The 111,598-nt window shown below is 45.0% G+C and overlaps 2 protein-coding genes and 1 long non-coding RNA gene across 3 annotated transcripts; all 3 read left to right on the forward strand.

Annotated features, from left to right (window-relative positions):
- The first annotated feature begins 36,490 nt into the window (after positions 1-36,490).
- Positions 36,491-81,287, forward strand: LOC106563383 (lysine-specific demethylase 6B). Its single transcript, XM_014128890.2, has 19 exons — positions 36,491-36,616; positions 63,499-63,622; positions 63,708-63,761; positions 63,859-64,081; positions 68,768-69,034; positions 70,944-71,099; positions 71,185-74,345; positions 76,081-76,207; positions 76,472-76,577; positions 76,686-76,891; positions 77,015-77,184; positions 77,301-77,369; positions 77,462-77,610; positions 77,701-77,815; positions 77,970-78,157; positions 78,327-78,468; positions 78,708-78,834; positions 79,304-79,480; positions 79,576-81,287. The coding sequence occupies exons 2-19, from the start codon at positions 63,504-63,506 to the stop codon at positions 79,597-79,599; spliced, it is 5,580 nt and encodes a 1,859-aa protein (XP_013984365.1). The 5' UTR covers positions 36,491-36,616; positions 63,499-63,503; the 3' UTR covers positions 79,600-81,287.
- A 9,213-nt stretch (positions 81,288-90,500) lies between these two features.
- On the forward strand, positions 90,501-96,471 carry LOC106563386 (transmembrane protein 88). Its single transcript, XM_014128893.2, has 3 exons — positions 90,501-91,057; positions 95,099-95,484; positions 95,709-96,471. The coding sequence occupies exons 2-3, from the start codon at positions 95,110-95,112 to the stop codon at positions 95,985-95,987; spliced, it is 654 nt and encodes a 217-aa protein (XP_013984368.1). The 5' UTR covers positions 90,501-91,057; positions 95,099-95,109; the 3' UTR covers positions 95,988-96,471.
- A 1,491-nt stretch (positions 96,472-97,962) lies between these two features.
- Positions 97,963-105,461, forward strand: LOC106563387 (uncharacterized). Its single transcript, XR_001319246.2, has 3 exons — positions 97,963-98,243; positions 104,247-104,356; positions 104,604-105,461. It is a non-coding gene; the product is annotated as an uncharacterized lncRNA (long non-coding RNA).
- Positions 105,462-111,598: the final 6,137 nt, after the last annotated feature.

Raw genomic sequence — 111,598 nt, forward strand, 5'->3', positions numbered from 1 at the left:
CAGAGACATCTGTAATGGTTCCTGTGTTCATTTACTCTCAGACTGCACCGCCTTCCTGTCTCTAAGCCTCGTCAGCCTCTCTCTGAAATAATGATTTCAGACACCTATTTCTCTCATTGGGTTTTCTCCTCTTATTTTCTCCCCAATTAAAAAACTTTGGCTTGTTTTTCCGTAATTACAAAGTTGAGCACCATCTTCTCTCTGGCTATCCAATTACACCAGCCAAGCCAGTGTAAGCCCTATAACAACAACTGCACTGATTCCTGGAAATCATCTTCCTAAGGCTGATTTGTTTACTCTTAAACTGATAAACAGCTATTGTTTACGCAACCGCACCACAAAGTCAGAGGATTTAAAGAACTTAAAATCACAATAACTATGATATCGTATTGCTGTGTTGCCATATACATGTAGAATGACTTGGCTCAAAGCATGAATATCTATCACAGTATCTGCCATTACGTAACAGATGAAAACACAAGAACAAATCACTAGAAGTAGATCCATCGGATCAAAGAAGCCTCAGCATATATGAGTCACCATATGTGGGTGGTCATGTATTTAGTATTGATGGTGTTAGTAGTTTTCAAGCCACTTATCCTCCTCTGTTTGCCGAAAAGAGATTTCCACAGGGCATCATAGTGACTGGCTTACTCTCCCCTCTACAGATATACAGGGAGATGTATAAATGGGAATTGATTTTGTGAGATTGCCGGGGACCCCCACTACAGCTAGGCTCCTAAACACACTCCCTTGTGCCAACATGAATAACACCAGGGGAATACAATACATGCCTGCAAACACACAGTCATACACCCTTACACACACTCATGCCATGGCCTACTGCCCACTGCATCCACCCCCGTTCTACACAGGCAAACACACCTCTCATATCAATCAAATCAAATCAATCAAATTTATTTTTATATAGCCCTTTGTACATCAGCTGATATCTCAAAGTGCTGTACAGAAACCCAGCCTAAAACCCCAAACAGCAAGCAAAGCATGTGAAAGAAGCACATTGGCTAGGAAAAACTCCCTAGGAAAAACTCCCTAGAAAGGCCAAAAACCTAGGAAGGAACCTAGAGAGGAACCAGGCTATGAGGGGTGGCCAGTCCTCTTCTGGCTGTGCAGGGTGGATATTATAACAGAACATGGTCAAGATGTTAAAATGTTAAAATGTTCATAAATGACCAGCATGGTCAAATAATGATAATCATAGTAGTTGTCGAGGGTGCAACAAGCACGTCCGGTGAACAGGTCAGGGTTCCATAGCCGCAGGCAGAACAGTTGAAACTGGAGCAGCAGCACGGCCAGGTGGACTGGGGACAGCAAGGAGTCATCATACCAGGTAGTCCTGAGGCATGGTCCTAGGGCTCAGGTCCTCCGAGAGAAAGACAGAAAGAGAGAAAGAGAGAATTAGAGAGAGCATATTTAAATTCACACAGGACACCGGATAAGACAAGAGAAATACTCCAGATGTAACAGACTGACCCTAGCCCCCGACACATAAACTACTGCAGCATAAATACTGGAGGCTGAGACAGGAGGGATCAGAAGACACTGTGGCCCCATCCGATGATACCCCGGACAGGGCCAAACAGGCAGGATATAACCCCACCCACTTTGCCAAAGCACAGCCCCCACACCACTAGAGGGATGTCTCCAACCACCAACTTACCGTCCTAAGACAAGGCCGAGTATAGCCCACAACGATCTCCGCCATGGCACAACCCAAGGGGGGGCGCCAACCCAGACAGGAAGACCACGTCAGTGACTCAACCCACTCAAGTGACGCACCCCTCCCATGGACGGCATGGAAGAACACCAGTAAGCCAGTGACTCAGCCCCTGTAAAAGGGTTAGAGGCAGAGAATCCCAGTGGAAAGAGGGGAACCGGCAAGGCAGAGACAGCAAGGGCGGTTCGTTGCTCCAGCCTTTCCGTTCACCTTCACACTCCTGGGCCAGACTATACTTAATCATAGGACCTACTGAAGAGATAAGTCTTCAGTAAAGACTTAAAGGTTGAGACTGAGTCTGCGTCTCTCACATTGGTAGGCAGACCATTCCATAAAAATGGAGCTCTATAGGAGAAAGCCCTACCTCCAGCCGTTTGCTTAGAAATTCTAGGGACAATTAGGAGGCCTGCGTCTTGTGACCGTAGCGTACGTGTAGGTATGTACGGCAGGACCATATGACTCTGTTCTCTGCGTGTAAAACACAGGGTTAACAGGAAGTCAGGTGGGCGGCATATTGTGGAGGGGAGGGGGCTGGCCAGCTGGATTACAGAAACAGATTATGCCCTGAGTGAGATTGTGATGCTGTTAGGCACATACAACCATACATACAGGTTTAACCCTGATTAACCCTTTATGTGTCTTTTAATTTTTATGCTGTTAAATTGGTTGCGTACCCCTGCTCAGACGTTACATACATCAACCAATGGTTGAATGACATGTCATCGACAATGCCGTCGGGCACCAGATTGCTAGAACATTATGTGGTTTGCCGATAAGTAAAATACATTAAAGGCTGCTGAGGGGAGGAGCGAATGGAGCGAATGGAATGACACCATTCTACCACACTACATGACCAAAAGTATGTGGACACCTGCTCGTCGAACATCTCATGCCAAAGTCATGGGCATTAATATGGAGTTGTTCCCCCCCTTTGCTGCTATAACAACCTCCACTCTTCTGGGAAGGCTTTCCACAAGAGGTTGGAACATTGCTGCGGGAAATTTAGAACCAGGAACAGATATAGCCCTTGGTACACTCCAGACCTGACTGCCCTTGACCAGCACAAAAACATCCTGTGGCGTACTACATTAGCATTGAATAGTCCCCGCGACATGCAACTTTTCAGGGAAGTTAGGAACCAACACACACAGGCAGTTAGGAAAGCAAAGGCTATCTTTTTCAAACAGAAATTTGCATCCTGTAGCACAAACTCCAAAACGTTCTGGGACACTGTAAAGTCCACGGAGAATAAGAGCACCTCCCAGATGCCCACTGCACTGAGGCTAGGAAACACTGCCACCACCGATAAATCCACGATAATTGAGAATTTCAATAAGCATTTCTCTACAGCTGGCCATGCTTTCCACCTGGCTACCCCTACCCCGGTCAACAGCCCTGCACCCCCCCACAGAAACTTGCCCAAGCCTCCCCCATTTCTCCTTCACCCAAATCCAGATAGCTGATCTGAAAGAGCTGCAAAATCTGGACCCCTACAAATCAGCTGGGCTAGACAATCTGGACCCTCTCTTTCTAAAATGATCCGCCAAAATTGTTGCAACCCCTGTTAACAGTCTGTTCAACCTCTCTTTCGTATCGTCTGAGATCCCTAAAGATTGGAAAGCTGCCGTGGTTATCTCCCTCTTCAAAGGGGGAGACACTCTAGACCTAAACTGCTACAGACCTATATCTATCCTACTCTGCCTTTCTAAGGTCTTCGAAAGCCAAGTTAACAAACAGATCACCGACCATTTTGAATCCCACCGTACCTTCTCCGCTATGCAATCTGGTTTCTGAGCTGGTCATGGGTACACCTCAGCCACGCTCAAGGTCCTAAACGATATCATAACTGCCATCGATAAGAGACAATACTGTGCAGCTGTATTCATCGACCTGGCCAAGGCTTTCGACTCTGTCAATCACCACATTCTTATCGGCAGACTCAACAGCCTTGGTTTCTCAAATGACTGCCTCGCCTGGTTCACCAACTACTTCTCAGACAGAGTTTAGTGTGTCAAATCGGAGGGCCTGTTGTCCGGACCTCTGGGAGTCTCTATGGGGGTGCCACAGGGTTCAATCCTCGGGCCGACTGTCTTCTCTATATACATCAGTGATGTCGCTCTTGCTGCTGGTAATTCTCTGATCCACCTCTACGCAGACGACACCCTTCTGTATACATCTGGCCCTTCTTTGGACACTATGTTAACTAACCTCCAGACGAGCTTCAATGCCATACAACTCTCCTTCCGTGGCCTCCAACTGCTCTTAAATGCAAGTAAAACTAAATGCATGCTCTTCAACCAATCGCTGCCCGCACCTGCCCGCCCATCCAGCATCACTACTCTGGACGGTTCTGACTTAGAATATGTGGACAACTACAAATACCTAGGTGTCTGGTTAGACTGTAAACTCTCCTTCCAGACTCACATTAAGCATCTCCAATCCAAAATTAAATCTAGAATCGGCTTCCTATTTCGCAACAAAGCATCCTTCACTCATGCTGCCAAACATACCCTCGTAAAACTAACTATCCTACCGATCCTTGACATTGGCGATGTCATTTACAAAATAGCCTCCAACACTCTACTCAGCAAATTGGATGCAGTCTATCACAGTGCCATCCGTTTTGTCACCAAAGCCCCATATACTACCCACCACTGCGACCTGTATGCTCTCGTTGGCTGGCCCTCGCTTCATATTCGTTGCCAAGCACACTGGCTCCAGGTCATCTATAAGTCTTTGCGAGGTAAAGCCCCACCTTATCTCAGCTCACTGGTCACCATAGCAGCACCCACCCATAGCACGCGCTCCAGCAGGTATATTTCACTGGTCACCCCCAAAGCCAACACCTCCTTTGGCCGTCTTTCCTTTCAGTTCTCTGCTGCCAATGACTGGAACGAACTGCAAAAATCCCTGAAGCTGGAGACTCAACTCTCCCTCACTAACTTTAAGCACCAGCTGTCAGAGCAGCTCACAGATCACTGCACCTGTACATAGCCCATCTGTAAATAGCCCATCCAACTACCCCATCCCCATACTGTTATTTATTTATTTTGTTCCTTTGCACCCCAGTATCTCTACTTGCACATTCATCTTCTGCACATCTATCACTCCAGTGTTTAATTGCTATTTTGTCATTATTTCGCCACTATGGCCTATTTATTGCCGTACCTCCCTTATCCTACCTCATTTGAACACACTGTATATAGACTTTTTCTATTGTATTATTGACTGTTTATTCCATGTGTAACTCTGTGTTGTTGTTTGTGTCGCACTGCTTTGCTTTATCTTGGTCAGGTCGCAGTTGTAAATGAGAACTTGTTCTCAACTAGCCTACCTGGTAATGGTGAAATAAATAAAATTAAAATTAAAACTTGCTTCCATTCAGTCACAAGAGCATTAGTGAGGTCAGGCACTGATGTTGGGCGATTAGGCCTGGCTCGCAGTCGGCGTTCCAATTCATCCCAAAGGTGTTCGAGGGGACTGAGGTCAGTGCTCTGAGCAGGCCAGTCAAGTTCTTCCACACTGATCTCATCAAAACGTTTCTGTATGGACCTCTCTTTCTGCACGGGGTCATGGTGAAACAGAAAAGGGCCTTCCCCAAACTGTTTCCACAAAGTTGGAAGCACAGAATCGTCTAGAATGTCATTGTATGCTGTAGCGTTAAGATTTCCCTTCACTGGAACTAAGGGGCTTAGACTGAACCTTGAAAAACAGCCCCAGACCATTACTCCTCCTCCACCTAACTTTACAGTTGGCACTAGAGGTCGACCGATTAATCGGAAAGGCCGATTAATTAGGGCCGATTTCAAGTTTTCATAACAATTATTAATCGGCATTTTTGGACACCGATCATTGCCGATTACATTGCACTCCACGAGGAGACTGCGTGGCAGTCTGACTACCTGTTATGCGAGTGCAGCAAGGAGCCAAGGTAAGGTGCTAGCTAGCATTAAACTCATCTTATAAAAAACAAACAATCTTAACATAATCACTAGTTAACTACACATGGTTGATGATATTACTAGTTTATCTAGCTTGTCCTGCGTTGCATATAATCGATGCGGTACCTGTTAATCTATCATTGAATCACAGCCTCCTTTGCCAAACGGGTGATTTAACAAGCACATTCTTGAAAAAAGCACCATCATTGCACCAATGTGTACCTAACCATAAACATCAATGCCTTTCTTAAAATCAACACACAAGTATATATTTTTAAACCTGCATATTTAGTTAATATTTCCTGCTAACATGAATTTCTTTTAACTAGGGAAATTGTGTCACTTCTCTTGCGTTCTGTGCAAGCAGAGTTTGGGCCACCTGGCTCGATGCAAACTGTGGAAGACCATTTCTTCCTAACAAAGACCGTTTTTAATTTGCCAGAATTTTACATAATTATGACATAACATTGAAGGTTGTGCAATGTAACGGCAATATTTAGACTTAGGGTTGCCACCCGTTAGATAAAATACGGAACGGTTCCGTATTTCACTGAAAAAATAAACATTTTGTTTTCGAAATGATAGTTTCCGGATTTTACCATATTAATGACTAAAGGCTTGTATTTCTGTGTGTTATTATATTATAATTAAGTCTATGATTTGATAGAGCAGTCTGACTGAGCGGTGGTAGGCAGCAACATGCTCGCAAGCATTCATTCAAACAGCACTTTCCTGCATTTGCTAGCAGCTCTTCGCTGTGCTTCAAGCATTGCGCTGTTTATGACTTCAAGCCATTTCAACTCCCGAGATTATGCTGGCAATACTAAAGTACCTATTAGAACATCCAATATTCAAAGGTATATGAAATACAAAAGGTATAGAGATAAATAGTACTATAATAACTACAACCTAAAACGTCTTACCTGGGAATGTTGAAGACTCATGTTAAAAGGAACCACCAGCTTTCATATGTTCTGAGCAAGGAACTTAAACGATAGCTTTTTACATGGCACATATTACACTTTTACTTTCTTCTCCAACACTTTGTTTTTGCATTATTTAAACCAAATTGAACATGTTTCATTATTTATTTGAGACTAAATTTATTTTATTGATGTATTATATTAAATTAAGTGTTCATTCAGTATTGTTGTAATTGTCATTATTACAAATATATATATAAAACTCGGCGGATTAATCGGTATCGGCTTTTTTTGGCCCTCCAATAATCGGTACCGGTATCGGCGTTGAAAAATCATAATCGGTCGACCTCTAGTTGGCACTATGCATTTGGTCATGTAGCGTTCTCCTGGCATCCGCCAAACCCAGATTCGTCCATCAGACTGCCAGATGGTGAAACGTGATTCATCACTCCAGAGAATGCGTATCCTCTGCTCCAGAGTCCGATGGCGGCGAGCTTTACACCACTCCAGCCGACACTTAGCATTGCGCATGGTGATCTTAGGCTTGTGTGCGGCTGCTTGTCCATGGAAACCCATTATGAAGCACCCAACGAACAGTTCTTGTGCTGATGTTGCTTCCAGGGGCAGTTTGGAACTTGGTAGTGACAGTTGCAACCAAGGACAACACAATAACAGCACATACAACTGACCAGGGCAGCTCTAGCAGGGCAGAAATGTGATGAACTGTCACGGTTGTCGTTGGGAAAGGAGGACCAAAATGCAGCAGGTATGTGGTTGCTCATCTTGAACTTTTATTAGACTCAAAATGGACACCAAAATAACAAAACGAACTCACGATCACCGAACAGTCTTCTCAGGCTCATACACGCTAGACAAGAAACAATCTCCCACAAAACCTACACCAAACAATTACCCATATATAGGACTCTCAATCAGAGGCAACGAGGAAGCACCTGCCTGCAATTGAGAGTCCCAACCCCCCCATTAACCTACCATAGAAATACTCTCACTCGACTAAACATAGAAATACCTAAACATAAACCAAAACCCGGAAATAATAAATCAAACGCCCTTCAACAAACACACCACCCCGAACCACATAAAACAAACTTTCCTCTGCCACGTCCTGACCAAACTACAATAACAATTAACCCTTATACTGGCCAGGACGTGACATGAACTGACTTGTTGGAAAGGTGGCATCCTATGACGGTGCCACATTGAAAGTCACTGAGCTCTCCAGTAAGGCAATTCTACTGCCAAAGTTTGTCTACGGAGATTGCATGGCTGTGTGCTCGGTTTTATATACCTGTCATCAATGGGTGTGGCTGAAATAGCCGAATCCACTAAAAGCCGAATCCACAAATTTTAAGGGGTGTCCACATACTTTTGTTTTCGGAAAGTATTCAGACACCTTGACTTTTTACACATTTTGTTACAGCCTTGTTTTTTTAAATACTCATCAATCTACACACAATACCCCATAATGATGAAGCAAAAACAGGTTTTCACAACATCTACACTTCCTGATAAACTCAGTCACCGTAACAGCGTATTCGTCAATGTTATTCTCGAAGGCTACCCGGAACATATTCCAGTCCGCGTGATCTTAAACAATCTTGAAGCATGGATTCCAATTGGTCAGACCAGCGTTGAATTGTCCTTAGCACGGATACTTCCTGTTTGAGTTTCTGTCTATAGGAAGGGAGGAGCAAAATGGAGTCATGATCAGATTTGCCAAAGGGAGGGCGGGGGAGGGCCTTGTAGGCATCCCAGAAGTTGGAGTAGCAGTGGTCGAGTGTTTTAGCAGCACGAGTACTACAGTCAATGTGTTGATAGAACTTCGATAGCGTTTTCCTCAAATTTGCTTTGTTAAAAACCCAGATACAATAAATGCAGCCTCAGAATATGTGATTTCCAGTTTGCTTAAAGTCCAGTGAAGTTCTTTGAGGACTGTCATGGTATCGGCTTGAGGGGGAATATACACGGCTGTGACTATACCCGAAGATAATTGTCTTGGGGGGTAATACAGTCGGCATTTCATTGTGCGGCATTCTAGGTCAGGTGAACAAAAGGACTAGAGTTCCTGTATGTTATCACAATCACCCCATGATTAGTTAATCATGAAACATACACTCCCGCCCTTCTTCTTCCCGGAGAAAAATGTATTCCTGTCTGTGCGATGAACTGAGAACCCAACTGGCTGTACAGACAGTATATCCAGAGTTTCCGTGAAACAGAGTATGTTACAATCCCTGATATATCTCTGGAAGGAAATCCTCGCCCTGAGCTCGTCAACTTTATTATCCAGAGACTGAACATTAGTGAGTAATATACTCAGAAGCGGTGGGTGGTGTGCACTCTTCTCCACTGGCAATGATTTGATCAGCCTCTGGAATCAGTTCAATTGCCCTGGGGGGTACAAACCAAGGATCCGATTTGGAAAAGTCGTATTCCTGATCGTAATGCTGGTAATGCTGGTGAGTTACCGCCACTCTGATATCCAAAAGTTATTCCCAGCTGTATGTATTAACACAAAAAAAATTCTGTGCTAATAATGTAACAAATAAAACTACTGCAAAGTTGTCATTTTCCTTGAACTACAGTAAGTGAAGTAGATTAACACCTGAAAACAGAATGCCGGTAACAAAGTGACAGCATGGGTCCCTGATCTGTACTATACAGAAATGCATAATTATGGACAAGTGATGTATTCATTGTGATGTATGCTAAATAGGTACACAAATGTAGAGAAATGTAGTATCCTCCTTTGCATGAGTAGAGTACTAGAGTGAAACTAAGAGTATATTTGTTTGACATGGAATTGCCCCTTCATAAAACAAATTATATAGACTCTTAGCTTTCATTTGGCACCAAATTTGATGTGATCCTATGAACCTCACATGTTGCTGATCATGGGTTCTTTTACATGGAAATGTATGCATCTTAAAATCTGACAATGGAAATAACTTCCTCAATGTTTCTGATCAGACAGTATAAATTGACATAATGACTCTCCCACTAACACGAGTCCACAAAGAGATCAGACTTTATGGTGTCCAGATGTTTCCAATCTCGTTCCAAGAAATGAATCGTCATGCTGTTCGTGAAATGCCTGCCAGCCAACTAATGGAGTGTATCTGTCTTCCTCTCTCACTATGACAGCTTCATTGGCTTTATCAATTAACCCTCTACTGAATCTTTTGCTCTCTGTATGTTTCAGCCTTTCTTACTCTCTGTGTCTACAAGCTCTCACACTGTCAAGTCAAAATTAGACGTTCATCCATGTTTCCCAAACGTCAAATTTCTAAGTTGTTCCAAACCTCAAATTTGTAAGTGTTGAAGTTTAAGTTTAGGCATTAACTCAGAATTCTTAAGGTTAGGCATTAACTCCGAATGGTTACAGTAAGGGTTAAGGTTTGGGATAAGCTTAAAATAGCTAAAACAACTTTCTATTGCTGGATTCGAATATGCAACCTTAGAATCAGTGTCACATGCTTACGCTCATACACCATCCCCATCCACAAAACCCTAGCAAAACCCAAACCTACAGCACTCACTGTTGGCCCCTAGTGGCCAGTTTCCACATCATATCCTGACATCCTCAGACATGGTTGGATGTCAAATACTGACTTGTATCACGGGTGATCTGCCTACTCTGTGTACACAGTAGGCAGAGTAGCTCTCCAACTTCCCCACTGAAGGGTTAAAAACATAGAGGGGAAACTACTATGAAAATATAGTTTACCAAGCTATCAATTACTTCAAACTGGAAGAAGTAAACCTACACTAAAGTTACTTTGAAAAAAGTAGCCAAACTACTACATTTGAAATTATCATTCCTAAATCTGAAATGTCAAAGATTACAAATTGCAAGAACAGATCACAGGAGTCAGATATTAACAGAATGTGTAATATAGTCTATTAAACACAAAAACTATGGGTCACACTTTATTTGGATAGTCAACAAATGATCTGTTGCTAAGAAACTGCTTGCTAAGGTTATGGTTAGGGTTAGGTTTAGAGTAAGGGTTAGGGCTAGGGTAAGTGTTAAGTTTAGGCTTAGGATAAGGGTTAATGTTAGGATTAGAGCTAGGGTAGGGTTTGTAGACAGTTAGTGCAAATGTTACCAATTAGTCTGCAGGCAGAGCATCTACAGATGGACTATCCAAATAAAGTGTTACCAAATTATGTTTCCGGTGAGAATTAGGCTGGTCTGATGCCAAAAAAGAAAGGAAATTCTTGCCTACTTCACCCATATTTTCTTTTCTTTTTACAAAAAAAGTAGTCTGTAGTTCCAGTAGTTAGCTACATCGCTAGATGGCAGAAAAGTAATGAACTACTGAAAACACTACCAAAATTTCAATGTAGTTAAAACTACCTCCAAACTACTGTAAAATGTAGTTAAAACCCAGACTGCTTTTCAAATGACGTAGAATTGCATGACATTATTATGAGATACTATTTTTTCTCAGACCTCCAAATATGATGATAGATTCATGCAATGCTTTTACTAGAAATGAGGTCTTTCCACCCCTACTCTTGTCCACGGTGGTCTGCGAACCCATAACCTTCTGGCCCACAGCCCTGTGCGCTATCAAAATTCCTGCTTTGCCATGTAATACTTACAGGAGGAAGAACAATTTCTAAAACTGCATATCTAAGGCGCTGGTCTGTTAAAGAAGTGACAGTAAACTGCAAACATGTTTTCTGCTATCCACTTTGTTTTAGTTATTATCTTGGGTATAGGGTAGGGTAAAAAAAAAAAATTCAAGCGTTCAGGGAGGGTTTAGGTCAAATATTTTTAGCTGAAGGGAGGGCCATCTGTTTTCATTTCATAGAGGTCCGATATTCTCCATGTAACCCTTATTATAAATAACGTTCACTTCCTTAAATTACTAGTTGAACTACATGTAGTTCACTACTCCCCAACACTGGATACATCCCAAAGTCATTCAGCACTCAAAGGGTGCTCAGTCACTGTGAAGCTTCAGTCAGAACCCGGAGGCTGGCAGTTGACAGACTAGCAGGATGAATACTCTCAGAAAGATATGTTGAGTTGCATCTTTGATGTGCAAAGACACGCTCCCTTTCCTGTTTGTTGTACCCGTTAATCGTGTAAACGCTTTGGCAAAAACACCACGTCCGTCTGCTGTGAATCAAGAGGAATTGCCCAATTGAATCGGAGTGAATTGGAAGAGATGGCTGAGGCGTGTCATGTGTCCACACAGCCAGCGGGACCTGAACAGGGGTGCAGTTGTCTGCTGCTGCATCCATCCATCTGTCAGAGTCTCTCTTATCACCCATCCTCAAACAACACTCACCCAAACATCAAGGCTTTGTCCTCTACTGTTTCATGGGCCAAAACCAGTCAAAGACACGCAAAACTTCCGTATTTCAACGATGACAGAACTAGTAACACGTGCACGTGTGTGCGTGCGTGTGTGTGATTGATTCCTTTTTTGTAAGTCAGTAAGGTGTAATTTGTTAATTTGATTTCTGCAGTTACACAGGGTTTTCAGGATTAATTATTGATGAGTTTGTTTAAATATTACTTGGTCCATAAAACTGCAGTAGCCTATACTACATCTTAAAAATATTAAAGTTCTGAACATATTAGATTTTCTTCTGAAAATGAAAGGTTTGTGGTTTGTGAGGTTGTTTTGATTTTGGAATGTGATCTCTCTTCATCATGACTTGTTCCCTCTATAATCATCTCTCTATTACTATAACAGGAAGATATGATATTGGCATTCTCACAGTATAGAGCCATTTGTGTAGAATAAAGAGAATGGATACCCTTTGTCCTTAAACACCAGACCTAAAGTAACATGCTGTACTGTGATGCACTGTTTGGAGTTTAAATAATAGATTGTGTTGTTCATTGATGCAGAAACTCTAAGATAAGGGACTGGAGACAACAACAAGTGTTGATTTCCCCCAAGTTAGAGGTTGCCTCAATGGTTACCAGCTACATTTCACGCAGTGGCGATTTTAGCATGTAAATCTTGGTGGGGCAAAAACCACAAATAAAAGTGGGATGCATGCCAGCAAAACCACCACACAACACAACACTAAACATTACATTAATTACACTATAACGGTGACAAATGGTGCCCACAAACTGTTAGGGCTTACATAAAGCTGTCCCAACAGCAGAGTCCCAACACTTTACCACTGCTACACCTGGCTATCAGCGGAGCCTTGTCTGGCAGCGAAACAGTTTATTCAGCCTCATTTACTGCCTTTTAAAAAAACATAGCTGACATGGCTGACTTGCTTAAACAAATGTGGTTTCTAATGTCAATTGAGATGTACAAACTATGGCATAAGGGGACGACAAGCAGATAAGAGGCAATTCGTAATTTCGATTAAGACATTAATAAGCGAGCTCGGACGGACGTAGTCAATATAACTATTTGTTTAGCACTTTTGAAATGTACAGCGACAGAACTTAGAACATTGGCCATTCTTACAGTGTTCTCCCTGTACACCAAGTCAGAACTGTAGGATAAATAAAGAGGGCATAAAGGCAGACAATGAAAGTGCTTACAAAATTCAATGATTACATTTCTCTAAAACAGGTTATAGGCTACATGTGCACCACCAAGTCAGAACAGTAGGCGAAATTAAAAGGTGTAAATAGACCAAATTATTAGGGTGAGGCACATGGGCTACTAACAGCTTACTACACAACATACACTTAGTATTACTTTCTTAGCTACAGTATACATATCTCCCTGGCATATTACATCATTCATGCAGCAGCATACAAGACATTTTTGGACTCATTTTTGGACTCATTTTTGGACTCACCTTGTCATTGATCTTCAGGTCGTCGCTCTAGAAAGAGGCCCGAGTTCCCTACTTACAATTCCGAGTTGGATGACTGTTCAAAACTCAAGCTCGTTTTTTCTGGAATTCTCAGTTGTCTTGAACTCACTGAAGTTTTCGCAGTTCTGCGACAACAGTTGTTTTGTGCACGGCACGAATCATGCTCATTGACAGGATGGCCAATGTTGAATTTGTATGATTTTAAACTTGGAAAATGTACACTTAATCCAAGATTAGGGACCACACAGCCACTCCACTGAATAGCAGGCTAATGATTGCTTTGCAATGCTTGCAGTTAGCCACTGTCACTGATTCCTTCCAAACCACTCATTGTTGAATTTGCAATTTCCAACTTATTGTGTAATGTTTATGTCGAATGGCCGATGAGCACCGATACGTTTTATCTATAATTTCTCTTAATTTTTTATCTTCATATGACAAGGATTAAAAAGGATTTGCCAGTAGATTGTCGACTTGATTCATGATATGAATCAAGCGGAGTCAATCACCACCTTCCGGAGACACCTGAAACCCCACCTCTTTAAGGAATACCTAGGATAGGATAAAGTAATCCTTCTAACCCCCCCCGTTAAAAGATTTAGATGCACTATTGTAAAGTGGTTGTTCCACTGGATATCATAAGGTGAATGCACCATTTTGTAAGTCGCTCTGGATAAGAGCGTCTGCTAAATGACTTAAATGTAAATGTAAATGTAATGATGATGACTGCTAGCTAAGATTTTGAAAGTATAATGTTGACATGCTCAGTCCAATCAAAGCTACTGTAGATATAATGTGATTTGACCTCATTTTATCTGTGGCCAATGACCTTGAGCCTTCTTGAATGGGCACTTCTAATGTAACTCTATGGCAGCACCCAGGGGGCTAGAATTTCCGAGGTCTACCCATAGTGTCACGTCCTGACCAGTAAAGGGGTTATTTGTTATTGTAGTTTGGTCAGGATGTGGCAGGGGTGTGTTTGTTTAGAGTGTTTCGGGGTTTGTTGGGCTATGTTCTGTTTTCAGAGGGCTGTTTGTTTAGAGTGTTTCGGGGTTGGTTGGGCTATGTTCTGTTTTGAGAGGGGTGTTTGTTTAGAGTGTTTCGGGGTTTGTTGGGTTATGTTCTAGTATGTCTATTTCTATGTGGTGTTTGTTGGGTTGACCTTCAATTGGAAGCAGCTGCTTCTAGTTGCTTCTAATTGAAGGTCCTATTTAAGAGGGGTGTTTTTCTATGGGATTTTGTGAGTAGTTGTTTCTTGTTTAGCTGTGTGCCTGACAAGACTGTTATCGTCGTTATATTTGTAGACGTGTGTTTTGTTTTGTTTTTCCTTCTTTCTGCCTATTAAAAAGAAGATGAGTATACACATTCCCGCTGCGTTTTGGTCTAATCCTTGCGAAACCCGTGACACATAGACTTGGTGGTGACATACTGTCCACGCGAGTGACAGAACAATGAGCTAATCATGGCACAAGTAGAGAACACCTACGCTCCATATTTTCTGCTGGCTGCCCCACCCCCACAGAAAGCACTGAGCTAGGCTGAAACACCTGCATTTTGGAAAAGAGACCATGTTTGTGTGCAGCTTTATTAACTCAATGCTGATTTTTTTTTTTTACATTGTTTCCAAACTGATATGTGACACGTATTAATGGCAAAAGAAAAAACACTCGAAATGTGGGGCTCAAAACAGGTGTGGTTGCCCTGATTAATGGGTCACCACAGGTTCCAGGAATATTTCATGGGATGGGTTGTGTTATCGCTAGTGAGCTACCAAACACATGGCTGGTGAACATGTTTTCTATATTCCTATCTCTCTCTATATCTCTCAATCCCTTATCGCCATTTCTCATTTTATGCACTGCCCTTATCCATCATTCTCCTTCATACATCTCTCGTTCACCTTTCTCTGTCTGTATCCTTATTCCTCGCTTTGGGCTTGGTTTTCTTTGCACCAATTTGATAACCTGACAACCTCCTCTAATCCTAAAAGCCTAAAGGATTTTGTACTACTAACATAAACACACAAATACACAGTAATACATTCACACAAATAAATCATGCACCACACCAACAAACAAACACACACACACACACATGCTCTCTCACTCTCATGCACAGACCATCAAATCTTGACTAAGATGGCAGCCATCCACAGACCTGCAGGACCCCTAGCTAGGCCAGAGAGGAAGAGGCGAAGTGAGAATGGTTATCTCTCGCCAAAATGTATCCAAAATAAGCACAATGCGTTTCTCTGGGCTTAATATGCAGGCCTGCCTTCTCGCCTTTGGGACAACAGCTCCCATTGTTTGGGCGGAGACCCATATACAGATCTCTGGCTAGGCTAATTCAACCTAGTGGCAGCCTGTGGTGATGTGTTAGAGAGAGGGAGACTGGAAGAGGCCAGGCATTCTGTAAGGCAGTAATCCCAGAGTTGGGTAGCGAAGGAGAAAAAGAATCCATTACCTTGGGCTGGGCTTAACCCCAATCCAAATCCCTAATAATTACACTTGGATGGACTCACATTGGATCATTAAATGTGGGAACTGCAACTCTTTCTGATTCATATTAACCCACACAGGGGCATTTGACCCTTTCACAGGGATTATACTGTAGTGAAATAAAACTGGACAGCTATACAGTACATTGAGCGGGCCTCCCTCTCTCCAACACAAACACACACTATGCAAATCACCTGGCCGATGTCTTGCATACTAAACATCTCTCATTTTCGATAAAAGGAGTTAAAAACCTGTTTTTGATGCAGAGGACAAATATCTTTGTGTGTTTCTGAGTGGGGCGTATAGCTGTGGGAATTGAACATCTGTGTGTGGAGCTGAAAGAATGTATGAGTGTGCTGTGCAGTGGGTTTGATGCAGAGAGAGTTAAGCGTTTGGATGTGGAGAGCTCCTCTAAAGCCCTGGCTCCCGGCTGTTTCCAATCCGCTGCAGTTTCCCTGGATGCCAGCGCAGGCAGGCCCGGGCCAGGCAAGGAAATCAATACCAAACATCAGCTCCAAATAAACCTGGCACTGGACATAATCGACTGTCACACTCTCTCTCCCCAGACGCTTTTCATTTCAATATTTCTCCCAGTATTTGTCTTTCCCTGACATCTGCCAATCTCTTTCTCTGCTTGCCCCGATGTCTGTATCTGTGTCTCTGTTCGTATGTGCCCATCTACTTTTCTGACTTCCTCCAATTGATTTCTGTCTTTTCATTTCCTGTCTAAGAGGGTTAATATTTGCTGAGGTTTCAATAACCGGGATTTGTTGGATTATCCCCCCTGAAGGCCGAATTAGAGAGGCTGTGGCCCCCCCATATAGATATGTCTGATGCAATCCTGGCCACTCACAAATGGGATGCAGCCCCTCCGTCGCAGATATAAAAAGGAATATTTAAGATGGTTTAAGACAATCATTCAAATCCCGGTGCGTCTGCTACTCATATCCAGGCTGATAAAGGGCTGAATAGAAAGAAGTGCTGTTGGAGAGCAGAGGAGTCGTCCCTCAGCCTGCAGAGAGTGTCAGTAATTGGCTTGGAAAAATTGTTTAGGGGAGCGGGAGCCCGAGTGTGTCTCTGGGTGGATGGCAGCCTGCAGCAGCTACATTCATATGGTAACTGGTCCAATGAGCCTGATCCAGGGAGGCAGTTGTGCACATCAAGCATTTCCTTTCCTATCTATTCAGCCCAAATGTTGGTTTTACAGCAGGCTCATTCAAGGGCAGGCACTCGTCTTGTCTCCCAAACCCACAGCAGCTCTGTTATGAAGGACCCTTGGCTCTAGCCGTTGCTCTGTTAGGAGCCTTGGATCCAGGCGAGTTCCAGCATGAGTTTCAAGGAATACCTGGGATAGGATAAAGTAATCCTTCTAACCCCCCCCCTTAAAAGATTTAGATGCACTATTGTAAAGTGGTTGTTCCACTGGATATTATAGGTGAATGCACCAATTTGTAAGTCGCTCTGGATAAGAGCGTCTGCTAAATGACTAAAATGTAAAATGTAAATGTAAATCACCATGGAGCTGTAGCCTTGGAAATGATGACCACACAGAGCACCATGAAGCCTGGGCTTGACCTTCTCAAATGGTATGGACACACGAATGTCTACAGGAAAGGTACACTCTGTCTTGACATGTGGAAGTGCACATTCATATTCATACATTTCTCATTATTCATGAATGCTCTACTACACAATGATGTTTTGGCAGTTGAGCATAATTCATATCACAACACATCACAAGATATCATGTTCTGTCAAAATGTTGCACAAGTCAGCAGCTTGGAAACAACATGAACATGATCATCTCCCTAGCCAGGGTCAGAGAGCTGTGAAGATGAGAGAAAGATGAAAATATTGTCAATTTAATAACACTTTGTTATTCAACGCAGTGGAGTTGAGACTCGAATAGAAATCATGTGTATTTGATTCAGTGTTTAGCATGGTACATAAGGGTTTCCAGGAAATGTTCCTACCAATCAGCAGCAAGACCTTTCACAAGAGCAACATAAAGTCTGTGATCTCAACAACAACCACAGCAGACAGAGACAGTCAGAGAGTTATTTCTAGGACTCAAGCCCAGCCAGGGTTCAAATTCCTGTCCTAACTGACAGCCCTAACTGACTTTGCGCTATAATTGGTGTATTCGATGATTGGATCTACTGTCTAATTCAGCCATAACTTTCATGTGTTCTCTTTGTGCTACTGGGGTAAGAGGATATTTAAGGGGAGCTGTAAAAGCATTCTAAAAACAATGAGGAAACGCTGGTGGAAAAAAATACCTGCCGCATTCATACCTGCAAGAGAGATGTAACAAGACACACTGGGTCATAATAACGGAAGGATGATGATGATTGATGATGATGATGTTGCTGATGATGAGGAGGATGAAGGAGCGACAATAATGGGTTTCTACCGGTTTCTGTGATAATCTCTTTCTAAGAGGCATAAACTTTCAAATGAAGATGCCACAAACATTCCCTCACGGGCCAACTACCGTCTACTCAAAGTGTAATATTGCCTCCTGGTGTTTAGAATGAGCACCACATGACAGGTAAATACAGTGCCTTCAGAAAGTATTCACACCCCTTGACTTTTTCCATATTTTGTAGTTACAGCCTGAATGTATGTTGTGTCGCTGATCTACAGTACACACAATACCCCATAATGTCAAAGTGGAATTTTGTTTTTAGAAATGTTATTTCACATTATCAAACCACATTATGACCATCCATAATATATCTATCTATCTGCTGTATAAGTATACTGTGCTTAGTAGAGCATACCTGTGGGAATGTGAATATATGCAATGTGCTGTGAATATCTTTGAGGGGAGGCTGTGTGTGTGTGTGGGGAGGGGGGGGGTTGCATGTAACATGCTCAGGTTGGATAACATGTAACATGAGGTTCTGTATTTTGTCTTCATCAATGTCTCTTCTCCCTATGTATGAGTTGTTTGCCTGTGTATGTGTGGTGGATACTCCCTCATCTGTGCTGGAGGTCAAGAGTGTGTCTCTATGCTGAAGAGGCTGTTTCTCTCATTTCCTGAAGCATTTGGTATTCTCCGCTCCACACACTGCCATGACGACGGCAGCCCTCCAGACAGCCAGCGAATGGGGTCTCAGTATCTCACTAGAATAGCCCACTGGTAGCTTCTTGACCTACGCTGCTAAAACACACTCACATGTTACATAATACAAATGAGGCCATTATTAGGCTAAACTAATTTCCTCAAAAGTGATTGTTCCACTTATCCCTGAGCACAGTCCTCCTTGGACAATCAAATGCGCTCTCAGACCTGCTTTAGAGAGTAGTGATACATTAGATTGTTATGTCCTGCTGGCTGGGCTGCAACAAGTTTTATGTATGTCTTTACTGAGCATTCATTGTTGTCATGTCAAGATTATGGTATGATGTGTATTCCTGGATACAAACTTCTATGAAGGAAATGTGAATACTAATAATTACAGTTGGCATTTTCAGGTTATTTGAAAACCCTGTTTTGCTTCTCCAGTTTTTTTTAATCAGGAGTACCTAGGCTTTCTCTATGTACTCCTTAATGGACTATGGCATGTTGAATTTGAATTGAGTTTCAATTGGAAGGACCATTGAAAAGGGAATAAGCAATGTGGTGTGACAGGGTTTGTGTGTAATACTTCTATAGAGGAAAAATACATCTTAGAATTTTGATTGAAATTCAGGCATCTTGTGAATAAGGGAATATGTGCAATGCCTTCAAAGTGAAGTGACCTGAATACCATTTGAATGAATTGACCTTGAGATAAAAATGGAAATTGTTGAATTTGAGTGACTGGTATAATGAGACAGCTAATTTTTATTTTGGCAAGTCAGTTGGAAAATGAATAGCCAACACTTAGCACCCTCTATGTAACCAGTTATAGCATGGACATTGCCATTGAGGGCTTCCACCATTTTTAAAGTAGTCAACTGGGTGGAGATTCCTATGGAAGGGGAGCAATCAGCCAATGATCACAGCATTGTCTTCTTCTTCAAATTGGGTACTATGGTTTGCAAATAGCTTTAACGCCGCCATCTAGTGGCCACAAATGAATGACTCAAGAATGTGTTCTGTGCTCCAGCAATGCAGGTGGTGGTAAAATCACCAAAATAATATGTAAGCATTTATCAAACACAAAAGATGAAGAAAATTGACATGACCTGTCTTGAACCTTATCTAACACATTATTAACGTTTTTATCTTCAAATGGGTATAGAATACAACATTTTAGAGTAAACCAAGGGCCTTTTACACCATCATAATTCACTTCCATGTCATTATGTGTTGGGACAGCCTGTGGGACCAAAACTTTTGTGAACTATAAAATTTTTAATATAAAGACAATTTAATATTATGTACACTGGACAAAAATATAAATGCAACATGCAACAATTTCTAAGATTTTACTGAGTTACAGTTCATATAAGGAAATCAGTCAACAGCATCAGTTCCGACTTACCACTCATGTATATAGTAAATAAGTAGTGAAACACATATTATTGAATAGAACTTGTAAGGGAGTGATGAATAGTAAAGAATTTTATGAGGTTTTGGCAATAGACTGCCATCTGGTGGTGACTTGAAACAATTGTATAATAAAATCAAAATAAAATAACATTTTATTGGTCACGTACACATATTTAGCAGACGTTATTGCGGGTGTAGTGAAATGCTTGTGTTCCTAGCTCCAACAGTGCCATAGTATCTAACAATTCACAACAATACACACATTTAAAGGTCAAAGAATGGAATTAAGAAATATATAAATATTAGGACGAGCAATGTCGGAGTGGCATTGACTAAAATACAGTAGAATGGAATACAGTATATACATATGAGATAAGGAAAGCAGTATGTCAACATTATTAAAATTACTAGTGTTCCATGATTAAAGTGGCCAGTGATTCCATGTCTTTGTATAGAGGGCAGCAGCCTCTAAGGTGCAGGGTTGAGTAACTGGGAGGTAGCCGGCTAGTGATGGCTATTTAACTGTCTGATGGCCTTGAGATAGAAGCTGTTTTTCAGTCTCTCGGTCCCAGCTTTGATGCACCTGTACTGACCTTGCCTTCTGGATGATAGGGGGTGTACAGTGGCTCAGGTGGTTGATGTCCTTGATGATCTTTTTGGCCTTCCTGTGACATCGGGTGCTGTAGGTGTCGGGCACCCTCTGGATTGCCCTGCGGTGCAGTTTCCGTAACTGGCGGTGATACAGCCCGACAGGATGCTCTCAATTGTGCATCTGTAAAAGTTTGTGAGGGTCTTAGGGGCCAAGACAAATTTCTTCAGCCTCCTGAGGTTGAAGAGGCGCCGTTGTGCCTTCTTCACCACACTGTCTGTGTGAGTGGACCATTTCAGATTGTCAGTGATGTGTACGCCAAGGAACTTGAAGCTTTCCACCTTCTCCACTGTGGTCCCGTCGATGTGGATAGGGGCATGCTATCTCTGCTGTAACCTGAAGTCCACGATCAGCTCCTGCGTTTTGTTGACGTTGAGGTTATTTTCCTGGCACCACTCCGCCAGGGCCCTCACCTCCTCCCTGTAGGCTGTCTCGTCATTGTTGGTAATTGGGCCTACTACTGTTGTGTCGTCTGTGAACTTGATGATTGAGTTGGAGTCGTGCGTGGCCACGCAGTCATGGGTGAACAGGGAGTACAGGAGGGCATGCACCCAGCATGCACCCTTGTGTTCCCCTGTGCTGAGGATCAGTGAAGTGGAGGTGTTGTTTCCTACCTTCACCCCCCAGGGGCAGCCTGTCAGGAAGTCCAGGACCCAGTTGCACAGGGTGGGGTTTAGACCCAGGGCCCCGAGCTTAATGATGAGCTTGGAGGGTACTATAGTCAATGAACAGCATTCTTACATAGGTATTCCTCTTGTCCAGATGGGATAGGGCAGTGTGCAATGCGATGGCAAATGCATCATCTGTGGATCTATTGGGGCGGTAAGCAGATTGAAGTGGGTCTAGGGTGTCAGGTAAGGTAGAGGTGATATGATCCTTAACTACCCTCTCAAAGCACTTCATGACAGAAGTGAGTGCTACGGGGCGATAGTCATTTAGTTCAGTTACCTTTACTTTCTTGGGTACAGGAACAGGAACTATTACAAATGGATGGTCCTTGAAAATAAATATTAGTGCTTGAAAAAGTAGTTGAAAGTCCTTGAATTTGACTTGCCACTTTCTGTACAAACGCTGCTTTGATATTCATCCCTTAAGATTTGCTGTGCCTTTTGAGATACATGTACTTGACAATGGAATGTTGCATGGCTTTTTTTGAAAATTTGAAACCCCCCCTTTTCAATGTAATTCCAAGTCCACCAGCTATGGACCTGTTGTCCAATTTTAATCTTAATTCACTGTAATAAAATCTATATTTTGCGTGGCTTCATTGCTCTATCTAGAACCTTTGGGTGTTATAGTACCCTTTTAAAAGTTATTACATTTCTTCAACTATCTGAATGGGCCTCCTCTCATTGTTCCTTTCCATGTTTTGTCCTCTTCTGAGTTTTTCCTTGCCACTGCTGCTTTGGGATCTCGGCCCTGTTGCTGTAAAGCCCTTTGTGACAACTGTAAAAGGTGATTCATAAATATAACATAAGTTCTCTAACTTTGTCTCCACTGTGGACACGTGTAGCGCCACACAGGGCTTAATTGGGGAATTTTGACAAATTATTTTACCGCACGTTTTATTCAAATTCCGTGGCCCTTGTCTTCTATTTCATAAAGAGTGATGGTGCACTGTGTCGCGAGCGGTATCTTCCACTGAGGACCGGAGGGGTGGGGAAATGCTGCGCCATAGACAGAGGCGTGCGTATTGAGTGCCTTACATCTGTTCTGCTTCTCGAAATGATTTCTTTCTTCGTTTCTCAGCTGTAAGCGCAAGGGACAGTCATCGACAGCTTCACTTGCTTTGTAGACTATTTGTATATTATTTACGCGACTAAACTTGTCTAGCAAATACTCTCATTAAAAATCTCTCTGATCCATAACTTGATTGTTGAAAAGCTTAGATAATGCGGTTGAAAAGCCAACGGTCAATCAATTCACCCATAATGTTAAAAGGACAATGCATGAGAAGGAATAAGAGCGTCTGCTAAATGACAAAAATATACATGTATTAAAATGTAAGGGATTTACTGTATATCGGGATCTACAGTTAGCCTATAAAATGTAGCCTATTCATTAAAGTTACATAAAATGTCAATTTAGCCTATAACGCCTTCACATTTTCGTCTAAGATACTGTGTTAGCCTCTTGTAGTTTTAAACGTAAATTAGGCTAATTATGTTTCTAATGTACACCCCAAAAAGAGAACTAGAGGACATTTCCATAGGTACTGATGGTGTAAAAAAAAAAATATTCAAATAATTAGTTGGCTATGACTTACCCAATAATATGAATTCATTACCATTCTCAATATGTCCATTTCGTTCTGAAAATGTTATCACCGTTAAATATCACTTGAAGTTGCAGCGAGAATTGGGAAATAAGAGGAATACAGAATTGATACACACACACACACACACACACACACACACACACACACACACACACACACACACACACACACACACACACACACACACACACACACACACACAATGAAACATCCCCAATTTTTCGCTTTCGTTTTTGTGATGCAATATGAATTATTGTCCACAAGGTGGGGATATCTGTACATGGATATAACAGCCTACTTTTGTGTGGAGGTCTAGAGTTCACTTTCATACAGTTACATGTAGGTCTGTTTAGTGTAAATAATATCTCATGGATTATTGTCTAATTTAGATTATGACATTTTTTTTCTCAATTAATGGTTGTAACTTAACTACATTTCTCAGTCACTGGTCATTGACCAGTTGAGCCATATTACTCAAATCAGATACTGCTGTAGATAGTATATGTTCAGTTAGTGGAATTCTAATCAGGTGTCAATCTAGTACTTCTCTGTATGTTTGTCATATCAAATGGACTCCAGGGTGGCGATCAGTAGGGCTTGGAACAGACATGAGGCTTCTGCCATTGTGCCCTCCTGAACACGACCCATCTCTCTATGTGTTACTCTCTGATTAAATTAACAATGCAATGTTTGCTCTAGTGACCCAGGCCTGCCCAGTCCTGGTCCTGAGGGCAGAACACTTCTGTTTTTTGTTTCTACCTGGTAGTTAATTGCTGTCACTGCATGTCCCAGGTCTGAAATAGTCCCTGATTAGAAAGAGAGGATGAAAACCAGAAGTGTTTCGGGCACTCCAGGACCAGAATTGGGAAGCCCTGCTAGTCAATTGCATGCTATTCACACACGCTAATAGGTTTTTAATTTCTCTTGACAGTGGATGGCAGGTAATGAGAGGTGAAAAATGTCGAAGCTTTTGTATACACCCTATAAGACACCTACAATCGAGTAGCGCGTTCTGTTGGCCAATAGCAGAGAGCGATACATCCACACCTTGGACAGGGTGTGTCATAGGAGAAGAGGACAGAAGATGAAGTGTCAGCTGTAGCCAATGGAAGTCATGGTTTGATTGACTTGCAGAAGATGATTGTCCAACGAAGCCAATAGCCTTCAGGATGAGGTAGGTGTCCAAATCTGCTAAGCCAATGGGAAGGGATGTATTATCACAAGTTAAACTGATACTGCGAGATTTCGAGATTTAAGTCGTTTAAAAAATATATATATATTTTACCCAGAGTCAGATAAACTCATGGATACCATTTTTATGTCTCTGCGTGCAGTTTAGAGATGATTGAAGTTAGCATATCGTTAGTTTAGCGCAATTACTGGAAGTCTCCAAGCCAGCTCCTCTCAAAAGTAGTGAAATAGACCTTCTAACTACTTCAAAGTTTGGTGGTTAGTCATTTATAGTCTTACAAAGCTATACATAGTAATCAATATTTTATACATTTGTTCATTTGACTGATAATCTTAAGAAATGAGATTCTATCCACTTCCTCATTCTTTCCCTGTTGTCACATAGATTTATAGAGATCACGTTATGGCGTCTGTGAGCGCATGGGCAGCGCTATTGAGACAGATGCAACGTTGCAATCTCTATCCCCAAAGACAAACCTAAAATGTCATCGCTCTAAAGAAAAGGGAACTAACAAAAGGGTCACTTCTACAAACAAACAAAAAAAGAAGGGGTTTTATAAGGGTTTCTGAGAAAAACTTAAAGTTGGCAAAACAACTAGCAAAGGCGTCCTAAAAGACACCCACCATGGGTGCCCACTAAATGTGCCTCAGAAAAGATAGTGGGAAAAAGGAAAAGCCCACTAAAACTTAGGATAGGGAGTAACAAAGAAGATGGACCAAACTAAACAGTGGAAAACACCAGACTCAGGCTTTGTTTCGCTACCTAAAGTGGAAAAGCTGTAAATCGTCTCCTCACCAACTGATGCGATAGGCCAGCAGGTCTTAAATACCAACTGGGCCTGACTAACGAGGTGACTCCAATCAGTGCGTGCCAACGTGCTTCATAGAATGGCACTGCAATGAATAGATGGTATTTTGTGGGGGTTTTTGCGCTGATCTTAACTTTTGTATATATTGTTTCTGGCATAATTTCCTATGACCGAAAATATCTTATGGACATCAGAACAGCAATCACTAACCTCGATTTGGATGAAGATTTCTACTTCAACAAGTCAGTGGCGAAGGACATACAAGCACATTAGTGAGATCGGGCACATTTGTTGGGCGATTAGGCCTGACTCGCAGTCAGTGTTCCATTTCCTCCCAAAGGTGTTCGATGGGGTTGAAGTCAGAGCTCTGTGCAGCCCAGTCAAGTTCTTCCACATCGATCTCAACAAACCATTTCTGTATGGACCTTGCTTTGTGCACGGGGGCATTGTCACGCTGAAACAATAAAGGGCCTTCCCCAAACTATTGCCACAAAGTTGAAAGCACAGAATCGTCTAGAATGTCATTGTATGCTGTAAGATTTGAAAAACCTTGAAAAACAGCCCCAGACTATTATTCCTCCTCCACCAAACGTTTACAGTTGGCACTATGCATTGGAGCAGGTAGCGTTCTCCTGGCATCCCCTAATCCCAGATTCGCCAGATGGTGAAGCGTGATTCATCACTACAGAGAAAATGTTTCCACTGCTCCAGAGTCCAATGGCGGCGAGCTTTACACCACTCCAGCCAACGCTTGGCGTTGCGCATGGTGTCTTAGGCTTGTGTGCAGCTGCTCGGCCATGGATACCAATTTCATGAAGCTCCTGACGAACAGTTTTTGTGCTGACGTTGCTTCCAGTGGCAGTTTGGAACTTGGTAGTGAGTGTTGCAACCGAGGACAGACTATTTTTACGGACTGCAGCACTCGGCAGTCCCGTTCTGTGAGCTTCTGTGGCCTACCACTTTGCGGCTGAGCCATTCTTGATCCTAGACGTTTCCACTTCACAATAACAGCACTTACAGCTGACCGGGGCAGCTCTAGCAGGGCAGAAATTTGACGAACTGACTTGCTGGAAAGGTGGCATCCTATGACGGTGCCATGTTGAAAGTCACTGAGCTCTTCTGCCAATTCGCTATGGAGATTGTATGGCTGTGTGCTCAATTTTATACACCTGTCAGCAATGAGTGTGGTTGAAATAGCCGAATCCACCAATTTGAAGGGGTGTCCACAGACTTTTGTATATATAGTGTATCTTGATTAGATATGTATTCAACTCCCTGAGTCAATACATGTTAGTCACCTTTGGCACCGATTAAAGCTGTGAGTCTTTCTGTGTAAGTCTCTAAGCTTTGCACACCTGGATTGTACAATATTTCCCCATTATTCTTAAAATACATCTTTAAACTCTGTCAAGTTGATTGTTGGTTGACAGCCGTCTTCAAGTCTTTCCATAGATTTTAATGCCGATTTAAGTCAAAACTGTAACTAGACACTGAATATTCCTGAGTGGACGTCTTTGTAAGCCACTCCAGTGTATATTTGGCCTTGGTGTTTTCGGTAATTGCCCTGCTGAAAGATGAATTTGTCTCCCAGTGTCTGTTGGAAAGCAGATTGAACCAAGTTTTCCTCTATAATTGTGCCTGTGCTTAGCTCTATTCTGTTTCTTTTTATCCTAAAAAAAAACTCCCTAGTCCTTACTGATGACAAGCATACCCATAACATGATGCAGACACCACCATGCTTGAAAATAGGAAGAGTGGAACTCAGGGATGTCTTGTGTTGGATTTGCCCCAAACATAACGCTTTGTATTCAGGACAAAACGTTAATTTCTTAGCCAAATGTTTTGCAAAATTACTTTAGTGCCTTATTGCAAACAGGATGCATGTTTTGGAATATTTTTATTCTGTACAGGCTTCCTTTTTTTCACTCTGTCATTAATGTTAGTATTGTGGAGTAACTACAATGCTGTTCATCCGTCCTCAGTTATCTTCTATTTTTATTTTTACATTTATTTATTTCACCTTTTATTTAACCAGGTAGGCCAGTTGAGAACAAGTTCTCATTTACAACTGTGACCTGGCCAAGATAAAGCAAAGCAGTGCGACAAAAACAACAACACAGATTTACACATGGGATAACAAACGTACAGTCAATAACACAATAGAAACATCTATATACAGTGTGTGCAAAATGTAGTAAGATTAGGGAGGTAAGGCAATAAATAGGCCATAGTGGCAAAATAATTACAATTTAGCATTAACACTGGAGTGATAGATGTGCAGATGATGATGTGCAAGTAGAGATGCTGGGGTGAAAAAGAGCAAAAATAAATAACAATATGGGGATGAGGTAGTTGGGTGGGCTATTTACAGATGGGCTATCAAAACCATTAAACTTTGTTTTAAAATCACCATTAGTCTCATGGTGAAATCCCTAAGCGGTTTCCTTCCTAATAACCATGTGCAAACAAATGGATATTCAATGTATGCTTTTTTTTACCCATCTACTAGTTGGTTTCCTCCATTTGGAAAACCTCCATTGTCTTTGTGTCTTGAAATTCACTGTCTCGACTGAGGAACCTTACAGATAATTGTGTGTGAGGTACAGAGATGGGGTACTCATTGAAAAATCATGTTAAACACCATTATTGCACACATAGTGAATCCATGCAACTTATGTGACTTGTTAAAGCACATTACTCATTTATTTATTTAGGCTTGCCATTAAAAAAGAGTTGAAGACTTTTTGACTCAAGACATTTCTGCTTTTACTCTTTTATTAATTTGTAAACATTTCCAAAAACATAATTCCACTTTGACATTATGGGGTATTGTGTGTAGATCAGTGACACAAAATCTTAATTTAATCAATTTTAATTTCAGGCTGTAACACAACAAAATGTGGAAAAGTCTGAATAATGAATAATGTAATGTATTCAAATAACTTTTTTTTTTTTTAAGTAAAGCTCAGAAGATTTGAAACAGAGGGAACATTTCACTTTTTATACAGTGCCTTCGGAAAGTATTCAGACCCCTTGATTTTTTTCACATTTGTTGTGTTCAGCCTGAAATTAAAATTATTCAAATTAATATTTTGTGTCACTGATCTATTTTATTCTAAAATTGATGAAATCATTTTTTGCCCCTCATCAATCTACACACAGTATCCCATAATGACAAAGCAAAAGCAGGTTTGGAAATGTTTTGCTAATTTATTCAAATTAAAAACTGATGGAGGACACTTGTTCTTGGGGACCTTCAATGCTGCAGAAAGGTTTTGGTACCCTTCCCCAGATCTGTGCCTCAACACAATCCTGTCTCGGAGCTCTACAGATAATTCCTTCGACCTCGTGGCTTGGTTTTTGCTCTGACATGCACTGTCAACTGTGGGACCTTATATAGACAGGCATGTGCCTTTCAGGTGGACTCCAATCATGTAGAAACATATCAAGGATGATCAATGGAAACAGGATGCACCTGAGCTCAATTTCAAGTCTCATAGCAAAGGGTCATTTTAATAAATTTGTAAACATTTCAAAAAAAAAAAATGTTTTTGCTTTATCATAATGGGGTATTGTGTGTGGATTGCTGAGTTTATCCATTTTGGAAAAGGCTGTAACATAACAAAATGTGGAAAAAGTCAAGGGGTCTGAGTACTTTCCAATGGCACTGTATTTTCCTATTATACTTATTCCCTCGAGACGAGTTCAAACAAACCTTACATATCCGATATGGCAACACATGCAGCCAAACAAATTCTTGCCAGGTCTACTCACTGGCTAAACACAGAATATAATTTGTCTACCCACCCTCGATAAACAGTCAGCCACCAAGTTCTTTACCACGGACATGACAGATTAAGAGGAAACTCCTTCAATATCAGACCCCAGCTAAGGAGTCAGCAATTTGTGGAACTAGTCTTTTACAGGAATACGAGAGGATTATGATTGGTATAGACCACTAGAGGGATAGAGACCTTGCCTGACGACTCAAACGGATTTCTTCCGCTTCTATATCGTTCGCTACATACTTCAGTCAGAGACTTCCATCATTGAAGCAGTTTATGGTGATGTGTCAAAATGAGTTTTTTTTTAACTAATCAGTATCAAAGCCAATGACAATTTTTAAAAATGCCCCTTTACCCACCTGTGTTCTGGCCCAACCCAACAGTTTCTGGGACCAATCAGACGCTCTAAATGTTATGGGGAGTGGAACCCAAGAGCAGACTCAGACGAGAAAACTGAGATTAAGTAACCAAAGGTATTTATTGACACACAGGGGGAGATGGAGTGCAGGTCAGGGGAAGCGGATTGCTGGAAACTAGGTGCGGAGGCTGAGGCTGGAGCAAGAGGGGTTGAGACAGGGTGAGCCGGTCCAGAAGGGAATCGAAGGGAGTAGTAGATTGGGGAGTAGTAGAAGGGTGTACTAGAGTAGAGTGGTAGAGTAGTAGAGTGGGGAATCCAGGATATAGGAGCAGGATGACGAGACATGGGACTGGAGACAGGGACCAGAGTCAGAGCGGGCAGAACTGTAGCAGAGAGGAAAACAGGATCACCCACAGAGAGAGGGAGAGGGTACTGGGGGAGTGGCGACAGGTCAAGGAGACACAGGATGAGCAGTAGAGGGCGTTGCAGGAGCAGATGTGACAGTACCCCCCTCTACGGGCACCTGACTAGGCTTATCTGAGTGTATAGAAATCCCGTAAGAGCGAGGGGTCCTGAATGTGATGGCGGGGAACCCAGCAGCACTCCGCAGGCCCATATCCCTCCCAGTCCACCAGGTACTGCCAGCCACGACCCTGACGGAGCACGTCCAGAAGCCACCGGATGGTATAGGCAAGATGGTCATCGATAAGCCGAAGGGGTGGAGGAGCTGCTGCAGGAGGAGACGGGACTGGAGCAAACAGGTTTAATCAGGGATACATGGAAGGTAGGATGGATCCTGAGAGAGGCTGGGAGTTCAGGCGCACCGCAGAGGGGTTAATGACAGTCAATTTCAAAGGGACCAATGAATCGGGTGGGAAAGTTTCTTTGATGTCACCTTCAATGGCAGGTCCTTCAATGAGAGCATACATTTTGACCCGGGGTGTAGACTGGAGCTGAGGCCCGGTGATGGTTGGCTTGGGACTGGGTCCTGTCAGAGGCACGAAGGGCAGCCCAGGCCTTCCTCCAGGTACGGTGACAACGGCGCAGATGGTCCTGGACAGAGGGAACCACAACCTCTTGGGCGGGGAACGGGGGGGTGGTTGGTAACCCAGAGCACATTCAAAGGGTGACATACCTGATGAGGCGTTGGTGAGGGTGTTGTGGGCATATTCAACCTAGGGTAGCGGAGCACTCCAGGAGGAAGGGTTAGCAGGAGTCACGCAGTGTAGGGCAGTCTCCATCTCTTGGTTGGCCCGTTCGGTCTGGCTGTTGGTCTGGGGATGATATCCAGAAGAAAGACTGACATTGATACCAAGAGCTGAACAGAAGGATCTCCATATCTGGGAGGTAAACTGGGGTCCTCTGTTGGAAACGATGTCTGTGGGGATGCCATGCAGACGAAACAAATGGGATACTAACAGGTCCGCATTCTCCCTGGAGGACGTGAGCTTGGAGAGGGAAATGAATTAAGCCATTTAGGATAACCTGTCAATAATGGTGAGGATGACAGAGTTACCCGTAGATAGGGGAAAGCCAGTGACTAAGTCCAGAGCTATGTGTGACCAGGGGCGACTGGGTATGGGAAGAGGGCGGAGCAGACCAGAAGTGGGTTTAGTGGAGGTATTTTTTCCAGGCACAAACCAAACAGGCTGAGACAAACTCCCAGATATCTCTCCATGGTGGGCCACCAAAAGCGCTGACGCAGGAAGACGAGGGTCCTGTTCATTCCAGGGTGGCAGGTGAGGTGGTCCCACTGAAGAACATCAGGGCGAACACAATCTGGAACAAACAGAGCATTACTAGGACCGTTACCCGGGTCAGGCTGGTTCTGCTGAACCTGGCGGATACGGGACTCGATCTCCCAGGTGACGGCGGCAACGATGCAGGTGGATGGCAAAATGGCTTCTGGCTCGGTACCCGTGTTGTCGGTCGTGAACTGGCGAGAGAAAGCATCAGGTTTGGTATTCTTCAAACCAGGGCGATGAGTGAGTGTGAAATTGAATCTACCGAAGAACAAGGCCCACCTGGCTTGCCGGGAGTTCAGACGTTTGGCAGTCTGGATGTAGGACAGGTTTTTATGGTCACTCCACACGATGAAGGGGGTTACAGAGCCCTCCAGCCAGTGACGCCATTCTTCCAGAGCCAGCTTAACTGCCAGGAGTTCCCGGTTTCCAATGTCAAAATTCCTCTACAGGTGAGAGCTTACGGGAAAGAATGCACATGGGTGGACCTCCTGATCAGAGGCGGAACCTTGAGACAGAACCTACCTCGGTGTCAGAGGCGTCCACCTCCACGATGAACTGGAGTTCTGGGTCGGGCTAAGCAAGGACTAGAGCAGAGGTGAAGCGACGCTCGAGTTACAGGAATGCTGCCTCAAGAGTCCAGTGGAATGGAGTGGAGGTGGAGGTGAGAGTGGTGAGAGGTGCAGCCAGACGGCTGTAGTTGCGGATGAAACGCCTGTAATAAATTTGCCAACCCCAGGAAATGCTGAAGCTGCTTCAGGTTGGAGGGCGTAGGCCACTCTGTGACTGCCATGACCTTGGCGGGGTCCATACGTAACTGTCTCGGTGCAATAATATAACCCAGGAAAGACACTGTGGCAACATGGAACTCTCATTTTTCAGCTTTAACAAAAAGCTTATTCTCCAACAGCCGTTTAAGAACTTGGCGAATGTATTGCTGGTGAGCCTCAGGGTCCTTGGGGGGGGGAAAAAATCAGGATGTCATCTAAATAGATAAAAACGGAGCGTCCAATCACATCCCTCAGCAAGTCATTGACTAGGTTCAGGAAAACAGCAGGGTTGTTAGTAAGACCAAAAGGCATGACCAAATACTCAGTGACCAAGTGGTGTGTTGAATGCAGTCTTCCACTCTGGACAAGCATGTGGATGAGATGCAGAAGGACAAAGGCACTGAAGAAGATTTCACATTTACATTTTTAGTAATTTAACAGACGCTCTTATCCAGAGCGACTTACAGTAGTGAATGCATACATTTTATGCATATTTTTTTTTTTGTACTGGCCCCCCGTGGGAATCGAACCCACAACCCTGGCATTGCACACACCATGCTGGCATTGCAAACACCATGCTTTACCAACTGAGCCACAGGGAAGACTGTTATGGAACATGCAACCCTACCTACCCTCTCCCTCTGACGCTCACTGAGACGGTTGTCGATGCAGATAGCAAGAGAGATGAGTTCATCAAATCCATCAGGCTCATCCCTGGACACCAACTCATCCTTGAAGGTCTCAGTGAGCGCGTTCCGGAATGCTCCCTGAAGGGCCTCCTCATTCCAGCCACCTCCATCAGCAAGGGTGCGAAACTCACATGCCATCTCAGCAACACTATGGGGGCCTTGGCGGAGAGACAGGAGTCGTTTAGCGGCAGCCTTACCACAGACCGGGTGGTCGAAGACTTTCTTCCATGAATCTGGAGTAGGAGAAGCAGATGGGGGACTGTCTCTCCCACACCGCCGTGACCCAGGAAAGCACTGCTCCAGGGAGGAAGCCAATCAAAAAGGAAATCTTGGCCCGTTTGCTAGCATAAGAGTAGGGCTTTTGCTCAAATACTAGTGAACATTGTACCAAAAAGGCTCTGCAAGCTCCGAGGTTGCCATCGTAACGCACAGAAGTCGGAACAAATGGTTCCCGGAGCGGAGGAGAATGACTTGGAACTGGTTGAGAGCTCTGGGCGAAGGGTCGGCCCTGTAGGTCAGACAGGCTCTGTGAAAACTCCTTGATGTGCTCCAGAAGGGTCTTCAGGGCTTGGTCATGTTGCTCGAGCAGGGCGCCTTGGCTGACGAGGGTTTGGTGGAGAGTAGCAGAGTCTGCTGGGTTTATCGTGTCGGCCAGATCATACTGTAATGCGGAGTGGAACAGGGGAATCCAAGAGCAGACTCAGATGAGGAGACTAGGATGAAGTAACCAAGGTATTTATTGACACACAGGGGGGAGATGGCGTGCAGGTCAGGGGAAGCTCAGGCGGGTTGCTGGAAACCAGGTGCGGAGGCTGAGGCTGGAGCGAGAGGGGTTGAGACAGGGTGAGCAGGTCCGGAGGGGAATCCAAGGGAGTAGTAGAGTGGGGAATCCAGGACAGAGTAGCAGGATGACGAGACGTGGGACTGGAGACAGGGACCAGGGTCAGAGCAGGCATAACTGTAGCAGAGAGGAATACAGTGTCAGGCAAGGAGAACAGGCACAACAGGATCTGACTAGTAACAAACGGCTAGAAACGTAGATTGACTCAGCAGAGTTTACAATCTGGCAGCATGGAAGTTGCAGGGCTGAGTATTTGTAGAGGTCTTGATTATGGAACAGGTTGCAGCTGGTGGGGATCTGCTCTGACTCCAGCACACCTGTCACCGCCCACACAATCACACACACACACACAGAGAGAGCGGGAGAGGGAGAGAGTACTGGGTGAGTGGCGGCAGATCAAGGAGACACAGGATGAGCAGTAGAGGGCGTTGCAGGAGCAGATGGGACACTAAAATGGATTTTTATTCCAGAAATCGTCAGATGTAGTCAGATCCAGACTTATTGCAGAGAAGAAACTAACATCCATAGGCGTGATGTAGCGTTTGGCCAGAGCAAGGAGTTTGGGAAGCCAGGCAAGTAGAGACCGACACATAAACCACAAAGTGATGAAGAGCCAGGATTAAACATTAACAAATTAATAAAATATTGATTACTGTGTATAGCTTTGTCAGACGATAAATGACCAACCACACAGCTTTGGAGTAGTTTGAATGTATATTTCTCTGCTTTTGAGAGGAGCTGGCTACTGTACCGGTAGACTTCCAGCTATTGCGCTAAACTAACGACATCCTAACTTCAATAATCTCCAAACTGCTCGCAGAGACATAAAAATGGTATCCATGAGTTCTTCTGACTCTGGGTAAGTAGAAAACTACCTACATCTTGAAATCTCGCAGTATCCCTTTAAAGAGATAGCTCAACCAAATGATGAATATTACTCAAATAGTCTATGATTGTGTGATCCACATTCCTGTGTACACAAACAGACACTATTTGCTTCCTTTAGCATTGATGTCCAAAATAAACAAATCCATGATAGTAAATTAAGCAAGCTCTCATTTGCATTCACAAATCATCTCTTGCTACAAGTATCTATTCTTCAATTTCTACAATATATTCACCTCCACAGATTCATAATACTGTGTCTGAATGCACAGCATTTCACCATCCACATTATGCAGCCACAGCACAGCAGCCACCATGCTATATGCAGTATGAATAGTGTATACAAATAAGTAGCCACTTGATTTGCTTTTCAAGATGGCCAAGTGGTCGAAAGGGACACATAACATTCAAGCTGTGTGTATGTGTGAGTGCCAGGGAGAGGTTCCATGTTACACGACTCACACATGGAGAGTGTAATGTTCAGTTTCCATGGTGAAAATGGAATCCAGCTCTGCGGCAAGGCCTGCTGATTGGCTGATATGCCCACTTGGGGTTGTGCTGTGAGAAGATGGCTGGCCAATAGGGTAGAGACAGCATTGGGGCTGTTGCTAAGGGAAGTCAGCTGGACTCATTGGAATCTACTCTCTCTCTCTCTCTCTCTCTCTCTCTCTCTCTCTCGCTCGCTCGCTCTCTCTCTCTCTCTCCTTCTGTATTTTTCACTGACTCTCCCTCTCTCTCTCTGTCCTTCAGACGGTATGTGTCTATCTACTGCTCTTACTCTCTCTGTGTCTCTGGTGTATTGGTTGATTATGGGTGAGGTGAGGAGAAGGGGCCAGTGAGAGGCAGCTCTAGAGGGTATGGGCTATGAGTCATGTAACCAAGACCCTCCCTACATATACCCAGTGCCCCCCGCCCCGCCTCCCCCGGACCATGTAGCAGTCACCTGACATCCTGTGGGTCCAGTGCTGCTGGCCTGGTCAGCCGTCCTCTACGACTTATTGGTTATCCCTCATTCCAATGTCTCTGCCAGAGCCCTGCACATAATCACCTCTCTCCGGATTAATCACACAGACATACATTTTTACACAGCCATCAGAGGACAGTCTGTGCAGCCTCCTACTTTGCCAGTATGACTCTATATTCCTCCAATATATTGTCTGCAAATGATTTATCGTGACACATGTAATGTCTTACCCTCTGACATAATTGAAGTCCCAGTCATTAGCTTCCCATGGCACTTTATTGCTCTCTTGTGGCGCTTTTACACTGAAGGTTTTGTGAGCTCACGCAGTATTCGAGACAAGATTCAGGGCATGTAAATCTTATGTTTGGGAAAAAAAAGGGGTCCTTTGTGGCTCAGTTGGTAGAGCATGGTTCTTGCAACAACAGGGTTGTGGGTTCAATGCCAATGGGGGACCAGTATGAGAAAGTATTAAAATCTATGGCCTCTGATTTAATAGTGTCTGCTAAATGACTAAAATGTAAAGTGTTTGTCTCATACAGTATGGAAGGAGAGAGTTAGTCCCTCTGATTGGAGCACAATACAACTGATTCCAACACTTGAAAACAGTAAGGGGACAGTAGGAGCATTGCTTAGAGGGCAAGTTCTTTAAATAAATGTATTGATGGAAAGCTTTACAGTTGTCCTTACTGAGTATGGATGATGCTGTATGATTTGGGAAATATCTGCCAGAGAGAAAATGGAGTCTTTGCTACCTCATTGTGGTGGTTTAAAAATAGCTTCTAGTTCTGTTGGCTTTATTCCAAATACACACACACACACCCTCTATCTTTCATTGGTGAAGTTTGTTTTGCATGTCCTGGTGCCCCGGGTGGGAGGAGATTTCAGTTAAGGACCAATGGAATCGTCTAAAATGAACAAACTTCTCCCATCCGGGGCACCGGGCAATGCAAAACGAACTTGCCCACTCTGTCTTTGTCCCCTCCTCCTTTTAATGTTGGATGATTGACAGGAGACCCTCCTTCCTCATTGGCTGGTGTGAATTAAATGGCGGTGTGTGGCCCCGCCCCTCCGGTCTCTGCACGTGGATCAGTCTGGTGTTAGAGCCTGAGCATCAGAGAGGAGAGGAAACCAGGAGAAGAGGAGAGGGACGAGAGAAAGAGGAGAGGATTGGGGGAGACGAGGAGGAGGACAGAGGAAAAGGGAGAGGAGCCAAGGGGTGAAAACAAAGGAAATAACAGGTAAAACAAGAAATGTGTGTATGTGTGTGTGTACAGTAGGTGTGCAATTGTGTATGCCTTTTTGCAAATATTGTTATAGTACATCTATTGGTGTTTGTGTGTTGGGACATGTCTGTAAGTCTGTGTTCATATCTGACTACAGCACAATGCACAAACTGTAGCTTAATGTGTACATACTGTATTCTGTCTATGTCTGCAGATTGTGCAGCACAGTTAACCATGCACACCCACACACATGCATATGCACACAGACCCACACACACACTGTTCATAAACACAGTCAGCTGATTTGTCTCTAAGCCTCTGTTTAGACTCAGGCATCGACTTGTACTTTATAACAATAGTGTTTTTGGTCTGTGTTGATGAGTGTGTTTGGTTGCTGTGACACGGTAGTAAAACAGAGATGGTAACCTTATATTCCAGTGCTGGAGGTGAAGAACATAGTGTCAATAGAAAGCTTTCCCATAGGGAATGCTGCTTGCCAGTTTATTCCTAAAAGATGTTATGGGGTTAAAATGAATTGGATATACCCAGTGTATTGTTCAGAAGTTTAATGACAATGCAGGCCTTTTAGATTCAAGTTTGCCAGAGGTTTTCCTAGTGTGCAGAGCCCAAACAGGGAGCCTGATAGTGGGCTAAAGGCAATGGTGTCTTCCTTGTGCTAAAAATGGTTGGGCATTGTTGACCCACATTTAGTGCAGTATTTATACAGTACAGTGACTCACTCTCCTCTGGTGGCTGAAAATAGAATGAGTAAAGAATAGCCATCTTTCCCCTCGTTAAATCACAACAACTCACCCACGTGGATACTAACACCCTAACACACACTCTGGGCATCAGGATGCGTTTCTTCTGTGGTCCACCACTGGTCACCAACCAGTACACCCAACCACTTGACCATGCTGATTCTATTATGAGGTTAATGTTCAGCACACACACCAGCTGTCTGTTTTAATTTCCTCCCAAATAGGTTCCAGGTGGTCAGATTTGTGTGGGTGTTTGTGTTTCATTGCAGGAATTTAGTGGTAAATGTTTGTATTTGTTATTAGAGGCTGGGGTTAGAGGTCAGTAGGCTGGGGTTAGAGGTCAGGGGTGAGGGGTCAGTGTGATGGCTGTCTGAGGACACAGCCCCTCCACCACCCTGCAGTGTCACAGATAATACAGTGCCTGCCATGCCAATGCATGTTCCTAGTGATTATCACCATGACAACCAGCCCTTTGGATGTACTCGCCCAGACACACTTTCTCTGACACACGTTAACACACACACACACAGACACGTTCCCTAACACACAACCACACACACACTGCTTCACTGTTGTCGTCTTTGAAATGCCACCTGGTCTGTTGGTGTTGTTGCCACCTGGTCTGTTGGTAAGAAAAAGACACTCACCTCCGTCCCCCCTGTTCCAAGCCTGCAGTGGTACATTCCAGTACCCCTCTGAGGTCTGTGCTTTCTGGAGCATACAGAGGAAGAAGCCTCCATTTTGGAGAGAAGGAGAAGGTAGATGTGGGAAAGAAGGGGACGGAGAGCAGAGCTGTAGAAAGTTCTTTTTAGAAAAACTATTTATATTCATCTCATGCTTTCTGCTTTGTGTCAACTCAGGTCAGCATCAGCCTTTACATTGTCTTACAAACATGGATTACCTACAGTAGGCTACATACACATCAGTGTTTGTGGTGTTGAGGGTGTATGTGTCAGTTTGTCTGTTTGCTACCATGTCTGTCTGTATTTCAGGCTGATTTCTGTAGTTATGTATTATAGGTCTGACTGAGAAGTAGGGGAACAAAATGTCAGTACATTTTCCAAAATTCACAGGTTTTTCAGAAATCCCAGTTGGAAGATTCCCGATCAGCAGGAAATTCTACAACCAGGATTTCTGGAAAACCTGGGCAATTTGAGAACGTTACCAGAATGTTGCAACCCTAAGTACTGAGAAGTGAAAGCCCTCACTTTCCCAGCTCTCTCTCTTTCAGTTTGTTCTATTAGGTGTGATCAGAGCCAGGTGTGGTGTGGTGCTGCAGCTCATCCCCCCCATATAAGATAGTATCATTGTGATTCCTGCACTGACTGTAGAGGCTCCGCCATGTTCACCCACACAGAGGGAAACACATCTGCATTGGGTTGCTATGCCACCAGCAGGCTGATACAAACACATTGTTCAGTGTGTCTGTGTAGTGTAACAGGGTGAGGATTATTGCTGTATTGGAATCAGTTGTCTCTGCCTCTTTGGTTGAGGCACACTACTGTTCTTGAGTCATTTTCAGAAAAGTTCAAAGCCAGGGTTTGACAGTGCAAAGACATTTTGCTTTAACCTCAATATTTTTGCAAACTTTGAGACTATTGTCTATTGAGGCAACTAAAATAGGAGAATTGTAAGCATATGACTTCCATTGGCAGATGTCTATTGTGCTCAGTGTTAATCTGCACCATGGCTGGTTGGTCACTGAGGCCAACATGTCTTCTAGTATAAACTCATTCTGAAGGAGTGGGAGGGACAGTCTCACCCCTGGAGCTGGCACCTGACTTGAGAGAGGAGATAGGAAGAGAGGGAAAGGGAAGGGATGGAGGAGAGGGAAAATATAGATAGTGGATGAGGAGGAGTTGACTAAGAACAAGGTTATTCAGGAAAGGAATGTAACTGGTTTAGTATTGTGATGGAATAGTAAGTTAGTGGAGCAGGGCTTCTTGCAGCAGCGGGGGATCTTCAGTTCTTTATGAACATCTAAAGGCCCACATCACAGTTTAGAGGCGACTTATCCTCTTAGATGTTTTTCTTTCCAAAGCAGATGTTAAAAAGAGATGCAATTAATAACAGATTTTAGACAGTTTTCCCTTTTCATCACCCACATAACACAACCCACATAACACAACCCACATAACAACATCTGGACTAATGAATGGGTAATAATAATGGGAATGTCATAATAACATTGACACTTGTATATCTCAAGGGCCATTTACACACACACACACACACACACACACACACACACACACACACACACACACACACACACACACACACACACACACACACACACACACACACACACAGAGAGAGAGAGTGTCAGAGAGATGCACAATCACACTCCCTCTGCACTCAAATCCACACGCTAATTGAAAAACAAGTCAGTCGCCAGAGCATACAAACCTTCCTTATGCTTTCATTTCCCTAGAAACTGGTGTATGCATGCACAAACACACAGACATACACAAATGTACACACACACACACACACAAATAGCAGGGGGATGCAGACAGTCAGGTGCAGCCCTCACACACACACACACAAGCACACAGTGAAGGAAAGGTGTCTCTGTAAGGCAGAGTCTTGATCTTGACTCTGGGGTAAATTATATCATTTGTTGCCAAGGATACAGTATGAGAGAGAGAGAGAGTGAGAGAGGCAGACATGTGGAGAGAGAGTGAGAGAGAGGCAGACATGTAGAGAGAGAGAAAGTGAGAGACAGACATGTGGAGAGAGAGTGAGAGAGAGGCAGACATGTAGAGAGAGAGAAAGTGAGAGACAGACATGTGGAGAGAGAGTGAGAGAGAGGCAGACATGTAGAGAGAGAGAAAGTGAGAGACAGATGTGGAGAGAGAGAGAGAGAGAGAGAGAGAGAGAGAGAGAGAGAGTGAGAGACAGACATGTGGAGAGAGAGAGAGTGAGAGACAGACATGTGGAGAGAGAGAGAAGGAGTGAGGTAGACTGGAATCAGTCTTGTTGAATGGGGCTGGAATAGGAGAGGTGACAAGGCGTTATGGGAGGGGCCAGAGAGAGGAAGTCAAAAATAAATGAAATCCGACTGGTTGGTCAAAGGGGGCAGGGCCATCCTCACTCTCGCTTCTCTCTCTCTTCCTCTCTGCCTTCTCTACTGAGCCATTCCTTCCCTTTCTTTGTCTGTCTACTGAGGGGAGAAACGCCAGAGAAAACAGTGTTTGTGACAGAGAGGGAGCGAGAGAGAAAGAGGGAAAGAGAGAGAGGGGGGAGAGGGGAGGACAAGAGAGGAATGACAAGATGGAAGAATGGAATGGCAATACATACCTTCTTTTCAGACAATAACCCCTTTCATGTCCTCACATCTGTGTCCTACCTGACAGTGGTTTCTCCTCCCTCTCTCCTGTGCGTGTATGTGTGTGCCGGCTAGCAGAGGTAGTGGATGCCCGTTCTGTTTAACGGGACGTCAGGCTGAAGCTGAAGTGGGCTGCTGTCTCGCTCTCCCTGAGTGAGTGGCATCTTCACACAGCTGGGACCAGAGAGACTGTCTCCCCCTCTCTCTCTCTCTCTCACAGCACTCAGCAGCAAGGTAAGACTAGAATGCTCCTTCTCCTCTCTCACACACACTGGCAGGGGGTCACAGTAAGAGACCGAGGTTGCCCCGGAGAGGGATATGCATTTCTCTGGTGACAGAGACACCAGTTACCGTGGAGATATAGTAAGGTTTGAGGACAGTGATTTCTCTGGTGACAGAGTGTCATGGATGGAGACACCGGTCTTCTTGGTGACAGAGACAGATGGAGGGCTGCAGAATGAAGCGACTGACTGACTGTCCCTCTCTTTGTGCTGCTGGAGATACTAAAGATGAAATGTGGAGCCACCACCTTCCTCCACCCTCCGCTCACTCATCTATACAGTACACTTCTTCATTTGTCTTATGAAATGCCCATTCTCTCTCTCGCTGTCTCTCTCTCTCTGACTCTCCTTCTACTCCCTCTCTGTGCATTGGAAACAGAATCCCTCCATGTGTGTGTTAGAGGTCATGTGTGAGACACAGCTTGGGGTAGAATAGTAGTGGTGGGGGGGGGGTGTTACAGATAGAGGCTTTTGTGGAGGAAATGGAATCATTATTGATTGCTATGGTGATCTCAGGCACCAGGCACTAGCGACACGCTGACTATTGCAACTCTGTATACTGTATTGTGTGTGTGATGTGGACTAGACAGAGATGAGATACACTACATTACCAAAAGTATGTGGACACCTGCTTGTCGAACATCTCATTCCAAAATCATGGGCATTAATATGGAGTTGGTCCCCTACTGTGCTGCTATAACAGCCTCCACTCTTCTTGGAAGGCTTTCCACAAGATGTTGGAAAATTGCTGCGGGGACTTGCTTCCATTCAGCCACAAGAGCATTAGTGAGGTCGCGCACTGATGTTGGGCAATTAGGCCTGGCTTGCAGTCGGTGTTCCAATTCAGCCCAAAGGTGTTCAATTGGGTTGAGGTCAGGGCTCTGTGCTGGCCAGTCAAGTTCTTCCACACCAATCTCGACAAACCATTTATGCATGGACCTCGCTTTGTGCACAGGGGCATTATCATACTGAAACAGGAAAGGGCCTTCCCCAAACTGTTGCCACAAAGTTGGAAGCACGGAATCATCTAGAATGTCATTGTATGCTGTAGCGTGAAGATTTCCCTTCACTGGAACTAAGGGGCCTAGCCCGAACCATGAATAACAGCCGCAGACCATTATTTCTCCTCCACCATACTTTACAGTTGGCGCTATGCATTGGGGCAGGTAGTGCTCTCATGGCATCCGCCAAACCCAGATTTGTCCATCGGACTGCCAGATGGTGAAGCGTGATTCATCACTCGAGAGAACATGTTTCCACTGCTCCAGAGTCCAATGGCGGTGAGCTTTACACCACTCCAGCCGACACTTGGTATTGCACATGGTGTTTTTGGTCTTGTGTGAGGCTGCTCGGCCATGGAAACCCGTTTGTGACCAACCGCCTTGATTTGGTCTTATGTAGCAAAATTTGAAATTGTGTTTTTTTTACATTGGATAAAAGCAGAGACACAGAGCTATAAAATGGTATATCATACACTATATTTGAGGAACAATGGGAAAGTAATTCTGCTTCGAAAGTTGATAAACTTGTAACCTCACTTTTGAGAAAAGGGCCTTTGAATATTTTGGTACGTACTGGAGAGCTCTTCTTTGTTTACAAACATTCAGCATCGTTTAGACCCTCTTAAGCTTTAGCCCCACCCATCTCTTCAAGGGTTGATCTGAGCATTCTGTCCTAACAACAACAGTCTAACAACAAAGCTAACTGGCTAACATTGGCTAGCTTGCTAGCTACTTCCAGATACAAATGAGAGAACAGCTAACTGACCATTTTACTCGCCCTTGCAGAGCTGGTTAGGCTGTTTTTATGTTATCCAGAGCGTTGGTGCCTGCAACTGTGCTGCTGGCAGCAATTTACGCTTTTTTGCCAACGTTTACTGACACCAGCCATATTCAACAGGTGTTGAGCAATCGTAAATTCGTCAGTTATTCTGCGCTCTGGCACACTCAGATGAGAGTGCTCTGAAATCGGAGTAGATAGCCAGAGCGAATTTACCAGCTACGTCGATCAACAGTTGTCGCAGTGACAGTCTATTGAAATGGTTACTTGCATAGTAGAGTCTTTTGTTAAGACATGTAGCTAGCTTGCTAAATCAACAATGAACCATAATCCCAACTCATGATGTTACTACCCTACATTAATCTGCAGGTAGCTAACCAACCAGGTTCAATGTTAGCTAGCTAACATTAGGCTATAACTAGCAAAGCAAATGGCTCAGAGATACAAATAATAAGATCATACATGTAATGTTAGCTTGCGAGCCAGCCAGCTAACGTTAGCTAGCTAACTAACAGTACACTAACTTTTTAAATGAAAACGACTTTCTGTCAAAATTAGAAATGTCTAATATCTGAAAATGTAGCTAGCTAGACTATCTTACCCTTATACATCATGGATGGACGCCTCTCCCTGTCACAAATGCCATGGCTGCCCTTAGTTTGAAGATGTAATCCAGAGACAAGTGTTTTATCCATCTCCTTAGCTATCATACTCTAATTCCACTGATTTCAAAACTTGGTCCTCCAGAAAGTGGAGAGCAACACTTATGCAGTTCTACTATGCAATACTTTTTTTTTTAAAGCCGCGTTAGACAGGATTACCTACACATACTGACCAGCTCAAATAGACAGAAGTGTGTTATATGGCAGACCAATCTGAACTCATCTCTCGGCATGTCCAGCCCATTCATTATCTCAGCCAATCATGGCTAGCGGGAAGATTGCTGTCTTTTTCTGTGGCTAAACCAACTAGGCTCGTAATTTAACAATTGTATTTGTATTTACAGATGGCATACAAGTCTGTTATTAAGGCACATGAAATTTCACATGTTCCAGGACGCATTTCTGCCAAAAAAACACATTTTGGTTAAAAAGAAAGTGAAGTAGTGACCCGCGACATACGCCTAGTTTCCTGAAACTAGTCACATTTCATGACGCTCCGGACGAACAGTTATTGTGCTGACGCTGTACTCCGTAGTGAGTGTTGCAACCGAGGACAGACAATTTTACACGCTACGCACTTTAGCACTGGGCGGTCCCATTCTGTGAGCTTGTGTGGCCTACCATTTTGCGGCTGAGCCGTTGTTGCTTCTAGACGTTTCCACTTCAGAATAACAGCACTTACAGTTGACAGGGGTAGCTTTAGCAGGGCAGACATTTGACGGACTGACTTGTTGGAAAGGTGGCATCCTACGACAGTGCCATGTTGAAAGTCACTGAGCTCTTTTGTAAGGCCATTCTACTGCCAATGTTTGTCTATGGAGATTGCATGGCTGTGTGCTCGATTTTATTCACCTGTTAGCAACAGGTGTGGCTGAAATTGTCGAATCCACTCATTTGAATGGGTGTCCACATACTTTTGTATATACAGTGTATGAGCGGTCTATCTATCATGTATTTTGTATGAACAATACATTCTTTATTATTCTAAGTGTGTGTGTGTGTGTGTGTGTGTGTGCATTTGTTTGTGTGCATAATGGTTCTGTGAGAGACAATGCACAGTGCTGCATACTGGTATCTGTGTGAGAGAGGGTTAGTGTATGTGTGTATACAGTGTTTGCTGTATATTGACAGCTACAGTAGATTAGTAAGCAAAAGTCTATTCTCTGCCTGTGGACACAAGGAGGATGTAAAAATAGCTATTTTTCCCCTACACCCTCTCACCCCCTGAGTTAGAGAGATTTCCTGTGTGCTGACATACTATAATCCGTCTGCGGTCACACACACACACACACACACACACACACACACACACACACACACACACACACACACACACACACACACACACACACACACACACACACACACACACACACACACACACAGAGAGACACACACACACACTCCATAGACAAACATTGGGGCAGCAGGTAGCCTTGTGGTTAGAGTGTTGGGCCAGTAATCAAAAGGTTGCTGGATCGAATCCCCGAGCTGACAAGGTAAAAATCTGTTGTTCTGTCCCTGAACAAGGCAGTTAACCCACTGTTCCCCGGGAGGCCGTCATTGTAAATGAGAATTTGTTCTTAACTGACTTGCCTAGTTAAATGATATCATGTTGCCCCTCTCACCTGTCCTCCTTTGTTGTCCTAATTCATTAATGGCACAAGCCTGGAGGTAGACATGTACCTATAGACTCACTAGATCTGACATACATTATGGTGGAGCATGCATCCATGGAGCATAGATCTCTACAAGTGCTAGATTATTGGATATGTAACTTGGAAGAACACTATAGAATCAAGATATTATAATGCATAGTTGCAGCCCTCACAAACATCTCTGACAATATATTTGGTGACTTTGTCTCATAAAATGTTCTGAATTCTTGTTCTACCTAAAGTCTATATCGCTTTGGGAAATTCGACGGTAACGGAATTACACTTTGACTCAGATCTTTAATTTAAAATGTATGTCAAACAAAAACCATTGATTTCAGAGTTTAACAAACCATACAACTCTATGCACAAGGACTACTTTGAGCAGTCCCCCACCCCCCTTCCCCCTGTCCCCGTCCATCCATAACCCCTGTTTGAAAGAGCGATTGTCCATTCATCAGAATGAAGTGCACAGAGGATGGGGGAGTGGTGTGGCTGATTGAGTGGCCAGACAAGTGAAGGAGCAGTGGGGAAGGAAGGAAGGAAGGAAGGAAGGAAGGAAGGAAGGAAGGAAGGAAGGAAGGAAGGAAGGAAGGAAGGAAGGAAGGAAGGAAGGAAGGAAGGAAGGAAGGAAGGAAGGAAGGAAGGAATTAGTGTTTCTGGCTGCTCTACACAATGAGTACAATGTGTGTTTACTCTGATTCACTGGGTCACAGGCCTGTCCCCTGAGTCGGAATATTAGGGTTTTGCTGAAAATAAGGCGGCATGTTTACCTCAATTTGACTTGATTCCAAACACACATTCGCAAACACACACACGCATGCAAGCATACACACACACATGCACACACAATTGTATTAATTGAGCAGATCCTATGGATGGGCCGCGCTTGAAGTTATTTATTCAGTGTATAAGAAAAGTAGTGAAACCATAACAGGCGAAACTGGCGTTTCAGTTTAGCATCATAGTATCTAGGGATAAGAGATAGGGATGAGGATTAAGAGAGAGAAAGGAGAGACTCATTCAAAGGTAGGTCAGACATGGGCATGGCCACACACAGCTGGCTGGCCATGTTTTCCCTTGTCACTGCAACTACTGTACCAAACAGCTGAATTGAATGGAGCTGGTTTGCAAACCACAATTTATTACAGAGAGATAATTTAGGGCATGTAATAACTTGCAATGTACAGCTGTCCATATGGAACATTGTGACGTAGAAGTCCGTCACTGGCCGCGGGCAGCATTTGGTACTTTAACGCACGCACACATTCATCACTCCTCCCTGCTCCGTTATCAGATAAGTTAACAATGTGGGTCGACACACAAGTTAACGTCTCTATCTTAGTACATACATTTCACACTTACTTCAGTAACCAGTTAGGGTATAAAGAAATAAAGACAGGTGTTCATATTTAATATAAGCAATATTTAGTATACTTATCGATGTTATGGATGAGCGCGGTTGTTTGTTCTGTTCCTCTCTCTCTCCATCTCTGTAGCTTCCAGGTATGCTGGATAAGGACCCGAGCTAAGGGAATTGGGCTTACTTTGTAGTGCCCGTCTGGAATGGCTCATTAATGTAAACGGGCATATTGGAAGACACTGTCAGTAGTGATGTAATTTTGTAAATGTTATATTGTGATGTTGTTTCATAAACGTGTTGCAATGTATATATTTTGGTATGTTTAGATAAATGGAAACTGTATGTTGAATAGGTAATTGTTAATTAATTAGTGTTAATTGTTCTGAGGGGAGGGGCTACCCCTACAAAAGGAGCCTCTCTTTCAGTTCATGGAGGGGCATTTTGGATTGAGCTGTGGGTGGGGCAGCTTTGTTTTTAAGCTGTCCCATAAGGTATACGTTTGATGGCAGTACTGTTGTTTTGTTCCGGAATCACTATGTAAATAAACACCGTTGCACAGAAGAACTTTTGCGGCTCCGCCATCTTTTTATTTTTATAGAGGTTAGGTTTTCCAGTTTAGCCTTCTGGCCTACTCTACGTGACATATGGTGGCAGCAGTGGGATGGCGCACCGCAAATCAGTGAATTCCAACAAGAGAGGTAAAGGAATGCGTACAGGATTGCGTTCTCAGCAGCAGCATCAACTGTCATAAAAGGTAATTGAAGTTGAAACTGGGTGGAATACCATGGAATCTTCTGGTGAAGAGGTTAATTATGAGAAACTAGGAGCCCGACCAAGGGGCCAAACACAACCAGAACTGTTTGAACTACCGGTTGAACCAGCAGATACAGCAATAAGAGACCAGCTAACTGAAGGAGCAGTTGGGGGACCAGAACCACACCCAACCATGGTAGCCCTTTTCCAGCAACTTTTCACCTGCCTTGAGAAGAGGGACGAAGACCTCAAGCAGGAGTTTCGGGGCCTACGCCAATCTATCCTCACAGCTCCTCACCAAGTGGAACTCGTCAGTGAGAACCCAAGATTGGGTCTGCCAACACCAGGACGACAAAGGCTCGACGCAGCAGGGACTTCAACTCCACAGCAGGATCCCCAAGCAGTAATGAGGCCAGCCCCAGCACCAGGAGACCAGTCCAGCAGTGTTAACGTTCATCTTCCAGCATTCCTGAGGAAGGAGCCAAAGATGCCCTCATACCAGCAGGGGGAGGACATTGAAAACTACTTGCTGAGGTTTGAGCGAATGGCCAAGACGTGGCAGTGGCCGGAAGTAGAGTGGGCCTGCAGGCTTGTCCCATTGCTCACGGGCAAGGCCTTAGAGGCTTACACAGCAATGGATGAGGGGCTGTCCAACGTCTACAAGGGCTTGAAGGAAGCGCTGCTGATGAAGTTCGACATCTCCTCGGAGACCTACCGTCAACGCTTTAGAGTTGCATCGACGCCATCGGGTGAGTCACCGACAGAGACGTACCACCGCCTCAAGGGTCTCTACCGACGATGGGTTCAACCAGAGGAGAAGACACAGGACGAGATCGGTGAGGTCATCATCCTCGAGCAACTTCTACAAGTTCTACCACACGACATTCGAACCTGGGTTCGAGAGCATGAGCCCAAGGACGGGCTTATGGCGGCCAAGCTTGCGCTGCAGTACCATAATGCACGTAAAGGGGGCCCACCACGACCTGCAGCACCCGCTCCAAGGAGTCTCCGAGACACAAGGGACATCAGAGATACCCGAGATGGTGGAGGTAACTCTGGGGGTTATGTGTCTGGGAGGAGGGAGGTAAGGGATTATGCAGTTCGCTCTGATGGGAGGGGTCTGACCTGTTTTTACTGCCGACAGCAGGGGCACAAGGCTTCAATGTGTCCGCTACGTAAATCCAAGCTCTCAGGTTACTGTTATGTGCCCAGAGAGGGGGATGGTGTTCAGAATAGACAGACTGGGGAAGGGTCAGTCTTGGTACCTGTAAAAGTGAATGGTAAAAGTCTTACTGCAATGATTGACACCGGCAGTTCCCTGTCGTTGATCAGAAAATGTAATGTACCTGTTAATGACATTGATTACGGTCACCAGACACTGATCCAATGTGTCCATGGTGACCAGTCACAGCAGCCCACAGCTGAACTCACAGTGGAGATTCAGGGTCAGAAATACCTCCTCAAAGTTGGGGTAATGGAGAAGCTACCTTTTGAGATGATTTTGGGGAGGGATGTGCCTGTACTCTCTGATCTGTTGGGAAGTGTGGGGGGTCAGCTATATGAGCAGTCAGTTTGCCAGTCTGATGTTCAGGTGTCATGTTCAGTTGTCACTCGTGCACAGGCCAAAGCTGGTTTACAACCTCTGCCTGACTTGTGTGATAGTCTGTGTGAGGGGGGAACCAAAGGGCCCAGAAAGTCACGCCGCCAGCGGCGTCTTGAGAAGTATGTGGGAACCCCTGTACCTGTTGCTGATGTGTCTGGGTTAGAAGTGCAATGGGAAGTTCCACAAAATTTTGCTACACTGCAGAAGTCTGACGCAACCTTGAAAGGTTTATTTGATAAGGCCTTAGCTGGGGACAGCCAATCTTCATGTGGGGGAATATACACAGTAGACAACCACATACTCTACCTTGGGTCAGAAGCAGATAGCAGGAAGTTAGTGGTGCCATCTACATGTAGACCACTTGTTCTCAACCTTGCACATACAGTTCCATGGGCAGGCCATCTAGGGCAACATAAGACCTATCTTAGGCTAGGCTCCCGTTTCTTTTGGCCCTCCATGTATACTGATGTACAAACATACTGCAAAACATGCCCCACGTGCCAGAAAACCAGTGCTGTCCGTAGGTCTGACCGGGCTCCTCTATGTTCACTGCCAGTTATCTCTACCCCATTCAAGAGAATTGCAATGGACATTGTTGGACCCTTGGAGAAGAGTAGTGCAGGTTACCAGTATATATTGGTGATCTGTGACTATGCCACCCGGTTCCCAGAAGCCTTCCCACTCCGTTCCATAACCACTCCAAAAATAATCAGTGCTCTTGTTCAGCTCTTTTCTCGTGTAGGAATCCCAGATGAAATCCTGACGGACCAAGGCACAAACTTCACTTCACGACTGATGGTTCAACTCCACCGACAGCTGGGCATTAAAGGCTTGAGGACCACTCCCTACCATCCCCAAACGGATGGGCTTGTAGAGAGATTCAATCAAACGCTCAAGAATATGCTGAGGAAGTTTGTGGCTGACACTGGTAAAGACTGGGATAAGTGGTTACCCTTTCTGCTTTTTGCTTACAGGGAGGTGCCTCAGGCATCGACAGGTTTCTCACCATTCGAACTCCTCTATGGATGGCCAGTGCAGGGACCACTGGACCTGCTGAAGTGCTGGGAAGGTTCCCCAGTAGCTACCTCAGGACAGGGGATTGTCCAGTACGTTCTCCAGATGTGAGACAGGCTGGAGCGGTACCGAGAGGAGGCTAGGGCAAATCTTCAGCAAGCCCAGAAGGCCCAGAAGCGAGGGTATGACCAGCACGCTCGCCACAGAGCGTTTGAGCCAGGACAGAAAGTCCTGCTCCTCCTTCCCTCGTCTACCAGCAAGCTCCTTGCGCAGTGGCAAGGGCCGTACCTAATCGGGAGGAAGATGGGCCCGGTGACCTACGAGGTGCTGCACCCGGACAAGGGTAAGGAGAAGCAAACCTACCATGTGAACCTCCTCAAGGCCTGGGAGGAGAAAGGGGAACTCTCCAAGGTAAAGTCCTTTCTGGTCCGCAGAGTAGAAGAAGAGGACGAGTCAGATGGGGTCACAGAGGCATGGAAAGGACGAGCAGAGGTCATACTGGCTCACCTAGAAGAAGACAAGCAAGATGAGCTGAAGCAGCTGTTTGACAAGTATCTGGCCCTCTTCAGTCAGAGGCCAGGAAGAACCAAAGTCCTGGAACACGTCATTCGTTTGAAGCCTGGCCAGAACCCTGTCAGCCAGCATCCTTACCGTGTGCCTGAGAGGCTGGTGGTAGCCCTCAAAAAAGAGGTCCACACCATGATAGAGATGGATGTTGTCGAGCCATCATCAAGTGAATGGAGCAGCCCTATTGTCATTGTCCCAAAGAAGGATGGCTCTTTGCGTGTCTGCATGGACTTCCGTAAGGTGAATGCCATCTCCCAGTTTGATGCCTACCCCATGCCCCGCATTGACGACTTACTGGAGAGAATCGGTAGAGCTCATTACATCACCACATTGGATCTCTGCAAAGGGTACTGGCAGGTGCCCCTGGACGAACAATCCAAGGCCTACACTGCCTTCCGGACACCGATGGGCCTGTTCCAGTTTAAGGTCATGCCGTTTGGCCTTCATGGGGCCCCTGCAACTTTCCAGAGGCTTATGGACAAGGTCCTCCAGGACTGTGACGATTACTGTGCTGCTTACTTGGATGACGTGGTGATCTACAGCCACTCCTGGGAGGAGCACATACAGCATCTTAGCAGAGTCCTGGGGAAGATCCATGATGCAGGCCTCACGCTTAACCTCCTGAAGTGTGAGTGGGCAAAACAGGAGACTAAGTATCTGGGTTACCAGCTGGGTAAGGGTGAAGTTCGACCTCAGGTGGACAAAGTGGAGTCCATCAGGAACAGCCCTCAACCCAGAACCAAGACACAGGTGAAGTCCTTCCTAGGTCTGGCAGGATGGTACCGGAGATTCATTCCGCAGTTTTCGACCATCGCTGTCCCTCTAACCAACCTCACTTCAAAGGTGGCCAGCAACCCTGTGAAGTGGACTGAGGAGTGTGAGGAAGCCTTCAGGATACTGAAAAAACGACTGTGCTCATTCCCTGTTCTCCAGACCCCTGATTTTCAGAAGAGGTTTCTCGTGCAGGTGGACGCTTCGGCTGTGGGAATTGGAGCTGTACTGGCCCAAGGGGAGCCAGGAGAAGAGCTTCCTGTACTGTACCTGAGTCGGAAGCTGTTGCCGAGGGAAACCAGGTATTCGACAATCGAGAAGGAGTGCCTGGCTATAAAGTGGGCCCTAGATAGCCTCCGTTACTACCTTCTTGGGAGGGAATTTGACCTGCACACAGACCACAGAGCACTGACCTGGATCCAGACCATGAAGGACCGGAATTCTCGTGTGACCAGGTGGTATCTGGAGCTCCAGCCTTTCAGGTTCTGTGTCCGTCATAAGGCAGGAAAAGAAAATGTCACGGCAGACTACCTATCCAGACTCCCGAACCTGGTCGCTTCAGGAGAGGAGGAAGGTAATCTGACGTAGAAGTCCGTCACTGGCCGCGGGCAGCATTTGGTACTTTAACGCACGCACACATTCATCACTCCTCCCTGCTCCGTTATCAGATAAGTTAACAATGTGGGTCGACACACAAGTTAACGTCTCTATCTTAGTACATACATTTCACACTTACTTCAGTAACCAGTTAGGGTATAAAGAAATAAAGACAGGTGTTCATATTTAATATAAGCAATATTTAGTATACTTATCGATGTTATGGATGAGCACGGTTGTTTGTTCTGTTCCTCTCTCTCTCCATCTCTGTAGCTTCCAGGTATGCTGGATAAGGACCCGAGCTAAGGGAATTGGGCTTACTTTGTAGTGCCTGTCCGGAATGGCTCATTAATGTAAACGGGCATATTGGAAGACACTGTCAGTAGTGATGTAATTTTGTAAATGTTATATTGTGATGTTGTTTCATAAACGTGTTGCAATGTATATATTTTGGTATGTTTAGATAAATGGAAACTGTATGTTGAATAGGTAATTGCTTAATTAATTAGTGTTAATTGTTCTGAGGGGAGGGGCTACCCCTACAAAAGGAGCCTCTCTTTCAGTTCATGGAGGGGCATGTTGGATTGAGCTGTGGGTGGGGCAGCTTTGTTTTTAAGCTGTCCCATAAGGTATACGTTTGATGGCAGTACTGTTTTGTTCCGGAATCACTATGTAAATAAACACCGTTGCACAGAAGAACTTTTGCGGCTCCGCCATCTTTTTATTTTTTATAGAGGTTAGGTTTTCCAGTTTAGCCTTCTGGCCTACTCTACGTGACAAACATATAAGAGACACATTCCTTATGTGCATGTGTTTGCATTGTGCTTTAGTACAGAGTAGTATTATCATTATTATAAACATCATAACATCATAGCGCTTTAATGCCATACAACACTCCTTCCGTGGCCTCCAACTGCTCTTAAATGCAAATAAAATTAAGTGCATGCGCTTCAACCGATCGCCGCCCGCCCGTCTAGCATCACTACTCTGCACGGTTCTGACTTAGAATGTGGACAACCTCAAATACCTAGGTGTCTGGTTAGACTGTAAACTCTCCTTCCAGACTCACATTAAGCATCTCCAATCCAAAATGAAATCTAGAATCGGCTTCCTATTTCGCAACAAAGCATCCTTCACTCATGCTGCCAAACATACCCTTGTAAAACTGACTACCCTACTGATCCTTGACATCGGCGATGTCATTTACAAAATAGCCTCCAACACTCTACTCAGCAAATTGGATGTAGTCTATCACAGTGCCATCCGTTTTGTCACCAAAGCCCCATATACTACCCAACACTGCGACCTGTATGTTCTCGCTGGCTGGCCCTTGCTTCATATTCATCGCTAAAACACACTGGCTCCAGGTCATCTATAAGTCTTTGCTAGGTAAAGCCCCACCTTATCTCAGCTCACTGGTCACCATAGCAGCAACCACCCGTAGCACGCACTCCAGCAGGTATATTTCACTGGTCACCCCCAAAGCCAACTTCTCCTTTGGTCGCATTTCCTTCCAGTTCTCTGCTGCCAATGACTGGAACGAATTGCAAAAATCACTGAAGCTGAAGACTTATATCTCCCTCACTAACTTTAAGCATCAGCTGTCAGAGCAGCTTACCGATCATTGCGCCTGTACATAGCCCATCTGTAAATAGCCCACCCAAATACCTTATCCCCATGTTATTTATTTATTTTGCTCCTTTGCACCCCAGTATCTCTACTTGCACATTCATTAATCTTCTGCACATCTATCACTCCAGTGTTTAATTGCTAAATTGTAATTATTTCACTACTATGGCCTATTTATTGCCTTACCTCCATAATCTTACTACATTTGCACACACTGTATATAGACTTTTCTATTGTGTTATTGACTGTACATTTGTTTATCCCATGTGTAACTCTGTGTTTGTGTCACACTGCTTTGCTCTATCTTGGCCAGGTCGCAGTTGTAAATGAGAACTTGTTCTCAACTGGCCTACCTGGTTAAATAAAGGTGAAATAAAAATAATATTTAAAAAATGGGAAAGTCCTTTTTCACTGTCAGATAAAGTACATTCATACACACACATTCTCCATTTCTGTTGCGGTCTCACACATGCATATTCCATCTATAAATTGTAAATCAGCTCTGCCCCCTTTTCTCTCTCCCTCCCTGCTATCTCTGTGGCCCTCTTTATGCCCAGACTAGAATGGTTGGAGACAAGAGCGGTTGCTATGATCCGTCCTCTTCAGAGAACCAGGCAGGCAGGCCTTTATCAGTGGCTGGCCACGGGCTGCAGTTGATGCTGGGAGCTGGTGATCAGAGAGGGTCTGGATGCAGGGTGCAGGTCTGGTTGACTGGTGATAAACTGCCTGCCTGCTCACCCCAAACAAACTACTGTTCCAGCAGATTAGGAGGCAGACACGGGGAGAGAGAGAAAGTGAAACAGAAAAGGAGAGAGGAGAGGATAGTGTTGTGTGTGTGTAGCTGCAATGCATTTCTTTGTTGTTATTAAAGTAAAGCTGATCTTGGACTAGTGCCTAAAGGTAAGTAGGCGTGTGGGCGATAGCAGTTATAATGTGTACCATTGTAGGGAGTTGTAGTGCAGTGTTGGTGGTGCATTAACATGTACAGTGGTGTAAAGTACTTAAGTAAAATTACTTTTACTTAAGTATATTTTGGGGTATCTGTACTTTACATTATGTAAGCGGACCAAGTACCTTGAGGTTGCTCTAAAGCGGAAAGGTGGAATAAACGAGCCAGGAACAGGTTTTCTTAATCGAAAAAAGTTCTCTATTGAGGTATTTCTTTCTTCTTAAACACTCCAACACAATCAAGGATTATCTCCCAAGGAAAACACAAATCTTCTTTACAAGAACAAGGAACACAAATCATGGGTGTGTCACCGCCTTAATGATCCGTCCGTGGAGAGTTCCCTTCGGGTGGTGGTCCGGATCCGTGGTGACCATTCCCAAGAGGTAGTTTGTCCCCTTCGTCTCCCTTCCGAAAGGTACGTCCTATCCCTTGGAGAAGCAAACACTCTTTTCTTTCTCCCCCCTCTGCCGGTTCCCTCCTCTCTCTTGTATGGGAAAGAGAATAGCTCATTAGTACCGTCTGCTGTGCTTAATTGCCTCTGATCACCTTGACTCACATGCCGGGCTGGGCTACTGTCCGTAGGAGCAGCCTGCCCTCTGGTGGTCCTTCCACATACCTCCCCCCTCAGGACCGGACCAGAGGGCCGGGCGCCAGATGCACTGTCTTGGTCACATTGGGCCAGCGCGTCCTCATTACCGTTCCTCAATCCAGCCCTGTGGAAGACATGGAAAGCGAACAGTTGTAAAGCAAGAAACCGTCTGGCTATTCTGTTGTTATTGTTTCTATTACCGGCCATCCAAGTGAGGGAAGCATGGTCAGTAATGAGGGCAAACCTACGCCCGAGTAGGTAGTACCGGAGATAATCGATGGCCCACTTAATGGCTAGGGCCTCTTTCTCTACGGTAGCATATCTCTGTTCCTGATCACTGAGCTTCCTACTTATAAAGAGAATAGGCCTCTGCTTTGCCTTCACCCTGAGCTAAGATGGCTCCGAGCCCCGTATCTGAGGCGTCTACCTGCACAATGAACTCTTGGGAGAAGTCAGGAGCCTGCGAGACGGGATCAGAGCACAGGCTATCTTTTAGCAACTGAAAGACGTCGTCCGTCTCAACCTTTCACACTAATCGGTTTGGCAGGATTTTCTTGATGAGGTTTGTGAGGGGGTTGGCAATGGTTGCATATCCAGGGATGAAACGGCGATAATATCCCGTTATCCCCAAGAAGGCCCAGATGTCCCGCTTCGTCTGGGGCCGAGGCCAGTCCCGAATGGCCCTGGTCTTTTCTGCCTGTGGGCGTATTTTTCCGTTCCCCACGGTGTATCCCAGGTATTCCGCTTCGGACAGACCCAGGCAGCGTTTTTTGGGATTGGCAGTCAGCCCTGTACCCTCCAGGCTCACGAGCACCGCCCGTAGTTGCAGGAGGTGGCTATCCCAGTCCTCGCTGTGGATGACCACATCGTCTATATACGCCGCCGCGTACTATTGATGGGGTTGTAGAATGGCAACCATGAGGTGTTGGAAAGTTGCTGCAGCCCCATGCAGTCCGAAGGGCATCCTCACATACTGAAAAAGCCCCTCCGGTGTGGCAAAGGCAGTCTTTGGGCTGTCCTCGGGAGCCACCGGCACTTGCCAATATCCCTTCGTCAAATCTAGGATGGTGATGAACTTTGCTTTCCTCAGCGCTTGAGGAGTTCATCCACATGGGGCATGGGATATGTGTCGAACGTAGAGATGGTGTTTACACCACTAAAGTCGTTGCAGAGCCTCATACTACCGTCGGGTGTGGGGACCAGAACTATGGGACTGGACCATTCACTCGTAGATGGCTGGATCACCCTCATCCTCAGCATCTCCCATATCTCATTCTTTACGATGACTCGGCGGTCCTCAGGAATCCTGTAAAGCCGGATATGCACCTTCTTGCCGGGTTCAGTGTGGATATGATGAAACAGGACATCTGTTTGTCCTGGAAAGGGTGAGAATACCCTGCCGAATTGCATAATCAGCTTGTCTAGTTGTCTCGACTGCTCCGGCAGGAGAGTTCGGCCACGGCGCACCTGTAGCAGGGCCTCCTCTTTTTCCTTGTCCTCCACGGCCATCAAAGCCACACCGTCCTCTCTCCCATGGTACTTCTTCAGCAGGTTTATATGATAGAGTTGGACCTTCTTCCTCCTGTCCGGTTGCTTGATGAGGTAATTTACCGGTGAGACCCTTTCCGTTACCTCATAGGGCCCCCTCCATTGCTCCAGCAAGTGGTGTTCGGCTGTGGGCACGAGTACCATCACTTTCTCTCCCACGGTGAACACCCTGGGTGTCGCTTGACTTATCGTAGACCCGGCCTTGAGTCCGTTGCACCTTCTCCATATGCTCCTTTACTATGGGCCAGACTGCTGACATGTAACATGTTCTATTATCAACCGGAACAGGCATGGTTGGGCCTCCCAGGTCTCCTTGGCTAAGTCAAGGATCCCTCGACATGGCCTGCCATAGAGCAATTCGAATGGGGAGAACTCAGTGGATGCCTGGGGTACTTCTCGCAGGGTAAACATTAAGTAGGGCTGAAGCATGTCCCAGTTTTTCTCATCTCTGGACACCATTCTTCACAACATGCTTTTATTTTGTTCAGGCGTTCGCACACACCGTCTGTCTGCGGGTGGAATATGCTTGTGTGTATCTGTTGAATCTGGTATAACCGACACAAGTCCTTCAACAACCGGGACATGAACGGGGTTCCCTGGCCGGTTAGGATTGTCTTGGGAAGGCCCACCCGGGAGAACAGCATAAACAATTACTTGGCGATTCCCTTTGACGACATGTTGCGAAGGAGTATGGCCTCTGGGAACTTGGTAGCGTAATCTACGACCACCGGGATGTACTCATGTCCTCTGGTGGATTTTCGGAGGGCTCCCACGAGGTCCATAGCAATGCATTCGAAGGGAGTCTCTATAATGGGGAGAGGAATCAAAGGATTACGCAGGTGTGGCCGCGGGGCCGTACGCTGACATTGATCACACGTCCTACAATACCTGGCCACATCTCGGGTGACACGGGGCCAATAGAACCTCTGCATGATTCTGTTGATCGTTTTTTCCCATGCCAGGTGTCCTCCTAGGTCTAGGCACCATTAGTAATTTTTCCCCCCTTTGTTGCACGACCCAATACAAGAGGCCCCACCTGATTGCATAGTAGGGAAGAGAGGGCTCACCTGATCCGTCGACATTCCTCCCGTCGATCACCTTCACCTTCCTCATGGCATCCCGTAGGTCTGGGTCTCTATGCTGAGAGGTACCAAACTGTCCCTTTAATTCTTGGGGCAGGTCGACCTTGGTAGAGGGGTATGGAGGTTGTTCCCCATCCCCGTCGGGGGTGCCTGAGGAGAATCATTTCTATGTTCCCTCCTCTGATGGAGCTTCAAATATAGCCCTTAGCCTCTGGTGGCTCCTTCCTTCGTCGTGTATAACCCTTCGCAGGTGTCTTCAATGGAGGTTTCCTGGAAAAGTTGTCGGAGGCGTTGTGTCTGTATTTCTTCCTCTACTCCAAAGGACAAGGCCGAGGCTAGGTTTCCTTGTAGGACTACCACCTCAGGCTTGGACTGGGTTTTGTTCTTTCACTGCATTCCTGCCCCCCTGCGGTAGCCCGGCTCTTGGAGTGTGATAGGGAGACCTGATCCCCTTTGTCCGGTGCGTAACATCACCTGCCAAAGCTCCTTATATAGGGGACAGTCTCTCCCGATCAATAATGGAACCTTCAGCTGGGGTACTTTCCCCGCCCTGACTGTACACCTTCCTTTCTGGGTGAGAATGGACAGACTCACGGTGGGGTAATAGTGGATGTCTCCATGGATACAGGACACGCCTACTTTGTCTGGTAGCAGTGTTGCTATGGTCACTTGCTCCTCCACTAACGTAACCATACTTCCCGAGTCGAGAATGGCTACCACGTCTCGTCGTTCTATTCGAACCGGAATCTCTGTGGCTGGGGCAATTTCTGTTAACTTCTATGGGCTACGTGGGACGCTAGCGTCCCACCTGCGGGACACAGCCAGTGAAATATCAGGGCGGCAAATTCAAAAACAACAAAATGTCATAATTCAACTTTCTCAAACATACAACTATTTTACACCATTTTAAAGATACACTTCTCCTTGATGTAACCACATTGTCCAATTTCAAAAAGGCTTTACAGCGAAAGCAAAACATTAGAGTATGTTAGGAGAGTACATAGACAAAAATAATCACACAGCCATTTTCCAAGCAAGGACATGTGTCAATAAAACCCAAAACACAGCTAAATGAAGCACTAACCTTTGACGATCTTCATCAGATGACACTCCTAGGACATTATGTTACACAATACATGTATGTTTTGTTCGATAAAGTTCATATTCATATCCAAAAACAGCATTTTACATTGGCGCGTGATGTTCAGAAAATGTATTCCCACCAAAACGTCCGGTGAATGTGCACATCAATTTACAAAAATACTCATCATAAATGTTGACAACATATATAACAATTATTTAAAGAATTATAGATAGACTACTCCTGGATGCAACCGCTGTGTCAGATTTTTAAATAGCTTTACGGAGAAAGCAAATTTTTCAATATTCTGAGTACATAGCTCAGCCATCACGGCGAGCAATACAGACACCCGCCAAGTTCGAGCAACCTAAACTCAGAATTAGTATTAGAAATATTCTCTTACCTTTGCTGATCTTCATCAGAATGCACTCCCAGGACTGCTACTTCCACAAGAAATGTTGTTTTTGTTCGAAATAATCCATATTTATGTACAAATACCTCCGTTTTGTTCGTGCGTACAGATCACTTATCCAAAGGCATAACGCGCGAGCGCGGAACCAGAGACGAAAAGTCAAAATGTTCCATTACCGTACTTAGAAGCATGTCAAACGCTGTTTAAAATCAATCTTTATGGTATTTTTAACATACAATTGCGATAATATTCCAACCGGACAATAGCATATTCATTCAAGAAGAAGAAGGAATGGCGTGCTCGCGTGAAAGCGCATATCCAATCCCTTTGTTGCCAGGCAGTCCACTCAGAAACTGAGCTCCTATTATCTGCCCAGTGAAAGGAGAATGCTCAAACCACTTTCTGAAGGCTGTTGACAGCCAATGGAAGCCTTAGGAAGTGCAACGTCACCCCACAGACACTGTAGTTTTGATAGAGAATCAAAAGAAGAACTACAATTCTCAGACTTTCCACTTCCTGCTTGGATTTTTCTCAGGTTTTTGCCTGTCATATGAGTTCTGTTATACTCACAGACACCATTCAAACAGTTTTAGAAACTTCAGAGTGTTTTCTATCCAAATCTAATAATAATATGCATATTCTAGTTTCTGGGCCAGAGTAGTAACCTGTTTAAATTGGGTACGTTTTTCATCCGGCCATGAAAATACTGCCCCCTAGCCCAGACAGGTAAGCCAACAGGGGTATTCCTGCCCTCTCAGACCGGGATGCGCGGGGACGGCCAGCGCTGACTCGGTGGCCATGGACTCGTCCTTTCTGGGACATTGTGGGGCATAATGGTCCGGAGACTGGCATTTATAGTACCGACCCTGTTGTGCGACTTCTCCCTCTCCCGGAGTGGGTTCGGTCGTTTTGGTGGCGGACGTGAGGGGTTAGTCAGGGAACGGGCTTGGCAGAGTCCTTCCGGTCCTCCTCGTCCCCTTTTAACAACTCCCATGTAGATTGGTACGTTTCCACAGCCTGGGCTATGTCGTCGGCTGACAACGGGTTAGCTTGGTCCTTCCATAATTACTATTGTCACGTCCTGACCAGCAGAGGGAGTAATTGTATTATTTTTGGTCAGGACGTGGCAGAGGGGTATTTGTTTTATGTGGTTCGGGGTGGTGGTTTGTTTAGTAGGGTATTTGATTTATGTATTCCGGGTGTTTTTGGGCACTGTTCTATGTTAGTGTATTTCTATGTTCTGTCTAGTCTTTTGTATTTCTATGTTTTGTTAATTGGGGTTGGACTCTCAATTGGAGGCAGGTGTTTTTTAGTTGTCTCTGATTGAGAGTCCTATATATAGGTATGTGTTTTGTTTTGTAGTTTGTGGGAGATTGTTCTGTGTATAGCTTTGTGCCTTACCAGCCTGTATATAGTCGTTGTGTTATTCTTTGTGTACGTGTTTATTTTTTGGTTCTCCTTCTTAACCAAATAAAAGAAGATGAGTGCACATATTCCTGCTGCGTTTTGGTCCACTTTATCCGACGACAACCGTTACAACTACACTGCTCAAAAAAATAAAGGGAACACTTAAACAACACATCCGAGATCTGAATGAAAGAAATAATCTTATTAAATACTTTTTTCTTTACATAGTTGAATGTGCTGACAACAAAATCACAGAAAAATAATACATGGAAATCCAATTTATCAACCCATGGAGGTCTGGATTTGGAGTCACACTCAAAATTAAAGTGGAAAACCACACTACAGACTGATCCAACTTTGATGTAATGTCCTTAAAACAAGTCAAAATGAGGCTCAGTAGTGTGTGTGGCCTCCACATGCCTGTATGACCTCCCTACAACGCCTGGGCATGCTCCTGATGAGGTGGCGGATGGTCTCCTGAGGGATCTCCTCCCAGACCTGGACTAAAGCATCCGCCAACTCCTGGACAGTCTGTGGTGCAACGTGGCGTTGGTGGATGGAGCGAGACATGATGTCCCAGATGTGCTCAATTGGATTCAGGTCTGGGGAACGGGCGGGCCAGTCCATAGCATCAATGCCTTCCTCTTGCAGGGCTGCTGACACACTCCAGCCACATGAGGTCTAGCATTGTCTTGCATTATGAGGAACCCAGGGCCAACCGCACCAGCATATGGTCTCACAAGGGGTCTGAGGATCTCATCTCGGTACCTAATGGCAGTCAGGCTACCTCTGGCGAGCACATGGAGGGCTGTGCAGCCCCCCAAAGAAATGCCACCCCACACCATGACTGACCCACCACCAAACCGGTCATGCTGGAGGATGTTGCAGGCAGCAGAACGTTCTCCACGGCGTCTCCAGACTCTGTCACGTCTGTCACATGTGCTCAGTGTGAACCTGCTTTCATCTGTGAAGAGCACAGGGCGCCAGTGGCGAATTTGCCAATCTTGGTGTTCTCTGGCAAATGCCAAACGTCCTGCACGGTGTTGGGCTGTAAGCACAACCCCCACCTGTGGACGTCAGGCCCTCATACCACCCTCATGGAGTCTGTTTCTGACCGTTTGAGCAGACACATGCACATTTGTGGCCTGCTGGAGGTCATTTTGCAGGGCTCTGGCAATGCTCCTCCTGCTCCTCCTTGCACAAAGGCGGAGGTAGCGGTCCTGCTGCTGGGTTGTTGCCCTCCTACGGCCTCCTCCACGTATCCTGATGTACTGGCCTGTCTCCTGGTAGCACCTCCATGCTCTGGACACTACGCTGACAGACACAGCAAACCTTCTTGCCACAGCTCGCATTGATGTGCCATCCTGGATGAGCTGCACTACCTGAGCCACTTGTGTGGGTTGTAGACTCCGTCTCATGCTACCACTAGAGTGAAAGCACCGCCAGCATTCAAAAGTGACCAAAACATCAGCCAGGAAGCATAGGAACTGAGAAGTGGTCTGTGGTCACCACCTGCTGAACCACTCCTTTATTGGGGGTGTCTTGCTTATTGCCTATAATTTTCACCCGTTGTCTATTCCATTTGCACAACAGCATGTGAAATTTATTGTCAATCAGTGTTGCTTCCTAAGTGGACAGTTTGATTTCACAGAAGTGTGATTGACTTGGAGTTACATTGTGTTGTTTAAGTGTTCCCTTTATTTTTTTGAGCAGTATATTTATATTTTCGACTACTTTTACTTTTACTTCACTACATTCCAAAAGAAAATTATGTACTTTTTACTCCATACATTTTCCCTGACACGCAAAAGTACTCGTTACATTTTGAATGCTCGTTACATTTTTAATGCTTTTCACGCACTTATCAAGACAACACCCCTGGTCATTCCTACTGCCTCTGATCTGGCGGACTCAATAAACACAAATTATTTGTTTGTAAATTATGCGTATTGGAGTTTGCCGCTGGCTATCCGTAAATTAAAAAAACAAGAAAATCGTACCGTCTGGTTTGCTTAATAAGGAATGTAAAATTATATATACTTTTACTTTTGATAGTTAAGTATATTTAAAACCAAATACTTTTAGACTTTTACTCAATTAGTATTTTATAGGGTTGCTTTCACTTTTTCTATTATGGTATCTTTACTTTTACTCAAGTATGACAATTGGGTGCTTTTCCCACCACTGACAGTGTAGAGCCCTCAAACTCACCTATGGACCTCGAAGCCAGTTCCACTGCATTTTTCCGTTGTTCCCCTCTAATCAGGGACTGCTTTAGACCTGGGACACCAGGTGTATGCAATTAAATATTAGGTAGAACAGAAAACCAGCAGGCTCCGGACCTCGTAGGGTAAGAGTTGAGTACCCCTGGTGTAGAGACTCTGTACAGAGACTGTGAATGTCAAGCATGATGTGGCTAGTGGTTGATTTCTACATGTTGTTTTTGTGGTTTAGAAACTGAACATTATTTTGTAGTTTAGCAACTGAACACTGAACAGTCTCTCACCCTTTTTCTCTCTCTCTCTAGGTTGTGAATTACAGTTAGTAAAAGAAAGACAGACAGGTTGTGTAACCCTCAGTTTTATAGTGGAGGGCTTTACAGACACAGACCAAGTGTGGGGAGTATTTCTACCTCTGTGTACAATACATTTTATTCATTTAGCAGACACTCTTATCCAGAGTGACTTACAGTTAGTATATTCATCTTAAGATAGCTAGGTGAGACAACCACATATCACAGCTTGTAAGTACATTTTTTCTCAATAAAGTCAGTGCTAGTAGGAAAAAACAAGTGTAAGTTTTTGTTTATTTTACAGTTGTTTTTTTACTGTTTGTGTCCATGGCAGCCATTCGTCTTGCTTGTATACTAAAGTGTGTGTTCATGTATGTTTGCTCATGTTCTATCTTAACCCATTATAATGTAGATTCATTACTGTGTTTATAGATACAGTATTTCCAATTATTAACTTCTGAAAATCTGTTTCCTGAAGTTCCTAAAGCAGTTGTGTGAGTGTATATTATGTATGCATGGTGTGTGTTAAGTGTGTGCTTGTCCTTTCCCAGGCTGGATGTATCACCCAGCAGAGCAGTATTCTGGCCGCAACACCAGGGACTCCTACCCTGCTGGAGGACCTTCCAGAGGAACATGGGCCCTCGTCAACAGTCGCCCCTGGGGCCCTCCAAACCGGTGAGCTCTCTTCTTACACCACTGCCTACTGACCCATTCTGTAGTCTGTGCTGAGCCAATGGTAACCCTCCTTTCTCTACTGTAGGTTCAATGGAGGAATCAACCAATCCCACCACCTAAACAAGATTTATTCAGAAAGGTGAGTGAAACGTCTCAATCGTTCAGATCTTACATTGTGTGTAGAAAGTCCACAGTCACCTTAATGTAGTGATTCCTTCTTTCTCTCTGGAACATAGGGGGGGCAGGCCACCCTTCCATGCCCAGGGAAGGGGCCCTCAGCAGGACCAGAGATTAGCACCACGACCCTGGGACCAGAAGGACCAGGCTTATGAGACCCATGGCTGGCACCAGGACTCCCCACGGTCATTTCACAACCATGGTCGCAACCAAGGGGGATACCAAGCAGGACCTGGGGAACCCTTCACCAGCTGGGACTCCTACAAAAACCAGCCTACCAGGGTGAGATGGGAAGAGGGCAGCGCTCTATAAATACTGTACATAACTCTTTTTATAAACTGGGCGATTCGAGCCCTGAATGCTGATTGGCTGACAGCTGTTGTATATCAGACCATATACCACCGGTATGACAAAACATGTATTTTTACTGCTCTAATTAGACTACCGTTGAAAAGTTTGGGGTCACTTCAAAATGTCCTTGTTTTCTATGAAAACATACATGAAATGAGTTGCAAAATGAATAGGAAATATAGTCAAGACGTTGACAAGGTTATAAATAATGATTTTTAATTGAAATAATAATTGTGTCCTTCAAACTTTGCTTTCGTCAAAGAATCCTCAATTTGCAGCAATTACAGCCTTGCAGACCTTCAGCAGTCTATTTGTCAATTTGTTGAGGTAATCTGAAGAGATTTCACCCCATGCTTCCTGAAGCACCTCCCACAAGTTGGATTGGCTTGATGGGCACTTCTTACGTACCATACGGTCAAGCTGCTCCCACAACAACTCAATAGGGTTGAGATCCGGTGACTGTGCTGGCCACTCCAATATAGACAGAATACCAGCTGACTGCTTCTTCCTTAAATAGTTCTTGCATAGTTTGGAGCTGTGCTTTGGGTCATTGTCCTGTTGTAGTAGGAAATTGGCTCCAATTAAGCGCTGGCCACACGGTATGGCATGGCGTTACAAAATGGAGTGATAGCCTTCTTTCTTTAAGATCCCTTTTACCCTGTACAAATCTCCCACTTTACCACCACCAAAGCACCCCCAGACGATCACATTGCCTCCACCATGCTTGACAGATGGCGTCAAGCACTCTTCCAGCATCTTTTCATTTTTTCTGCGTCTCACGAATGTTCTTCTTTGTGATCCGAACACCTCAAACATAGATTAGTCTGTCCATAACACTTTTTTCCAGTCTTCCTCTGTCCAGTGTCTGTGTTCTTTTGCCCATCTTAATCTTTTATTTTTATTGGCCAATCTGAGATATGGCTTTTTCTTTGCAATTCTGCCTAGAAGGCCAGCATCCCGGAGTCGCCTCTTCACTGTTGACGTTGAGACTGGTGTTTTGCGGGTACTATTTAATGAAGCTGCCAGTTGAGGACTTGTGAGGCGTCTGTTTCTCAAACTAGACACTCTAATGTACTTGTCCTCTTGCTCAGTTGTGCACCGGGGCCTCCCAATCCTCTTTCTATTCTGGTTAGGGCCAGTTTGAGCTGTTCTGTGAAGGGAGTAGTACACATTGTTGTACGAGATCTTCAGTTTCTTGGCAATTTCTCACATGGAATAGCCTTCATTTCTCAGAACAAGAATAGACTGACGAGTTTCAGAAGAAAGTTATTTGTGTGAATACTCATCTTTAATTAAAATAAAGGAGTAGAGCATCCACTTAACAATACAAAGAATATATACGACAGGAACAGTTTTGCAGGCACACAACACGCAGTGCAAAAACAACTACCCACAAAACCAAGTGACAAACATACTCCTACATATATGACTCCCAATCAGGAACAACGATCCCCAGCTGTTCCTGATCAGGAGTCACAAGACCAACACAGAACAATCACACACACAAGACTGCCATGTCCTGACCCCAAAACTACAACAACAGCTCCATCTGCTGGTCAGGACGTGACAGTACCCCCCCCCTCAAGGTGCAGACCCCGGAATGCACCTAACAACGAAAAAACACCAACAAACAAAATCCCCAACAAAACCCATAAACAATAACCCCTAAACAATAAGGGAGGGAAGGGAGGGTGGCTGCCGTCAACGACGGCACTGTTCTACACCCTCCCTCCCCAACCCACCTATCCTGGAGGTGGCTCCGGTGCAGGACGTGGACCCTGCTCCACCCTCGGCGTCGCCCACTTCGGTGGAGCCGATAGCTGCGCCAGGCAGACGGACCCCTCGAGCCGGGCCGGAGGACAGGAGGGCCCCTCGGGCTGGGCCGGGGAGCAGGAGGGCCCCTCGGGCTGGGCCGGAGAGCAGGAGGGCCACTCGGGCTGGGCCGGAAGGCATGCGGGCCACTCGGGCTGGGCCGGAAGGCATGCGGGCCACTCGGGCTGGGCCGGAAGGCATGCGGGCCACTCGGGCTGGGCCGGAAGGCATGCGGGCCACTCGGGCTGGGCCGGAAGGCATGCGGGCCACTCGGGCTGGGCCGGAAGGCATGCGGGCCACTCGGGCTGGGCCGGAAGGCATGCGGGCCACTCGGGCTGGACCGGAGGGCAGGAGGACCACTCGGGCTGGACCGGAGGGCAGGAGGACCACTCGGGCTGGACCGGAGGGCAGGAGGACCACTCGGGCTGATCCTGACAGGCCGGGCACCCTGGCAGATCAGGGCAGGCGGGCACCTCTGGCAGAACCGGGCAGTCCGGCCACTCTGGCAGAACAGCGCAGTCCGGCCACTCTGGCAGAACAGGGCAGTCCGGCCACTCTGGCAGAACAGGGCAGTCCGGCCACTCTGGCAGAACAGGGCAGTCCGGCCACTCTGGCAGAACAGGGCAGTCCGGCCACTCTGGCAGAACAGGGCAGTCCGGCCACTCTGGCAGAACAGGGCAGTCCGGCCACTCCGGCAGAACAGGGCAGTCCGGCCACTCCGGCAGAACAGGGCAGTCCGGCCACTCCGGCAGTTCAGGGCAGTCCGGCCACTCCGGCAGTTCAGGGCAGTCCGGCCACTCCGGCAGTTCAGGGCAGTCCGGCCACTCCGGCAGTTCAGGGCAGTCCGGCCACTCCGGCAGTTCAGCGCAGTCCGGCCACTCCGGCAGTTCAGCGCAGTCCGGCCACTCCGGCAGTTCAGCGCAGTCCGGCCACTCCGGCAGTTCAGCGCAGTCCGACCACTCCGGCAGTTCAGCGCAGTCCGACCACTCCGGCAGTTCAGCGCAGTCTGACCTCTCTGGCGACTGTTGACTGGCGGGCAGCTCTGACGACTGTTGACTGGCGGGCAGCTCTGACGATGACTGTTGACTGGCGGGCAGCTCTGACGATGACTGTTGACTGGCGGGCAGCTCTGACGATGACTGTTGACTGGCGGGCAGCTCTGACGATGACTGTTGACTGGCGGGCAGCTCTGACGATGACTGTTGACTGGCGGGCAGCTCTGACGATGACTGTTGACTGGCGAGCAGCTCTGACGATGACTGTTGACTGGCGGGCAGCTCTGACGATGACTGTTGACTGGCGGGCAGATCTGATGATGACTGTTGACTGGCGGGCAGCTCTGATGATGACTGTTGACTGGCGGGCAGCTCTGATGAAGACTGTTGACTGGCGAGCAGCTCTGGTGATGGTTGACTGGCGAGGCTGGGTTGACACACTAGACTCCTGATGCGCGGGGCTGGTATAGGACGTGCCAGCCCGGAGACACGCACCTCCATGCTAGTGCGTCTGGCGGGAAACACCGGACCGAAAGGGAGCACTGGTGGTCTTGAGCGCAGGGTTGGCATCACCCCTTCCGGCTCGATGCTTACTTCGCCCTGGCACATGCGGGGCGCTGGTACCTTGCCTACCGGCCTGAAAATCCCAGGCCTCACCACAGCCCCAACCCCAAAGCACGGGACCTGTCCAGTCTGCCCTACAAGGGTACGGGGAGCTGGCCTGGGGCTGTAATCTCGCCCCGCCAAATAACCCTTGTGCCCCCCCCTAAAAAATTCTTGGGGCTGCCTCCAACATTCCTCCCTCACTTGCCTCTGTCCTCTTCTCCGCTGCTTGGTCCTTTGGTGGTGGGTAGTTCTGTAACGGCTGTCTTCTGTAGAAATGGACCAAGGCGCAGCAGGTATGTGAATACTCATCTTTAATTAAAATAAAGGAGTAGAGCATCCACTTAACAATACAAACAATATATACGACAGGAACAGTTTTGCAGGCACACAACACGCAGTGCAAAAACAACTACCCACAAAACCAAGTGACAAACATACTCCTACATATATGACTCCCAATCAGGAACAACGATCCCCAGCTGTTCCTGATCAGGAGTCACAAGACCAACACAGAACAATCACACACACAAGACTGCCACGTCCTGACCCCAAAACTACAACAACAGCTCCATCTGCTGGTCAGGACGTGACAATTTGTTGCTGGCCATTTTGAGCATGTAATCGAACCCACAAATTCTAATGCTCCAGATACTCAACTAGTCTAAAGAAGGCCAGTTTTATTGCTTCTTTAATCAGCACACAATTTTCAGCTGTCCTAACATAATTGCAAAAGGGTTTTCTAATGATCAATTAGCCATTTAAAATGATAAGTTTGGATTAGCAAACACAACGTGCCATTGGAACACAGGAGTTATGGTTGCTGATAATGGGCCTCTGTACACCTATGTAGATCTTCCATTAAAAAATCTGCCGTTTCCAGCTACAATAGTAATTTACAACATTAACAATGTCTACACTGTATTTCTGATAATTTTGATGTTATTTTAAGTGACCCCAAACTTTTGAACGGTAGTGTACGTTGGTAACCAGTTTATAATAGCAATAAGACACCTCAGGGGTTTGTGGTATATGCCACGGCTAAGGGCTGTATCCAGGCACTCCGCGTTGCGTCGTGCATAAGAACAGCCCTTATCTGTGGTACAATGGCCATATACCACACCCCCTCGTGCCTTATTGCTTAAATATATTACATCGTTTTTATGATTGATTGCATGACTTTAATAATGATAATTGTCTCTCCCAGTTTGGGGGTCCCCACCAGCACCATCTGCCCAGAGACCCCCCAAGAGACCTGGGCTCCCCAGCAGAGAGGTGGGCACCTTCAGATCGCTCCAGGGCCTTCCCAGGCAGGATGATGGACCAGGGACTAGGACCATGGAAGCGCCCGGCCTCCCACCATCACAACCACCACCGTGACCAACTTCCACACCGCTCCCCACCCTCACAGCATCCCCCCCCTCACAGGGAAGACTGCCCTGCCAAAAGGAGCAGGAGTTCTGGTCCTGAGCAGGTCAGTCAACACCTATTCTCTGAAGTAGAATCTTCCGTAATATGTTAATTTGGTCAGCTGTGTGATTAACTTCTTGGTCTATACGTATTAGAAATCAAGATTTCTGGGCCTCCCGAGTAGCGCAGCGGTCTAAGGCCGAACCCGGGCCTTATCACAACCGTCCGTAATCGGGAGTTCCATAGGGCGGCGCACAATTGGCCCAGAGTCATCCGGGTTAGGGGGAGGGTTTGGCAGGGGGGCTTTATTTGGCTCATCACGCTCTAGCGACTCCTTGTGGCGGGCTGGGCACATGCAGGCTGAACTCGGTCGTCAGTTGAACGGTGTTTCCTCCGACACATTGGTGCGGCTGGCTTCCGGGTTAAGCGGGCGGGTGTTAAGAAGCGCGGTTTGGCAGGTCATGTTTCCAGGACGCATGACTCGACTTTCGCCTCCCGAGCCCGATGAGACAAGATCGACATTGGGGAGGAAAAGGGGGTAGAATACAAAAATAAACAAAATCGAAGTCTCCACCCTCGCAAAAGGATCCATGTGGGTACTCGCGCAAAGCACTCGAAGCGAACCAGTCTAATAAGCACTGCCTTGGCCCAACCTGATACGTCCATATAACCAGTAGCAAAAACCCAAAGACCGAAATTACTGCAGCTCGTTATCTCACGCATCCCATTGAGTCTCGGCAGATTCTTCAGTCTACACACAGAATCTGCCCAGGGGAGATTAGTCGCCACCTGAGTAAGTGATCGTGACATTACACCTCTTCCTTGGCCATTCTCCCTGTGTCTGTGTTTTCCAGGAGTGGAAGGTCCCCCACCACAGCTAGTTCTGCTATTAGTGCTTGAGAAATATGTTTTCTCTAACCTGATCTAGGATCAGATGTCTCTACTGCTAACCTTAACCATTAGGGTATTATCTATCCAGTGGCAATTTTAGCATGGAAATCTCTTTCTTTTCAGCTCCATGGAGTGAATCCTTACCACCTGGCTATCAGCGGAGCCTTGTCTGGCACCGAAACAGTTAATTCAGCCTTGTTTACTGCCTTTTTATAAAAACATAGCTGAAATGGCTGACCATATCTCCCTGGCATATTACATAATTTATGCAGCAGAATATGAGACATTTTTGGACTGTTGTGCGTGGCAGTACTTCGTTGGCGAATTTTGTCAGAGAAAGATTTACAATTCCAAGTTGGATGATCATTCAAAATGTATTTTTCCAGTCTGACTTCCCAGTTGCAATGCTTGCAGTTAGCCACTGTCACCGATTCCTTCCAAACAACTCATTGTTGAATTTACGATTTCCAACTTGTGTAATGTTTATAGCTGATGAGCACCGATACGTTTTATCTTAATTATTTCTCTTCACAAGGATTTAAAAGGATTTAGTAGATTTTCTACTTGATTTATGATGATGACTGCTAGCTAAGATTTTGAAAGTAAGATGTTGACATCAGTCCAATCAAAGCTACTGTAGATATAATGTGATTTGATGTCATTTTATCTGTGACCTTCAGCCTTCTTGGAAGGGGACTTCTAATCTAAGTCTATGGCAGGACCCAAAGGGCTCACATTCTCGATGTCTACCCTTTCTAAAGGCTGGTGACGTAGTGTCCCCATGAGTGACAGAACACTGAGCCAATCACAGTGCAATTCCGGTGAAATGCTCCTATTTTCTGCTGGCCTGCCCCACCACCACAGAAAGCACTGAGCTAGGCTGAAACACCTGCATTTTGGAGTAAAAAGCTGCCATTCTTGCCCTGAATGATGTGTCGCCACTGTATCTATCTGATCCTGGAACAGTGGTTTGAAGCAACTCTGAGTGTAGCTGTGATATTTATACAATAGCACCACCTTCTGGCAGGGATCAAATATACATCACCAGGATACCGACTTTTATTACTGTTCTCTCTCACCAGCCCTCTCACCGTGGATCAATGCATCTATCCGGCCCAGACCAGCACCAATCACCACCCCACTACCCCCCTTCCAAACAAGGCTTCTGGAAACAATCATATGGCAGACCTGGTCCTCGCACCCATGCTGACAGGAGAAGCGTGTCTGTAGAGTTACAAGTAAGTCAGTTAATAGCCAATGAACTTCAAGAAAGCAATGCTTTATTAAAGACTTTAAACCATCCTCTCTCTCTCGTTATTTCAGGAATCCACCAAGTCAGGATTATGGAGTCTCAAATACAGAACGCATCATTCTACCCATTCTCCAGTTTCCCAGGCCCTCTTCAATGATCAAGACCCCCCTCCTTCCTCCTATCCCCGCCACCCTTCTCCAGCCCAGCCCAGTGGCAACAGAAGACCCCCTCACCATGGATCCAGAGTGGAGGTGGATGGCCAGTCCCAGCACCCCTCCTCACCAGCAGACCGCACCGGCGTGCCTTACAGCCAGCACCTCCACCACCAGCATCCCACATCACCCCCCTCAGTACCTCAGCACAGCCCCCCAGCTCCACGCTCCCACAGACAGCAAAGGGATCAGACCCCCTCCCAGCCCTCTGCTACAGAGCCTCTCCACCGCAACAGCAACCACAGAGATGGATGCTGCACCACCCTGAGCTCCTCCAGCCCCTCTGGCCTCTCCAGCTCCACCACTCCTAGTAAGGCCAGTGGGAAGAAAGATCCTCCTCCCAATCAGAGGAGCCCTGACATTGGCACTGACACACCCCACAAACGGGGACCAAGGACACCCTCGCCCAGTCCCACACCTCCCCCTCTCTCTGCCTCCCCCACATGGCTAGGCTCAGGCGCTCAGAGGTCAGAGATGAAGCCTAGCAGGGCCTCAGAGCCTCAGACCCCACCCAGCTCTCCTACTGTCAACAACAACAGACCTACTGGCAACAGGCCAGAGCTACAGCCTCACAGACACAAACAGACAGAGAGGAAACATAAGGAAAGGAGAGCAGAAAGAGGTGAGGAGGGAAAGAGGGAACAGAAGAGGAAGATGGAGAGGAAGATGGAGGAGCGGACAAGGAGAAAGGAAAAAGAAGAGAAAAGTGGGGATGGGGTGAAGAATAAAACCCATAAAGGAGAAGAGGGGAGGGACAAAGTGGAAAGGAAAAAGAAAGAGGAAGAGAGGAAGACAGAGAAAAGCGAGAAGAGTCTTAGGGATAAAAAGATGGAAAAAGCAGAGAGGGGATCCTCAAAGTCCCTACGTAAATCATCCCTCCCTCCGTCAGTATGGCCTTCCTCCCCTAAGTCTGGATCTAAGGTTCCAGGGAAGCCAGGGAAGCCAGGCCAACCCTCCCAGACACATGGCAAACACATACACAGGGAGAAAGCCCAAGAAAGAGGTGGAAAGTCCCATGAGCACAGCTCTCCAAATAGCTCAGAGACAATCCCACTTGTTGGCCCGCCTGCAGCCCGTCCCAGCCAACCCACACCCTCCCCACATCCATCCAAACACAAAAAGTCAGAGAGGGGAGGGACCCTGAACAAGTCAAACCCAACTCAACCCAAATTCCCAGTCAAGGACTCACCACTGCCAGCCTGTCCTCCACTCACCACCATTCACACTACCACCACCAACAACAACATCAGCACCAACACGACCAATAAGACCCGTAATAACAGTCCTCAGCCCACCAGCCCTCCAACATATTCTAAATGCAGCCCAGGGAGGAAGGCTGATTTGACCCCCTCCACACTCTCATCCAAAACCCCAGCAGCTCCCCCTATGGCTGGGTCAGGGGGATCCATCCAGAGCCAGACAGAGACATGGGGTGTTAGTCCAGAAGGCGGGGTCCTGCGGGCCCCAGATCTCCAACCTGCGGCAGGGGTGGGCAGTGTGGAGGAGATGGGAGACAACCCCCCTGCCAGCCCCCCTGTTCTCAGCTGGCAAGGCTCCCCAGCATCAGCCCTGAGTGAGGAAGAGGAAGAGGAGGGAGGAGTGATGAGGAGACCTGTCCTGCAGCCCAGCCCAACCCATGGCCCGCCCCTCTCACCCCCCCATGGGAACTCAGAGGGGCTCAATGAGAAGGCCGAGGGTGTCGGTGAGGGGAGGGGTGCTGATGACCTTCGCCATAGTGACCTGGCCAAGCTCTATGGCTTGCCTGATACTCCCAATGGAGTGGAGGAAGAGGAGGAGGAGGAGGAAGAGGAGGACAGTGGTGGGGACACCTCATCCAGCTCTCTGCCTCCCCGTCGGCCACACCTTCACCAGACAGGAGTGGCTGATGTCTTCAAGTCTTTGGCCTCGTTCCTGGGGGGCCAGAGGTACACATATCGCGGCGGTCCGTTTGGGCGTCCTCCCCCTAGCTCCATGGGAGGAGTGAAGTACTCTTCATCCCTCGCCATGGATCCGGAAACCAATTGTCAGGACCAGCAGAACCCCTCCCCCACATCCAACTTCACCACGCCCCCAAGACTCACTAGCCAATCACCCACTCACACTACCTCAGATCCGCCTTCCAAACCCCGCCCTCTTATAAACCTTGACCAACCACAGCTCTCCGTGGGGGAGCGCACAAAACAGAAGCACGCGAGATTGGAGGAGATTCTGAATGAGAGAAAGAAGGAGAAGACTAAGGGTGTAGACAGTGGGGAGACGGCCGGGTCTCTGAGCGCTGAGTTTAGACTAACCACCACACACCGGCTGCCTGCCACCACCAAGGAGGAGCGGGGACAGAGGGAGGCACGCAGGCAGACAGACAGAAAGAGGGAGCCAAGCGGTGCGGATGGAAACGGAGATGGGGAAGGGAAGAGGAAGAGAAGAAAACAAGATAACAGCATCAGCAGTCATCAGAGGAGTGGAGGAAATGAGAAGAAGAACGTGGAAGAAAAGTGTGACAGAAAATCAGCCTCTATAACGCTGTCCTCATCTACACCTTACCCCAGTCGCCCAGCCAAGCAACACAAAGACACTAAGAAGAGCCGTCCCATTCAGGGGAACCTTGGCCTCCAGAGCAAAGACAAGACGCACACAGGAAACACTGAGCAGGGGGCACAATCAACAGAGATGAAGGATGAGAGGCGCAGTGAGCCTCAAACCAAGACGTCCACACCAGGCAGCAACCCAGACACATTGGCAACAGCATCCACTACCAGCTTCATCAACACCTCCTCCCCTTCCCCCACCCTGGCCCCTCCTGCTGCCCCAGTGAGGAGGACCCCCTGTCCCCTGGCTGCTGCTGATTTCCTCAAGCTGAAGGCTCTGTCCATGGGCTCTCCAAAGGAGCTGAAGATCCGTCTGATCAAGGTGGAGAGTGGAAACCAAGAGACGTTCATCGCCTCCGAGGTCGAGGAGCACAGGATCCCACTAGGAGAGGTCAGCATCAGACACACAGCCAGCGAGGTCGTCAGGTCCTGCAAGTGAGTACACTGTACATGTGATGTGATGTACAGTACCAGTCAAATGTTTGGACACACCTACTCATTCAAGGGTTTCTTTACTTTTTACTATTTTCTACATTGTAGAATCATAGTGAAGACATCAAAAATATGAAATAACACATATGGAATCGTAGTAACCAAAAAAGTGTTAAAAAAATCAAAATATATGTTACATTTTAGATTCTTCAAAGTAGCCACCTTTTGCCTTGATGACAGCTTTGCACACTCTTGGCATTCTCCCAACGAGCTTCACGAGGAATGATTTTCCAACAGTCTTGAAGGAGTTCCCACAGATGCTAAGCACTTGTTGGCTGCTTTTCCTTCACTCTTCCGTCCAACTCATCCCAAACCATCTCAATAGGGTTGAGGCCGGGTGATTGTGGAGACCAGGTCATCTGATGCAGCACCATCACTCTCCTTCTTGGTCAAATAGCCCTTACACAGCCTGGAGGTGTGTTTTGGGTTATTGTCCTGCTGAAAAACAAATGATAGTCCCACTAAGTGCAAACCAGACGGGATGGCGTATCGCTGCAGAATGCTGTGGTAGCCATGCTGGTGAAGTACGCCTTGAATTCTAAATAAATCACTGACAGTGTCACCAGCAAAGCACCATCACACCACCACCTCCATGCCTCACGGTGGGAACCACACATGCGGAGATCATCCATTCACCTACTCTGCGTCTCACAAAACCCGGAGGTTGGAACCAAAAATCTCTAATTTGACTCATCAGACCAAAGGACACATTTCCACCGGTCTAATGTTTATTGTTAGTGTTGCTTGGGCCAGGCAAGTCTCTTCTTATTATTGGTGTCCTTTAGTAGTGGTTTCTTTGCAGCAATTCGACCATGAAGGTCTGATTCACGCAGTCTCCTCTGAATAGTTGATGTTGCGATGTGTCTGTTACTTGAACTCTGTGAATCATTTATTTGGGCTGCAATCTGAGGTGCAGTTAACTGTAATGAACTTATCCTCTGCAGCAGAGGTAACTCTGGGTCTTCCTTTCCTGCTGCAGTCCTCATGAGAGCCAGTTTCATCATAGCGCTTGATGGTTTTTGCGACTGCACTTGAAGAAACTTCCAAAGCTCTTGAAATGTTCTGTATTGACTGACCTTCATGTCTTAAAGTAATGATGGACTGTCATTTCTCTTTGCTTATTTGAGCTGTCCTTGCCATAATAGGACTTGGTCTTTTACCAAGTAGGGCTGTCTTCTGAATACTAACCCTACCTTGTCACAACGCAACAGATTGGCTCAAATGCATTAAGAAGGAAAGAAATTCCGCAAATTAACTTTTAACAAGGCACACCTGTTAATTGACATGCATTCCAGGTGACTACCTCATGAAGCTTGTTGAGAGAATGCCAACAGTGTGCAAAGTTGTCATCAAGGCAAAGGGTGGCTACTTTGAAGAATCTAAAATCTAAAATATATTTTTATTTGTTTAACACTTTTTTGGTTACTACATGATTCCATATTTGTTATTTCATAGTTTTGATGTCTTCAGTATTATTCTAAAATGTAGAAAATAGTAAAAAGTAAAGAAAAACCCTTGAATGATTAGGTGTGTCCAAACTTTTGACTGGTACTGTATATTTACTACCAAGACATTTCATTGGAGGAAGAGAGGTTGTGGCACAAAACAATGAAAAGTGTATTAAATTAAATCTTATTGAATTCTCCCACTTCATCTGTCTCTTTCTCTGTCTGTTTAGGGGGGCGAAGGTGAACGGGAAGTTTCGTGAGTCCTATCTGCTCCCTGCTTTCTCTGTCAAGCCTGTTCTTAGCACCAACACACCCATCCCAAGAGAGAAGCTCAACCCCCCCACACCAAGCATCTATGTGAGTCCACACTCTAGGGGCGCTGCACTGCGGCTGACCCTATGTACCAACCTGTCTGTGTGGGTGTCTTGTGGGGGGGGGGGGGTAAAGCAAAAAAAACATGCAGCTCTGTGTCTTATGACAATAGACCATAAAGTAATCTTCTTCTTCTTTTTCCCCCCTCTTTTCTTCTTCATTCTCATATCCATTACTCATGTATCAGTTCTGTATTTGTGCAATGCCTAGTTGATGTTTTCCTGTGTTGTCCTGTGTGTCTGTGTCCAGTTGGAGAGTAAGAGAGATGCCTTCTCCCCAGTCCTCCTCCAATTCTGTACCGACCCCAAGAACCCTGTCACTGTCATCAGAGGCCTGGCTGGATCACTACGACTCAGTGAGTTTGCACATTTCAATTTTTCTCAGGGCTAAAAGTTAAAACGGCAACATAATGTATAATCTACTCACTATACCTTTGTCTCTCTTTCCTCTCCCTCTCTGTCAGACCTGGGTCTGTTCTCCACTAAGTCTCTGGTGGAGGCCAATGCAGAGCATGCTGTGGAGGTGAGGACCCAGGTACAGCAGCCTGCTGATGAGAACTGGGACGCCACTGGTTCAGCTCAGACCTGGCCCTGCGAGAGCAGCCGCTCACACACCACCATCGCCAAGTACGCCGCGTACCAGGCCTCCAGCTTCCAGGAGAGCCTCCAGGTTGTTGATGAACACACACACACACACAAATATCACACACAGAAACACATAATGCTTACATACACCCCCCCCCCACTTCCTTTCTTTGCCAAGCTAAGTTCATGTGCCTAAATGTATCTACAGGAAGAGAAGGACAGTGAGGATGAGGATGAGGAAGAACAAGAAGAGAAGAAGACGTCTTCTGAGCCATCAACCAACCCTGCATCTGGCACCAGCAAAGCCAGCCCTACTGTGGTTACTAGCAAAGCAACTCCTACCAAAGTTGGCCCTACCCCTATTGCTAACACACTCAGGTCACCTCATAGTATCCACAGCATACTGTGCAGTCAACTCCTTATGAAATCAAATACAATACTTTTAATCAAAACAATGTTCTGCCGTTATTAAAGACACTTCCTCTTTCCTATAGGCCGGAGGCGAAATCAACTGGGAAGATTATCAAATTCGGCACCAACATCGACATCTCTGATCCTAAGAGGTGAGATTAGCTTTACATGTGGTTGATTGTTTTAGACAGGGCTAAGGACACCCTTAGAGAGGAAGTAGAGTGTGTTTGACATGTGTTACCAGGTGGAAGCCCCAGCTGCAGGAGCTGCTGAAGCTACCAGCCTTCATGCGTGTGGAGTACAATGGAAACATGCTGAGCCACGTGGGACACACCATCCTGGGCATGAACACCGTCCAGCTCTACATGAAGGTCCCCGGCAGCCGTACACCTGGTCAGTGTCTTAGTTCTATTGGTGTGTGTTTATATGCATATTACATGCCTCTGTCCATTGGCTTAAATATCTCTGTATGTCTGTTTTCAGGTCACCAGGAGAATAATAACTTCTGCTCTGTGAACATTAACATTGGGCCGGGAGATTGTGAGTGGTTTGCAGTCCATGAACACTACTGGGAGCACATCAACAATTTCTGTGAGAAGTGAGTCATGGTTCTGTTTTTGTGTGAGGGTCTGTCTTCAAATTAGTTAAGCATTTTGAGCTGTTCTGCTCATTGAAAGGCATAACAACAGTGACTCAAAGGGGATTTGAACCAGAAACCACCACTTTGTTACCATCTCTCCTCCCTCCTTCAGGTATGGAGTAGACTACCTGACTGGGTCTTGGTGGCCTGTTCTGGAGGACCTGTACCGCTCCAACATCCCAGTGTACCGCTTCATCCAGAGACCAGGGGACCTGGTGTGGATCAACGCAGGGTCCGTCCACTGGGTCCAGGCTGTGGGCTGGTGCAACAACATCGCCTGGAACGTGGGACCTCTCAACTGTGAGTTACTAGCAGTGTCCAGCAGGACATAGATAGGAAATGGGAGCTGGGTCATACACAGTGCAGCTACTGTATCTACACTATCCTTTACCTCAGTCAAATTCATATCAAAATCCTTTTGTGTGCTTTTCTACTGTACAGTATGTGTGTGTCGTCTTTGCCCTTGCAGCATACCAGTATCAACTGGCTCTGGAGCGCTTTGAGTGGAATGAGGTCAAGAAGGTCAAGTCCATCGTTCCGATGATCCATGTCACCTGGAATGTAGCCCGCACTATCAAGATCACCGACCAAGAAACCTACAAGATGGTCAAGTGTGTGTGTGTGTGTGTGTGTGTGTGTGTGTGTGTGTGTGTGTGTGTGTGTGTGTGTGTGTGTGTGTGTGTGTGTGTGTGTGTGTGTGTGTGTGTGTGTGTGTGTGTGTGTGTGTGTAAGTGTCCCTCGTCATCTATCTAGTATGAATGTTTGTTTCTTGCTACACCTTATCTCTCTCTCTCTCTCTCTCTCTCTCTCTCTCTCTCTCTCTCTCTCTCTCTCTCTCTCTTTCTCTCAGACATTGTCTCCTACAGTCCATTAAGCACATTCAGATTCTGAGAGACCAGCTGGTTGCTGCAGGGAAGAAGATCTCTTATCAGAGCCGTGTGAAGGACGAACCAGCCTACTACTGCAATGAGTGTGACGTAAGTCCCTCCCAACAACCTGTGGATGTATGCCTGTAGCAGACCTGCTATGAACTACCATGACCCAAGCATCTTACCAACAGAGTGTGGATGTATGCTTGTATCAGACCTGCTATGAACTACCATGACCCGAGCATCTTACCAACAGAGTGTGGATGTATGCTTGTATCAGACCTGCTATGAACTACCATGACCCGAGCATCTTACCAACAGAGTGTGGATGTATGCTTGTATCAGACCTGCTATGAACTACCATGACCCGAGCATCTTACCAACAGAGTGTGGATGTATGCTTGTATCAGACCTGCTATGAACTACCATGACCCGAGAATCTTACCAACAGAGTGTGGATGTATGCTTGTTTCAGACCTGCTATGAACTACCATGACCCGAGCATCTTACCAACAGAGTGTGGATGTATGCCTTTGGTTATTTCTGCAGTGAGTGATTGTGTTGTGTCTGTGTGCAGGTGGAGGTGTTTGACCTGCTGTTTGTAACTAGTGAGTCTGGCAGCAGGAAGACCTACATGGTGCACTGTGAGGACTGTGCCCGGACTGTGTCCAAGAGCCCCTCGCTGGCAGGAGTAGTGGTGCTGGAGCAGTACTGCATGGAGGAGCTGATGAGAACCTATGACAGCATCTGTGTGGTGAGACATACACACACACACAATTGCTGTGAAGTTATGTCCATCATATTTACCCCCCTTTCTGTCTGTCTTTTTCTTCCTCTTTCTCTCTCCAGACTCCATCACCCTGCTCCAAGTGAGGCATCCTTCCTGTTGTCTGGCAGCCATAACCAAAGCTCCTACTTAGTGGCAGCACAGACGTTGTCTTCAAGGAATACTACTACTGCTAACACTTGGTGAACAGCCAACCATGTTTACTCAGTATTGTTTACATCACAATAAGATATCGGCCATCAGCCATCAGCCAATTGAATTCCAGCTCACTGTTGTCTTCCCCTCCTACCAGCTGCTGATTGGACTTGAGTCTTGAGATAGAATGACTAGACTGGTACTACTAATTGTTAAAACATGTCAGACAACTACAGAAAATGTGAACATTGTTAGCACTGGAAATCAGGTCTTATTTAAAACGGACACTGCTGTGATTCAAAAGCGTCAAGTAGCCGGTATATGGTGCATTAATTCAGGTACTTTTATGCAAATCCAATGGAACTTTTTTACACCAATCTAGTTATTCTATGTCCATGAATTTACCGTGTTGCTATGGTAACAGCAGGGGAATTGCTTCACAAGCAAAGTAGCTGATAGTCTCATTGAAATCCCATTGTTTTGGTTTGGTTTTCTATTCAGGTGAACTCTGACATTTGTCATTCCTGTCTGTATACTCTTTGGGGTGCTATTTCCATTGTATTTATTTTGACCTAGATATTTCAAAAGTTTTACCAGCCTAAAAGTACACCACATTGGCCTTGTGAACTGTATTTAGATTAAAGGAAATTAGAAAATCAAACATGCAGGCACAACTTTCTAAAGCATTAGGAATATTCATTTAAGAAATTGTAAAAATTTCTCTGAAATACGGGTTAACTAAAACTAGAGGACTAATCTGGTTTCACTCTTTGTTGGAAATCTGGTGTGTTTTAATGTGATTTTAGTTTTTGCATAATAATCCTAAATAACGTTTGGTAGAGAGAGATGTGATTGCTACAATTCGCCCTAAAGAAGATCCCCTTCTTTTACCGTTTTCTTTTTCTAATGGGATCATTCTCCCGGTTTTATACCTCTTTTTTGGTTGCTATCTCCTTTTCTGGATTACAGAGAAAACGAAGAATTGTAAATTGTGACTTTATTTATACTTGTATATGTTTGTTTTCTTAAATGTATTTATTGCATATTGATGGTGCTTCTCTGGGGACACCAGATATTTTTAAGGTTTCCTATTGTGGGTGGACGGGGAAGAGCAAACAGGGGGAGGTTGGATTTTCATGGTGCTCAACCCCCTCTTGCCTCGTCACCTCCTCATTAACTGTGTATAAATGATCTATGAATATAAGTCAATGAATATAACTTCAACCGACAGGTTGGTGCTTAGAACCGCGTCATTACAATTACCAGTAAACGAATAGAATGATGTCTTTGTACTGTATCTAACTGATAAACACAATACCTTTTTCAACTTTTTTGCATTGTACGAAATTCATAAAATTGTGAAGCATTTGTGATTGGCAGTAGTTGTAGTTTTAGTCCCATTTAAAAGAGACTGATGTGTTGTGAGGTTTGGGTTCCTTCAGTGTTCTGTCCTCATGAGTATAATTTCAAGGTTGTAATCTTGCTCCTCATCCACTGACTTTATTTTAAGCTGTGCTGTTTTAAAACAAAAGAAAAATATCTTACATAGACCAGACCTGTCTTAAACACTCTGTGATTTTTCTGTGACATTATTGTGAGTATTATTGATACAATAAAATAAAATGTTTTGAGAAATGTTTATTGTCATTGAATTTGTGTCGCGGTCTTGATGAGAGGCCTGGATAGTTTTTGAGTATTGTGTCTGAGCTGATTATAACTTATCTTAGAGAAACATTTCAATAGAGGGAGATTTATTTAATCCCTAGAATCTACCCACTCTTCATTCCCTGCTGATGTTAATGCCTAGCCACCCATCATTTCTTCTGTCATATCATTCTTCTCTTCCTGCACTTTGCCTGCTTTAATACAGTACATCAACCAGAATGTCCTTCATTACACACAGAATGTTAGTGTTTGGATTACTGGTGACTTTAGAGTAACCTGAAAGGGTTTACTCCCAGTTACTAAGGAAGAGAATGTTACTAACATACTGGTAATGATTTATCTCTCCCCCTCTAATCCTGCTGTGTTTTGCCAAATGTCCATTTTTTTCTTTGTTGAGGGCATGGGAATAAAACACCTCTAGTTTAAAGAGGATGCAGGGACACCTCATCCTAGACAAACGGATAGAGCAGTGAATATCCTGCTTCCAAGGATAGGAAGACTGGCCTTCCTCCTCTAACAACCCTCTAAACCACAGGTGTCAAACTCATTCCACGGAGGGCCGGGTGTCTGCAGGTTTTCATTCCTCTGTTGCACTTGACTGATGAATTAAGGTCACAACTCCCCACACCTGGTCGTCTTAATTGAAAGGAAAAGCCAAAAACCTGCAGACACTAGGCCCATCATGGAATGAGTTTGACACCCCTGCTCTAGTTCCTCGTACACATACAGTGGGAGAAAAAAGAATTTGATCCCCTGCTGATTTTGTACGTTTGCCCACTGACAAAGAAATGATCAGTCTATCATTTTAATAGTAGGTTTATTTGAACAGTGAGAGAGAATAACAACAAAAAAATCCAGAAAAACACGTCAAAAATGTTATAAATTGATTTGCATTTTAATGAGGGAAATAAGTATTTGACCCCCTCTCAATCAGAAAGATTTCTGGCTCCCAGGTGTCTTTTATACAGGTAACGAGCTGAGATTAGGAGCACACTCTTAAAGGGAGTGCTCCTAACCGCAGCTTGTTACCTGTATAAAAGACACCTGTTGTCACGTCCTGACCCTTGTAAGAGGTCATTTGCCATAGTAGAGTGGTCAGAGCGTGACAGGTGGGTTGTTTTGGGTTTTCTGTTTATATGTGGGGTTTCTCTAGATTTCTATTTCTATGTTTTGTTTTTTATGTTTTGGCCAGGTATGGTTTCCAATCAGAGGGAGGTGTCTTTCGTTGTCTCTGATTGGAAGCCATACTTAGGCAGCCTGTTTTTCCTTTGGGTTTTGTGGGTAGTTGTTTTCTGTTTTGTTCCTTGTAACCTGACGGAACTGTTGACGGTCATTTTTGTTGTTTTGATTTAGTGTTTCATTAAAGTAAAATATGAGCACTTGACACGCCGCGCCTTGGTCCCCTTTGTACGACCCTCGTTACACCTGTCCACAAAAACAATCGATCAATCAGATTCCAAACTCTCCACCATGGCCAAGATCAAAGAGCTCTCCAAGGATGTCAGGGACAAGATTGTAGACCTACACAAGGCTGGAATGGGTTGCAAAACCATTGCCAAGCAGCTTGGTGAGAAGGTGACAACAGTTGGTGCGATTATTCGCAAATGGAAGAAACACAAAGAACTGTCAATCTCCCTCGGCCTGGGGCTCCATGCAAGATCTCACCTAGTGGAGTTGCAATGATCATGAGAACGGTGAGGAATCAGCTCAGAACTACACGGGAGGATCTTGTCAATGATCTCAAGGCAGCTGGGACCATAGTCACCAAGAAAACAATTGGTAACACACTACGCCGTGAAGGACTGAAATCCTGCAGCGCCCGCAAGGTCCCCCTGCTCAAGAAAGCACATATACATGCCCGTCTGAAGTTTGCCAATGAACATCTGAATGATTCAGAGGACAACTGGGTGAAAGTGTTGTGGTCAGATGAGACCAAAATGGAGCTCTTTGGCATCAACTCAACTCGCCGTGTTTGGAGGAGGAGGAATGCTGCCTATGACCCCAAGAGCACCATCCCCACCGTCAAACATGGAGGTGGAAACATTATGCTTTGGGGGTGTTTTTCTGCTAAGGGGACAGGACAACTTCACCGCATCAAAGGGACGATGGACGGGGCCATGTACCATCAAATCTTGGGTGAGAACCTCCTTCCCTCAGCCAGGGCATTGAAAATGGGTCGTGGATGGGTATTCCAGCATGACAATGACCCAAAACACACGGCCAAGGCAACAAAGGAGTGGCTCAAGAAGAAGCACATTAAGATCCTGGAGTGGCCTAGCCAGTCTCCAGACCTTAATTCCATAGAAAATCTGTGGAGAGAGCTGAAGGTTCGAGTTGCCAAAAGTCAGCCTCGAAACCTTAATGACTTGGAGAAGATCTGCAAAGAGGAGTGGGACAAAATCCCTCCTGAGATGTGTGCAAACCTGGTGGCCAACTAAAAGAAACGTCTGACCTCTGTGATTGCCAACAAGGGTTTTGCCACCAAGAACTAAGTCATGTTTTGCAGAGGGGTCAAATACTTATTTCCCTCAATAAAATGCAAATAATTTTCTAACATTTTTGACATGCGTTTTTCTGGATTTTTTGTTGTTGTTATTCTGTCTCTCACTGTTCAAATAAACCTACCATTAAAATGATAGACTGATCATTTTTTTGTCAGTGGGCAAACGTACAAAATCAGCAGGGGATCAAATACTTTTTTCCCTCACTGTACAGTAGGGTCCAAAATTATTAACTCCCTTGATAAAGATGAGCAGAAATGACAGTGTAAAATAAATAACTTAAATACTAAGCTATATTGTATGCTCACAAATATTTGGATATGTGATTATTTTATACTCAAGTCAACCAAGTCAACAAACAGATTACCGAACATTTCGAATCCCACCGCACCTTCTCCGCTATGCAATCTGGTTTCAGAGCTGGTCATGGGTGCACCTCAGCCATGTTCAAGGTCCTAAACGATATCGTAATCGCCATCAATAAGAAACAATACTGTGCTGCCGTATTCATTGACCTGGCCAAGGCTTTCAACTCTGTCAATCACCACATCCTCATCGACAGACTCAATAGCCTTGGTTTCTCAAATAATTGCCTTGCCTGTTTCACCAACTACTTCTCTGATAGAGTTCAATGTGTCAAATCGGATGGCCTGTTGTCCGGGCCTCTGGTAGTCTCTATGGGGGTGCCACAGGGTTCAATTCTTGGGCCAACTCTTTTCTCTGTATACATCAATGATGTCGCTCTTGCTGCTGGTGAGTCTCTGATCCACCTCTACGCAGACGACACCATTCTGTATACTTCTTGCCCTTCTTTGGACACTGTGTTAACAACCCTCCAGACGAGCTTCAATGCCATACAACTCTCCTTCCGTGGCCTCCAACTGCTCTTAAATACAAGTAAAAATAAATGCATGCTCTTCAACCGATCGCTGCCCGCACCTGCCCGCACGTCCAGCATCACTACTCTGGACGGTTCTGACTTAGAATATGTGGACAACTACAAATACCTAGGTGTCTGGTTAGACTGTAAGCTCTCCTTCCAGACTCACATCAAACATCTCTCCAATCCAAAGTTAAATCTAGATTTGGCTTCCTATTTCGCAAAACAAAGCATCCTTCACTCATGCTGCCAAACATACCCTCGTAAAACTGACCATCTTACCGATCCTCGACTTCGGCGATGTCATTTACAAAATTACAAAAGTCTAACACTCATTTTTATATTACATAGAATATGAATTTCCTATGATAAACTCCTGTGAGATCAATATTGTACAAAATGTTCAATCAAACTGAAATGAGCTTGTTTATCTATAATGGCAGGATTAAATTGGAGTTGATGCTTTAAGTCAATGTTTTCTACTGGTTTTGCTCTTTTCAGTGTACCGACACATGTACGTATTTTTTTACAATCAAAGAGCTATTATCTCAGCTAAAATCAGACACATTTACACACATTGGCTTAAACAGTAAAATCATAGATTCGATTCTGGGGTATAATGGGGTATAAACAGTGCCATCCGTTTTGTCACCAAAGCCCCATATACTACCCACCACTGCGACCTGTACGCTCTCATTGGCTGGCCCTCGCTTCATACTCGTCGCCAAACCCACTGGCCCCAGGTCATCTACAAGACCCTGCTAGGTAAAGTCCCCCCTTATCTCAGCTCACTGCTCACCATAGCAGCACCCACCTGTAGCACGTGCTCCAGCAGGTATATCTCTCTGGTCACACCCAAAGCCAATTCCTCCTTTGGCCGTCTCTCCTTCCTGTTCTCTGCTGCCAATGACTGGAACGAACTACAAAAATCTCTGAAACTGGAAACACTTATCTCCCTCACTAGCTTTAAGCACCAGCTGTCAGAGCAGCTAACAGATCACTGCACCTGTACATTGCCCATCTATAATTTAACCCAAACAACTACCCCTTCCCCTACTGTATTTATTTATTTATTTATTTTGCTCCTTTGCACCCCATTATTTATATTTCTACTTTGCACTTTCTTCCACTACAAATCTACCATTCCAGTTTTTTACTTGCTATATTGTGTTTACTTTGCCACCATGGCCTTTTTTGCCTTTACCTCCCTTATCTCACCTCATTTGCTGACATTGTATATAGACTTATTTTTCTACTGTATTATTGACTGTATGTTTGTTTTACTCCATGTGTAACTCTGTGTTGTTGTATGTGTCGAACTGCTTTGCTTTATCTTGGCCAGGTCGCAATTGTAAATGAGAACTTGTTCTCAACTTACCTACCTGGTTAAATAAAGGTGAAATAAATAAAATAAAATAAATAAATACTCAGAGAAAGAGATTTTGTTTAAGAAGTAATCCAATTTTTTTCGAAATAATATTGGGGTAAAAATGATTGACACCACTGTTTTCAATACCTTTCAATACCTCACCTTGCGTGGATAACAGTACTGAGCCTTTTGGAGAACACATTGGGATGGATCTTAGACCATTCCTCCATACAGAGTCTTTCCAGGTCCTTGATATCCTTTGTCTGTGCTTATGGACCATCCTCTTAAAATCAAACCACGTGTTTTTAATGGGTTTCAAGTCCAGAGACTGAGATTCCCATTGTAACATTTAGATTTTGTGACCATTTAAACATTTCTTTGTGGATTTTCATGTGTGCATTGTGGTTATTGTCTTGCTGGAAGATCCACTTCAGGCCAAATTTCAGCGTCCTGTGAGAAGCTTGGTAGAGTTCATGATGCCGTTGACCTTAACAAGAACCCCAGGATGAGAGGAACCAGAATCTCCCATAACATTAAAGATCCATCACCACTTACAGTAGTTGGGTTCTTCTCTGTTTATGCATTCTCATTTCAATGCCAAACCCACCACTGGTGTGAGCTGTATTTTCACGTCATCTGACCAACACACCGTTTCAAATCTAAGTGCCATTGCATTTTAGCAAACTCCAGGCACTTAGATTTGTTGGATGACATGAAAATGATGCTCTTTGGCCACGAAATCAGAATAAAGGAGCAGACAATAACCACAGATCTACTGTAAAATATGGTGGTGGATCTTTGATGTTATGGGGCTATTTGCTTTCACTGGTCCTGGGGCCCGTGTCTGTTATTTCTTATAGCATACAATATAGCTCAGTATTTAAATTATTTATGTTATAAAGTAATTTCATCCCACTGTTTGTCTCTCTCTCTCTCTCTCTGACACACACACACACACACACACACACACACACACACACACACACACACACACACACACACACACACACACACACACACACACACACACACACACACACACACACACACGGACACACAAGGACACACACTGACACACACACACTCCTCAAGGAGGGCTGCAGCACTGCGGTAATAGCAGCTGCACATCGAACAGAGGGAAAACATATATCTCCATTATTCTCTGAATCCTCTCAGGATTTCCCCCTACATTCCTGGTCTGGCTGGTCTTCCACACTCCTAAAGGCTTTTTTAATCACCCCTCTTTCTACTTCTTCTCAAGTCCCTCCTTCATCCAATCACTCCCTCTATCTCCAGAGAGAACGTCCTATCTGCCCTCTGAAGAAATAAGTAAATAAACACACTTGCCCTGACTGCGATAAAAAAAACAAGAGGAAAACACCAAAGAAAATACACATTTTCCCCCTTTGAACTAAACCCCCACTGGTCTCTTATCAGTCTGGCGATCCTCTCCTTCTCCCACAACATCACTTTGTTCCTCCCCATCCACATTTCCATTTTGTTTTCTAACCCTGGTGTTCTGTTTTTCATCAAGAGGGCCAGTCCCCTTTCCTTCTTGACCTTTAAAACAACCATGTCTTATATGACCCAGCCAATGCCCCTACTTTCTACACAGCTCTCTGTTAATTTGTTCAGTTCTGTTGTGTCTTGGGGTCTGTATGCTGTAGCACTATGGGAATGTGTGTGTCTTATCTTTGTGCAGTCAGTGTGTTCACTCCCCATCATCTAGATCTCACACATTATCAGATATGAATGTACAGATCTATCTTATGTAAGAAGCTAGCCCAGAAAAAATGTATGCATGTTCTGAACATGTACAGCAAGTATAAAATACACGTTCTGTATCGGTTTATCTTGCAATGGAGGGACAGTACAAAACCATTTGACAGTTTATTAGACATGGATGTCCATAATGGCAGCCCCCCGCACCACTCTGATTCAGAGGGGTTGGGTTAAATGCGGAATACATATTTCAGTTGAATGCATTCAGTTGTACAACTGACTAGGTATCCCCTTTTCTCTTTCCATCTTATTACCATCTCACTATATTACAAATACATTCTTTGAAATGCTTACATTAGTAGTAGCTAGTGGTTGTAGTAACTGCAGCAGAAGGTTGTGGTTAGTGGTTGTAGTAACTGCAGCAGGAGGTAGTGGTTGTAGTAACTGCAGCAGAAGGTAGTAGCTAGTGGTTGTAGTAACTGCAGCAGAAGGTAGTAGCTAGTGGTTGTAGTAACTGCTGCAGAAGGTAGTAGCTAGTGGTTGTAGTAACTGCAGCAGGAGGTAGTGGTTGTAGTGACTGCAGCAGAAGGTAGTGGTTAGTGGTTGTAATGACTGCAGCAGAAGGTTGTGGTTAGCGGTTGTAGTAACTGCAGCAGAAGGTAGTGGCTAGTGGTTGTAGTGACTACAGCAGGAGGTAGTGGTTGTAGTAACTGCAGCAGAAGGTAGTGGTTAGTGGTTGTAGTGACTGCGGCAGAATGTAGTGGTTAGCGGTTGCAGTAACTGCAGCAGAAGGTAGTGGTGAGTGGTTGTAGTGACTACAGCAGAAGGTAGTGGTTGTAGTGACTACAGCAGAAGGTTGTGGTTATTGGTTGTAGTGACTACAACAAAGGGTAGTGGTTAGTGGTTGTAGTGACTGCAGCAGAAGGTAGTGGTGAGTGGTTGTAGTGACTACAGCAGAAGGTAGTGGTGAGTGGTTGTAGTGACTGCAGCAGAAGGTAGTGGTTAGTGGTTGTAGTAACTGCAGCAGAAGGTATTGGTTAGTGGTTGTAGTAACTGCAGCAGGAGGTAGTGGTTGTAGTGACTGCAGCAGAAGGTATTGGTTAGTGGTTGTAGTAACTGCAGCAGAAGGTAGTGGTGAGTGGTTGTAGTAACTGTAACAGGAGGTAGTGGTTGTAGTAACTGCAGCAGAAGGTAGTGGTTAGTGGTTGTAGTGACTGCAGCAGAAGGTATTGGTTAGTGGTTGTAGTGACTGCAGCAGAAGGTGTTGGTTAGTGGTTGTAGTGACTGCAGCAGAAGGTAGTGGTGAGTGGTTGTAGTGACTGCAGCAGAAGGTAGTGGTTGTAGTGACTGCAGCAGAAGGTAGTAGCTAGTGGTTGTAGTGACTGCAGCAGAAGGTAGTGGTTGTAGTAACTGCAGCAGAAGGTAGTGGTTGTAGTGACTGCAGCAGAAGGTAGTGGTTAGTGGTTGTAGTAATTGCAGCAGAAGGTAGTGGTTGTAGTGACTGCAGCAGAAGGTAGTGGTTAGTGGTTGTAGTAATTGCAGCAGGAGGTAGTGGTTGTAGTAACTGCAGCAGGAGGTAGTGGTTATAGTAACTGCAGCAGGAGGTAGTGGTTGTAGTAACTGCAGCAGAAGGTATTGGTTAGTGGTTGTAGTAACTGCAGCAGAAGGTATTGGTTAGTGGTTGTAGTAACTGCAGCAGAAGGTTGTGGTTATTGGTTGTAGTAACTGCAGCAGGAGGTAGTGGTTGTAGTAACTGCAGCAGAAGGTAGTGGTTAGTGGTTGTAGTAACTGCAGCAGGAGGTAGTGGTTGTAGTAACTGCAGCAGAAGGTAGTGGTTGTAGTAACTGCAGCAGAAGGTAGTGGTTAGTGGTTGTAGTAACTGCAGCAGGAGGTAGTGGTTGTAGTGACTGCAGCAGATGGTAGTTGCTAGTGGTTGTAGTGACTGCAGCAGAAGGTATTAGTTAGTGGTTGTAGTAACTGCAGCAGGAGGTAGTGGTTGTAGTAACTGCAGCAGAAGGTATTGGTTAGTGGTTGTAGTGACTGCAGCAGAAGGTATTGGTTAGTGGTTGTAGTGACTGCAGCAGAAGGTAGTGGTTAGTGGTTGTAGTAACTGCAGCAGAAGGTAGTGGTTGTAGTAACTGCAGCAGAAGGTAGTAGTTAGTAGTTCTAGTGACTGCAGCAGAAGGTTGTGGTTAGCGGTTGTAGTAACTGCAGCAGGAGGTTGTGGTTAGTGGTTGTAGTAACTGCAGCAGAAGGTAGTGGTTGTAGTAACTGCAGCAGAAGGTAGTAGTTAGTAGTTGTAGTGACTGCAGCAGAAGGTTGTGGTTGTAGTAACTGCAGCAGAAGGTAGTAGTTAGTAGTTGTAGTGACTGCAGCAGAAGGTTGTGGTTAGCGGTTGTAGTAACTGCAGCAGGAGGTTGTGGTTGTAATAACTGCAGCAGGAGGTAGTGGTTGTAGTAACTGCAGCAGAAGGTAGTGGTTAGTGGTTGTAGTGACTGCAAGAGTTTTGGCAACTCTCACCCATCTCCTTATCTATTCAGATAAACACTTTCTCCCCCTCTCTCCTCCCTTCCCTTTCTTCTCCTCCCTACCCCCTCGCTCCCCCCTTCCCTCCCCTCCCTACCCCCTCGCTCCCCACTGGGTCCAAGGGTTATCAGTGCAATCCCTCCTGTGCCTCCGCCCTTTCCAAATGCCATCACCAACGTCTAACACTCCCCAGCTGCCTATCTGTACCCACCAGCACCACAGCAGCCCACAGACACGTAACCAGCAGAGAGGAGACAGACAGGAGACAGACAGGAGACAGAGGGGAGACTCAGTGACTAACCAAACTGGAATGAAAGTGAGGAAACAGCACAGCAGGAAAGGAAGAGCCAGAGCCAAGCAGAAAAGCAATATTTGCCTTAACTGTGCAGAGCGTAGAATTTAACACAAAGCAAAGGGGCAAGAGAGTGACACCGATTGAGACCTTTGCAGACACAAAGCATCTGCTGAATACCTGGAGTTTCAGAAACACCAAGATATATCAGAGAATGACAAAGGTCTAAACTCTCATCATCGGGGTATAAACCTCCACCTGGTCAATGTCATCAGTCTGACCTCAGGATCTGGGTGTTCATGTAGTGGAGACCTACCTCTTCTTCTCTCAACGCGCATTCTCAGAGAAGGAAGACAGGTTAAAGAATAGAGTGTATTCACATCTTCTCTTACTGCTACTGTGAGAGGCGAGAGACAGAGAGACAAATCCTCAGAACTGCTCCACCAATCACACAGTGAGTAAACACATCTCATTGTAATCGTTATGGCTGTCCAGGGATGGAGGGACATGGAAACTCAAACTAAACATCCTAACAAAGATCATAGTCAACTTTTTTCCAGCTCATAGGGTTTATGCTTCTAGAGCATGTTCAATTGAAGTTTGAGTGTGATGAGAAATTTTGCATTTTGTATTGTATTACCAAGATTGTTTAATAATCTTTTGGGCTCCTGAGTGGCGCAGCAGTCTAAGGCACTGCACCTCAGTGCTAGAGGCGTCACTATAGACCCCGGTTCAATTCCAGGCTGTATCACAACCGGTTGTGATTGGGAGTCCCATAGGGCGGCGCACAATTGGCCCAGTGTTGTCTGAGTTAGGGTTTGGCCGGGGTAGGCCATCATTCTTAATAAGAATTTGTTGTTAACTGCTTGCCTAGTTAAATAAAAAAAATTAAAAGTCCTTTATTGGAAGGTTTTTAATCCACCCGCATCTTTGCTTGGTTCATATGAAGACTGAATGGAAAAGTAACTATTTCAACCCATGAACCCTTTTTCCCATGATGTTCTATGAGAGGTTATACCTGCACATGCTACCTTCCTCTTAATACCAACAGTTATAGTATCAGATGTCATCTGAGGACATGTGACCATGACACATTGTGCCTGAGGTCCCACCCCACTGCTAAAGTCAACTGAACATTGATGAAAGTTTGGTGAAATAAATGAAATAACCCATTACAATGATCAGTTTTCAGTTAAAATCCAATCAACAAAAGGTTGTTGACGTTTAAAATTAGTGGAAGAAGGTTTCTTAGAAGAAGGTTTTGAAGAGGGTGGGGTGGGGTGGGGGGGCCTCATTGTTCTGGGTCTGTAGTCATCCAGGAGACGGGGTGGGGCCAAGGGAAGTCCATTTCCTCCCGCCCAGAGTTGTGTAGTTATCTGTGTTTACTTTCTGCACCTCTCACCACTGTACTTTAGGAAACTTAGCTACCCTCACTTTAATGCAATGACATCCCGAGGCTTTTTTTCAATCTATTATTGAAATAGGGGCATGCCAAACAGATTCCTGTGTGCAAAGGGGATCCATTATCAGGCTCCCCATCTATCTACAGTCGTGGCCAAAGGTTTTGACAATGACACAAATATTAATTTTCACAAAGTTTGCTGCATCAGTGTCTTTAGATATTTTTGTCAGATGTTACTATGGAATACTGAAGTATAATTACAAGAATTTCATAAGTGTCAAAGGCTTTTACTAACAATTACATGAAGTTGATGCAAAGAGTCAATATTTGCAGTGTGGACCCTTCTTTTTCAAGACCTTTGCAATCCTCCCTGGCATGCTGTCAATTAACTTCTGGGCCACATCCTGACTGATAGCAGTCCATTCTTGCATAATCAATGCTTGGAGTTTGTCAGAATTTGTGGGTTTTTGTTTGTCCACCCGCCTCTTGAGGATTGACCACAAGTTCTCAATGGGATTAAGGTCTGGGGAGTTTCCTGGCCATGAACCCAAAATATCAATGTTTTGTTCCCCGAGCCACTTAGTTGTCAAGGTGCTCCATCATTCTGGAAAGGCATTGTTCGTCACCAAACTGTTCCTGGATGGTTGGGAGAAGTTGCTCTCGAAGGATGTGTTGGTACCATTCTTTATTCATGGCTGTGTTCTTAGGCAAAATTGTGAGTGAGCCCACTCCCTTGGCTGAGAAGCAACCCCACACATGAATGGTCTCAGGATGCTTTACTGTTGGCATGACACAGGACTGATGGTAGAGCTCACCTTGTCTTCTCCGGACAAGCTTTTTTCCGGATGCCCTAAACAATCGCAAAGGGGATTCATCAGAGAAAATGACTTTACCCCAGTCCTCAGCAGTCCAATCCCTGTACCTTTTGCAGAATATCAGTCTGTCCCTGATGTTTTTCCTGGAGAGAAGTTTCTTCTTTGCTGCCCTTCTTGACATCAGGCCATCCTCCAAAAGTCTTCGCCTCACTGTGCGTGCAGGAATGCTGCCATTCCTGAGCAAGCTCTGTACTGGGGGTGCCCCGATCCCGCAGCTGAATCAACTTTAGGAGACGGTCCTGGCGCTTGCTGGACTTTCTTGGGCACCCTGAAGCCTTCTTCACAACAATTGAACCACTCTCCTTGAAGTTCTTGATGATCTGATAAATGGTAGATTTAGGTGCAATCTTACTGGCAGCAATATCCTTGCCTGTGAAGCCCTTTTTGTGCAAAGCAATGATGACGGCACGTGTTTCCTTGCAGGTAACCATGATTGACAGAGGAAGAACAATGATTCCAAGCACCACCCTCCTTTTGAAGCTTCCAGTCTGTTATTCGAACTCAATCAGCGTGATCTCCAGCCTTGTCCTCGTCAACACTCACACCTGTGTTAACGAGAGAATCACTGACATGATGTCTGCTGGTCCTTATGTGGCAGGGCTGAAACGCAGTGGAAATGTTTTTTGGGGGATTCAGTTCATTTGCATGGCAAAGAGGGACTTTGCAATTAATTGCAATTCATCTGATCACTCTTCATAACATTCTGGAGTATATGCAAATTTTCATCATACAAACTGAGGCAGCAGCCTTTGTGAAAATTTATATTTGTGTCATTCTCAAAAATGTTGCCACGACTGTACAGTGCCTTCAGAAATTATTCATACCCTTTGACTTTTTCCACATTTTGTTGTGTTACAGCCTGAATTTAAAATGGATTAAATTGAGATGTTGTGTCGCTGGCCTACACACAATACCCCATAATGTCAAAGTGGAATTGTGTTTTTAAACATTTTTACAAATTAATTAAAAATGTAAAGCTGAAATGTCTTGAGTCAATAAGTATTCATCCCCTTTGTTATGGCAAGCCTAACTAAGTTCAGGAGTAAAAATGTGCTTAACAAGTCATATACAAAGTTGCATGGACTCACTCTGTGTGCAATAATAGTGTTTAACCTGATTTTTGAATGTACATCTCTGTACCCCACACATATAATAATCTGTAAGGTCCCTCAGTTGAACAGTGAATTTCAAACACAGATTCAACCACAAAGACCAGGGAGGTTTTCCAATGCCTCACAAAGAAGGGCACCTATTGGTAGATGGGTTAAAAAAAGCAGACATTGAATATCCGTTTGAGCATGATGAAGTTATTAATTAAACTTTGGATGGTGTATCAATACACCCAGTCACTACAAAGATACAGGTGGCCTTCCTAACTCAGTTGCTGGAGAGGATGGAAACCTCTCAAGGATTTCACCATGACGTCAATGTTGACTTTAAAACAGTTGCAGAGTTTAATGGCTGTGATAGGAAAAAATTGAGGATGGATCAACAACATTGTAGTTACTCCACAATACTAACCTAATTGACAGAGTGAAAAGAAGGAAGCCTGTACAGAATAAAACATGCATCCTGTTTGCAATAAGGCACTAAAGTAAAACTGCAAAAAAATGTGGCAAAGAAAATAACTTTATGCCCTGAATGCAAAGCGTTGTGTTGGATTTGACCTAAACATTACACATCACTGAGTACCACTTTTCACATTTTCAAACATGGTGGTGGCTGCATCATGTTATAGGTATGCTTAAATTGTTTTAATAATGTGCAAATACTGTACAATACAGGTGTACAAAGCTCTTAGAGACTTACCCAGAAAGACTCACAGCTGTAATCGCTGCCAAAGGTGATTCTAACATGTATTGACTCAGGGGGTTGAATACTTATCTAATCAAGACATATTAATGTTTTATTTTCATATATTTTTTTATACAAATGTTAAAAATGTTTTCCACTGACATTAGAGTATTTTCTGTAGATCATTGACAAAAGATGACAATTAAATCTATTTGAATCCCACTTCGTAAAACAACAAAATGTGGAAAAAGTCAAGGGGTGTGAGTACTTTCTGAAGGCACTGTAACTGCAAGCACTATAAGGCTCCCTAGCAGAAGAGCAGCCCATAATTAACTGCACTACCACTAGTAATGATGATTATGAAATTGTATAACAGACACATAAATTACTGAATTAATAACACTAATCATTTTGTTTCCCGAAGGCCTAGGGAGGATGAGTCTGCCGAGGAACCGGACCCTGGAGAATGGCATCACCCAGCTGCATCACATTAACAATGGGGAACCTCTGTCTTCACTGCAATTCCACCTCCAGCACACAGGCTCTGTGACCTCTGTGCCAGGGTCGCCCACAGGGGGGTCAGGGGTGGTGGTGCCACCCCCGTACTCAGTAGCGGCCAGCGTGGCGGGGGCTACGGACGCCCCTCTGGAGCTGAGAGGCTCTCTGGACTGCTGGGCGTGCTCAATACTGGTGACAGCTCAGAACCTGATCATCGCGCTGGTCAACAGTACGCTGGTCAGTATTGTGTTCGGCACCATCATGACCCCAGCGCTGGTCATGGTCGTGTTTGGCTTCCTATGTCACTCTACGGTAAGACTGCCATCCAGGAAGAAAGTCTGTGTGTGTCAGAAAGAGATAGAGAAAGAGAGGGGAGAGTCAGAGACATACAGGGAGAGAGAGCATGAGTCCTGACCTGAGCATTGCTGTGTGACACATGATGAGTAGTTTTAATATGTATGTGTGTGTGTGTGTGTGTTTGTGATGGTTTCACACCATTAACCATTTCTCCTCCCTCTCCTCCCTGTCGTCCCCAGGTACAACCCAATGGCACGTCCCTGTACTGTTCAGACCTGCTGGATGACGGTGGCTGTGTGGCCCTGCTGGTGGTGGGCTTCATCCTGGTCACCCCCCTCCTGGTCCTGGCTCTGGCTGCCTACTGCCGCCTGGCCCACCACCTCCAACTGGGCATCTGTTTCATCCCCTACAGCAGGGCCGTCTACAAGAACCTGCCTGCCTCGCGCCAACGTGGAGGAGGCTGCTGTGGCCAGCAGGGGGGCTCAGAGGGGGAGGGCAAAGGCAGTGTGTGGGTGTGAGGGGAGGGATATGTTGACCCTAACCTTGACCCTAACCACTGATGCAGGGTCAGATAATATTTTCTTCCCTCTTAAGGTTAAGGTTAGGATTGGGGGTCAAGTAATCTGATCCTAGATCTGTAGATAGAGGCAACTTCTACCTTGAGCAGGGAGGGAAGGAATGTGAAGGAAGGGAGAAAACAGGGCATGAGGGTAGTAGGGAAAGTTGAAGTGTGGATTTGTGGAGATGATGTTTATGGACACAGTTATAATATGCCTATGAGTCTTGGGGTGGGGGTGGTGTGGAGGTGGATCTTCCAATACACTGGTTTGTAGATTGCAGAGAGCAAAGTTGAAGCTGTAAAAACATAAGTATGCTACATGAAGTACTATCAAATACCACTGTAACTACACTGCAATTATTTGTTATTATGTTTGTTTCTTATGTTGAATTATCCTGTACTATTATTAAATTATGTTTGTTTAGAATAAAATATTTCCATTATATCAGAAAAGGTGTTTTTCTTATAGAAATAACTACAAGTGAATCAGTTTCTGTCTGGCATGAAATGACAACATCTCCCTCTAGTGGAGCACGAGATTCCAACTACCATTACATCACCTCACAAACCTGTGGGTTACCATGGCTACTATCTCTCTGATGCCATATGGCAGCTGTCAAATGTTGACTCTTTAATCAAAGTTTTAATGACATATTAATTCCAAGTAAGTACATCATAGAAATATGTTACACAGAATCAAAACGCTTTTATAGCATAACTTCCCTCAGTAACTGGAAGGGTTTGCTTGTATTCACTTGTCTGGCTTGAATAGAATGATGACATTCGTAGAAAACTGTTGACAACCTATAATTCTATTTTGTGGATAACAAAAACAGTTGTCATAAAGTAATAAATACATGAGTAACTTGCTAATTAAAACATTTAAAGTAGGGTAAAACAATCTACTTCTGTCATGTTTATAGTCATGACCTGTGAATAAGCAGGTGTTGTAATGTAATTGTGAATACTTTGAATATATTCCAGGCATCCTAACTGCCCATTATAGCAATAGAATAGTATTGAATGGAAAATAAAAAAAATATATATTTTTTTTTAATTAAAAGCAATGTCAGTTTCATATAAACTACAAAACAACTTACTTTCTCCCTGCCCGCTGTTGTGCTCTAAGTCAGCTGTTTGAAAATCAAAACAAATATTTACGCTACTGAAAGGTCACTGCTCAAGGTCACCAAAAATCAGTGTTCTGCCCATCAGTCAAATTAGGTTGGACTGGGTGTCAGATTAGGTAAGGCCATGTTTCAATCATGATCAACTATGGTTGGCTATTGCGTTGGTTACCTCTAATGTCCCCTTGTGTTGATGGTTGACAGGATAATAATAGCATACACAACCTTTAATAAAAGCAATTCATGTAATATTTTACCATGTGGAGGTACAAGATGCATAATAAAATGTTTTACATAGTGTGGGTAAACACATAATCTTGACTGACTAACATTGCCTCCCTTACCAATTGGATCACCATGTCCTTGTTTAACAGTTAATAAGGGAACAGTGTTGGGGAGTAGTGAAATACATGTATTTACATTTTTAACTACATTTTGCAGTAGCTTGTTGTTGGTAGTAGAACTAAACTAAAATCTTGGTAGTGTTTTCAGTAGTGAATTACATGTTTGCCATGTAGTGGTGTAGCTAACTAGGACTACTGGAACTACACACTACTTTTTTGCTCAAATAAAATAAAATAAAATATGGGTAAAGTATCAACACTTCAAATTATTGATATAAAAAATGCAAGTATTGGTATAAAACTTTTTTTTATTGATATCAAATATTCAATGAATATATGTTAAAACGGCTTTCCATACCCCAACACTGTAAGGGAACATAGCAACAATTCACTGGAAATCTATTAACTTCCATGCCAAGTTGCCAACACACGCATACAGTAAATGCAGGGGCGGGGTCAGAGGGCAAGGGAGGCATGTTTTGTGTTGTAGCCACACACTGAAGGATTAGCTATTTAAAGACGCGGAGTCGGCAGTGGAAAATTTCCATGCTCTTGTTGTATCAAAGGGAGAGTGACAGACGCGCTACAAGGCAGGTTGCATATACACCATCATTTGTCAGGGGAATGAGCTCTGACTGCCTCGAGACATCAAACCGGAAGCAAATTATACAATTTCTAGGAGAATTCCAAGGAAACAAACTCACTACAATATAAATTCATGCCGTTTTGATCTTGGATTTCCAGGTGAGTTAAAAGCACTTTTACTATTCAATAGCACCAAGACGTCCATGGCGTTTTCAATATTTAGTTTTCACATTTAGTATTTTGTTGTTATAACCTTTTGTATTGATTGGCCTATGTGAAGTCGTTGATATGGAACCCACTTTGTAGCCTCATTAGGCCAAAAGTGTGTCAGAATTGAGGGCACAAGCTGAAATGGATGTAGGAAAACACACACGCTGTAAAAACTATTGGTCGCTAAATCCGGAGAAATTAAGGACCATGTAAAACCCTGTTGGTCACTAAATCCGGCTAAAAGGACCACGTAAAAACTGTTGGCTCGTTTGCCCTCACCCGTCTGAACTGTTGGCTGTGAATGCCCTCACCCGCTATATACTTACAGTGCCTTGCAAAAGTATTCATCTCCCTTGGCGTTTTTCCTATTTTGTTGCTTTTCAACCTGCAATTTGAATGGATTTTTGGGGGATTTCATGTAATTCATGTAATAAGATCTGATGCAACCAATTACCTTCATAAGTTACATAATTAGTTAAATAAAGTCCACTTATGTGCAATCTAAGTGTCATATGATCTGTCACATGATCTCAGTTATATATATATATATCTGTTCTGAAAGGCCCCAGAGTCTGCAACACTACTAAGCAACGGGCACCACCAAGCAAGCAGCACCATGAAGACCAAGGAGCTCTCCAAACAGGTCAGGGACAAAGTTGTGGAGAAGTACAGATCAGGGTTGGGTTATAAAAAAATATCAGAAACTTTGAACATCCCACGGAGCACCATTAAATCCATTATTAAAAAAATTTAACGAATATGGCACCACAGCAGACCTGCCAAGTGAGGGCTGCCCACAAAAACTCACAGACCAGGCAAGGAGGGCATTAACCAGAGAGGCAACAAAGAGACCAAAGATAACCCTGAAGGAGCTGCAAAGCTCCACAGTGGAGATTGGAGTATCTGTCCATAGGACCACTTTAAGCCATACACTCCACAGAGCTGAGCTTTACGGAAGAGTGTCCAGAAAAAAGCCATTGCTTAAAGAAACAAATAATCAAACATGTATGTTGTTCTCCAAAAGGCATGTGGGAGACTCCCCAAACATATGGAAGAAGGTACTTTGGTCAGATGAGACTAAAATTGAGCTTTTTTGCCATCAAGGAAAACGCTATGTCTGGCATAAACCCAACACCTCTCATCACCCACGGAACACCACCATCCCCACTGTCAAGCATGGTGGTGGCAGCATCATGCTGTGGGGATGTTTTTCATTGGCAGGGACTGGGAAACTGGTCAGAATTGAAGGAATGATGAATGGCGCTAAATACAGGGACATTTTTGAGGGAAACCTGTTTCAATCTTCCAGAGATTTGAGACTGGGATGGAGGTTCAACTTCCAGCAGGACAATGATCATAAGCATACTGCTAAAGCATCACTCGAGTGGTTTAAGGGGAAACATTTAAATGTCTTGGAATGGCCTAGTCAAAGCCCAGACTTCAATCCAATTGAGAATCTGTGGGATGACTTAAAGATTGCTGTACACCAGTGGAACCCATCCAACTTGAATGAGCTGGAGCAGTTTTGCCTTGAAGAATGGGAAAAATCCCAGTGGCTAGATGTGCCAAGCTTATAGAGACATACCCCAAGAGACTTGCAGCTGTAGTTGCTGCAAAAGGTGGCTCAACAACGTATTGACTTTGTGGGGATGAATAGTTATGCACGCTCAAGTTCTGTTTTTTTGTCTTATTTCTTGCTTGTTTCACAATAAAAAGTATTTTGCATCTTCAAAGTGGTAGGCATGTTGTGTAAATCAAATGATACAAACCCCCCCAAAAATCTATTTTAATTCCAGGTTGTAAGGCAACAAAATAGGAAAAATGCCAAGGGGGTGAATACTTTTGGAAGCCACTGTATAACTGATTGGTTTGGTTCTGTCCTCTATAGTGCTGTCCAGTTAGAACATGATGTTGAGGCCCATCACTGTACTCTTGATAGTCACCACCACTCACAGACACAGCAGTTTCCTTTGAAGTTCTTTATATGATTCTGGTAATGTGAATTACTTGGAATCTTGTTGTTGTGGTTCTATAAGACAAAGATATGCACACATGTAAACAGTATTATTTAAGGGTTATAACTATGCAATACGCATATTAGTGCCTTCGGAAAGTATTCCGACCCCTTGACTTTTTCCACATTTTGTTACCTTATAGCCTTATTCTAAAATGGATTACATTTTTTTTTAATCCTCAGCAATCAACACACAATATCCTGTAATGACAAAGCGAAAACAGGTTTTTAGACATTTTTGCAAATTGATAAAAAAAAAAAAAATGAAATACCTTACTTACATATGTATTCAGACTCTTTGCTATGAGACTCGAAATTGAGCTCCGGTGCATCCTGTTTCCATTGATCATCCTTGAGATGTTTCCACGACTTGATTGGACTCCACCTGTGGTAAATTCAATTGATTGGACATGATTTGGAAAGGCACACAAATGTCTGTAGAGCTCCCCAGATTGGTGCCTTGACACAATCCTGTTTCGGAAGGGTACAAAAAAATGTCTGCAGCATTGAAGGTCCCCAAGAACAAGTAGCCTCCATCATTCTTAAATGGAAAAAGTTTGGAGCCACCGAGACTCTTCCTAGATCTGGCCGCCCGGCCAAACTGAGCAATCAGGGGAGAAGGGCTTTGGTCAGGGAGGTGACCAAGAACCCGATGGTCACTCTGACAGAGCTCTAGAGTTCCTCTGTGGAGATAGGATAACATTCCAGAAAGACAACCATCTCTGCAGCACTCTGCCAATCAGGCCTTTATGGTAGAGTGGCCAGACGGAAGCCACTCCTCTGTAAAAGACACATGACACTTGGAGTTTGCCAAAAGGCACCTAAAGACTCTCAGACCGTGAGAAACAAGATTCTCTGCTCTGATGAAACCAAGATTGAACTCTTTGGCCTGAATGCCAAGCGTCACGTCTGGAGGAAACCTGGCACCATCCCTACAGTGAAGCATGGTGGTGGCAGCATCATGCTGTGGGGATGTTTTTCAGCGGCAGGGACTGGGAGACTAGTCAGGATTGACGCAAAGATGAACAGAGCAAAGTACAGAGAGATCCTTGATGAAAACCTGCTCCATAGCGCTCAGGACCTCAGACTGGTGACGAAAGTTCACCTTCCAACAGGACAACGACCCTAAGCACACAACCTAGACAATGCAGGAGTGGCTTCGGGACAAATCTCTGAATATCCTTGAGTGGCCCAGCCAGAGCCCGGACGTTCTAACATCTCTGGAGAGACCTGAAAATAGCAACGTTCCCCATCTAACCTGACAGAGCTTGAGAGGATCTGCAGAGAAGAATGGGAGAAACTCCCCAAATACAGGTGTGCCAAGCTTGTAGCGTCATACCCAAGACGACTCGAGGCTGTAATCGCTGCCAAAGGTGCTTCAACAAAGTACTGAGTAAAGGGTCTCAATACTTATGTAAATGTGATATTTCATTTTTTTAATTATTATTATAGATTAGCAGGAATTTCAAAAAAAATGTGTTTGCTTTGCCATTATGGGGTATTGTGTGTAGATTTATGAGGGAAAAAACTATTTAATCCATTTTAGAATAAGGCTGTAACAACAAAATGTGGAAAAAGTCAAGGGGTCTGAATACTTTCTGAAGGCACTGTATGTACATGAATAAATGGCAAATGGGATTATACTTATAACATGTCTATAAAGGGCCATAAACACAGCATCAATATAAGCATAAACTTAAACAGTCCTCTCTTGGAGAGAGCGAAACCAATTATTTGGATTGACAAAGGGTCAAAATTTATGGCACTCTCTCTCTCCAGCCTTGTGTTCGAATCTGCAACCTTATCAGGTCTGCCCTGGTGCCACAGGGTCCTAAATGATTCTGCGCATGAGCGAGCTCCAAGAACTGTCTAAGAGGACTCTAGAAGCTCACCCATGGCAACGCAATAAAACACCTTAATAAAGGCCACTATGGAAAACGTGGTTGCGTGTGCATGCAAAAGACTGTTTACCAATACAACAATTAAACCACTTCTGCAAAAATACTTGTGCAACCAATGCAATAGCACTAATAGTACGGAATAATACTACATACGATAAACAATAGGCAAAGTAGTATTGGCAACTCTGACATTAAAGAATAGTAACAGCCATACTGTAGAACATATGTCTAAAAGCTATCAAAGTAACAGTAAGTAATTAGTGGTAATTACCTACTATTACACAGCATGTAAAACCCCCAATAACTCCCTGCAACTTACATTTCGATGCACGCACAACATTCAGACATTTGTCTTACTGTGAACAACAAAAAGTCCTCAGAAACATGGGTCTTCTCCCTTCTGATGACAACAACACTGAGTGGGCGGGTGCGGAGTCCAGATGCGCATTTCCAAGCACTCTGATTGGTTGGGAATTGCAGGCCTATGATGGGCAAGTGATATCTTAGGTAGACTGAGCAGCCAAACTAACGGGACTTAAGGGAAACTGAAGGGACTGTGAGGGGAAGTTAGGTAGCGAGGAGAGGAGCAGGACAGCCTTTTTTACACACGCAATAACAGCTTAGTTGGGCATGTATGGGTCACCATGACTGGGGTTACCATGTATGGGTCACCATGACTGGGGTTACCATGTATGGGTCACCATGTCTGGGGTTACCATGTATGGGTCACCATGTCTGGGCTTAACATGACTGGGGTTACCATGACTGGGGTTACCATGTATGGGTCACCATGACTGGGGTTACCATGTATGGGTCACCATGTCTGGGGTTACCATGACTGGGGTTACCATGACTGGGGTTACCATGTATGGGTCACCATGACTGGGGTTACCATGTATGGGTCACCATGACTGGGCTCACCATGACTGGGGTCACCATGTCTGGGCTCACCATGTCTGGGCTCACCATGTCTGGGCTCACCATGACTGGGGTTACCATGTATGGGTCACCATGACTGGGCTTACCATGACTGGGGTTACCATGACTGGGGTTACCATGTATGGGTTACCATGACTGGGGTTACCATGACTGGGCTCACCATGTCTGGGCTCACCATGTCTGGGCTCACCATGTCTGGGCTTACCATGACTGGGCTTACCATGTCTGGGGTTCCCTTTTACCTAGCAGGTGACATAGAAGTCCTATACTGTAAAGGAGACAGATCTATGATTAGATCAGCTTGTTGGTTTGTTCTCACAATTCCCTAGAGTCATGTTAAGCGTCCTGGCATTTTGCTGTTCCCCATAACCAGAAACACTGACCTAAGCAGACCTGAAGCTTAGGATACAAACTAACTTTACTATTGCAAATCAACTTTCATAAGAAGATGCGTAGACTCGATATTTGCACTGTGACATTGACTTCTTGCTGTCACAACATAGTTGCATAATGTAAACAGAAAAGTAGAATGAGACTGTATAAGTAGGCACTGGATAGATTATGTCTGTTAGATGGGCCTGTCTCTCCAGCACAAACCCAGACAGAGATTTGGGTCACTGATTGTGAATATGTAACTTACATAATTTAAAAGCACCCTTTGATGAAGTGCCTGTTTTTATCATGCATCTATTTGATAATCTGTCATAGCTGGAGGTAATAATCTAAATGGTTCACTGCCTCCAGGGTCCCCAAACATTAAGGACAAGGAAGAAAATACCCTTTAGCTACTGTCTCTCTCTCTCTCTCTCTCAAACAGAAAAATGATAGTCCTACACCCAAACCACAATTACACATTTAGGGCAAGTTTGGAGTGTGTCAGTTTTAGAAATGGATAATAACTCAATTTTGCTGGTGCAATTCAGAAGAGGGATGAGTAGCTCTTACATTCCCTGAACAAGGCACGTCATTTATTTTGTGAGAAACAGAGCACATAATGCAATATGATTGTTCAAGTTCTTGTTCAAATCCTGCTGAGTTATGGAGTACCTAGTGTTAATGCTCCTTTTAAATAACATAATCCTTGTTCTCTCTTTTCAGACTGGCTCCTCTATCTGCTGCACCAATGGGTGTGAAGGTTCTCCAGTGTTTTCCCTGGTACAAGAGGTGTAAAGACAAGGGCAAGGGCAGAGACTGCCTCCCTAAAGAGGGTAGGAACACCAGCTACAGTTTTTTCTGGAGTGGGATGCTTGTTTGTTTAGATTTTTTCAGAGGCACTATTTTCAAAAAGCGGAACACTATGTTACTTGGAATGTAATATTGGACTGAAAACCCTTTGACAGTTCATCAACATCCGTAGTAGTACAATATGGGAATGTGACTTACCGAGATAGATTAATGTCAGTGTTAATGTAAAGTTAATGGGTTTTTAATGATGTCCTCTCTCCTCCCTTCCAGTTCCATCCATTGAGGCAGAGCCCCAGTTTGTCCCGTCAACCTATGCCAGTGATGGTGCTGGAGGAGGAGTTGTCTACTTTTCCCACAAGGCAAGAGTGGCCTACAGACATCGGATGGAGGGCAACGTTATAGACACCACCTACTGAGCCCCCAACCTCCAGCCCCTGCTGCAAAAACACCCCTCAAAGACTGTCTGCTCAGAAGCATCTTTGTCTTACAACAGACAGTATCCCAGTTCTTCAATGATTGTGTCTGGACAGAAGAATACTAAAATGATGGTCAAAAATAAAATGGTCAGAAAACTGTTCTTGTTTGTATTTGAGGAGCTTAGTTCAGCTGAAGGTTTAAGATAGGTGCTTGACTAAAGATGGAGGCTGAGAAGCACTACTGAGAACTGTCTGATAGCCATTAGAACATCTTTGACAGATGGGAGAAAACACTTTTAGATAGGGGTTGAGAAACTTTGTTTACGCTATTACCTTGAAGTGCATTCTTCTTGTTTTCCTGTCGTTTTATCATTTGTCACTTTATTTATTGTTCTAGGGTCAAAGTTGTGTACGTGTGTCTGCTATACACCTAATGGTTTTGCATATTTTTTGGGGTATGTTTTGTAATGGTCCATTTTCTGTAAAATCCCATCTAGAAACTGGTGTTGTAGACTGGCCATAACTAATACACAGCTATACGATGAATGTAGTAATAACTGTCATTGATTACTGACACTTTATATTCTATTTGTATTGTTGCTATGAAATAATCAACAAAAGACTAATGCTACATAACTAGTAATGTGACCAGTCACTTTTTAAATAGTTTTGGATAGCTGCAAATAAATGTTTTTGCCGTTTGATTATGGAACCCTTTCTAATGTGTCTTTCTAGTTCAGCCCATGATCTTTGTTATCCTATCACATCCTTTCAAAAGTTTTCAGAGTAAGACTGTATTTTAGTAACACTGGGGATGTACTTAACAAACAGGCCTTTATGGCAGACCGACTGTGAACACTGGTTAAAGATTAACACTTTAACCAGTGACTTGGCACCAAGACACGTGTTTTACATACGAGATGGCAAAGGGTTATGTAATGCATATCAGATATAACGGTAAGAAGAAAGAGAGGAGATCTTGGTTACTTCCCTGGAGAAATACTACTGTAAAACAAACTACAGTAAAACAAAAACAACAGGTACACACTATAGGCAATGGTAATTGGCACACACGTAACATGGTATGTATCACACCTTTTCAGATAAGCATCAATTCAGTATATTTGGTAACACTATAATCATAACTAACATGAAGCAGGTGTCTCAGAGCCTAAGGTAGCCTGGTTGTCTCTGGTACCCAGACTAGCTGTGAGGTGTCCTAATGCCTACAGATCTTAATAAACATGGAAATCCAGGAGTAGCGTCTGAACAGGCAGTAATCTCCATCCTCGACAAGGAGATGGTGGGATATGGCGTTGTAGCCATGGGAGGCCATGAATGACTTTGTGTACGGGTGCCTCGATGAGGAGGAAGGGAAGGCTTTCTTGGTGCAGGGGTCCCATGGTGATAGTGAGTGGTGCTGTGATGTGTGTGATTGTCCCAGATCCCAGTGGTCGATTATCCAGCGCTTGAAACGGAAAAGAGAGCGGGTAAGAGGTTATGTTCTGGGAGAAGGCAAGGGCCTGGTCAATGAAATTTTTCACGGCACTGGAGTCCACGAGAGCTGTAGAAACAACACACGAGGAACAGCCAGCTAGTGAAATCGGTACTAAAAAGGGTTTGGTGGAAAGTGATGATGATGGAATACTCACGCCTACCCCAGGAGATGGATAATCACGAGGCCGTCCCTCTGCTCTAGTGGATCCCGGGTTGGGATGTAGTGGACACCGTTGAAGCTGGTACCCCTCCTGACCACAATATGGACAGAGCCCCAGCTGTCTCCGACGGCTTCGCTCAGCGGCGGAGAGGCGTGTGGCCCCTACCTCCATGGGTTCAGGCTCTGAATCAGAACGTTCAACGAAGGAGGGAGAGAGGCGATGGGGGTACCGACGCTCCCAAAGAAGGCTATCCAGGCAGATGGTCATCGCGATGAGTGCGACCAAAGAGAGGGTGTTGTCTCAGCATTCCAACGTCGGGACCTCTTTACGCAATCCTCTACTGAATAAGATGCGGAGCACCGGCTCATTCCATCTGCTGGATGCTGCCACTGTATGAAAGATGAGGGCATACTCCGCAGCAGTCTGGCCATCCTGCCGCAGTTGGAGTAGGCACTCACCCCCCTCTCTGCCCTCCAGTGGATGATCGAAGACTCCTCTGAACAGAGCCATGAACCACTCATAGGAACCCAGCTCCTCCTCTCCTCTCTTCCAGACGGCCGTAGCCGACTACAACGCCCACCCGGTCAGCAGGGAAATAACCGTGGCAACCTTGGACCTCTCGGTAGTGGGGGCTCCCATCTGTTGAATGAAATAGAGGTACCACTGGAGGAGGAAGACACAGAATTTGGATGGAATCCCGTCATATTTGTCCGGGAGGAACAAACGGGCATCGCTGACCTGGGCGGACTGCTGAAAGAGCTGAGGTACTGGCTCTCTGGGTCGACTCATGGTAAAGGATCCTCCACTCATTGGAGGTGACGGCCCTTGAGGAAGATCTAGACGTTGAAGAACACTGAGGACCTCATCCATCGCCGTGCCACCTGTTCATAGTGTTGGCGAAGTAGGTCTCCCTGTTCGTCGACCATCCTGGAGATGTCTCGGTTGGCTGCTGCTTCCATTTTGTGAGACAATATTCTGTAACAAAAACACAGGGAGTCAGGAAGCAGGTGTAGTCGGCAAGTTTAATCTTGACGAGCATAGAGTGAATACAAAAACAGGAGTAGTGTCTGAACAAGAACACAGAAATACTGCCTGATGGGTAATACAACGGAGTGCTAGATAAAGGGGAAGTAATCAGGGTAGTGACAAAGTCCAGGTGTGCCTAACGATGGGGCGTAGGTGTGCGTAATGATGGTTACCAAGTGTGCATAATGATGGGTTGCCAGGGCCGGTGGTTAGTAGACCGGCGATGTCGAGCACTGGAGCGGGGGAGCGGGATTAGACGTGACAAAAGCAACCAGTGGTTACAATAAACGGTCAACCCAAATGTAAATGTGAACTGTCTCAAATGTGTTTATAACAGTTATGATGTGTGCAATGTCATTACGCAGACATTATGTTAACACACATTATCATAGCATTATGTTGACAGTATACTGTAACTGCAGCCATGGATAATATGACTGGTCTCCTTGGTTTTTAATCCTTAAAATGTTCCGAACCAAAATCGCCCAACCAAGGATAATTTAGCTATTTGATTTGGGATTTTAGGATGCTTTAGGTACACATTTTTTGTAGATGAAACATTGAATATGCCTTACTGGTATAAGTCCATAGAAACACAGTTTCATACATGGATAAACAGAGAGTCAAAAAATAATTCAAAAGGAAGTTTGTTTTAAAGGGTAGGTCCTATATCTGAGATATTTTTTACCCATATTTAACCCATTTTTGGTACCGGGATACGCTTCAGACTAGTCTTGTGAGGCTTGAAGGTGTCCTAGAGCACAACCTGGTCTCATAGACCTAACATATTCGTGACACTCAAATTAGTATGATATGTTATGTTTGGTATGGTTACATAAGACAAAAGGTTACTTAAGGCAAAAATTAAATGAGAGTGGTTGGTCATATAACGTGAATGTCTAGCAACCCAAAGGTTGTGTGTTTGAATCTCATCACGGACAATTTTAGCTATTTAGCAACTTTTCAACTACTTACTACTTTTTAGCTACTACGCAGCTATTTAGCATGTTAGCTAACCCTTCCCCTAACACTAACCTTAACCTTAACCATTTAACTTAACTCCTAACCTTAACCCTAACCCTTAACCCTAACCCCCTAGCCTAGGTAACATTAGCCACCTAGCTAATGTTAGCATTAGCCACTTAGCTAACGTTAGCAACATCAAATTCGTAATTCGTAACATAATATGTTTAGCAAATTCTGAACATATTGTATGAAATGGATGATGGACATCCACAAATTAATACATACCATATGAAACGTAACATACAGTATCATACTAAATGGAGTGTCTCGGCTTTACGTACAGAATAATACAAAATGCTCTGAGACCAGGTTACAGCCCAGAGCAAAACAACCATGTTCGTAAGAGTCTCACTTTTCCATAGAGAAAGAGTGTGCAAAGCTGTCATCAAGGCAAAGAGTGGCTACTTTGAAGAATCTCAAATATAAAATATAGTTTCATTTGTTTAACGATTAATTTTTTAGTTACCACATGATTCCATATGTTTTATTTCATAGTTTTGATGTCTTCACTATTATTCTACAATGTAGAAAATAGTAAAAAATAAAGAAAAACCCTGGAATGAGTAGGTGTGAACAAATTTCTGTCTGGTACTGTACGTGTAGGTAGAGGTAAACTACACATAGATAACTATGCATAGATAATAAACAGAGAGTCGCAGCAGAGTAAAATGGGGGGGTAGCAATTTGCAAATAGTCTGGGTAGCATTTTGGTTAGCTGTTCAGGAGTCTTATGGCTTGGGTGTAGAAGCTGTTAAGAAGCCTTTCGTACCTAGACTTGGTGCTCTGGTACCGCCTGCCGTGTGGTAGCAGAGAGCTATGACTAGGGTCTATGACTAGGGTAACTCGAGTCTTTGGCAATTTCTAGGGCCTTCCTCTGACACCGCCTGGTATAGAGGTCCTGAATGGCAGGAAGTTTGGCCCCAGTGATGTACTGGGCCATATGCACTACCCTCTGTAGTGCCTTGCGGTCGGAGGCCGAGCAGTTGCCATACCAGTCAGGATGCTCTCGATGGTGCAGCTAAAGAACTTGTTGAGGATCTGAGGACCAATGCCAAATATTTTAATTCTCCTGAGGCATTGTCGTGCCCTCTTCACGACTGTCTGGTACTACACTGCCAGGTCTCTGGCCTCCTTCCTAGAGACTGTCTCATCGTTGTTGGTGATCAGGCCTACCACTGTTGTGTCGTCTGCAAACTTAATGATGGTTTTGGAGTCGTGCTTGGCCATGCAGTTATGGGTGACCAGGGAGTACAGGAGGGGACTGAGTACGCACCCCTGAGGGGCCCCCGTGTTGAGGATCAGCGTGCCAGATGTGTTGTTACCTACTCTGACCACCTGGGGGCAGCCCATCAGAAAGTCCAGGATCCAGTTGCAGAGGGGGGTGTTTAGTCCCAGGGTCCTTCGCTTAGTGATGAGCTTTGAGGGCACTATGGTGTTGAATGCTGAGCTGCAGTCAATGAATAGCATTGTCACGTAGGTGTTCCTTTTGTCTAGGTGGGAAAGGGCAGTGTGGATTGCCATACAGATTGCATCATCTGTGGTTCTGTTGGTGCGGTTTGCAAATTGGAGTGGGTCTAGGGTTTCTGGGATAATGGTGTTGATGTGAGCCTTAAAGCACTTTATGACTACAGATGTGAGTGCTACGGGTCGGTAGTCATTTAGGCAGGTTACCTTGGTGTTCTTGGGCACAGGGACTATGGTGGTCTGCTTGAAACATGTTGGTATTACAGACTCGGGTCAGGGAGAGGTTGAAAATATCAGTGAAGACACTTGCCAGTTGGTCAGCGCAGACACTTGCCAGTTGGTCAATCTTAGTCCTGTATTGACACTTTGCTTATTTGATGGTTCGTCAGAGGGCATAGCAGGATTTCTTATAAGCGTCCGGGTTAGAGTCCCGCTCCTTGTAAGCGGCAGCTCTACCCTTTATTTCGGATGTAGCCTGTAATCCATGGCTTCTGGTTGGGGTATGTACGTACAGTCACTATGGGGATGACATCATCGATGCACTTATTGATGAAGCCAGTGACTGATGTGGTGTACTCCTCAAAGTCATCAGAAGAATCCCGGAACATATTACATTCACGTCATTTAGCAGACGCTTTTATCCAGAGCGACTTACAGTAGTGAATGCATACATTTCATAAAAACAATTCTCCGTACTGGTCCCCCGTGGGAATCGAACCCACAACCCTGGCGTTGCAAACACCATACTCTACCAACTGAGCCAGTCTGTGCTAACAAAACAGTCCTGTAGCTTAGTATCTGCGTCATCTGACCATTTCCGTATTGAGCAAGTCACTGGTACTTCCTGCTTTAGTTTTTGCTTGTAAGCATGAATGAGGAGGATAGCGTTATGGTCAGATTTGCCAAATGAAGGGCGAGGGAGAGCTTTGTACGCATCTCTGTGTGTGGATTAAAGGTGGTCTAGAGTTTTTTTTCCTCTGGCTGCACATTTAACATGCTAGTAGAAATTAGGTGAAACGGATTTAAGTTTCTCTGCATTAAAGTCCCCGGACACAGAGCGCCGCCTCTGTATGAGCATTTTCTTGTTTGCTTATGACCTTATACAGCTCGTTGAGTGCGGTCTTAGCGCCAGCATCGGTTTGTGGTGGTAAATAGACAGCTACAAAAAATATAGATGAAAACTCTCTTGGTAAATAGTGTGGTCTACAGCTTATCATGAGATACTCTACCTCAGGCGAGCAAACCTCGAGACTTCCTTAATATTAGATTTTGTGCACCAGCTGTTATTTATAAATAGACACAGACCGCCACCCTTGTCTTACCGGAGGCAACTGTTCTATCTTTTGCCGATGCACAGATCGGAGCTCATCCAGTTTATTATGCAATGATTACATGTTGGCTAATAGGACTGATGGTAGAGGCGGATTACCCCACTCGCCGTCGGATTCTTATAAGGCACCCCGACCTACGACCCCTATATCTTCGTCTCTTCTTCATGTGAATGACAGGGATTTGGGCCTTGTCTGGTGTCTGAAGTAAATCCTTTGCGTCCGACTCGCTAAAGAAAAAATCTTCGTCAAGTACGAGGTGAGTAATCACTGTCCTGATATCCAGAAGCTCTTTTCGGTCATAAAAGACGGTGGCAGAAACATTATGTACAAAATAAGTTACAAAT

Source organism: Salmo salar, chromosome ssa11, assembly GCF_905237065.1.
Source record: "Salmo salar chromosome ssa11, Ssal_v3.1, whole genome shotgun sequence".
Lineage (NCBI taxonomy): Eukaryota > Metazoa > Chordata > Actinopteri > Salmoniformes > Salmonidae > Salmo > Salmo salar.

Bases quoted from the DNA above. Each gene is read 5' to 3' on its own strand.
- LOC106563383 (XM_014128890.2), top strand. From the start codon at position 63,504: ATGTATCACCCAGCAGAGCAGTATTCTGGCCGCAACACCAGGGACTCC. The intron at 76,208-76,471 runs GTGAGTCCACAC...GTCTGTGTCCAG, and splicing joins CCCCCACACCAAGCATCTAT to TTGGAGAGTAAGAGAGATGC. The intron at 78,835-79,303 runs GTAAGTCCCTCC...GTCTGTGTGCAG, and splicing joins ACTACTGCAATGAGTGTGAC to GTGGAGGTGTTTGACCTGCT.
- LOC106563386 (XM_014128893.2), top strand. From the start codon at position 95,110: ATGAGTCTGCCGAGGAACCGGACCCTGGAGAATGGCATCACCCAGCTG. The intron at 95,485-95,708 runs GTAAGACTGCCA...TGTCGTCCCCAG, and splicing joins GCTTCCTATGTCACTCTACG to GTACAACCCAATGGCACGTC.